The following is a 128,904-nucleotide window of genomic DNA, read 5'->3' as shown; positions in this document are numbered from 1 at the left end:
TTTCATGGTCCATCATCTGAGGATAATGGAACCAATATGTTCCCAGGTAGCTCTGAGAGAGTAGAATGCCGTTTCAGCAGACTAACGGGATTTAGCCAGGGTTTCAGTACCAGAAGGGTGAATTGCAGCTTCAGTGCATGGCCTGCCTTCATCGTGTTTCTGGCTGAAATCTGAAAACCTACCACTTGGAATTCAATTCACACTTTTATGAAGTATTAATCTCTTAATTCTGAAAGGACTCTGAACACGAGAACAGTGCTTCAGTCTCTTGAATTAGTCTTCCTCTGCTCCCCTGTTGAGGATAGACCCTGCTTGTTACTATGGATCTGCAGAGGTCATTTCAAAGGTTTATTTACCAGTAAAAAGAATTTTCCAAATATGTTGTCTACAGTTCCAAACTAACCCTCCCAACTGCTATTTTTATCTTCTGCCCATCTTACCTCACTTGTGAGGAAGAGGAACTGAGGAACATTTAGACAAGTCTTATATTCCAACTTCTAGTGAGACTAGCATGTGTGGTGTTCCCCAATGAATTTGCTATTCAAAAAGTGATACAGCTCAGAAAGCAAGGTGCCTCTCTTCTACAGTGTGTCTCCGTAGAAGCAAAATATTTGGAGAACTCCACTTATGGGTAAGTACATTTATCTTCTTGGGTGTGCACAAAACTTCCATGACACAGGAACAGTTTTAAAACTTTTTTTGCTGAGATCTCCTGTGAAATATTTTTCACTATCTCGGTAATCACATCACCCCAAAAAGCCATTTTTACTCAGATTCATGCTTATAAATTTTGAAAGAAGAGGACTACTTGGTGGTGGTGCCCTTTAAAACATGATTTAGTGGATTAAGCACCCAGATCTTGGAGCCAGGCATTCTTGAGTGCCTTGCTATTGTCAGTCCTAGCATACTGCATTTATAGCACTTCACAAACACTAGTTTAGTAGACAAGTATTACTGTCCCCTTTTTAAAGTTAGAGGAATGGAGATGTATTTTTAAATAGGAATTCTCTGGCCACAGTAAAATGTAATTTCTTAGAGTTGTCTTGGAACTAACCTAGAGTAGTTGTTTGTTTGTTTTTAACATTTCCCTCTAGCAAGAGCTGTAAATACCATCTGCAAGATATGCGAAAAGCAATGCTACAGCATCTAATGTGAGGCTTGTCTAAACAGTGGGGTAATGTGCTCTATGGGGGTGGGTATTTCTAAAGTGCACTAATGTTCTGTACATTAATTGGTCGGTGTAACTTTTTAAAAAAGCACTGTGTTAAAGCACACTTGGGAACCTTTAGTGCACACTGGTAGGATCTACACACAACAATGTGCAACACAGGTGTGTGCTTTCGAAATCACACCTCTGTAGAGCACATTACTCCACAGTTAGCTTGTAGATAAGAATCTCCCTAAACCTTTTCTTTTTAGCCACCTTAAGCATGGTCACTGGGAGCCTTTTGGTAAAACATTTTTTACTTAAGGATCAGTTTAGGGTGTGTAGGGGGAAATGGTAACCACAAGCCCTAAGTGGGGAAGATAGGAACTTATCAGAGAACCCATATTTACATCACTTGCTGGTTCTCAGCATTTCTAACTAGCTTTCCTTTTATCAGCAAACTCCTGTCTACGGTCAAGCCCTTAACAGGAGTATGAGTATCGGAGGCCACAACGGAATCTCTAGCAAAATGTCATCCCATCTATGCAAAGTTGTACACAACTGCTTCCCCTGTAATTGTCTCCTTTCGAAACACTTTCTAAATGATGCAATTAAGGTTCCTAATTTAACTTGTAAACCATGAAAGTAGCTCTGCTGTTTGAGTGTGCAGCGGATTCTAAAATACTCTCCCTTGAAGTTCTTATCCCAGTATGCCAGTTATCTTGCTGATGTGTTAAGGCAGGAATATTAAGGAAGTAATGGAAATTGGCATCCTTGTGGTCAAAGCCTGGTGGCATTATGCATCTGAGGGGAAATGTTCCCTCTATTTGCATTTTCTCAATGTGAGTAGGTGGTTTTAATGCATCTTCTGTGACAGTCCATTTGCATTGAAGTCTTGGGTTCCCGCCCAACCCCCTGAAAGACTGTAAAAAGAACGAAGAGCAGCTGGGCACCTAATTCCCATTTGTGCATCAGAAATCTTCCCTTCCATGTCCAGAGCTGCTCTGACTTATCTCCCAGTTCCTGCAAATTCACCCAAGCTCCTGTCTGTCTTGAGTGTTCAGTGCCCACCTCTCAGATCAGTCTAAAAGGATAAAAATAGACAAAGGGAGAAATTCTAGGAAGGAGAAGCTGCTGCACTTCATTTCTCGTTTAGCAAACAAAATGCAGCCAGCAACTTTGCACATTCTCAGTTTCAGGATTAACTACTCTTTTGACCCCTACCCATTGTCTTCCTCAAGGGCATCCACTTAAGATTTCAGGCTCCCAGTCATCAGCACTCTCATGGGAGAGACCTGTGTGTGTTTCCCTCCAGACCAGGGTTTGGACTTGTTCTCCCTCTGCACCTGTGATTTCCCCACCAGGTCTGACCAAGGTTCAACACCTCTGGTTAATCTTCCTCCAGGGGTGCAACCAGCCTTCACAAAATATTTATTCTTGGGGTAAAAGCATTAGGGAGAAAACATATACAAACAAAAGCTCCTTTATGCAATTATTCTATTTTTTTAAGTATCAACCAGGATTACACCTTCTCACCTTTATTAATTGTTAATGTTTCTTGCACAATTATTAAATACAGCTCTGATAGTGGTAGAATTAGAGAGAGAGAACAAAACAAACCGTGTGAAAGGCCCTCCACCTATGTTTTCAATATGATGCAACAATGACTACACAGTAAATTATTTCTGAAAAGTTTGGCACCAGCATCAGGTATTTAGCAATGAACATCCTGTTTTGCCCTGGGATATTTCAACCACTTAACTTCCTTTATAGACAAACTGAAAAATAGCTAATAGGTTTGTATGAAATTTGTTGAATACTCTAGAAGTAATGGGCCTGATTCTGAATAATGTTGACTTCCATTGAGCTAGATGGGAGCACCTTGCAGGATCTGGGCCCCCAGTCTGGATAACTGTATTGCTAAACCTAAATGTACCTAGATCCCTGTTTAAATGACTCCATGTCCAGCACACGGCATGTTTCCCTTCAGCCTAATTTTGCTTTAGAGATTTTTCTAGTTTCTCCTTAAAAGGAAATTGGGTGTGTTATCTAATATATATTGTACAGCCACATCAGATTGCAAAAAGCTCACCACTTTAAAAGAGTCTTAACTGTGACTGAAGTACCACTTAAAATATACTATCAAAAAGAAACCGCCATTGTGACAATATGACATGCAGCAGGATTTAGCAAGGAGTGAAGAGGTATCCCAGATCCACCATTGGTGAAAGTGGGAGCAGATCCATTGGCTCAATGGATTTCAACCCATTTACACCAGCAGTGGATCTGGCCTATACAAAGCGAATCTTTTTTGAAAGGTGACAAAAGCAGAAGGAAACCATGAAAGCATGAGTTGGCATAATGAAAGTGAGGACCGCTGTCTTTGTTTCAAGAAGATCACAAGGTTATCAAATAGTACATGTCCATTTGGCAGCAATGCAGAGTGATTGTGCACGGCTTAGATATTGGTCTTCTTAATGAGGCAGCTCAAAGACGTAAAGGGTTGGATAGTAGATGCTTATTGTTTGCTGCTGCTGTCTAGTACTACTACGGCTTGCATTGCTCAATCTAGTTACATCTTTGATTAATGACAAGTTAAAGCATCTAGGCTTCACTTGTCCATCATTTGATCCATTGACCTTCACAAATTTAGCTACCTGGCTGGCCCTACCTCACCAAGATGGGTCTCTACTTTTCTTAATTAGCCTGGCCTTTTTTCTGGCCTAAAGCCTATTTTCTTGCACAAGGTGCTTAATCTCTCAATGTCCCCTTCTAATACCTTTTCCGGAGTTTTGAGGATTCATTCATGTTTGTATAGTGATGTGAGGGTGGTCAGTAAAACAGTGTTCGTACAAATGAGAACCAGGCCCATGTAAGTAACAGTAGGCCTGAGCTTCCAAGCCTTGAAGTTTGGGAGAGATTCTGATCCTTAGTTTTGGTTCAAGTCAATGTGTAATTCAAAGATCTTCAGAAAAAGCAAAACTAAGCTGTCCTATTTTTGTCCCTCTCTCTGAAAATGTATGTTTTTAAAGAATGGCATTCATCAAGTAGTTGCACAAGGAGGGTAGGAATCAATGCCTCAGCTCCATCTCTTATGCATCCAAGAACATATGTAATTCTCCTTGATCATGATGAAGTTAATATTGGCTGGAAAACCTTCCATACATCTAGTAGTTAGCCAACTCTAAACTTTTTTTCTCCCCCACAACGTTTGTCTCTGAATCAGTTGTTTCGCTATGGACGGTCAGTCACAGCAAAATCATTTTCACATCATTCTTCCTTCTTGCACCCAACCACATCACCCGCCCTGGGAGTGTGGTAGCACCTTTCCCCAAAGGCAGGGCCCATAAGGAATGAGCAGTGCTATGAGACTGTCTTTAGCATATTTTCTAGAATGTTCATCTTGTTGGAAGGTGAAACTTTTCCAGGGTTTCTGCTGGTGGTTCTTCAACTTTTTCAGACCCAAATAGAAATTTACCTTGACAAGTGAAATTCCACAATTGGAGGGAGGGTCCCACTTTTGTGGCTGTGTCTATAACTGAACCTATGTATAGAACATGCCTAATAAAAGAGAGACAAGGTGGGTGAGATGATATCTTTTATTGGACCAACTTCTATTGGTGAGAGAGACGCTTTTGAGCTTATATGGAGCTCTCCTTCAGATCTGGGAAACTCTTGAAGAGCTCCGTGTAAGCTCGAATGCTTGTCTCTCACCAACAGAAGTTGGTCCATTAAAAGATATTACCTCACCCACCTTGTCTCTCTAATATCCTAGGACCAGCACGGTTACACCAACACTGCATATAATAAAAGAGAAGCTTCCTCTTGATGCCTATTATGGAAACAAATAAAAAACACAGAGTGTAACTTTTCTGCCTGTACAGTCGCAAATCAAAGTTAGGCTGGAAAACTTTAAAATATTTCCAAAGTCTATTTCTTTAATATTTCATATTTTAAACCATTCTCTAAAACCTCTTACTGCAAATATCAGAGCCCCTAGGTGCACAGATACAAAAAAACTAACCATTTTTACAAGGATACATCATACATGTGTTGCAAAGTATGCCATGATCTATGTATAATGGATATATTTGTATATATTTCTACACTGAAATGTCTGATCATATGTATTATAAATCTAATACATTCTAAATTAATATGTATTATAAATTAATCTATTTTGCATTCATTCTGAACATGGGGAAAATAGTGAGTTCAGCCTGAATTGGCTGATCTAGACCTCAAATGTCAAATGAGCCCCATGTTTTTGAGCAAAGCACTACACATTTTGCCCATTAATACTGATAGCTTTCCCTTTTGACCCTCTCCTGGGACCATTTTGTTTGGTCCCTACCTTTCAACCTAGACCATATTCACCTGGTGGGAGGAGGCAAGTACTGGAAAAATATTTATATATGTGAATCTGCAAAGGCCAATGATTCTGCCATTAAACAATTGTGTATTTTAAAGAAGCTTTGTTGAGGGCACAAGAACAAACCATCCTGATGGGCAGAAAACAGCAAATATGGCAGGCGACCAGCTTGTCTTAACAGAGAAATCTTCAGTGAGTTTAAACCCAGAAAGGAAGCTTACAGAAATGCAAACTTGGACAGATGACTAGGGAGGAATATAAAAATATTGTTTGCATGCAGGGGTGTAATCAGGAAGGCCAAAGCACAACTGGAGTTGCAGCTAACAAGGAAGGGTAACGAGAAGGGTTTCTACAGGTACGTTAGCAACAAGAAGGTAGTCGCAGAAAGTGTGGGACCCTTACTGAATGGGGGAGGCAAACTAGTGACAGATGATGTGGAAAATGCTGAAGTACTCAATGCTTTTTTTGCCTCGATCTTCACAGACAAGGTCAGCTCCCAGACTGCTGCGCTGGGAAGCACAGTAAGGGGAGAAGGTAAGCAGCCCTCAGTGATGAAAGAACAGGTTAAGGACTATTTGGAAGAGTTGAACATGCACAAGCCCATGGAGCCGGAGGCAACGCATCCAAGGGTGCTGAAGGAGTTGGCTGATGTGATTGCAGAGCCATTGGCCGTTATCTTTGAAAACTCAAGGTGACTGGGGGAGGTCCCGGATTATTGGCAAAAGGCAAATATAGTGCCCATCTTTAAAAAAGGAAAGAAGGAGAATCCGGGGAACTACAGACCAATCAGCCTCACCTCCGTTCCTGGAAAAATCATGGAGCAAGTCCTCAAAGAGTCCATTTTTAAGCACTTGGAGCAGAGGAATGTGATCAGGAACAGTCAACGTGGATTCACCAAGGGCAAGTCATGCCTGACCAGCCTGATTACTTATATGATGAGATAACTGGCTCTGTGGATATGTGGAAAGCAGTGGATGTGGTATATCTTGACTTTAGCAAAGCTTTTGATACAGTCTCCCACAGTATTCTTGCCAGAAAGTTAAAGTCGTATGGATTGGATGAATGGACTATAAGGGGATAGAAAGCTGGCTAGATTGTCTGGCTCAATGGGTAGTGATCAACAGCCCTGTGTCTAGTTGGCAGCTGGTATCAAGCAGAATGCCCCAGGGGTCGGTCTTGGGGCCAATTTTGTTCAACATCTTCATTAATGATCTGGATGATGGGATGGATTGCACCCTCAGCAAGTTTGCGGATGACACTAAGCTGGGGGGAGAGGCAGATACGCTGGAGGATAGGGATAGGGTCCAGAGTGACCTTGACAAATTGGAGGATTGAGCCAAAAGAAATCTAATGAGGTTCAACAAGGACAAATGCAGAGTCCTGCACTGAGGAACGAAGAATCCCGTGCACTGCTACAGGCTGGGGACCAACTGGCTAAGCAGCAGTTCTGCAGAAAAGGAGCTGGGGATTAGTGGACGAGAAGCTGGATATGAGTCAACAGTGTGCCCTTGTTACCAAGAAGGCTAATTGAATATTGGGCTGCATTAGTAGGAGCACTGCCAGCAGATCAAGGGAAGTCATTATTCCCCTCTATTCAGCACTAGTGAGGCCACTTCTGGAGTATTGCATCCAGTTTTGCGCCCCCCACTACAGAACGGATGTGGACAAACTGGACAGAATCCAGCGGAGGGCAGTGAAAACGGTTAGGGGGTGGGGCAAATGACTTAAGAGGAGAGGCTGAGGGAACTGGGCTTATTTAGTCTGGAGAAGAGTGAGGGGGGATTTGATAGCAGCCTTCAACTACCTGAAGGGAGGTTCCAAAGAGGATGGAACTCGGCTGTTCTCAGTGGTGGCAGATGACAGAACAAGGAGCAGTGGTCTCAAGTTGCAATGGGGGAGTTCTCGGTTGGATATTAGGAAAAACTCTTTCCCTGGGAGGGTGCTGAAGCACTGGAATGGGTTCCCTAGGGAGGTGGTGGAATCTCCATTATTAGAGGTTTTTAAGGCTTGTCTTGACAAAACCCTGGCTGGGATGATTTAGTTAGGGTTGGTCCTGCTTTGAGCAGGGGTTGGGCTAGATGACCTCCTGAGGTCTCTTCCAACCCTAATCTTCTATGATTCTATGCATCTGCTCAGCGAGAAAGCAATTGTTCAATACTAGAAAACCTTTCAGTTTCTAATGAGTGTGGAAAACTCTCTCACATTACCACTCTGCTTTTTCTCTTCCTGCCATTATAGATAGACCCACTGTTGACAGAAGTGAAGAGTCTTGTGGGAATGCTGTAAACTATTTGAAGATAAGCAGTGTTGTCAGCATTGCAATTAATATCAAAAGAAGACCGGGTGACCTTTTCTTTAGCTGGAAACATCAGTCTTGTGTCTTGTAACTCCTTATTGGGTATGAATGTCATCACCCACAATCTCCTCTTCTGATTACCAGTAAATGTATAAATAATATAGTTATATGTAATTGAATTTGAAAAGACCAAAGCGCACACTCCACAGAGCTTGTGCTTTATTTGTAATCATCCAGCCAAACAAAGGCAGCTGTCTCGCTACAAAAAATAAATGTGTGATCTTAGGAAGCTGAGCCCTCTGCTCAGCCTTCTGGCTAACACTATGTGCAGAATCAGTCTAACAGAATAACAAGTAGAGGGGTACTTTTCTCTTTGAGAGGTAATAACTGTATCCTGGGCTGAATAAACTGAGGGTGAAGGCTGAGCTGTTTACGCAGCACATAAACTCTGCCACCAAAGGTCAGAGTTTTATCATTTCAGGATATGAGTATTACAGAGTTAATGTAAAATACTTTCCCTCCCTCCCTTATCTGTCTGTCTTCTCTTCTCCCCCTTTCCCAGAAAGTCAGTGGGGGGTTCCTCCCCTAATAATAATACCCATTGCCTATACAGTGCTTTTCTTCAGTAGCTCTCAAAGGAGTCCACAATCTTTTAATGTATTTATCTTCACAACACCCCTGTGAGATAGGAAATTGCTATTAACCCCATGTTCCACATGGGGAACTGAGCCACAAAGAAGCTAAGTGACTTGACCAAGATCACACAGGAAGTTTGTGGCAGAGCAGGCAAATGAGTCCAGGACACTCAAGTCCTCTGCTGGTTCCCTTTTCCTCTCATAACCGCTGTTACTTTTCTTTATGTTGTGTTTCAGAACTAAATAGGAACTAGAGATTGGGATTCTATCACAGTTTTGTTGTTTTTTTTAAAATGTAAAGCAAATATGAGAGTTACCCCAGTGATGACAACCTCACTGTCCCGTAGGGAAGGGAACAGGATGGGGAAAGGGCTCTTCATTAGCTAAACAGCCCAAGATACAGGTAAAAGCTGTTCAGTCTTGATATTGATGATTTTGCTTTTAATTGTCTGTGCAGCTATGGATCCGCACAGGCAACATGGTTGCGGAGCTCCCATGACACAGGAATACCGTCTTCCTCTCTTTTTAATGATTTTATCACCTGCCAAGGGGTGCCTAGATGTGCCAGGGCTCTCCACACATCAGTAAAGGCCCCACCCCAAAGAACTAGTATGGTGGGATAACATGATTTTGGCAATTAATTGATCTTTAACTATTCATGGTAAATAGGCCCAATGGCCTGTGATGGGATGTTAGATGAGGTGGGATCTGAGTTACTACAGAGAATTCTTTCCTGGGTATCTGGCTGGTGAATCTTGCCCACATGCTCAGGGTTCAGCTGATCGCCATATTTGGGGTCAGAAAGGAATTTTCCTCCAGGGCAGATTGGAAGAGGCCCTGGGGTTTTTTCGCCTTCCTCTGCAGCATGGGGCACGGGTTACTTGCTGGAGGATTCTCTGCATCTTGAAGTCTTTAAATCACAATTTGAGGACTTCAATAGCTGAGACATAGGTGAGAGGTTTATCGCAGGAGTGGGTGGGTGAGATTCGGTGGCCTGCGTTGTGCAGGAGGTCGGACTAGTTGATCATAACGGTCCCTTCTGACCTTAATGTCTATGAGTAACTCCTAAAGAAAACGAGAATAAAAAAGTAGGAGAGGGATAAGAGATGCAATGGATGTTCCCTCCCACCCCATAGGTATCAAATTATCACCAACTGGCCCTTGTCCTGGCTGCTATTAGTTGGCAATTTTTTGTGGGCATCATGGTATAGCCAGGCTTGGGGAGAAGCAGTTAGTCGCCTTATGGACTGGCATGAAGGCCGGTGTTCAGGAAAGTAGGACTCTGGCATGGCAGTCACGGTCAGAGTTTGCAAAGGTCCAGCACGCTCATTTTTTGTCCTTGTTATAGACGTGCAATGGCCCTAACAGCACCGTGTGATGAGACAGCAGTGTAGCATTAAGAATATTTACATAAATTGGGAATAACCAAAAGAAACAGTCAAAAGTGATAGTGTTGAAGCTGTTCTCTTAAACTATGCTCAGACCTGACCATTTCTGGGTGCTGCCCACACAGAAACAATTGATGTCAAGACTTATGCCCTTCACTTACACCGTTTAAGAAAGGGACTTCCCTAAGTCGCATTTTTACACTGACACTTGAACCTTATTTAAAATATTTTGTTTTGGTCATGCTGCATTATTCTGCAAACACGAGGCATGAAAACACCCATATGAGAACTATAAATGATCCTCATTTCACAAATGGGTAAACTGAGGCACAGATAGGTTATCTTATCTAAGGTTGCAGTGGATCATTGGCAGAGCAGGCGTTCAGCCACCTCATCCTGTGTTACAACCAGTAGATAGCAGTTCTTTCCTGCTTTGTGGAACATTTCCCTCTGATTAACAGCAATCGTTACCAAGCATGATCACCCAGAATGCTTATAGGGTAGGATGTATGTTCCAGGCATATTCTAATGTCCTCTTTATCTGTAGGAATATGTTGCACAAGAATTGAGAAGCGAAGGGGGTTAATCAGATTTATAAATTTCTAATTCACTCCTACTCTCTCTGCAGAGGTGTTTCATTTTTTTCCATCATGACTTCATTTGTCAGTAGCTGACAGGCAGAGGGAATGCAGACAACTACAGAAAATTGCATCTCAGAGCATGGAACAGAAACACAGCAAACGTAAGTGGTGATATTTCCTCTGGAGTGAAAGTTATGACACAAGAAAACCACTTTCCACTTCACAATAATCACTGAAGCATTTTGATTAGACGCTGAAGGGCCAACTGTTTTTGAGTTGTTACTTTGGTTCAACAAGCGTTATTGCTTACCCTGGTAACTAAAGGGCGAGCCAGAAGGCAATTCTTAATTAAGCTGATTTTGAATAGAGCAGAAAGGCACCACTTGGTCTCCATGTCAGATGTGCAGCGTGCCAGCCATCGGGTTATAGTTCTTCTCAGCCACTCGCAAAGCAATGATTTGATAGCAGGAAGTATAAAAGGCATCATGAATGGGTGAATGATCCATTCTCAAAGGTGAATTACATTTGTTCAAATATTTGCCATGGATTACAAAAAATTTGCTGCAATCATCAGAATCCATTTAATATTTTAGGTCTTCAAATGTCAAAATAGATAGAATAATCACTGCAAGGCATTCTTACAGAAATAATCTGATTTATACATTAAGTGACAATTTCTTTCTGGGAAGGAAATGAAAACTGAACATAAACTGCTTAGGATGTGTTTACTCCTGCGTGCCTTTTTGAGTTTCACTTAAACTCCATTCGGAAAGCTGCAAGGAGGCTGAACGAAGAAGTTCCAAGAGTGTCTCAGAATGAATTTAATTACTCTGACCATCATGACTGTTTTCTGATCACAGGGAAGAGGTGCAGATGCCTTCTGTGTAGTGGGATTTAATGCTATTAGGAATAAATGGAAATGTATTTTACAAATTGGATCCTTTTAAATATGATAGTGAAAAAATAAAATCCTTATCCTTTCCAGATCAGAAAATCCATGCAGATGTTTTTCTGAACTGTTGTTCAAGAGCTGTAGAGATGGATTTTAAGCTATACAGGATCTGAATCAACCTGAACTTTGATGTTCCCCCAGCTAGGAGTGGGAGCAAGGTAAGAGTCCTGAGACAAAGAACACAGAAATGTAAGGCTGGAAGGGACCTTGAGAAGCCATCTAGTCCAGCCCTCTGAGCCAGGACCAAGTAAACCCAGTCTGTATGAATTACCTGTGCATTTCTGCTTAGAGTTTGCCCAGGGTTGGATCACAGATCTAATCTAAAGTAGGTGCCCCCCACATAGTTTCACTATCCTGAAGCAAATTACATCCTACCACCTATTCAATCCCCACTGAGCGTTATTCCTGGCTTGGCTGTTTACTAAAATAATGTTTCATTGAATTTCTTTGGAGATTATTCGCAGAAAGTAAAGAGGAAAATGTGTGATGACAACAAATAGGTTTATAGTTTTGCTGATTTCCTGGCGAACAATATTTTCGAAAAGGTGGAGACTGTTATTGGTGCAAGAGATACGCTTGCATCCTGCATAAATACAAGGGGGGGGGGACAACTTGCAACTAACACTTTAATCTAATTAGGCAGAACAGTTCTGTTAAAATGCTGGAAATGGCCCACCTTGATTATCATACACATTGTAAGGAGAGTGATCACTTTACATAGCTATTACCAGCAGGAGAGTGGGGTGGGAGGAGAGAAAACCTTTTGTAGTGATAAACACCCATTTTTTCATGATTTGCGTGTATAAAAACAAACATCTTCTGTATTTTCCACAGTATGCATCCGATGAAGTGAGCTGTAGCTCACGAAAGTTTATGCTCAAATAAATTGGTTAGTCTCTAAGGTGCCACAAGTACTCCTTTTCTTTTTGTGAATGTTTTCAATGGTTTTCAGTATTTATTATGCAGATATATTGCTCAGCACTGTACAAAATGCAGAAAACATTGTTACCTCTCAGGGAGCTGATGTTAAAACATAACGATGGGCCTGATTGTCAGACTCACAACTTGCGTAGCACCTTATTCTGCAACTAGTCCTGGGGAGGTAAGGTACTATTCAAGGTGAGGTAAGGGCAGCAGAATGTGATCCTATACAATGGAATATCAACAGCTTATTGACCGTTTCAATAATTAAGTTAACATGTTACACAATTTTGTATTACTACTATATTGGCTCATGAAAGCTGATGCTCAAATAAATTTGTTAGTCTCTAAGATGCCACAAGAGCTCCTTTTCTTTTATTTCTTTCTATTTCTTTCTTTCTATATTTACAGACATTCAGCAGTAAATCAAACCAATAAACAGCCTGTTTGTTTTGGAAAACTGGATTTTCTTTGAACAATTTGGGTTCAATTGAAATGCAGTCTTCACTATTACAAAAATATTTGGTTGTGAGAGCAGAGCGGAGACTGGAGCTAGGTTATGTCACTTGAACTGAAAAGTAATGGTAGATTTGATGACATTGGCTTTGTTCAGATGCTTTAACAGTAAAGTGTTTGGAATTTGAGCAACTCCTTTAAGAAAGTTAGTGGACAAAAGCAGAGTTCCTACATCTGTTATATGACTTCCCAACTCAGGCTGCCCTTTCTTCAGCATTGCTGATGGTAGGTAGCATTGGAAAGCCAGTATCTTGTAGAGGTGCAAAACAAGTTTTAGGTATGTTTTAGGCCAAAGGACTATAAAACAGGGAAGGGTACTAAAAAATTCCCACAATTATATTGGCATCAGTGGGAAATTTTTAGAAAGTGTCCTTAAGACCTATGGATTCATGCTGAACAAGAGGGTCTAAAGGAGTTTAAGGAGGAAGTATGACTTTTGTCTCTGACAATTCCATCAACTAGTGAATTTCGTGGGTACCAGCTAATTTAATACAGAGGTTGTGTTTTGAGCTGAAAGAACCCAGAAAAATAAGTTTATTGTAAGTATTTTTAAAGTAATAAATTGTGAGTGATCCCCTTAATAAGACTGACTGACACTGAATGTTTTACAAAGTAAGACCCCATTTCACCAAGGCAAATGCCTGGAGTTAAGTGTGTGCTTAAGCTCAACTGAAGTAGCATGCACATAAGTCTCAAAACACTAAGCATAGGCTTCAGTGCTTTGCTGAATTGGGGCCGAAAATATGAGACCTGCCGTTCCCCTAACAGTCATTCTGTGCTAGCCCTCTCTCTGGAACGTTCTGGGGCCTTTTGCATTATGTAGCTCCCCTGTGTCAATGACGATGTATGCGGTTTCCAGCATCATCTGCGGAAGGGGCGACAGAAGCCAAAGCCAGACAGTTTAACGGGTGCAATGACCTGCTGTCTACAATTGTACATAAAACAAGCATTATTCTCAACCCCCCTGCCTGTGCCAGTAACAAATAATCCCTTTGACACTACACCAGTCAGTCCAAATATAGCCCTTATCAGCTGGGCCATTTGTGCCACAGTGGGACACAGGCCATGCAGCAGGGAAAGGGGTGGAGGGAAGCCAGGACGGTGAGCGTTGTGGGAGCTGCTGTATTTGGGTGCTGGGGCGGGCGGGGTCAGGGAGGAAAGAGGCCTATGGGGGGCTGGAGAGGAGGTGGAAAGGAGAAGTGTGTTGGGGGGCAGAGGAGTCCTAGAGGTGAGGGTGTGGAGGGCTGGGGGAGCAGAGGAGCCCTAGGGCCGGGGATGTGAGGGATGGGGTGGGCAGAGCAGCCCTGGCGGGGCAGATGTGGGGGCTGCGGTGGGCAGGCAGAGGAGCCATGGGGTGGCGGGGGCTGAGGGCTGAGGGGGGATGGCACAGCAGCCCTCGAGGTGCAGATGTGAGGGCTGGGGTGGGCAGGCAGAGGAGCCATGGGGCGATGGGGGGGGCGGGGAAGCCGAGGAGCCATGGGGGGGCGGGGGGTGAGGGCTGAGGGGGGATGGCACAGCAGCCCTCGAGGTGCAGATGTGAGGGCTGGGGTGGGCAGGCAGAGGAGCCATGGGGCGATGGGGGGGGGCGGGGAAGCCGAGGAGCCATGGGGGGGCGGGGGGTGAGGGCTGAGGGGGGATGGCACAGCAGCCCTCGAGGTGCAGATGTGAGGGCTGGGGTGGGCAGGCAGAGGAGCCATGGGGCGATGGGGGGGGCGGGGAAGCCGAGGAGCCATGGGGGGGCGGGGGGTGAGGGCTGAGGGGGGATGGCACAGCAGCCCTCGAGGTGCAGATGTGAGGGTTGGGGGGCGGAGAGGGGGAGGCAGAGTAGCCGTTGGGGGGTGAGGGCTGGGGGGGCCGAGGAGCCCGCTGAGGTGGGAGGCGAGGTGAGGGCTGGGGGTCGGGCACAGAAGCTGCCGGGCCGGCTGAGGTGGGGCCGGCGGGTCGGGGTGTGGGCGGGCCCCGGGCGGGGCCGCCTTATATGGGCCGCTGTAGCGCACGCCCGGGAGAGCGCGGCCGGGCGCAGCAGGACTCCCGCGGGCCGTGCGGGGAGTGGCCGGGAGGGACATGAGCCCGCCGGGCACCGCAGCGGGCGGCGGCCTCGCAGCCCGGCGGCCGCGGCGCCTCCGCCTCCCCCTGCTCTGGCGGCTGCTCCTGCTGCTCTGGCTGCACGCCGCCCGCCCTGCGCAGGGGCAGCGGGGTAAGTGGGGCGGGGAGGGGGCTCTGGGCTCCCCCGCGCGCGCCCCCCCCGTCCTGGGCCCGCGCGCGCCCCCCCCCCCCGTCCTGGGCCCGCCCCCTACGGGGCTCCCCCCCCCGTCCTGGGCCCGCCCCCTACGGGGCTCCCCGGTGCACACCTACCCCTGCTGTTACCCATGTCCTCTGGGCCCCTCTGAACTCTCCAATGCACACCCACCTCTCTCTTTCCCTGCCCTTTTGGGGTCCATTTCATACCTACCCTATAGATTCTTCCCTCAATATACACACTCTTCCAGCCCCTCTGATATATACCGCCGACTCAACCATAGACCCTTTCCCCTCAATGAAAATCCTTCCACACACCCTATACATAGCCCCTACTCAACCCTGTAGAAACCTCATTGATACACCACCTCCCTTGATACACAACCTCATACACCTCTCTATTCAGTCGTCCCCCCACCCCCAATCTTCGTACGCACTGCGTAGGTCATGGTACACATGCTCCAGATATATATGCTTGTTATTCATGCTCTTCGTAACAACTATACACTTGTATGCACACCGCACGACTCAGTTTAATTCGCCTAATACTCTATATGGTCGTGATTACTAACGTTTGTATAAGTTAAGTATAAAAAGAGACTCTCCCTCCTGTATTTGTCAGGCATTCATACACAAAGTTGTGGTCATAAGAAATGAAACTACTTCCAAACTTTCGATCACAACTCTTAACTACAGCTCACAAAAGCTTACGCTCAAATAAATTGGTTAGTCTCTAAGGTGCCACAAGTCCTCCTTTTTGCGAATACAGACTAACACGGCTTCTACTCTGAAACTCTTAACTATAATTATTCCTCTGCCCCCAGAGCATTTCTAACATGTACATTGCTTGTTCAGCTTGCCGTGGTTGTTTTGCCGTGGTTGTTTGTGAGAGTTTATGTGGTGGAGAGGATGAGGTCAAATAATAGAATCCCCACCAAGCTAGTGAAGACACAGGCTGGTGGTATTGTAATAACAATGCTCAGCTGCTTTCTTCAACCATAGATCTTAATGCACTTAGCCCCTTACTTGGGTAATAGACAACAGTCATAATCAAGATAAGTGTAAATTCTGTTTTTGTACGAAAATATTTTTTCAGTGTCAGGCAAATTTTCATTTCAGTTGCATATTTAAAAAAAACCCGTAACTCCCTTTTAATTACTTTTTGGGAGAGAGAGGGGGATGAAGGAATCTTCTGAAATAGCTTAGCAATATTAAAAAACAAACAAACCCTGTATACTTATATGGGTAATGAGCACCTCTGCATATATGTTAAATAGGGTTATCAAAATAAATAACCCCCAAAGTTTGACAGGGATATAAACCTTCACGCTTCATGGCCGAAGACCCCTTCTAGCCAAGGAAGTTAAGAAGAAATTCCTCCCCTCCCCCCCCGCCCCACCCGAAAGAATTCTGTAATTGCTCACTTTAGGGTTTCTTACATCTTTTTCTGAAGCATCTGGTACTGAGCACTGCTGGAGATGGGATGCTAGATGAGATGGACCACTGCTTTGATCTAGTATGGCAGGACCTATTAATATTCTCTCCCCACTTCCACAAAACGCTGCAGGCAACAGTTTTCAGGTGGTTTCACTACAAGTAAAAGGATGTTGTTTTTTAAAACTAAGTTACGATATTTATTTAGGGGAAAGAGACCTAATTTTTCTCCTTCACTCATTGTTTCCAACTCATTGTCTTTCTGTTGGCTCCTTTAGTAGGACTTTCACTCTCAGCCATGAAAGCATGTGTGTTACTTTCTGATGTCACAGTTATAATTTTGAATTGGTTGTGCTGGCTCTACATACTTCTGCTTCCATTGTCTTTTTCTTTGTTTTAGAAGAAAAATAATAATAGCTTTGTGCTAACATTTTTCGGCATTGAAACGTTTCCATTTGTATCAAGGATGTTTTTGGTAACCACAGTTCCTTTCGGAACTTACTCCTGCATGGAGGACAGCTGAGGTTACTAGGATTCCTGCAGCTAAAACTCAAATGTTATGATATTTACATGAGAAATTTCTCAGCATTGACTGCAATGCTAATACAAAGCTTTTAATGGAATGATAGTTCTACTGAAGATAAAACAACTTGTACTATGCTGTTCACGTGATACAGACAGTTGAGAAAGGTGAAGTGGGGTGGCCAGATTTCCCCTTCCAGAAGAAAGTGGTCTTAGATAAATTAACCTAGGGATGGATATTTGAATTGGAGGACTTGGGACATTGACAATAAAGGATTTATTTCAAAACAATGAAAATGCATATAGAGGCCATCTGCTATGTGTAATTATGTATTACAACACAGGGCCAAAATCAGGCCTGGTGTAAATAGTCCTAATTCCATCAAGGGCATGTCCTTACACCTGGTCTATACTTGGCCCATCTTTACATTTTTCTGGGTGTAGTGGCTGTTCCAGTTTTTCAGTTTGCCTGATCTATGACTTTTGAACAGCCTGGACTCCGGGGTTTCAGTACAGACCATTGAAAAGCCTCCGTAGTTTTTAAAGTGTGAAGAGAGCTGTGTTACTTTAAAACCATGCTCCCAGTCCTTGTGAGGTTCTTCATTCCATGTGGTGAAGTACACCTCTTTTCAGAGATGGGCAATAAATGAACATCAATAGACATGTGTTTTAGTTTGTAATGTGTTTCATAGCAGTACTTCCTTGATTTTTTTTTTTTAAATATATATAGTGAACTGTATATGTTTCACCTTAGGACAGCTAATTGTATATGTTCATGGGAGGTGGGCTCCTAATGATGTTCAAGTATATTTTGTTGATATCATTGTGTTCCAGATCTTTATGGTCCTGATCTAGCTCCCACTGAAGCCAATGGGAATCTTCTTCTTGACTTCAGTGGGGACTGGATTAAGTTCTGTATCTATCGGCTTTCAATGGAGGTCATTGACTAGATTGAAGTGGAAAGGTGATTTTTTTTTCTGAGAGTGTATATGGACATTGTAAGGGGTGAGCAAGTGATAAAACTTTATTATTTGATACAGAGAATGAGAAAATAAGCAGTTTTATCTACTGTGACAGCAAACAGAGGAAAAAACTCCCTGTTTCTTATCAGCAGATTGAGATGTTATGGGTTAGGTTTTGCTATAGCTGTTTCTAACTTAATTTAGTTTTCTAATGCACATTAATATGTTTTTGCTTCCCATGCTCATTTAGTTAAATTATTTAGTTAAGTTTTTTTTTTTAAATAAAGGCAGCATCTTAGAAGTAGGAATTTTGTGGTATTTCAAAAGAATTTAAAATGTTCTTGAAATGCACTGGGTAAAAAAAACAAAACACTGCAACTAAGAGGCACTTTTTGTATGTCATGATATTGCAGTGTAGAAAACACTTGAAAAAATGGTTATATTTTTCCATCTGCCTTCCCCTTGTAGCTATCTTTATATGTTTAGAAACTGTACTCAGAAATACACAGAAAACTTAATAAGAGATGTTTGAAATTACTTAACTACACATTCAGTTCATCCTTCCATAAGAACTATACCATCCCTAACAGCAAAGTTAATCTCATGTATCTAATAAGTAAATATAATTAAGCTTTCAGTGTATTAACAGTATCTTGAGAAAATGTCAGCTTCTACACTCCTCAGGAGTTATTTTAAAAATGTTAAACGTGTATACATGAACTATATGTGTCTGTACAACCTATTTGTTATGATTTTAATCAAATAGAAAACCAATTCAATTTTGAACAAGTCATGCAAAATATATTGAACAAGTCATGCAAAAAAGAGAAACACAAAGCAAAATTGTTATGAATAAAAGAAAAGGTATGGGAACGAATTACACAATTCTAGGTTCTAATATATATAAAGTTCCTATTGAATTATGATAAATAGTATATGTCCTGTACCTCTGAGCCATCTAGATGATTCAGAAGTTATGACCACATTTCTGAAATGGTTTTATTACAAGCCATTTTCCTAAGGGCAGTATTCTTAAAGTTATTTTTATGAACAACATTTATAATAAATATTTACATATTCAGTATACAGAAATATATATAGTTTAACAAACATTCCAGCCATCTACATTCAAATCATAGAATCATAGGGTTGGAAGGGACCTCAGGAGATCATCTAGTCCAACCCCCTGCTCAAAGCAGGACCAATCCCCAATTTTTGCCCCAGATCCCTAAATGGCCCCCTCAAGGATTGAACTCACAACCCTGGGTTTAGCAGGCCAATGCTCAAACCACTGAGCTATCTCTCCCCCCAAATGAAGATTTAAGAATATTACAACGTATATGTTATGTTGTTAGAACACCCTTTTGAAGGTATGTATAGGCATGCCTGAGAAACAAAAAATAAATAGGCAGAATGTAGGAAAGGAGGTAAGAAAATAATCACAAAAAGGAAATACTATGAGATAGAACTAATGTACTAGTCCATTCAGAGTTGGTCAGCAACACAAAGTACTGTAGGTTTGTATGGGAGCTGCTTACGTACTAATGGCTGGTATAACCTATTCAGTGTAAAAGTGATGGTTAACCATGTGGAAAGTTTTCTGCTTTTGGTCTGCATATATGGGCTATTAGATCTATACTTAGACCTGCAGTTTACTGGCTCTCAAAAAGGTATTGTGACATTGCACTCCATATGCTTTATGAAAATATGCTTATAAATGTAGAATATGCTTTATGCAAAAGGTTTTACTGGAATATGCTTTATGCAAAAGGTTTCTTGTAAGGTATCATTACAAAGCTTATAATCTACTCAGTGTGTTCATCCTTTTTGTTTGCATGTATTATTTCTATGTCTGGAGTTAGGAGAATAAAATATAAACTTGTATTACCCAGATCCTGAGTCTGTGTTGCAGCAGGCTAGCGTGTCTGGCTCAACAAGGCAGGGTTCTGGAGTCCTAAGCTGGCAGGGAAAACAGGCTCCGAGGTAATTTCAGCACATCAGGTCACAGTCCCAAGGGGGTCTCTGTGACCAAACCCGTCACAGGTATATTTTGCAAGTGTTGCTAACTCTATGAGGGAATCAGTACTTGATATGATCTAGGACTTTCATGTAGTCAGTATAGTCTGTTGCCTGTCAGAATAGAACTAAGTGACCATCGAAGGGCTGTAATGGGAAGCCCAGAAAGTTGGGCGGTATTGCCTAGATTAGAACACAACTAGAATTCAAAGGGGTTTGTCACAGATGTGAGCAAATATAATTCCTTTGAGCTTCCCTGCTAATTCTGTGGAGTAGGTTTTCATGACAGCATGTACAGGAGACTCAGTCAGATCCCAGTGTATATGGTGGATACTGTTAAACTTCCGTGCCCTGGAATGAAGGTCCATCAAGATATCATAGAAAATATATTTTTAAAATTACCCATCTGCATATGATATAGTCATACTGAATCACTGTCAGAAAGATCCTTCAGGCTTGTGTTGCGTTCTGTGTTGGGGGTTGTGTGATGCCATAGAGGTATTAGAGGTCTCTTGAAGAATCTTGCCTAATTGTTTTAGTATAGAACAGACTGGATGATCTTCAGGAGCTGTTTTACATTTTTATTTTACTGTAGTAAAGGAGCTTTTGTCAGTCTGATGTTCAGGCAAGTCAAACTAATGCTGAAGCTGTATAAAAGTCTTCATTATGGTATTGTTCAGAACCTCACACAGAATACAAATGCCATGATTTAGCTCACTCTTGCAAAACTGAAACAGAAATTGACTAACCTCTGTTCTGTACCACGATGATAGTGGGGGGAAAACAGTTTATTGACCTGTCAAAAGAAAATGACTTGTCCTGAGCAAGTAGCCCAGTAGAATTTTCGAATACGAGCCACTAAACAGTAATATTATGAGGTGCTTCTGTAATACACACAACACATAACAGATGAATAAAACACTCTGGATCTTCAGAAGAAGCTTAAGCCACCATGCAGCTAGAGAGGGCTAAGAGGGACTATTTGGAGTATCTTTCTGAGTTCATATTTTTCCCTATTTATGGTCAAAGAAGTATCTGTATGTTCAGGCAAATGAACTCCGCTAGCTAGGAGCTAGTGGACATGAGAAGCTTGCTATAGTGACAGGACAGGTTTAGTGAACATCCAGTGGCAGACATTTACAAAACTTTTCTTAAACATTACATTTATCTCCAGACTTCTTCTCCTTGTCCAGATCTATTCCGCCCCCAACAATCTTCTATTCACTGAACTTTTTGAAACTTTGCACTTTTAGGGAGAGGTAAGGAATTGGCTCTGTGTACACACAAATTTGCAGAGGGACAATAGGGTTGAGGTCTGTTATTTCTCACCTCTATATATTTATTATTTATTTTAAAACATTTTTTTCTGCTAACAAGAATGTTATCTCTGGAGACACAAATCCACAGTTTGAGAACTGCAAAACTAAGCATCTCTGATGGTACCTTCTAGACTGAGCACTGAGTCCCGTTGGGTAGATAGAAAGATTAACCTAAATAATCTATACAGAAGCCCCTGGACCCCCATAAGATTGGGTCCCTAACCCATGAACTATTGGAACTCCTGGTGGAGCAGGCATGAGGCTGGACTCTGACCCCACGTTCCAAGAGTGAGGGCCCTTGGGAGACTACTAGCAATCGAGGTCAGCCCTGGCGTCTGCAGTGGCTAAGCGGTCACTTATGCCAGTAGCTTCCTCTTCTGCGAAGCATAAGGACAAGTCGGACTCTGAGTGCAACGCCTCCAAAGAGAAGAGGTGAAGCTCGCCCTCCTGGGACCTGGCTGCAAGGCTTCAGAGGACTACCAGGCTGCTGAACGTGAAAGGTGCCCCCAAAGCTTCAGAGAAGCTCCCTGAGTACTGAAGCCGGTACCAGGCTAGCAGACCCCACCGTAAGGGAGGTCACATACATCACAGCAGTGTCCATGTTAGCCTTTTGGTATTGAGGCAGGGAGCAGTCACTGTCTGAGGTGGTACCAGTAGGAGCCTCACTCCAACACTGGCTGCCTGATTACCTCCGACTCCAGTGCCCGGACAGTCCCTGTGGCATCACCTGGTATGTGCTCCCCCTCTTTGGATCATAGTACTGGCAATCTTTCAGCTGTGAGAGCCATGGTCACTCTGAGGCTTCCTTCCTGCTCTCTGATCAAGCCCCCCGTACACTTACGGAGTGAGAACCACCCCATCAGAAAACTCTGCCTTCTCATCATCCGTTTTCCAGGGCAGCGGTCAGTCTTTCCCAGGCAGGTCCCAGGACTCGGCATTCTCAGGGTCTCCAAAGGGGACTTGGAGTACCTACCCATGACCGAGGATGCAGGATGGCACAGGTTTGACCCAGTGCTGATACCAGTGATTCCCACTGCTATGGACCCTTGCACCCTGTGATTATAGCATGTGGCGCACGTGGCCCCTATGGGGGCTGCAATTTTATCCTGGCCCAGCCCACAAGGCGCAGAATGTCGCCACTGCACCAAGCACTGGATTCATCTCTGCTGTGGATTTGTGCGTGCAGCCAGGAGACAGCAGCCACTGTGCTGGCTCAAGATGACCAGAGTGAGATCCTGTCCGGAGACGACAAAGTCCTGGCCAATAGTTTGGCACCGGACCGGTCGACCACTACACCCAAGGACTATAAGATTTTCCGTGACCTCATGAGGTGGGTGGCAGGAGCCTTGGAGATATCCACAGAGGGGCTGCGAAACGTGCCACACAAATACCTGGACACTTTACGCTTGTCAGTTTCAGGGCATGTTGCAATCTCAATCAGTGAGGGCCTTTTGGAATCTAAAAGGGTCCTCTAGCAGGCTTCAGCATCAGTGGCAACAACACTGAAATGAGCAGATAGGAGGGACCAGACCCCAGTGATTGGATCTGAACAGTTCTAGTCCCACCCAGCACTGGGGTCCCTGGTGGTGGTGGCGGCTAACAAGAGAACTCGCCAGGGCCACCAGAAGTTGACTTCAAAGGGCAAGGAGATTAAATGCCTTGTCTTGCTCAGTGAAAAGGCATACTCTACGGTAAGCCTTCAGATGAGGCTCTCCAGTTATCAGGCAGTCCTAGTAAACTATGATTACATCAACTGAAATGTGTTGTAATAATTTATTGACAAGATACCACAGGACTGCAGGGGCAGGTTCCAGTTCCAGATGATTCTTGTGGAGGGGCACGTGGTAGCTAGAACAGTTCTACCAGCAGCACTGGATGCCACAGATATGGCTTCCGGGGCAAAGGCAACAGCAATCACCAAGCAGCCATCACTAGAGAGCTGCAGGCAACACCTGAAGACTTATCCGTTGAGGGCTGCTCACTCTTTCACGAGAGGAGATGTGAGGTAATGAAGTCCCTACAAGACTCTTCATCCACCCTCAGATCATTGGGGATGTTTGCCACAGGCTCCCAAAGGAGGCACTTCAGGTTCCACTCTTAGCAGCAGCACCAACGGCCGTTCTCACATTTCACACAGCCTGAGCCATGCAGCTGCAGGCAGAGATCCTCAGGGAGGAATCCCGCCACAGGATCTACTTCCCAGTCGCACCACTCTGCATTGGTGCTGACCGGGCAGCTGACATCGTGTCTGTGGACAGCACACCACTGTGCCTGCGATTTCAGACCTCCCCTCTATTTAGCAACCATCTGGCGCCTTCCAACAGGCCTGGTCTAGTTTCACCTCAGATCATTGGGCCCTGGAGGTGGCCCAGAGAGTTTACACCATTGTGTTTCTCTTCCTTCCCCCTAACTATCCCTCCTCCACATCCCCTTCAGGGACTTTTCCCAAGAATTTGCTTTGACAGGAGGTGCAGACCATCCTCACTTTCAGTGATATAGAGAACATTCCCTCTCCATAGAGGTGAAGAGGGTTCTATTCACATTACTTTCTTAGCCCTAAGTAAACTGGCTTGAGGATGCGGGAGGAGGCTTTGACCAGTACTGGACCCCTCTGAGGACTGAACGTCTGTCAAGAAGCTCAAGTTCAAGTCGGTTTCCCTTGGGTCCATCATTTCCCTCCTTGGATCAGAAAGCCTGGTATGCTGCTCTTGACCTCAAGGATATGTACTTCCACACTGTGATTCACCTGGTACACAGGCACTTTTGGAGGATTCTGTTAGACCACAGCCGCTACTGATGCCAGGTGTTGCCCTTCAGGACTCTCTTCAGCACTCTGCGTATCATGGCAGCATTTGCTTCTGTTACCCTGCCCGAAAGGCTCTGCTTCTGTCAGATCCACCCACCATCCCTGCCACTTCGGAGTCTGGATGTCACAAGTGGTACTGAAGGAACTAGGTGCGTCAGGGCGGATCCATGGTTACGCGAGGGAGGAAGAGACAAATGGGCCACCCTGAGGAATACAGCTGACTAGAAAATTCTCTCTCGCATGTGCACTGTGGAATATGTATAGAGAGTACACATCTCAAAGAACATCAGTTACAGTGCAGGTAAGTAACCTCCTTTTTCCAGATACTGAAATTAGGCTGACTGGTCTGTAATTCCCCAGGACCGCTTTGTTCCCTTTTTTGCCCTCCTCCAGTTCTCTGGGACCTCACCCATCCTCCATGAATCCTCAAAGATAATAGCTGTTAAAGGTTAGTGAAGTCCAAATCAGACTGTGAAGAGCTACAAAGGGAACTCTCAAGCTAGGTGACCGGACAACTAAATGGCAGATGAAATTCAGTGTTGATAAATGCAAAGTAATGCATATTGGAAAATGTAATCCCAACTATACATATAAAATGATGGGGTCTAAATTAGCTGTTACCACTCAACAGAGAGAGATCTTGGAGTAATTGTGAATAGTTCTCTGAAAACATCCACTCAGTATGCAGTGGCAGTCGAAAAAGCGAACAGAATGTTGGGAATCATTATGAAAGGGATAGATAATAAGACAGAAAATATCATATTGCCTCTCTATAAATCCATGGTGCGTCCACATCTTGACTATTGTGTGCACTGTGGTCGCCCCATCTCAAAAAAGATTTATTGGAATTGGAAAAGGTTTAGTAAAGGGAAACAAAAATGATTAGGGGTGTGGAACAGCTTCTATATGAGGAGAGATTAATAAGACTGGGACTTTTCAGCTTGGAAAAGAGACGACTAAGGGGGTGTGTGATTGAGGTCTATAAAATGATGACTGGTGTGGAGAAAATAAATAAGGAAGTGTTATTTACCGCATGGCCTACAAGAACTAGGGGTCACCAAATGAAATTAGTAGGCAGCAGGTTTAAAACAAACAAAAGGAAGTATTTCTTCACACAATGCACAGTCAACCTGTGGAACTTATTGCCAAGGGATGTTGTGAAGGCCAAGGCTATAACAGTGTTCAAAAAAGAACTAGATAAATTCATAGAGGACAGGTCCATCAATGGCTATTAGCCAGGAAGGGCAGGGATGGTGTCCCTAGTCTCTGTTTGCCAGAAGCTGGGAATGGGCGACGGGGGATAGATCACTCGGTGGTTACCTGTTCTGTTCATTCCCCCTGGGGCACCTGTCAGTGGCCACTGTCAGAAGACAGGATACTGGGCTAGAAGGACCTTTGGTCTGACCCAGTATGGTGGGTGGTATGTAATCGTTCCGAGATTGCTTCAGCTATTTTCTTACGTATCCTGTGGTAAATTTCATCAGACCCTGCTGACTTGTATACATCTAATTTACTTAAATATTCTTTAACCTGCTCTTTCCCTATTTTGGCGTATATTTCTTCCCCCTTATTGTTAATATTGTGTTAGGTATCTGGTCACAATTTACTTTTTTAGTGAAGATGGAAGTAAAATAGGTGTTAAACAACTTAGCCTTCGGGTTCATCCGTTACTAGTTCTCCTTCCCCACTAAGTAAAAGACCGACTTGTATTTTCCTTTGTCTTTCTCTTTCTCCTAATCTGTTTATAAAACCTCTTCTCATTGCCTTTTATGTTCCCAACTAGGCGTAACTCATTTTGTACCTTATCCTTTCTGATTTTGTTCCTATATGCTTGTAATATTTTTTTGCACTCCTTAGCTATTTCTCTGTGTTTCCACTTTTTTTTAGGATTTCTTTTTGATTTTTCAGGTTATTAAGGAGCTGCCGGTGAATCCATATTGCCCTCTTACTATCTTTCCTTCCCATCGGGATAGTTTGCCTTTAATATTGTCTCTGAGATCTGCCAGCTCTCTTGAACATCTGCCTTACCTACCAGTTCTCTGAGTTTGTTAAAGTCAGTTTTTTTGAAGTCCTTTGTTCTTATTTTGCTGCTCTCACTCCTTTCTTTCCTTAGTTCATGAAATCTGTCGTTTTATTATCACTTTCACCCAAATTGCCGTCAATCTTCAGATTGGTAACCAATCCTTCCTTGTTAGTCAGAATCAAGTCTAAAATGACTGTGCCCCTGGTTAACTTTTCCACCTTCTGAAACAAAAAGTAATACAACTCTGTGGATTAATTGTGTAACACGACTGGTTTGCACAACTTGGTTTAAATTTGAAACTCATAAACATTATTAACTGGATTGTGCTAACTAGTCTCATTTAGCAATGACTACATAATGCCATGTTCCTTGTGCTGTGATGTTCAGTTCATTTTCGTTTCTCCCAGTTTCCTTAGTCTGGGCTGTTTATAATGGGCTAAAGTTTTGCTTCAAACCAGGGTATGATATGGGACTTGATTTCAATTCAAAGGATTCAATCTAAAGTTTCATCTATTTATTAAACTCTAAATGCTGCCTTCCCTGTGCACTGAGCTGATCCACAAACTAAATTTTTGGCATTTTTTTGAAACTATCTTTATTTTCTTTAAGCTGCAACAAATAGTTCAGTCCCAGATGTCTGTGCCACTTGCCATGCTAACGCCACGTGTCAGCAAAAAGAAGGCAAAAACGTCTGCATCTGTAACTATGGATTTGTGGGTAATGGGAGGACTCATTGTCAAGGTAGGCTATGATTTGTGAATGTGTGCCATTGCTAACAATCTTAGGGCTTGTCTATATGGTCTGTTGCTGCGCAGCAAGCCAGATGTATGAATCTACAACGCTCTGGCCGGCCCCCCACCGAGTGCCTGGGTGGACTCTGCTACAAGGCACTAAATGTTCTGCAGTGCATTTTGGCACTGCAGTCAAAGTGCACTGGGAAACTTTCTGGGTGTGGCAGCATGGTCGACAAGGCCAGGGAATGTGCAGAGGCTAAAGTGCTGTAGGTTTAAACTCTGGGTTGCCAAACGTGAACAAACAGTGTAGACAAGCCCTTATCAAAATATTTGGTCCTGGATAATGGCACCAAGTTCTTAGTCTGAGACCTATGTTCATACCTGACAGTCACTCCAAAACCAAGAATGCCGACAGATGCTTTTTTCAAAACTGTTAACAGTGGCAGGGGTGGGGAATGTTGGGCTGGATTTCATCAATTGCATTTAAAATAAGTGATGATTTGTAGCTGGTAAACTATCCAAACAAATACTGGTGATAGTGCGTTTACCTTGTGTTTTTTTCAAATTCTAAGACGTTTGACTCAGAGACAGTCCACTTAAACTTGATCCAAAATCTGTTTTGAAAAAAAAAATTTTTTTTCCCCACAAAACCTTAAACATTATAAATGTTTACGTGATTGTTTTTAAAAAAATAATTCCAGTGGAAATTTAAAAACAAATACTCCCATTCAGCATTAGCATCCCAATCATTACTGAGAACCAGAAAATGAAACTGACTATAAACAAAATTGAGATGGATTTTACTGATTTTTCCAGTTCTCTCATCTTGGATGATGATTTTTAAAATTCTTCCAGTTCTCATATTCATAGGTAGTGTTCATAACATATGTTGTTTGTTTCCAATATATAATTATTAAGTTGGCACAGTCTCTTTAATACTTGCAGGGTTGTTGTAGCCGTGTTGGTCCCTGGATATTAGAGAGACAAGGTTGGTAGGATACTATCTTTTATCAGACCAACTTCTGTTGGTGAAGGAGACAAGCTTTTGAGCTGTACAGACCTGAAGAAGAGCTCTGTGCCGCTGGAAAGCTTGTCTCTCTCCACAACAGAAGTTGGGCCAATAAAAGATATTACCTCGCTCACGTTGGCTCCCTTTTAATATTGTGTATCACACGTGGATGGAGCAGTAAGTGAACCGGTGACATCCAGTGACCATGACAATACCCTGTATTAGAACAACAGTTACAAAGTACTGTAGCTGACGGGTGATTATTTACAGAGCTAACAAATTAGAAAAAAACCTCGTAAGGAGAAGTCTGACTGCTTGACAATGACAGGTTTGATTTGATTTTTAATCTCTGACGTGTTTTGAATATACCTACAGATAAAGATGAATGCCAGATTGGAGCTAGCAAGATCTGTGGCGAGCATACATCATGTCACAATACACATGGAAGTTTTTACTGCATTTGTCTTGAAGGATACCATCCCTCTAACAACAACAAGATATTTATTCCCAATGATGGCACATATTGTACAGGTAAATACAACAACTAGGCTCACATGCTAGGGATCTGGGGCTTCATAATCTATTTTCTGTGACAAACATGGCTGTTTCTTTGCAATCACATTAAGATTTTATTTTTGAAAGTACATAAAAGTAGTTATTGGACACGTGCACCTAATGTACATCCCAAACTTGCAAACACTTGCAACCATATCTTGCTCTCATTAGTGCAAGTTAGTCCCATTACGTGGTCTGCTGTCTTACACTCATTCTTGTTCTGTTAAAATGAATTATTGATATAAAGCTCAGTTTGTACAAAAGCCTTGCTGGCAAAATGAAACCAGAAATTAAGACAATAGGATGATATTCCTTCTTTCCATTTCCCTATTTTTCCTTGCATGTCAGTTTATTATTTTTTTGTTTACTGTGGAATATTCTCCTTCAGCTGAAGTGTGGACTTCCATGGCACAATGACTGTTCAGTTTTAATTGATCAAAAATACAGATACTGCTGGGTATTTCCTGGTCAGTAGTATGAAATAGACTGGAGACGATAATGTCTGTTTGCCATGTAGTAACTAAAACTGATAGTAAAGTTATAGATTGTTGTGCGTAAGGGCCCAGTCTTCTATGGTGCTGAGCACATCCTGGAAGTTGATGAGCCCCTGCATCTCCCAGTGAGGCTAGCAGGAGTTGAGGGCATTTTACATCTTCTAGGATACACTTGGTACATTGCAGGATTGGGCCCTAAAAATAAAAGCACTTAAAAAGATTGTAATGTTTGATCTGGGTTTCTAGATATAGATGAGTGCCAGGTGTCAGGTCTGTGTGGTGTTGGGGGACGATGTGTGAACACTGTTGGAAGCTACAGCTGCTACTGTATGGAAGGATATAGACCAGAAAATGGAACAGAATTTTTTCATCCAGCTGGGAACACTGTTTCGTGCAAAGGTGAGAGCCTATGGATGTTATTCATGCTAACAGATACAATCAAATCTATCACCATATCATGGTATCTGCACTGACCTACAGTTCTGAGTTTCCTGGGTTGTAGCCCTCTCTAGGTGTTTCTTTTTGTTTTTGCAAATTCAACATGTCTCATTGATGCTTGGATGATAAGGTTGACAGTGGCTATAGATCACTATAGGCTCTCAGCAGTGGGGTGAGTGTGCAAGGTCAGTGAAGTGAAATGCCAGGAGCGTGATCTAGCTCGTTTCTGAGTAAAGAAGAAATTTGCCACATCCTATTTGCATAGTCAGATTGCCTCAAGGGGAAAGGAAGAGCGGGATTAATAGCTGGTGAATAAGATCAAGTGAATAAAATAAGCCTAGGAAAGAGGAATAAAATAATAAATTAGCCATTTGATAACATACTGTGCTGTATGCAAGAATAAACTACTCTGGGTTTATTTGGGTTTTTTTGGCCATAAACAGAAATTAATCTGAACTTGAAATAAATGCTACTTTCTCTTCCCTCTTCTTCTTTTCTCCAGTATCAATTAAAATTGCAGCTCCATATCTGAGACAGACACACACAACACTAGCAGTCCTCAATATAACTGTCATGCACACATGTATCCAAGGTGAAGTGAACAGCTAGTGATTACAGAACTAACTTGCCACTACATAGTTCTCTCATTTACAGAGTATTGCAACACTTTGGCAGTTAAGCGTACACTTGTAGTGTATTGAGTTAGGCTAAAATTTCCTACTTGAGTTTTTCAAGTTAGGCACCTCAATAAGTCACCTAATTTTCAGAGGTGCTGATCACCTGCATATCTCGTTGACTTCACTGGCACCCTGTCTGAATAACTTAAATAAATTAATTGACTATATAACTGCTTCTGTGGTCTATAGCTCAGAAAGTATTCAAGATTTCTGTGGCATTTTGCACACATGCATCACAAATGTTCTTGTCTGTGGAAAAGCCTATCAAATGAGAAGGTGTCATTGACTTAATGGGAAGCCATCAGTTTTTCTTAAGCTATGTGGGGGCTTCTTCTCAGCATCCCTGCAGCTCTTAATAGAGTGTCAGGCCATCTGTGATCTCCCCCAATAGCTCCACTATCTCCAGGATGGAAAAAGACTATGAGCAACCTCCTACAAAAGATTTCTGTTGGGACTGGGCTGTCATCAGATCCTGCTAACAAATGGCATCTCATGTAATTCAGTAACTTTTCCACTTGGCATTGGTGACAGAATAACCAGCTCCATCAGATTTCACACTAAAATATCATTACTTACTAATGCAGAATTCTGTATTTCCTGGGATAACTTGGGCATCCTTTCATTGAGTATGTAAAACTTGAAGTGCTCATTGGCAGCAGCTAGGAGGAAGCAGAAGGCTCAGTTCCTAAGAAGTCAGTTAATGTAGGTGAGATTTTTACCTCAAAACAGCAGGTTTCAATTTCTGATCTGCGTTTTGTTTTCTGGGGCAACTTGTTGGCATCTTAAGAATAAAGATGCTAACAGTAATGACATGGAAAAGGTTAGGTATAAACACCGAAGGTAATTCATAGGACAGAAAAAGAACTACAGGAAATTGAAGATAAAATTGGGCTTGATTGTTATAAGTAACAAAAAGTGAGGCAATGGTATCACATGGGAAATCTTTAATCACGGTCAGAATTTTTTTCAAAGCAAAGTAAAGAGTGAGCTTCAACAAAAAAGAAGAAAATGGCATTCACTGGTCCTGTATTACAATCTACTCAAAGAAATCCCCATTTGTGGAGGCAGCTCTAGTGAAATGCCAGTGCATTTGGCTTTTTTAACACCTTTGAACTGCGTTTTTGACCCATCTTGTATCTTGCTTTCAGTCTCAAGTCTTTTTTTTTGTCAGTTACTTGAGTCTAGCAGAATACCAGCTCAGGGTGGGGTTAATGCCTAAGGATCAATTGAAATAAGATAAGCACTACAACAACTGAGAGCTAATCACTGAGAACCTGAATAAGAGAGAAAGTTGAATATCTTCAGGATACATTTTAAGGCCCTGATTCTGCAATGAAGCTCTGTGCTGGTGTTCTCCTGCCACCCACAAAGTGCTCATTGCCAGGTTGGAGCCTAAAGCAATAAAGGGCATGTAACTCTGTGCAAAATGTACTTATTACTCCTATTAACATATGCCAGCTGAGCTCCTTCCCGCTTCCTCAGAAGATGATTTTATCCAGTACGTTTCTGACATGTCTCCTGCCCTCCCCAAAATAAATTGTTTTCCATTTAGTCTATCCATGGAATACAAATGTGTGGTGTCCATTTCTTGATAAAAGCTAGTTTCACTAGCAAGAGCTGCCTTCTCCTGACATAACTGTTCAAAATCTGAAAAGATGTACTATTTCACCTTTTTTATTGCAATTGTCCCTTCCTGAACTGCCAGGAAGAATTTTTTGTTAGACAAATCAGCAAGTCTGTGAATAGCAGCCCTGGCTTCTTCCTTATTAGTAATGGAGCCATTTAAAATATTCTTTAGGCCCTTACAACTCCACAGGTGACTCTCTTACCATCTCAGGTATGAAATATTTCCCCAACTGTTTGCAGTCTGTTCCTGCTCAGGAAGACCAAGAATACACACATTTTATTCCAAAACTAGATTTCAAAGTACTGGTATTTTCATATGATGACTTTACAGTGCGTGTTAGTTCAACTTCGCCAGATCTCACACCAGGCTGTGATCTCATGCTGCTGCTACTGCTATTATTTTATTACTAATTATTTGTATTACCGTAATGTCTAGGAGCCCTAGTAATAGACCAGTACTCCATTGTGCAAGGTGCTGTACAAACACAGAACCAAGTTTCACATCAGGATATTTTAAATGGCACATGTCCTTTGTTCTTTTCTGATTTAAACATGTGGATGAGGATGTAATTTGTCTTGGAAGCCTGTAACTTCCTTTTGGAGTTAATGATCAGGATTGATTTCAAATTACAGCATAGTTCTGTGAGGGTAGGGGGCATTTTTGTGCATGGTGGGAGCGTCTAGGAAGAAATGAGGACTCTCTAACAGATGGAAACCTAAATATGGTGGTCTCCTTCCCTCCCCCCCCCCTTTTTTTTTTTTTTAAGGCTTACGCTAAAAACAAATAAGTGCTGGGCATTGGATCAAAGAGATGGACTCTTTTGTGCCATCTTCTGCTGTATTTTATGCCTTTGTGTAATGCAGATTCAGTACAATGGAGTTGTTTTACACTTCAAACAATGTGTAGCAGAGCATGTTTCTATAAATGTGAACTCATTTAGATTCTTGTTTTAAATGGAAAGTCCTCATGCTGTAGCCATGAACCTCTTATGTTCTCCCATTTCTAATGACCTCATGTGGTTTTTCTCCCCCCCCCCTTCCATCTTTGCTTGTAGCTGTGGATTGTGGGGTCCCACCTTCTGTCTTGAATGCACATTCAGCTCCTCTAAGGAGGACCACCTATGGAAGTGAAGTTGCTTATATTTGCCTACATGGTTATGTTATGGAAAGTGGTAACCAGACTGCAGTTTGTAATGCCAAAGGACAATGGGAAGGTGCTGATCTGGTGTGCAAAGGTAAAGAAAATATACATATAGATTTCTGGATGATAGAAATTATTTCAGAAATAACCAGCAGTAGCGGTCACCACCTAAGCCCTGGTCTACACTAGTGGGGGGATCGATCTGAGTTACGCAACTTCAGCTGTGTGAATAACAAAGCTGAAGTCGACATACTTAGATTGATTTACCGTGGTGTCTTCACCGCGGGGAGTTGACTGTTGCCGCTCCCTTGTCGACTCCGCCTGCACCTCTCGCAGAGCTGGAGTACAGGAGTCGACGGGAGAGCGCTCGGGGATCGATTTATTGCGTCTAGACTAGATGCGATAAATCAATCTCCGCTGGATCGATCGCTGCCCGCCCGATCCGGCAGGTAGTGAAGACATAACCTTAGAGACGATCAATGAGAATTCCCCATTGCCTGGTTGAGAATTCCACCTGTAGACTCTAGCAGCATTTACAGGACACTCACAACATAAAAGACATAAATTAGTTTTCTTGTGTGTGTTGTTTATAAGACCATAAAATATAAAAACTAAACGACTTTAAAAACTAAGTGTCAATTTCTCAACGGGTGTAAATCTCTGTAGCTCCAGAAATCTTCACTGATTTACACCTTTTTAGGATCTGGCACTGTGGCCCAGTTTTTTTTAAAGTTATTTAGGTGTTGCTGCGCTCAGTGTCACAACTGCTAATGGAATTAGGAGCCTACATTTCATTATCAAAAGGATTTAGGTACTTAAGGGTCTAAATCCTACTATCAATGGAATTTAGATTCCTAAGTGCCTAGGTCCTTTTTGAAAATGAGATATAGGCTCCCAAATGAGTTAAGTTTTGCAAAGCTGAGCACAGCAGTGCCTAAATACCATTAAAATCTGGGCCTGAATCTGCTTTTGCTGCTGTTTTTTGTTTCCTTTTTTTGTATTTTGTTTGGCTTGGTAATGAAACTAGGCTAGTCTATTTCACTTTTTGATTCTTTGGCACTTAAACATTGTTGTTTTTGTTTGGATTTGCTAAAGTTAAATATTTAAAATAAACGCTGTTTTAATGGAAGATGCAGGAAAATATTTCTCTGGTTTAATACAAACTAAGGGTCTGATGTGGCTTAGAGCCAGATCTTGTAACAGCTTATGTATGTGAGTAAAGTTACTCACGTGAGTAAGTCCCATTGACTTACATAGGTTTGTCAATGTGAGTGAAGCTATGCTCATGCCTCAGCGTTTGCAAGATCTGGTTGTAAACCAGGAATTACTTTGATATCCTATCACCTCCACCCATCACTCTGTTAAAGGGAAGCGCCCTGCCTCCCTCTAGCCAATCCTGGCACCTCTTCCGCTATGTCTTCACTGTTAGCTCCTCTTCCTCCCCCCCCCCCCTCTTCCAGTAGCTATCTCAATGTCAAACCCTACTGGAAGTAGACAAGGCACATAGTTTTACCTTGATGTAGCTAATTGAGGTCATGAACTTGAGTAGCTGCATCAAGATAAAACTCTGCTTTGTCACCACTAGAATTTTACATTGAGACGAGTCCTTCAATGTAAGAATACACCTCTTTGCCATTTAAGATGTAGCCTTAGGGTACATCTGCACTGGAATAAAAGGCTAAAAATTGCTATGTAGACGTACAGGCTCGGGCCAGAGTCTGGGCTCCGGGGCCCTCCTCTCATGTATATGCAGCAGTTTTACAGCCCTGTGGCCAGGGAGCCCAAGTCAGCTGATCCTGGCCAGCTGTGGGTGTTTAATTGCTGTGTAGACACATCCTTCGAGGCTCTAAGATTGACCAACAGCAGCCCTCTTAAGTAGGCTGCCACCTGGAAGGCGTTGCAGCTCCAGTCTGGGGTTATTGCTCACTCTTCTGGCCCAGTCTGACACTGATGCTGATACTGTTTAGAAATTTAAGCATTACTATCACTTATGATCCTTTTAAAAGTCACAGGTCTAGACTGTTGTCAGCTGCTAACACTAACTACTTGAGCATTTTATTATTCATTATTTGACATAAACCATAAAGCCCTTTGTTTTTTATGAATGGAGGGATGTGGCCTGTCAACTTCATATTAAGGTGAAAAACAAGAGTAAACAAAAAAGAAGTTATCTGACAGAATTCCAGTATAGAGCCACTCAGAGGGTCTTTATTAATTCTTATTATTAACTAATATTCCCTTATGCTTAATTATCATCTTTACTCCATCTTTAATTTGGCACAGTTGCATGATTAATGTCTCATGGAACTGATTCTGCATGGCTAATTCTTCTGTTCTTTGGTATCAAGTTTAGTCTATGCCTAAATAGAATGTGCTTAGCCAGTATTTCAGCCTTACTGTCTAAAAGTGCCTCTATTTTTGGAATCTGCCCCAATATCTTTGTTTTAATTCAGGGTTCAGATGCCTAAAAAGCATTTGATTGATTACATAGACAGAAAACACCACTCTCTCACTTCTACATTTCAATCTTGCTGGGGATGGCGGATAACAGTGGGAGGGGATGGCTTGAGGCAAGGCTTGCTTATAGTTCCTCCTGTCCAAATCCTCACTTAGTCTTCTAAAAAAAAATCCGTGTCACATATCACTCTGCTTCAATAAGGTAGTCTCAAACTGAAGGCTCTGAGGTTGAATATTTGCTTATAATTCAGTAGTTCTGGAAGAGAAGCTTATTCTAACGTTTCACAGCATATACATGCTTTCCAAGGTAGAGACAGAAAGATAACTATCCTAGTGGGGTTGTTTTCCATTGCTACATATTTCTTTTAAAATTTTCACTTAAAGGTTTTATACTGTAAGTTGTTCAACTTTGTCAAATTTTTCTATTTATCTGTTTCTGGCTACAACTTCAAAATTACTTTAAGCCCACTTTTCAACTAATAGTTCAAGCTTTCTCCTTGCCTCCATCTGTGAGCCCTAGGAAAAATATGGTTTAATTCTTAATATAGCATTGCATCGTTCATTTTTTAACAAAGTAAGGCATAATCCTGAATAGTAGTGTTGGATTCACTCTGGATTTCACATTGTACTTTAGCTTCAAATTATATTCTTCCATTAACTTGATCTTTTCTCTTTTATTATTTTAATTCCATAATTTTATTAGAAACTCCACAAAATTGCTGAGTAAGTGAACCAATTTCAAGTTATTACCACATTTATTTTCTAATCATCTCCATAGAGGTTTGAATAACACATAGAAATTTTCCTACGTGATTTCTTCTTGTCCTGGTCTAAAGCAGTTCTACTTACCTTCCCCTGTTATTCCATCATGGGATAGGTTTTTTTTCTTACCTCCTAAATAAAAAGAGAGTAATCAACAGGTTTACAAATCCTTGGTAAATATCAGAAACAAAACAATCATCATTACAACAGTGAGCTTTTCTTTAGAGAGACATTATACAGGAATAGAGTCATCAGCTCTCTCTCTTTAACCAGGTGTTATTTTACAAAATGAGCATCATTACAACACCTATGTCCTGTCATTTCTAGTCCACTGTGGAATACTGTATTGCTACTTATTATGTGTATTGCAATAGCACCTAGGAGCCCTAATCGAGGCTTAGGGCCCAGTGTGCTAGGAACTGTACAAACTACATTCCTGCATCCCAAATGCTGATGCTGTTGTTTGTCTGTATCTGTACAGCATCAAGCACAGAGAGGTCCTGGTCCTGGGGCTCTTAAGCACTGTGGTAATACAAAGAAATAATGATAATTAAGGCTGTCAAGTGATTAAAAATATTAATTGCTGTTAATTGCGCTGTTAAACAAAAATAGAATACCATTTATTTAAATGTTTTGGATGTTTTCTACATTTTCAAATATATTGATTTCAATTGCAACACAGTATACAAAGTGTACAGTGTCCATTTTATATTTATTTTTTATTACAAATATTTGCACTGTAAAAAACAAAAGAAATAGTATTTTTAGTTCACCTCATACAAGTACTGTAGTATAATCTCTTTATCATGAAAGATGAACATATAAATGTAGAATTATGTACAAAAAATAACTTCATGCAAAAATAAAACAATGGAAAACTCTAGAGCCTACAAGTCCACTCATTCCTACTTCTTGTTCAGCCAGTCACTCAGACAAACAATTTTGGTTACAATTTGCAGGAGATAATGCTCCCCGCTTCTTGTTTACAATGTCACCTGAAAGCGAGAACAGACATTCACATGGCATTGTTGTAGCCGCCGTCGCAAGATATTTACGTGCCAGATGCGCTAAAGATTCATATGTCCCTTCATGCTTCAGCCACCATTCCAAAGGACATGCATTCATGTCAATGACTGGTTCTGCTCAATAACGATCCAAAGCAGTGCGGACCGACGCATGTTCATTTTCATTATCTGAGTCAGATGTCATCAGCAGAATCATAGAATATAGAATATCAGAGTTGGAAGGGACCTCAGAAGGTCATCTAGTCCAACCCCTGCTCAAAGCAGGACCAATCCCCAGTTTTTGCCCTAGCTTCCTAAATGGTCCTCTCAGGGATTGAATTCACAACCCTGGGTTTAGCAGGCCAATGCTCAAGCCACTGAGCAGAAGGTTGATTTTCTTTTTTGGTGGTTTGGGTTCTGTAGTTTTTGCATCTGAGTGTTGCTCTTTTAAGACTTCTGAAAGCATGCTCCACACCTCATCCCTCTCAGATTTTGGACAACACTGCAGATTCTTAAACCTTGGGTTGAATGCTGTAGCTATTTTTAGTAATCTCACATCGGTACCTTCTTTGCGTTTTGTCAAATCTATTGTGAAAATGTTCTTAAAACGAACATGTGCTGGGTCATCATCTGTGACTGCTATAACATGAAATGCAGGTAAAACAGAGCAGGGGACATACAATTCTCTCCCAAGGAGTTCAGTCACAAATTTAATTAACACGTTCTTTTTTTAACGAACATCATCAGCATGGAAGCATGTCTTCTGGAATGGTGGCCAAAGCATGAAAGGGCATATGAATGTTTAGCATATCTGGTACGTAAATATCTTGCAACGCTGGCTTCAAAAGTGCCATGCGAATGTCTCTTCTCACTTTCAGGTGACATTGTAAATAAGAAGCAGGCAGCATTATCTCTCATAAATGTAAACAAACTTGTTTGTCTTAGTGATTGGCTGAACAAGAAGTAGGACTGAATGGACTTGTAGGCTCTAAAGTTTTACATTGGATTGTTTTTGAGTGCAGTTATGTAACCAAAAAAAAAATCTAAATAGATAAAGAGATTGCACTACAGTACTTGTATAAGGTATTTCTTTTGTTTATCATTTTTACAGTGCAAATATTTGTAATAATAATAATATAAAGTGAGCACTGTACACTTTGTATTCTGTGTTATAAAAGAAATCAATATATTTGAAAATTTAGAAAAACATCCAAAAATATTTAATAAGTTTCAGCTATTGTTTAAAAGTGTGATTAATTATTTTGAGTTGATCGCATGAGTTACCTGCGATTAATCAATAGCCCTAATAATAATGATAACAATAAGTATCTCTTCTTTAAACCCTGTGACTAGTCTTGGCTTGTTTCCATTGTCAATTTTACTTCTCTATTTTTTTCCCTCAGAAATAGACTGTGGCAGACCTTTGTGGATTCCACACGCAGAAATGATCTGGGACAACTCCACAACTCTAGGAAGCATGGTGTACTATAAATGTAGTGAAGGGTTTCATTTTAGTGGAAAGAAGAATTTTTCACAATGCACAATAATTCAGAAATGGGAAAATATCGCGGGTGCATGTGAAGGTAGATATGTTTCAGTGCAGGTTTATGTTCTTTTCCCATCAGATTTAAAGACCCTTCATCGCAAATTCAAACAAGAGTTTCTTAAAGTATGATTTTATTCTGAAAAGTGACTAATAATTAGGCTTGGCAGAATTCAGTTAATCTTGACAATAATGTCAACGTTGATTTTTTTTAAGTGTTTTTGGGTTTTTTTTAGATTTTTATTGATTTAAATGTTCATGACTCTGGGAAGTTATGGGAGGGCCAGACAATTATTTAATGACAGATGTTGAGATTCAAAAAGTTAAAGATTTGTACGCTGTTAAAACACAAATTATTAATATCACATGTCAAAGTATACAAAGTAAATATCCTCAAATCAACAAATCATACCTGTTTTTACTATTCATTCTCTAGTCCAATGGTTCTCAATCAGTGGTACATGTATCCCTGGGGGTACGCAGAGGTCTTCCAGGGGTACATCAACTCATCTAGATATTTGCCTAGTTTTACAACAGGCTACATAAAAAGCACTAGCAAAGTCAGTATAAACTAAAATTTCATACAGACAGTGACTTCTTTGTACTGATCTAATAAGTGCAATTTTTACATTCCAGTTGATTTATTTTGTAATTCACATGATAAAAATGAGAAAGTAAGGAATTTTTCAGTAATAGTGTGCTGTGAACACTTTTGTATTTCTATATCTGATTTTGTAAGCAAGTAGTTTTTAAGTGAGGTGAAACTTGGGGTACACAAGACAGATTAGACTCCTGAAGGGGGTACAGTAGTCTGGAGAGGTTGAGAGTCACTGCTCTAGTCTGTTTGTAACAAACCTAATTCAAAAGTCTGAATCCCTGGATTTTGACTCTACTAAGTTCTCAAGTGGCATTTTTCTTACTTTTTCTATCTTTGAATATCAATTATTATTGATGGAAATATTTTTCTTTGGTTTGTGGGTGTACAGTGAAATTGACGTTTACTGACATTTACCAGTACAAATCTAATCCTTCCAACCCTACTAATAATTGAATTTTATTCCGAAATAGATCTTTCTCCTGAATATCCTCAAGTCCGTATCTGCTGACATTACAGCTAAAATAAGATTTTGTTTTACTACTTTTTGCTCTGGGTCTGACTTCAGAACCTAAACAGCTGTGGGACAAGAAACTGGATTCTTTTTTGGCTCACATATCAACAGACTTGTTCATGTGGTTTCAATGGCAGGGTCCTGTTGCAAAGGCAGAAGGCGACGTGCAGAATCTGTACGGTTTGTGGTTATGAACTAGAAGGAAAGAACCCAGGTTGACTTTCAGATCCAACATTGAATGTGCAAGGCTAGCAGTTGCTTGGTTTAGAAGTAAAAAAATGTTTTTTGGTTAAAAGGAGTCATTGAGAAGAATCCCATAATGTCATTTTTACAGTACAGTTTTGTCTTTCCTAATGGATTTTATATTTCACATTCTCCTAAGGGTTCACTTTCAGTGACTACATTAACTAATTTCTTAACACTGACTAGCAAACATTTTTTCATGAAAATTGTTTTTGATCTTTTTCAGTAACGGACTGTGGCAGACCTCCTTCAATCCCCAACACAGACATGATTTGGAACAACATTTCCCAGCTGGGGAGTTCAGTGCACTACCAATGTAAGAAGGGATTCCGCAGCATAAATGGGAGGAATACGTCACGTTGTATTTATAATGGATCCTGGGAAATTCCAGCTATAATATGTAAAGGTAGGAGTGTAATGAAAACCTCTGCCTTTTATTTGTAGATGTGTTTTAAATTCAGCTTCAAACTTTACTCCTGGGGAAATTCTTCACCACTGTGCCTGCGCAGAATTTATGTACCCCGCAGATTTCTTTGCTTCCCTACAGAAAAATGACTTTCTGACCGGGAAGCAAAGGGAAGCCACAAGAGCGGTCATGTGACTTCCCCCCAGCAGTATATTTCAGGTGCCCAGGGCAGCCGACAGAGAAGTAACCCACACCTGGATTCCCTCTACACTTGGATCCTGCCTTGCTGAGCCTGCCTGCCCATCCCTTGTGCATCTAGTATGGAATGGCATGGCTCTGGGGTGTTTTGGGGGCAGGCATGGTCCTTGTACTGTGTCAGGGTTGGGTTCAGCCTCACCACTGAATCCGTGCCTTGTGGTGTTGGGTGACGGGAGCTGCACAGTGATCTCCCTCCTCTGTGTAGCCAGTGGCCTGTGCTCCCCAATGCCATGCTGGAGCCTCCACATTTATTTGACCAATAAAATTCGCTGCAGAATTTAAAAATATTGTGCACTGAATTTTAATTTTTTTTTGGTGCAGAATGCCCTCAGGAGTAAAACTTGTGTCCTGAAACTAGGATAGGTAGAAGGCCAAAAAAAGCCTGTTTTAGTTTACTTCGTAGGTGTTAATCCACCACAGGTTGGGATGTCAGGCTTACATGATGCACAAAAGGCAGTTCTAAAAAATGTAAAGCACCAGGCTAACTTGCAGCAAGGTGTCTTGGCCACATTCTTCTTTTACCTTCGTGTTAGTTTCATTTTTCATTTTAAAAAGAAATTGGCAAAACTACCGAGTCTGCCCAATGAATTTATGACCTGCAAAATTTAATTTTAAAAGCCAAGGAATTTTTTTTTAGGATACAGAAGATCAGAAAGAAACCTTTTGAATGGGCCTGATCCTGCCAACTTTACTCCCAGAAGAATAAGGACAGTAGAATCACAACCTGTGTTGTACACTTGTAACTAAAAGCCACAACAGACTTCTAGACCCTTTGTGCCAGCCTGGAGGGATTTTCTCTATCAAAGAATTGCCTCAAAAAGAGATGCTTATAATCAGCATCATCATCTAGATTGAGAGACTACCTTTGTAGTAATATAAAGCAAGATTAACAGATGTTTTAGACTTCAGCTTTTGTATTGAACATCGCACTCTTTTGTGCCATTGGGAAAGACGTGTCACAAAGCATCTCTAAGATTGTGCACCATTATTTACTGTCTGTTGCAGATGATGATGTTCTTCTACCTTATAATGTCAGCATGGTTTCCCTAAAGACTGGAACTGCTACAGCTTCACAGGCCTCCATCCTGCAGAGAGGTACATACTTGCTTAATTTCACACGCTTTGGGTAGTTGCACTGACGTCCGTACGACTACTCACGGTGTGTAAAGTTAATGAGGTGTATACATCTTTGCAGGATCAAGATCTTACCTGTGATCATCCACAGCGAAGGGACCTGAATCTGTAGTCCACCCTCAGGCAAGCTGGCCAGTGGGAGTTTTCAATGGGAGGCAAAAGGGCAGAATTTAACCCTAGTAGTTCCAGAGAATTTAAAATAAAAAAGCCTTTCTCTGGAATGCACAAGGATAATTAGAATAATGGGGAATTTTTAAAGAAACAGCTCTGATAGCATTGGCTGAGCTAGAAAAAAAGAAACAATGCAAAGCTTAAAGATATTTCACTAACGCGTTTTAACACTCATTTGAGGTTACTGATGACTTTCAGAGGAAATGAAATGTCTGTTTCAGTAATGATGCCTTTCAGATGAATATGATCTTAAGGTTCCATGTAATTAATAATTCCCATTAAAATGAGGAAAAATCCATGCACAGCTACAAAATTTCTGTTATTTCTTTCCATTTTCAATTGCCTTAAGGGGAAGTGGACTTCATGGAATGAATAACCTAATTAGAACTGAGAGGGAGGTTAAGAAATACCCTTTGAGACTGTGCTCTTTGATAAATAACCACTTTCCCCCATTTTTCTTGTTGCAATTGCAGTGACGCTCCCTTTATTTGCATTGTCAGTCTGTTGAAATCCCTATTACCAAATTTTTTTAAATTGAATGAGAGAGGTAATTAAATACAAAAACTCTGTTAAAATAATTATAACTGACATTATTGGGAGCCATTGGTGCTGAGCATCTCTCAGGATTAGGCCAGAGCGATAAGCTTCTGCCGATAGCTGGCTTTACATTGACTCTAAAGGTGTGATCCTTTGGCCCGTCTCCTTTTTCACTGGGTGTAGTCATCCCATTCTGGTCCTTCTATCTACATGCACAAATCCACTGACAGAGAGCAGATGACAAATCAGCCATTTGCATGTGCATTATGTCACGCTACATATGCAAATATAGGCATACAGTTGCGCTTATGTCTCCTTTTTGAAAAGAGCATCACCCTTAATTAAATGTAAATTTGTCACAAGTTAGTGTAGAGTGACTTATTTGAAAATGGGTTCTTTCCCAAGGAATATGAATATGTTAACTTCCTGTTGTTTTTCATTGCAGAAGTAGACTGTGGCATTCCTCCACCAATACAACATGCTGAGCTAATGTCGAATCCCAGTTCGAGTCCTGGGAGTGTTGTGCAGTATTCATGTCAGAAGGGATTTGAATATGCTGGTGGAAACAATATTTCAGTTTGCACAGAAGAAGGTGTTTGGGTAAAAAGCACTTTAACGTGCACAGGTAGAGTGTGAGCTACTCTAAGAACCAAAACTTTATTTTTATTTAGTAGCAGAATAAGGAGAAGAAAGTATCAAACCTGAGCTTTATTCTGTGAAAATCTCTCTTCCGCCCTTCATCAGATCTAAATTATTGTTTGTGGGCCCAGAATATGACACACAGTAGTTTGGAAAGACTTAGAAAGGTTTATTTTTAATAAGGTGGAAAAGAGTGAAATAACACCCTCACCAATCTGTTTCCTTCTTGTTGAGAGGGTTCCACAGATTCTTTTGTTGCACTCTAGCTGCTATAAGGTAGGACAGAAAGTGTATTGATCCATACTTGCATATCTCAGATGCATTACTTTAAACCATACAAGAAAATGGTACAGTATAATAATGCATGTCATGTAGTGTTATTAACACTATGAAATGTATAAGCCCCTTTGTTTTCAGTTTAAACAGTTTTTACCAAAAAATTCCCGGGTTTTACAAAAAATATTATTGCTTTTTCTGATTTTCACTCTATTTTGGTATCATTCAAATATATAAAAATATAACTTGTTTTATTAGGAAAATACAATATGTTACATGAGATACATGTATGACAGTAATACATTAGTCTGTGTATACGCAAAGCTGCCTTTGAAGTAAGGCTGTGTATTAGTCTAGAAGATTAGACACAATAAACAAACAGGTCCGCACACAAGCACTGAAGTGCGTGTGCATCTGAACGTACTGATGAATCTCACCCCCACCACATACACATTTCAAGCTGTTAGCAGATAATGATTTAAAGATTTGACACACTCAAATACAAAGAAAATGAAAATCTGCGTCAGAATACATTTCAGAACACGAGGAAGTATTCGAAAGTTTTAAAAAAACATAAACAGGAGAAAAGGATGAAGTTGACGGTATGCGCTGCAAATGGTGTGGCCCAATTATTAAATGTAAATATTTATAGGCTAATAGTTCTAAGTCTCCAACAGTAAACTGTTTGTTTAAATGAAAAGTATTATTTGGAGATTAAAGATCTATTGTTTTCTTAAACTCAGAGGTGGCGTTGTGTTTTGAGTTCGGTTTTAGTTCCGCAGCAAACCACATTGATGAACGGAATTCAGAGCATTAATTTACTGGATGCTTTTTTCTCCTATCTTTCTGTCCACCAAAATAAACCCCAATATTTAGCCAGAAAAATTATTAATAGTGTTTTGCACTGTTTTTGTTGTTGTGGTAATAAACACTGATACATTCCCGGGAAAAATTACATCAAATAAAAACTGAAAACAAAGGGCCCTAAAAATGTATCTTTTGTGAAGGGTGGGGAAAGGACCCATTGGATATTTTAAACTAAAACTTAAAATGCTTTGTTTTTCTCTTTCATTGATTGATGACCAATATTTAAAAAGTAAAAGAGCAAGAAGGAACAGAGTAGAAAGCATTTTCATTCACAGTGTGTATGTGTGTTAGAAATGTACCACCATGTTTAAGTCACCCAGCATACTTTGTTTCCAGTCTCCTTGGACATCCTCTCCGGATGCACAGTCACCCTCTTCTTTGCATGGCTCCGACTTTCAGCTGGGCTTCACAGTGCTGCTTTCACCTTTTGCTTTTTTGGACAATCAAAAATGGGATATTTTTAACCCGCTGAATTTGTTACAAGCAGCCGAAGTTAAACGTCGTCCCAGTTTGCAAGCGAAGTGAGAATGGAACTGCTCCGTTACTCCTTTTTAAAATTAGTATTTGTTTCCAATCTCTGTAAAAGGGTTTGTGGAGGGGTGTGTGTGCACACGCATTTTGTGGAGAGGAGAGGGTGTGTGTGCGTGTGTTGTGAAGAGGTGTCCCTTCTGTTCCTATTGTTCTTTTCCAGACTTGGGGAAGAATTGGGAGGGAGTGGTTGGAGGGAGGGGGGTCCTGCCCCCCTGCCCATGCACCCAGTGACTTACCATCAGCTGCTGAGTTCACTCATGATTAAGGCCCTGCCGAATTCACAGTCTATTTTGGTCAATTTCACGGTCATAAGATTTTAAAAATCATAAATTTCATGATTTCAGCTATTTAAATCTAAAATTTCACGGTGTTGTAATTGTGGGGCTCCTGACCCAAAAAGGAGGTTATTGTAGGGATGGGGGTTGAGGTACTGCTACTCTTACTTCAGTGCTGCTGCCTTCAGAGCTGGGCAACTGGAGAGCGGCGGCTGCTGCCGGGATCCCAGCTCTGAAGGCAGAGCTGTCACCAGCAGCAGCGCAGAAGTAAGGGTGACATGTTATAGTGTTGACACCCTCACTTCTGTGCTGCTGCTGGCGGGGTGCTGCCTTCAGAGCTGGGTGCCCAGCCAACAGCTGCTGCACTCCGTCAGCCCAGCTCTGAAGGCAGCACAGAAGTAAGGGTGGCAATACTGTGACCACCCCCCCCCCCAAAATAACCTTGTGACCCTCCTGCAACTCCCTTTTGGGTCAGGACCTCCAGTCTGAGAAATGCTGGTGTGCCCCATGAAATCTGTATAATATAGGGTAAAAAGCACAAAAAAGACCAGATTTCACAGTCCCTGATACATTTTTCATGGCCGTGAATTGGGTAGGGTCCTACTCATGATCTTGTTCTCAGAATCCCCCCTCCTGCCATTCTGTTTCATACCACTCCTTCGTTCCCTCCTGCTACCCCGGTCCCAGCCCCAGAGACTTTCCATTACATTGCTTCCTGTCACTTGCTCACCAGAGACCTGGTATGCTACCATATCCTTTCTGCAACCCTGGTCACAATACCAAGACACGCCCCCATAACGCCTTCTGGTCTGGCCGTCTCCCTTCACCCTGGTCCCAGAGAACTCCTGCATCTCTCTCTCCTAGATAGCTGTTATGAATATCCAGAGACCATATTTGGCATCTGCTGGTACCAGTGTTCCCTCTAATTTTTTACATGCATGTGTATTTTGTTTATGTGCACCAATATGGAGGTGAGGGGATTGGAGTGTAGGAGGGGGCTCAGGGCTGGGACAGAGGGTTGGGGTGCAAGGGGGGGGTGATGGTTCTGGCTGGGGGTGAAGGCTCTGGGGTGGGACCGGTGATGACGGGTTTGGGGTGTGGGAGGGGGCTCAGGGTTTGGGAAGAGGGTTAAAGTGTGTGGGGGTGAGTGGTCCAGCTGGGGGTGGGGGCTCTGGGGTGGGGTTGGGGATGAGGGGTTTGGGCTCAAACAGAGGTGCAGGCTGCCCCAGCATTGCTGTGGGGAGAGTGGATTCCCTCCAGCTCTCTCTCGCCGCAGCAGCTTGGGGGAGGGCCGCCTCTCCACAGCCGCGGCAGGGCTGGGCTGTGCCGGGCCGAGGGAAGGGTGCCTCTGCCTGGCTGTGGCAGTTTGGGCTGGGCTGGGCCAGGGGAGGGACGCCTCTCCCTGTCTGTGTGGCCCTTGATAGTGTGCTTTGCGGCGGTGCAGCTTAGGGGGGACTTAGACTGGTACTGATCATTACTATTTGATATTTGTATAAATCCAAAAATTATGGATTCCTCCCATCTTAATCAATTTACTTGTCTTTATCCAGAGAAAACAAAATCTAAGTGAAGTGTCCACTAAAAATAAGATCTTATCAGAATTTTAATAATAACGATGATTGATAGTTAGCCCTTACATAGGTGCTTTTCATCAGTACGTCTCAAAACGCTAGACATTTCATTTGACAACGATTAATATTATATTACTTAGAAATTCATAAATTAAACAGTTGTATATAAAATGAGAAGTAATTGGTTGGCAGTAAAGCAAGCAACCTCTGAGACAGAATCTATGAAAATCTATGAATCCTTGGCTGCACTGTTACATTCATTGTTCTTGTACAGGGGAAAGTGTGCGTGTGGGCTCCCAGAGCAGTGCATAAAAAAGCTGAGGTCCTGCTACTAGGAAGTAAATCTGACTAGTAACACAGAGGAGAAAATCGCCATATGCAAAGCGCTGCGGAGCGCAGACAGTGAACTGAAAAACTAGAGGAAATACAGTTTGTTCTTTGCTCTTGTGATTTTTAGAGCTCTAGGATGTTGATGGTAATAATAGTGATGTGAGTTTTGAGCTGACTGTCCTTTTAATGGTCTCTTTTAAGGTGCACCTCAGATTGTTTCACTGCAACTTTGTGACAAAACTTTTCAAAATAGTGGCATAGTCTCGTAGGACAGTAAGCAGGGCACAGGCCCTTTGCGTCTGGAATGTTGAAAGAAAGGATGGCCCAGTGGTTAGGGTGTTAGCCTGGAACTTTAGAGACCTGAGGTCAGTTCCTTGCTTGGCCAGAGACTCCCTTTGTGATCTTGGACATATTACTTAGCCTCTCTGTGCCTCAGTTTCCAATCTATAAAATGGGATCATAGCACTTCCTTACCTTACGGGGAAGCAGTGATGATGAATACACTAAAGCTTATGAGAAGCTCAGATATTACAGGAATGGGAGTAAAACAGATACACGAGAGATAAATATATATTGGTATATCACCCATAGACTCCTGCCTCAGGACTGTTGTGCAAGGCACTGCACAAACACAGAGATGAAATTGGGCCTTGCCACAGAGAACTTGCAATCTAAGCCAACATACAAAGGGAGGAGTAGAAGGGCATATTTCTCAGAATATAGGGATTATTATGAACAAATATATTTTTTCTTTTTTAAAATGTTTTATTACATAAATAAATATGAGCTGCAACCAAATGCCACATAATAATGCCATTTCTTGTAGGCATTGAAACAAAAATTTGTTTTGAAGGATTTGCAGGAGAGAGGGTAGTTGTCTGATGGATCCTTTCAGGGAAAAATATTTCATGCTATCTGTATTGTACGTAGGATAAAACACTGTGCCGGAAGGGAACAGACACATTGCCACGGGGAAAAAACACTCGTATCCACGTAGAGGGCAGAAAGCATGATCAGATTTGAGGAAGTTTAGAAAAGTTACAAAGTAAGAAAAGGGAAAAGGATATAAAAGGAAAAGATTCATATAAAAATCAATCCTAGACATAATTCCTTCTAGTCTATTCAGTGGCAAAAAAGGGGGAGAAAGGGAAAAACAAATGTTTGAAATTTCAAAAATGTTTTAGTTTTTGAAAACTAAAACAAAAATTTCAAAGTGAACAGAAATTTTTGTTTTGTTATGAAATTTCACAATGTGAAGTTGAAACATGTTGACAAAAATCACATTTCCCTGTGAACATTTTTACTAAACCCTCTTTTTTAATGGGAAAACTTTAACCGGCGTTATCAATAGTGAGAATTCAAACAGACAGACAAAGCATTTCATTTGTACGGGTTGTTTCTTAAATAAAAACCTTTGTCCCTGCCAGAGCAAGGGGCTGCTATGATTTGACAAAAGCGCGTTGTCCTGTTGGTGTGGCCATGCCTGTGTATCACCTATGAGTCATCCATTTTGGAATCTGTCAAACATAATCAGCATTTTACCTTGGATTTTCCCTTCCAACAGAGACAGCTTCACTAACTGTGTCACTTCCCGCAATAGGACACCATCAGAATCTTCTTTGATCCCTGAACCAGGCTTTCCTTCCCTCACAGTTTCCTCCTGTGTACCCACTTTTGATGGCCTCACATGCTCCCTGGTAGCCAGGCAAAGTCTTTGGTCCTAGCTGTAAGCCTACACCCTCTTAAACTGCAGGTAGGTGTTCTCTCCCCCGGCCTCCCTGCTGCACCCTAACAGCCCAGCTACTCTCACCATTCTCACCTGCGGGTTTGCCTGACTGCTGGAATCCTTAAATATCTGCTATGTCTATTCCTGGTCACAGGGTGAGTTACATTTTAAAGACTGAGTAAAATATCACTAATTGTATGTTTGCCTCTATCATTATAGCAAAGGGCTGGTGTGTAAATGTGGTCTATTTTCATGACAATTTCGCAAGGCTGTTGTCAGCGGTTTCTAACCCACAACGAAGGGGTTAGTTTTCCATATTCCTATTCAGATGCTTCTGTGAGCCTCTTGCTGCACACCTAATTTTTAGTCCCAGCTGTGTGTAAATAATTCATCCTCATCAGTACGGAATCTAATTAGAAAAGGTGTCGCTCAGACCTGAGGGCACTGATTCAACACCCCCAGCTTTCTGGGAGTCCGACCCCCGTCAAACACTTAGAATAATAATAGTGAGAGATTAAAAGGATCTGATTGGTCCAAGTTCTCATAAAGGGCTAATGTGAAACATTAAATCCAGACAGTTGATAATCTGATAACTTCTTTAGTGGCCTGGAAAATCACAGGTGGAATCTGCGTTTATAGGAGCCATTGTTTCTTAGATCAAAGAGATAGGATCCAGCTATAACAAAAAACAAAACAGTCTTATCTTTTTGTTCAGCAGGCTACTTTAGCTTTTTATGTTTGAAACCAAGTTAATAATTACAGAATTTCTGATTGCAGATATCAATTCTTAATTCAGAAATCTCTTTCAGGTCGGGGGAGGCCAGGCATGGTAGGCCCACCTAATCCACCTAATCCAGCCCACCTAATCCAGTCCATTCTGACGCCATTACTTTTTGTATAATTAATATATCTTTCCATTGTGAACATGATCACAATTGCATCTCCTACTCCTGTTTTTGGTCACTTTGCTCCAACCTATGAATTACTTTGCCCCTGTTGTATCCTGGTAACGTTTTTAGACTGAAGGAAGTAGTAAATCATTAGCTCTCCCTCTGTTTCTTCCTACATGACTGCCTATAACTTTGCAATTTGTCTGTGAGCTATCTGCACATTTAGTTTGTGGAGGGAGAAGTTAAGCTGAATTGTGGAAGTCCCCTTGCAGCTTCATAGTTAGGGTTCTGTTGAAACTTTATAAGCAATAATTAATTAAACATGAAAATGCTCATAAACACTTCCCATAATATACTATAAAAAGTTATGGAGAATATATAGGCTGTATCCTTGTCAAATAAATACTGTCCATAAACACCGCCCACTCCATAAAAGAGGAGAGAACTATGGAGAAGAAAGTGTCTAGGTTCTATGGTAATAGGTGCATTAGAAAAGCTTGGATAGATGCTATCACTGAAACACTGTTTTCTGTAATTCTGATTATCTTTCCTGAACGTGTGTTCTACAAGGTAGTAGCAGATAGCATCTGTTGTGTATCATTTGCATACGTTGCTGCAATGAAAAAAGCAAAAGAGAAGAAAAGGAGAAGAAAGTATTTGTTTTTCCTCTCTGTCCTAAATCCTGTGAATGTGTGGAAGTGGCTGAGGGAAAGCTGTCTTTATGCGTGAATTGAGTGTATGGATGTTCTTTTAGCTATTTTTTAGAAGGGAATGTAATGGAAGTGGAGTTTGTTTTGTGCAGGTGTTTCTGTCTGCAATGGGCTACAGAATCTTTTACCGCTAAGCCACAGATTCTGATCTGGCTCAGGTCAGTCATGGCCCTAAGTCGCTACCATCTGAGGGCTGGTTGGTGACACATATGAAAGGAGCTGGTGGTCTTAGGTATGTTCCTGGTAGACTGTTCTCTGCATCACAAAACCATCAGTCACTATGAATGGCACCAGTTGGCAGTGTCATTGATGGTCTTAGCAGGCAGAGAACTCAAGGATTGCATTGATCAGGGAAACTGAACTACCCTCAGCTATAAAAGTGGTCCCCTTAGAGCAGTGGTTCTCAAACTTCATTGCACCATGACCCCCTTCTGACAACAAAAATTACTACACAACTCCAGGAGGGGGGGCTGAAGACTGAGCCCCCCTGAGCCCTGCCACCCCAGGCTGTGGGGCCAGAGCAATGGGTGGTACGGTTTGGGCATGGGCTTCAGACTTGCTGGGGCCCAGAGCTAACACCAGCCCTGGTGGGGTTGCAACCCACTTTGGGGTCCCGACCCACAGTTTGAGAACCCCTGTTTTAGAGCATGGCAGCTGAGGTGGTTACACTGGCACTATACTTGCCCTGTAGGTGCGGGCAGTGTTTGAGTTGAAAGTAGGCGAGTGGAGAGAATGCTGATGTGCCCAGACAATGTGGACGTTTATCTGTCTGAAGACTCAGCCTTTCCACTGCGTTCAGGGGTGCTGGAACAGTTCGTATAGTGGGGGTGCTGAGAGCCATTGAACCAAATTGTAAACCCTGTGTATGATGGAAACCACTTCAAGCCAGAGGATGCGGCCATGGGTGGCAGGTATAATAGTCCAGAGGAGGCTCAGCGGGGTTTGGGTCCAGTTGTGGGGTTTGGCGGCGAAGTTTTTGCTTTATTATGCCCCATGCAAGTTCCGGGGTGGCTGAGTAGCACATGCCGCCTCCTCAGCCACCCCAGAACCTGCCTGGGGCATATCAAAACGTCTTCTACAGATGCTTTTCCCCTGGGCAGTGGGTGGGTTGGGTCCAGGGAGGGGAGGCATGCCAAGACTGCAGCCAGCCCCGGGCTTCTCCGGACAGGGGCGGCTCGGGCTTCGGCTGGTCCAGCCTGGGGCTCCTCTGGGCGGCGGGGGCAGGAGGCTTGGGGTCTGGCCGTGGGAGGGGAGGCAGGGGGTCTCGTGGCTCCAGCCATGAGGAGGGCATGGGTGAAAGGGGCGGAGCTGGAAGCTCCACCCACCACCCATGGGTGTGGCAGCACTCCTAGTTCCAGCACCTATGCCTGGGTTGACCATATTCGGTATGAAAGTTCCTCCCTGTGCGCTGGTTTAAAGTGAGCTCTCTGCTTTCTGCCAGAGAATTTAATAAGTGCTGGAAAATGAATAGATAAGATCCTAGCCTTAGAGTCATTTCCTTCTTTGTTTCTCTTGTTCTCACCCCATTTTTTTTCTTCTAGCTCCCAATTTCATCTTCAGGTCATTTTTCTCTTTCCTTTTGTTTTTCTCCCTCTTATCTCTTCCCACCAGCTCCCTTCCCTGACTTTTACCAGCCTTTGTGACACTTCCCCTCTTTTCCCTCTTCCTGCATTCTCTCATGACCGCTGACTCCTCCAGCACTTCCCTCCATGCCCTTGCCCTGGTCCCCATCCCTTTACCTCCTGTTTTCCGAAATCTTCCACTTGAGGTGGATGTTGGGCTGGATGCAGTAGAGATTAAGAGGTTTACAGTACCAGCTTTGCTTTTGAACTTGAATTTTATGGAACAACAGTGTCATCCGGTGGCCTTCTACATTAAGGACAAGTTCAAGTTCCTTTTCTTAAACTAAAGGAAATAATTCCTTTCAACTTCTCCTATTTCATATGGGAGTCTTGAGTTGAAGTGGATATTAAGCATGTTCAGTCCTTACTTACATGCTACAGCCAGCTATGTTTATTAATCACAGTACATACCTAGTGTACATTAGACAAGAGAGTAGATGCCTTCGTATCGCATGGTACTGGATAGTATATTTCTTACACTGATTAAACATCAGTTCTTGTATAGTTGCACAGAAACAAGATGGCCATTAAGAGAGCACCTGCAGTATACAAGAGAAAGAGATGAAAAATACTGTCTTTTGAAAGCATATACAATTTGGTTATTTATTGCTGAATTAGAATAGGGGTTGGATTTTCTATGGCTTGTTATGATCTTTTGGATAAAATTATACTTGAATACAGCTACATAAAAAGGTTTCCTGCCTAATGTTTGGTTAGTTTTTCAGAGAATTTCAGTCACCTTATCTAAAAAAGACATCACAAATAGAAAACGCTCAATAAAGGGAAATGACCGTGGCTAATGGGTTGGGTGTTTTCAGAGCAGACAAAAGCAGTAACTTCTATACAAGGAGAGATTTTAAAAGAAGGGATTATTTAATCTGAAAAGAAGAAATGGATGAGGAGATTTAGTAGAGGAATATAAAAATAACAAATTGGTATAATAAAGGCTATTCAGACACTTGTGTTTAAGCTCTTGCATAAGAGAGAAACAAGGGGATGTACAAAATTATAAAAGAATGTATTGAGGGGACTGCACGGCTCAGGGAACTACTTCGTCAAAACAAAAACCAGGTATGGACTTAGGATCTCAGTACCCATCTATCTGAACCTCTAAATCTGGGGCTAGGAGTTGGGCAACGGACGTTCAGATAAGTGGGTCCAATTCTGGACCATCTGTAGTAATGGGATGCAGAACCTTTCAGCTCTAAATCACTGGTTTGAGCCTGGCTGAGGTTGGTAGTGACCAAGATTTGCTGCTTGGATTGATATCCTCCTTGCAATGCATGGAATGACAAATTTGTCTCCAATTTAGCAAAGAGGCCAAAGCTTGAATAGGCATGGAGACTAAATTGCTGTTCCATCTTAGCCCTGGTCTACACTACGGGGTTAGGTCAAATTTAGCCACGTTAGGTAGATTTAAAAATGACTGCGTCCACGCAACCAACCCCATTCTGTCGACTTAAAGGGCTCTTAAAATTGACTTCTGTACTCCTGCCCGACGAGCGGAATAGCAGTAAAATTGACCTTGCTGGGTCGAATTTGGGGTAGTGCGGACGCAAATCGACGGTATTGGCCTCCGGAAGCTATCCCAGACTGCTCCATTGTGACTGCTCTGGACAGCACTTTGAACTCCGATGCACTAGCCAGATACACAGGAAAAGCCCCGGGAACTTTCGTATTTAATTTCCTGTTTGGTCAGCGTGGCAAACTCAGCAGCACAGGTGGACCATGCAGTCCCCCCAGAATCGTAGCGCGTAGAATGTTTCTGCGCTCCCCCTATCATCTCCGTCCCTGAGGTTATCGCAGATTAGAAGGCGAAAAAAATGCACTCGCGATGACATGTTTTCTGAGCTCATGCAGTCCTCTCACACTGATATGGCACAGCTTAATGCATGGAGGCATTCAGTGGCAGAGGCCAGGAAATAATTAAGTGAGCACGAAGAACAGAGGCAGGACGTGATGCTGAGGCTAATGGGTAGCAAATGGACATGATGAAGTGTCTGTTGGAGCAAATGGACATGATGAAGGGTCTGTTGGAGCTGCAGGAAAGCCAACAAGAGCACAGACCCCTGTATAACTGCCAACCCTCCTCCCCATGTTCCATAGCCTCCTCACCCAGATGCCCAAGAACGCGGCGGGGGGGAGGCTCCGGGCACCCAGCCACTCCACTCCAGAGGATGGCCCCAAGCAACAGAAGGCTGTCACTCGAACAGTTTGATTTTTAGTGTGGCTTCAATAAGCAATGTGGCCTTGTCCTTCCCTCCTCCCCCACCCCACCGGGGCTACCTTGTCAGTTATCTCATTTTTTTTAATTAATAAAGAAAGAATGCATGGGTTCAAAACAATAGTTACTTTATTTCGAAGGGGGGAGGGTGGTTGACTTACAGGGAATTAAAATCAACAAAGGGGGTGGGTTTGCATCAAGGAGAAATACAAACAACTGTCGCACCGAAGCCTGGCCAGTCATGAAACTGGTTTTCAAAGTCTCTCTGATGCGCAGCGCGCCTTGCTGTGGTCTTCTAATTGCCCTGGTGTCTGGCTGCTCAAAATCGGATGCCAGGCAATTTGCCTCAACCTCCCACCCCACCATAAACGTTTTCCCCCTTACTCTCACAGATATTATGGAGCACACAGCAAGCAGCAATAACAATGGGAATGTTGGTTGCACTGAGGTCTGACTAACAGCGCCAGCGCGCTTTTAAATGTCCAAATGCACATTCTACCACCATTCTGCACTTGCTCAGCCTATAGTTGTACTGCTCCTTACTAAAGTCCAGGCTTCATGAGCCATGGGAGCAAGGGGTAGGCGCGATCGCGCGGTGCTGCTGGCTGGGAGAGCAGCCTGAGGCAGAAGCCTCTAGCTCACAGGAGAGCAGAGTTGCAGCAGAAGCAGTGGAGCCGTATACCATGCCCTGGAAGTTGCTAGGAGCTGGGCAGAGAAGATGGCCAAGCTACATGTCCGACGAGGATGGCTATCAGTCCTATTGCACTGTCTGCTGCAACAGCAGTGGTGACGGTGAGCTGAGCGGGCTCCATGCTTGCCATGGTATGGCGTCTGCATGGGTAACCCATGAAAAAAGGCACGAAAAGATTGTTTGCCGTTGCTTTCATGGAGGGAGGGGTGACTGATGACATGTACCCAAAACCATCCGTGACAAGGTTTTTTCCCCATCAGGCATTGGGAGCTTAACTCAGAATTCCAATGGGCAGCGGAGACTGCGGGAACTGTGGGATAGCTACCCACAGTGCACCGCTCCGTAAGTCGATGCTAGCCACAGTAGTGAGGATGCATGCCACCGACTTAATGCTCTTAGTGTGGACATACGCAATCAACTGTATAAAATCAAATTCTAAAAATCGACTTCTATAAAATTGACCTAATTTTGTAGTGTAGACATACCCTTAGTTATAGAGTTATTGGGGGGAAGAGTATACTGGTGGGGAAACTTGCATTACTGCTGCTCATGCTGTCCTATGCTCAGGCCAGTCTGTGGCTTAAAGAGAGGACTACTATTTCCTGGGCTGTCATCCCAGCATCTTTAAAATACAGGGAATTTCATTTTTTTAAATAGAATAATTAATTATTCTTTGTGAAATGGCAGCAAACAATTAAAAGGAAACACTTTACTACACGGTGAATAACTAACCTGTGGAACTCAATGCTGGATGATCTAAGCGAAGTGTGGCTCAATGATAACATAACATAAGAATGACCATACTGGGTCAGACCAGTGGTGTGTCTAGCTCAGTATCCTGTCTTCCGACAAAAAGAAAAGGAGGACTTGTGGCACCTTAGAGACTAACAGATTTATTTGTTAGTCTCTAAGGTGCCACAAGTCCTCCTTTTCTTTTTGTGGATACAGACTAACACGGCTGCTACTCTGAAACCTGTCTTCCGACAGTGGCTGATTCCAGATGTTTCAGAGGGAATGAACAAAAGAGGGCAATTTGAGTGATCCAGTCCCCGTAATCCAGTCCCAGCATCTGGCAGTCAGAGGCTTAGGGACATTCAGTGCATGGGGTTGTTTTCCTGACTGTCTTGACTAATAGCCATTGATGGACCTAGCCTCCATGAACTTTTTGTTTTTTTAAACCCAGTTCTAGTTTTGGCCTTCACAGCATCCCCATGCAAAGATCTAATCTGAATTTAAGGGAGGAAAAAGGTCCCATCCTAAACTCTCAGTTTCAGGGCTATGCATCACTAGGGATGGGAGAACATATTACCCCTAAATACATGTCTTGCTTAATGTGAATTGCATTAATGGTTCTTTTTATACCTTGGTTCTCTATGTAGATTATTATAGACTGATTTCACTTATCTTTTTCTAACCTGCCTTTTTTCCCTGTGATGATGAGATTTTCTTTACCCAAATGCTTGTATTTCTGAGCTAGTTTCCCATGTCCTCAGTACACACCACTGGTAATTAATGTGGTGAGGTTCCAAATGTAGTGTATATTAACTTTGGTTATTTGTTATTTCTGTATCTTTTCAGTTTATCTAGCATGACTTTCATTTTCCCTCTTCCCCCTACAGTGAAGGCAGCCATTGGGAATGTGTCTATATTTAATAAAACCTGTGTGAAGTGGAGAAGGAGCACTAGAGAAACCAACTTGAAGATGGTGTATTTGGTAAGCAAGACAGGATGATCGGGGTTTCTCCATTACAGGACTATCCCTTGGTACATTGGCAGTTTGGCTGAAAATGGTATTTTCCACACTGCATTCTGTTGACTTCCTCCCACGTAGTCCCCAGTTTGCGCTATTTCCTCCTTCCAAAAAGTGTCCTTTTTGTGCTCATTTGAGTGCAGTGATGAAAGGAGATCAGATGGGCGGAAACTCCACAGGCAGAGAATGAGTGGCTCCAGTGTTAGAGGGCCCCTTGAAAGTGTGGCCTTCAAAGTCCGTAATTATTTGATGGGAGTTCTGGCAGTAATTATTTGGTGAAGTTACTGAAACGTTTGCAGCAGGAGGACTCCTGTGAAGCAGAAGCCAATGAATTAATATGGCAACAAACATACTGTAATGGACCCCAACATAGGGAGTCATTTTGAGTGCTGCGACACCCGGTCCCTGAGGGGTTTGGTAGTGTTCTGGGTATACCACACACTCAGTGCAAGAGCCATAGGTGCGCCAAGTGCTTCAGGTATTAGGCTTTGGTGGGTTTCAGTAAACACTTGCAGACTTTATTTTTTGCCTTATATGTGCTTTTTATTATTATTATTTTTTGCCATAGATAAACAGTGCAGTTACTCCTGGCTTTAAGATACATTTGTCATTTTTTATTTGTAACACACAACAGGTCCCAGTCAAGCCCCTAAGGGCAGTGCAGTACAGGAGCATCAAGTTGGTGCTCCTCAAGCCTAGTTCAGGAAATCTCCCCCCAGGTCGCCCCTCTGCCAGAGATAATCATGCACTAGCCTGCAGATCCCCCCCAGCCAGAGTTCAGTCCTTTTATCCAGCTCCTGTAATCTTGCTCAGGTCCATCCCCACAGCCCACTCCTGGTTATCCACCATCCACTGCTACCACTGGTGGCCCCCTTACCAGTGATAGGCTGCTTCTGAGATCAGCTGTCAACCCGCCAGTCCCTAAACTGCTTGGCCTTCTCTCCACGGTCAGCTCCAGGCTGTTGCCTCTAGCTCTTGCTCCCAGATGGACTCCGGCTCCCTTTCTCCAGAGTCCTGCTGGCTGAATGTTGCCTTGCGTGTCCACACAGTGTCTGGTAACAGGCCAGCAGGTTCATGTCAGTGTGAAAATGATAGAGAATAGAGCAACAACTTAATGAAAATAGCAGAGAATCTGTTAACAGGGTTGCACAATGGTTAATGCAACAGAATATAAGGAACAAATGGATTAACGTAATAAAAAAGCAATCAATACGCCAAGACGAATGTAGTTGCAAATACAGAATCGAATCCATGAGTAGAGTAGGGGCTTGTTGGTGGAGTAGAGATTTGCATTGTGTAGGGTAAGGTGATAGGATGGTGAGAGATGATAAAATGAGAGAATATGCTGGTGGTTGCATGGCGTTACAGAAAACACACATGCTGACTGCAATACTCTCATTCATAAAATACACAGCAAGTGCTATAGAACTGAAATGTTGGCTTTCTTTTCCTTCAAAAGTTTCACATACAAGGGCGAAGATGGCATCAGGAGGCATTTTTTCATGAAGCAGTGTTTAACTTCACAGCAGAGGAAGAGACTCCAGAGCTGTGTCTAGACCTACAGGCAGGCATGAACTACACTGTGAACATCACTGTAGTGTCTCCTGAGCCCTCAAGACCAGTCACTGTCACAATCAAGACAGTTGGTTAGTGGCATGCTGTTTGATATACCTAGCTGTTAGCGTTAAGGGAAGGCAGCTCAAAGTAAATATGCTCATGTGGCTGATTCATTCTGGCTGTAGTCAAGTGGGTGAGGGATTGCCAATGTGGGGAGTAACGCATTTACTGGATTCAAAGCTCTAGAGGAATCTAGATGACATGGTTGCTGGAGAGAAGGACCATAAAGTATGGTCAGGCCAAGTAGGCCTTGAAAGGAAGGACCATGAGATATGGTCAGGCCAGTTAGTTGCTGGAGGGAAGCTGTGTGGGAGGGACCAAGAGGTATATGGTCAGAACTTCAGTTTTCCACTGTTGGGCATCATCCGAGGTGTACAGAAATACATTGTCTGTGGTGTGTTTTATTGCTTAAATGAAACTTGCCGTGTTTTTGTATTGGTAACTGTACATTGAATGCAAATACGAATGCAGAAGATGATACTACTGGAAAATATTTTCTGGTATAAACATATATTTTTAAAAAGATTTTAAAAAACAAGATAAAATGCAATTCATTTAAGGGAAAAAAAATAACTTAGAATAGCAAGGTGTAGTTTGGGTCCAACATTGTTCTCTCTGTGTGTGCTTGGCTCTCCTATTCTTAATAGTGAGACATAAGTGCATAAAACCAGAGCAGAATATCAGAGTTGAAATCCACCATACAGGTCTGAGGGGAACATTTAGAGACTATAGAGGCAACGTGACCCACTGGAGAGAGTGCAGGTCTGGGACCCAGCCCTGCCATTGACCTGCTGTGTGACCTTGTTACTTTGCTGCTTAGAGCTTCACTTTCCCCTCCGGCCCTTCATCTGTCTTGTCTGTTTGGATTGTCATCTCTTCAGTGCAGGAGCGCCCTCGTATAGTGTGTTAGTTAGTACCATGCATAGCACAGAGGAGCTTCTAACTGCTACTGCAAATAATCAATTATAAACAACAAGAACATCAGTTTAGCTTTTAAATGCAATAAGGAGGAATTGTACCTCGGTGTAGGGGCAATGTTTTTTGAGAGCCTATGACTTTTTCTTTTCTTCTGTTCTGTAGAAGAGGAAGGATTCGGCAATGTTTCAGTATTTAATGATACCTGTTTGAAATGGAGGAGACGTTCTGGAAGAATTGGGGTGAAGGAAACCTACCTCGTGAGTGAGACATGTAATTTTTATTAATAGCTGGAAAGAACAATAAGGTTTGGGCTGAAAGATTTTAGTGGAAGTTTTAATAATCCTAAAAAAAAAAAAAAATTGCTGTGAAAAAAGTTAGTAATTTGACGTGATTTTTAAACAGCTGTGTGAAGCTCTGAGTTTTTCTGAGGATCTTATTGAAAGTTTGTTTGGTTTATTTCTGTGATAGTTTCACATACAGGAACAACAGGGATACTTGTTGAAGTCCTCCCATGAAACGATGATTAACTTCACCACAGAGAAAGAGAACCCAGAGGTGTGCCTGCCTCTCCCGCTGGGTGTAAACTACACTCTGACTATCACTGAGGCATCTACCAAGCTTGTGTTACAAATCCCCATAACGCTCCCAGCAACTGGTAAGTGCTGTTCTCCTGAACATTGTCTCATTGTTCCCTTGTACTCTTCCGCCTGTCTGGTATGCATCAGGTGTTTCTTGTCTTTTACTTGAATTGTAAACTCTTCGGGGGCAGAGACTGACTTTAGTTCTGTGTTTGTACAGCACCGATCACAAGGGAGTCCTGGTCCTGGGGCTCCTAGGTGCCATAATCATACAAATAAATTATAATAATAAGAGTAGTAGGTTAAGTTTCTAGAGCAGTGACTGTGTATAATAACAGGCTTACTTGGTTTGAATTCTGACTGTTCCAATGAGAGACATTTGAGGTTTGAAGAAGACATGTAGAGGAGCAAATCTAGGAGACAATCAGTCTTAAATATTCACGTTAAGGGAGTAAGTTCCTCTCTTATTGCTCCTTCTCAAAACCCATCAGAGTTATTGGAAGATGTGCAGGGGCATTAAGAGGATATCTAATTGTCTTGTCTAAATCAGGGATAAATACCGTATGGTCTGTATTCTGGCAAAATGCCCATTGACAGCCGTGAGAGATTTGCTTGACAAAGTACTGGAAGATTTGTTCTTTTTGATTTGCATTTTCTTTGGGGTATAAAACATCTTTTTACATGATATGCAAAATATCCTGTGAATTTACAATGCTGTAGAAGTGTGACTGTTAATAACAACGCGTCACTAAGTATATAGCCTTGTGGGAAGAAAGATAAAAAGGATGCTTTAAAAAACAATCAAGAATGAAAGAATGAATGAACCCAGACCGCAAGCACTGTTTCAAGTCTAGACATCATCCTGTGAACCTTCCTAAAGTGATTTCTTAAAAGTTGTTTTCTTTAAAGTTTCATAGGCCTCTTTTTTCCCTTTTTGCAAATGTTCGTTGGGAATGCACCATTTCCTAATCCAGTTTCCCTTTTTTATTGCCATATAATTTGTGTTAACTGATGCAGTCCTCATATTGTAGAGCTGCTTCATACACCAATTTAAAGATCCATAAACCAGTCAGTCTTGTGAGATCCAAAAATAGTCACTCTGCAGCTTGAGCTCAGAGAGCATCTCTCTGGTGGGTGTCAGTAGTTATAGATCAGACACATTTGTTCTTGCTTTCCAGCTTCTAGAGGACAGTGTTGTTACATGTACACCCACACATTAGTGAAGTGCGTTACCCTGAATATAGAAACACTTGCTCATTCCAGCATAGTATGCAAATGGCATACATACTGCACTAGCCGGAGTGCTCAAGGCAGAACTAGACTTCTTCCCAAAGCCTGTTCATACTGGATTGGCCACCAATATAAGAAGGATCAAGTGTGAATGGAGAATCCTAAAACAAGATGCCATTTAGATGAGCATGGTGTAAATGCCTAGATAGAAGTAGTGTCGTCTTCTTGTGATACGAATAGACTTTCATGTCCTTTTTCAGGACTTTCCAGCCAGTGGAAGTGAAACTGTCATACACTAAAAACCAAAACCTAACTAGCTTTGTTTTTGTTTTCATTATTCATGGCATTCTGTGCCAGATTGGTACTCAGCAAAATAATCTCTAGAGCTGTACTTGCTCCTTCACTTTGATCTCATATTCATAACTTCAGGAGTCTACAGAGTGGAATTAAAACATCCCTTCTATTTTTGCATGCCCTATTTTATCCCTTGTAAGAGGCACATCACAGAGCACATTAGAGAGGGTGAGATGAATGGTACTTAGAGCTTATTGTAAAGATAACAGCAGAAATTTCCCTTTGGTGTTTCTTTTTCTGCATGCAGAAGAGGAATTGCTCAGCAATGTGTCCATATTTAATGAAACCTGCGTGAAGTGGCAGAGAAAAGTTGCAAGAGCTGGGACAAAGGAAACATACACAGTAAGTGAGACACAATTTCTGTGTGTGCATGTGAGGGGGAATTTTGGAACTAATCTGGGCAGTTGAACAGTTTTGAAGATTTGTTTAGCTGGGTCTGCTATAGTGTTGAATAAAGGGTAAATTGCTCTTTCATTCTAGTAAGAACCATATAGCACTTTCAGTGAGGCTGGGTAAATGACTGAGGGGAAAAAATACATCCCCGTCATCAGGTTGGGTAAAGGGTTCACCAAACTTTGACTGAGGCCCTAATGCTTGAGCACACCTCTGTTGAAATATGAAAAGCTACAGGGAAATTAACAGCAGGTATAGTACCGTTAGATACTACAGTGTTGGGAGAGAGTCGTTTGTTGTATATTTTGTGTTGCAGAAGTGCCTAGGGGACCCAGTCATGGACCAGGGCCCCATTGTGCTAGGAGCTGTACAAACATATGACAATAATTTTAATCATTTTAGTAAGTGGGAAGAAATTAAGGCTCTGGTTCAGGAAATTATCCATATTCAGCAGAGCACTTATACACATGCTTACGTCTCATTGAAGTCACTGAGAGGCAAAGTGGCTTGTCTAAGGTCACACAACAAATTTGTGGCAGAGCCAGGAACAGAACCCATGTCTTCTAATTCACAGTCCATGGCTCTGAGCACCAGATCATATTTCCTGCCCCACACGGATGTTGGGAACTTTTGTTTTGAGCAATGAAGGAATATACTGAAACCTCTCATCCAGTTCAATAGATTAATCTAAAGAACTTGTTTTAGTGTGATTCATTTTATTTATGTGACTTTTTGAAAGGGCCTGTCTTTAGCTCTAGGTACTTCTGTAAATATTTAAATATGCAAAAATAAGAATAAAATGTGAAATATAAAGGCATAGAAATGAATTGCCCAACCTGGATAATTTAAACTAATAATTCGATGCTGATAATTCCCACATTCAGGCAATGGTGATATCCCAGTGAAAAGCCCAGAGAAAAAGTTGACTTTTACAGCATGTTCAGATGGTTAAAAATTCCCAGCTCTAGCAGACCAGACTGGGAATAAATCCCAAAGTTGGGGACCATTCCTGGAAAATGACCTGCCACTATCCTCCTCTCTTATACACCACAAGAACCATTAGCTTGAATGCATTTGTTGCTCACAACTGAGGTGGGGAAGAGGCAGTGTACAAAGTAGTCTTGCCTGAAATCAGGGTTTTACAGGTCCAAACCAATTCCTTGAATCTGTACTGAACAGGTAATAGGCAGTGAGTGCAAACTAAAGACCACTGGGATAATGTGCTTCCTGCACGTAACTGAGCAGTTCCATTTTGCACTAAATTCAGCTTCCAAACAGCTTCATTTAGAGCACTTCTTAGTAGTTTAGTCTGGAGGTGACAAAGGCATAGTTAAGCGTAACAGGGTCTGCAGTCTTGTCTATGTTGAGTCTCCATCAGATCACCCTCATCCATGCCCTAATCTCAAACAAACCCTGGCCATTCATTTCACTGCACCAGGCAGGTCAGATGAGATGGAAGCTTCTAGTTCACTGTTGTTCACCAACTGTTGATGCTTTTGTGGACCGCGGAGAAAAATATGCAAAAGTACAGGAAAATTAACAGCAGATATAATAGCGTTAGCATTGGTGGAGAGTGGCTTATTCTGATTTGTATTGTGGTAGTGCCTAGGACAAGTGCTAATTATTTTAATAATCGTTTCAGTAGGTGGGAACAAATTAAGGCTCTGAGTCAACCCTCTCTGCTCAGCAAAGCTCTTCAGCACATACTTCTGTCCCATTAAAGCAGAGATAAGTAGGCTGCCGTGACTTTAGTGAACCAGCATTCTAAATTTTGGAATTCCACTGCTAATTTAATCATCTCATTTTTTAAAAAAAATCCCACAACAGTTTCGTATATTGGGACGAAGATGGTACCAGAAGGAATTCTCTCGTGAAATGATATTTAACTTCACAACAGGTGAAGAGACTCCAGAGGTGTGTTTAGAGCTGAACTCCGGTGCTAACTACATGGTGAACATTACTACAGCATCCTCTAAGGGGACCTCAGCCCTAATTACTATAGCAATTAAGACAGAAGGTAGGTATGATGCTTTGGAACCTTTATAACTCATAGAAGTAAGTCAGTGTGTGAGTCTCATTTCATTTTTTGGACCCTAGGTGGATCAGAAAACATTTTCTCTTGCTTTCTCATACATTGTACCTCTCAAACTCTTGAGGCCCAAATGTGAGGTGCAAATGTTGGACAAAGACTAAAATTAAAATGAAATGTGAATGGTCCAGGAAGCTTAAAATTAAATGAGATTAAATCCATGAACAAAAATCACACTCTTTACAACCTTGTGCTTCTGATGTAAATAATTACTATTGAACATACATGGCACTTATAAAACACTGTGTAATCAGGGGCATCAAAACACTTGGAAAATAATGAAGAGATCTCCTTACTCCTTGCTCTGTGTTTTAATCACAGGATCATTCCTTTTCACCAAGAGACTGAAACAGGAAAGTTTAGCCTGTTGCATTAACACACCTAACTCTTGGAGAAATATTTGTGTGGTGGGGGGAGGGACAGTGCAAACTCAGAAGGCTTTAGTATTTGTAAGCTTCCAAGACTTTCTGCAGATGTGGGGCTTGTCTATATGATGCAATAACCCACACCAGAGGAGAGTAAATTCTAGCACACACAATGTGCTGCACGCTAACTGGCCCATGTGGACCCTGCTGGTGTGCACTAAGAGTTCCCTACAGACTACATCAGTGCACGCTCGGGAACTTTTTAGTGTGCACAAATACACAGGCCAGTTAGTGCAGAATATGCTAGTGCATACGAGAATTTATACCTCTCTGGTGTCGTCTAATGCACAACATAGACAAGCCCATAAAGAAACATACCTTGTGCCCCCACTTGATCTTTAGAAAAGAGAAAATAAGGTGGAAAGATTGAAACCTGCCAACTGGCCATGCCTACACAGCAAAAGGCCATGCAATAAAAACTTCATGGCTGGCCTGGGTCAGCTGACTTAGGGTTGTGAGGATGGAGGGTCCCAAAGCTTAGGGTCCATCCCAAGCCCGAATATCCACACAGCAATTTTTAGACCCACTGCCTGAGCTCATGAGCTTGAGTCAGCTGACCTGGGCCAGCTGCGGCCGTGCCATGGGTCTTTTATCCCTGTGCAGATGTACCAAAATTTTCTGGCCATGACCTTATAGCTCAGAGCTTGGAACTTGTTTGCCATGTCGGCTTCCATCATATGACTATACCAATCAGAGTGCAAAAAAAGAAGTCAGGGTAAAATGTTGAACATTTTTTGTTATTTTAAGCTGAATTTCACATCTTACTCTCTCCTCATGAGCAGTCCTTTTGAAGCTGCTCTGGAGAGAGCTGAAGCCTTTTAAAAAATAGCTGTTTGAACATCATGTTTTGTCTTGCTGCTGGAGACCGATGTCCGTGAGGACAGACTTGAGTGTTAGTGTTTAAATTGGTGAAAAAGGCCTTAATTTCATTAATGAAATAAAATAATCCCCAAAGGAAAGGTGTACAAGGCATCTGTCTTGAAAGGGAAGTGGGGGAATCATGGAATCTAGAAATGTAGGGCTGGAAGAGACCATGAGGTGATCAAATCCAGCCCACTGCACTGAGGCAGGACCAAGTAAACCTAGACCATCCCCTAATGGGTGTTTGTCCAACTTGTTCCTAAAAACCTCCAATGATGGGGATTCCACAGCCTCCCTCAGTAACCTATCCAGTGTTTAACTACCCTTATAGTTAGGTTAGACATTAGGAAAAACTTTTTAAGTCTCCCTTGCTGAAGAATAAGCCCATTACTTCTTCCCCTACATTCAGTAGTCATAGAGAACAATTGATCACAGTTCTTTTTATAACAGCCCTTAACATATTGGAAGACTGTTATCAGGCTCCCCCCCCCCCCCCGGTCTTGTTTTTGGAGAGATACTTTTAATGCAGTTACTGGCCTCCCCTGAATTTCTGTGCTCACAATAATGAATGTTTCCAGTCACATATAGGATCTCCTGATCAGGCCTTCACTCCCAACAGGCTGCTAAGCAAAGCTGTAGCCCTATCTCACCCTGAGGAAATGGGAATTCCCATAGGCTGACCCCTATCAGCATGGGGACGGTGGATTGGTGCCAAGTCTATGAGATGGGGTCACACCCACCAGATCCCAGCCTTGCTTCTCCAACTGATTAAAAACCTTTTTAGCGGCATGGGAGGGAAGTACTTCATCCTGCAGTCGGGATCAACCACCACAGATACTACTAACTTTGTGCTTAACTGGTCTTCCTATCCAGTAGACCCCAGCCCAGTCAATAGGTCCAAGAGGTGCAAACTTTTGGGATGCAACAAGCCAAGCAACCCATGTGTGATGGCCCTGAACTTTATCCTCACTGTTGGCCAGATGAGCCTGATGACAGGAATAAATGCCTGAATTTAGACCAGTTGCCTTTCACCAGATCAGTCCAGCTGCAGTGTCTAATCAGATAGCAATGTGCACAATGTTTACATCAAAATGCACTGTAATGCCTGTGAGCAAGGAACATAAGATGATCATCTTTCATGCCTAGATCAGTTGAGCCATGTCTTGTTCCATGGTAGTGGAATTGAAAACCATAGGTTTTTCCAACTGCATATTTGTATCCACAATATTATGGTGCCGGAACCATATAGCCAGATATAAGGGTGCAGATGACACCGAAATACCTGTGAACCATATTGTTGGGGAAGAACAAGAGAGATGAAGGCAGACACAAGAGCATTTAAAACAAAACTCAGTAAGGAGGGGACACAAGCTTGCATTGGAGCACGGATTTCCTTTCAAGCTTAACATGGATCTGAAAGTAAGCAAGCTGCCATCTTCTCAAGGCCTGAAACTTGCTATCCAGGAGTCTAGTAAGAGTAGAAGACTTAGCTCACCAATATGGAAATATTTAATCCTGAAGTGCACAGTAAAGCCAGGTGCTGGTATTGAGTGACTCGAGTTGTGTCCACATGGAGAGGCAAGAGACCCTTCACTTGAGGGGAACTGTGGGTGGTAATCTTTGAAAGTAGTAGTTGGACAGGATGTGTTACTGGACACCTTATGCCAGGGGATCCCAGAATGCACTGACATGTTTTTGAAAAACAGAGGTGCAAATGGAAACCATTAGGCAGGGGCTGAGGTCTTTCAGGGGCAACAAGCAAGTGGGAAGTTGGCCCAGCAGACAGTTATCTAACTCTGCAGGATGCAAAGGAATCCATGCAGCCAAGAAGGTCCTTGGTGGCAGAGTTTGTTACCCTGTTACCTTGTAAAAGGTAGCCATGATACTGGCTAGTGCGTGAAAAGCAGAGGGTGATGTTCATTCCTGAGTGCTGGGTGTACATACCCTTAATTGGCTTTTTGACCATGAAACCTTTATCATGCTGTAGGGGGAACTGTTCCATGGTTGATGGTATGGATGATAGTCTAGCCCTCTAAAAGACCGTCCTTTTAGTCTCCTGGGTATTTCCTCCACTCCAGTCTCAAGGGGAAAAATAATTAAATGGACACTGGAATGGGAAAAATATTCCAGAAAAATAATACATTGAATGAAGCCCTGTGCAATCCAGAGCACAAGCCATCCCTTGAGTGTTCCAGACACTGATGAAATATGTGCTGAAATCTAGGCCTCCAGAAGCGTCCATGTACAACTGGACATCTGGGAAGAGTTAGCCCTGAAATGCCAAGGTGAAAGTCCTGTTGTACAGATACAAAAATGAGTTCCCAAAAGTCAAGGCTGCCCCAGTATAAATGTGGTGGTGTGGATGCATGAACTCAGCTATGGGGACGCATCCCCCAGCAGAAAGCCTAATCATAAGCCATTATCCTGCCCACAAATCTGAAAGTTTCAAAGGCTACATGTGAAACTTGAGTATGGCCATATCCTAATACCATATAGGCTCAAAGGAGAAGCCAAGCATCTCAGATCCCTTGGGATACAGTGGGAGCAGGCAGAAAACTGCTTTGCTGTCACTTTTAGGTGAGCAGCAGAACCATCTCATAACATTCAGGATCCGTTAGATAATAGTTTTATAGCGCCTTCCATCTGAGGAGCTCAAAGTGCTTTGCAGACATTAACCTACTAATACAATGCCTGCAAGGTGAGCAGCATTATTTTCAATTTTAGAGGGGGAAACTGTGGCACTGAGCAAATAAATGACTCAAGTCAATGGCAAAGCTGGGAATAGAGAATCCATGTCTACTCAGTCCTTTGTCCTTTCTCTCTTGATTATCTGTTTGAGTCTGAGAGGTACTGTATAACCTGACCTTCCCCCTGGGGCTTTTAGGGTTATGGTTTCTAGTAGGGAGGTTGGTTTGGAAAAGGAGAGAACTGACAAAATGAACAGTGACTAATTCCTACTGGATTTTAGCTTTTTAGCACCATGGTTTGGAGGTATGTGGCCTGCAAGTAACTCCTACAACTTTTGTAAGACCTGAAATCACCTAGAAAGCCCACATATGTATACTTGTCTTCTGGTTGTGTTAAATCTGTTAGCATTTCCAAGAGAACTAGAAGAGTTAATTATTTGGAATAATTAGTCAGAATAGGACCCTTTCCCCTTGAAATTATCAGATACAGCAGGGGTGGCCAACCTGAGCCTGAGAAGGAGCCAGAATTTACCAATGTACATTGCCAAAGAGCCACAGTAATATGACAGCAGTCCTCCACATCAGCTCCCCACACCCACTGCCTCCCAGCCACCAGCAGCCCCGCCAATCAGCGCCTCCCCCACCCTCCCCGCACCTCCTGATCAGCTGTTTTGTGGCATGCAGGAGGCTCTGGGGGGCGGGAAAGGGGAAGGGTATAGTCGGTGCCTATACAAGGAGCCGCATATAAACTTCTGAAGAGCCACATGTGGCTCCGGAGCCACAGGTTGGCCACCCCTGAGATATAGCATCCCACGAGTAATACTGAACTCAGAAAAGACGCCCTTTTTTCCTGAGAGCACGTTCTCTTGTGCTCTCACCTGCCCTTGCTGGACTCGGGAGTGTACTGACAGCTGTGGCAAGTACCAGTGCCTTTCTGAAAGACTCAGCAAACCTGCTTCCCCTCAGGTTTGGGCTCTGATTTAGGCAGGACTGGTATAGGGAGACCAACTGGCATAATTTCAATTTGTGGCTGAGAGCTCGTTGGTTTCCATGCCCTGCACTGATTATCTGCCTGCTTGTGGAAGTGCTCTTTGCTGCTCAACCATATGCAGTCCTGTAGTGAGATGAGCATTGCTGATAATATCCTTATATTTAATGAGGGATGAGCTGTTCTCTGGCAGCCGTTCATCAGTCATGGGGTGGAGCGGGAGTGGTGTTCTAAAGCCAGATAACCAATTTGTGATGCTTTGGCCTCATTAAACATTTAGCTTGTCTGCTGCTCTATTTCTAGGGAGGTTACACTCAGCCATCTTTAGCAGCCGGGTGGAGGGAAGAGCCTCATGTGTTTTCCCTCCTGCACATTTTCTCAGGTCTGGGACAGGTGGTTATGCAATGGCTTCTCTCTATCAGCAGTTGGGGACACTGTGGAATTAGATTGTTCTTTGTCCCATTCAGCTAACCTGTGTGCTGAAAGATGTAACAGAAGCTTCTGAGGGTGTAGCAGAAATGGCCAAAAATACCTTGTGTGGTACTTGAACATCAATAAATTTGTGTACGCCCACACATTGTTGCCATATTTTTAAGCTGCCTGGCATAAGTAATCAAAAGGGAGGTACAGTATGACCTCAGAGTTATGAACACCAGAGTTATGAACTGACCAGTCAACCACACATCTCATTTGGAACTGCAAGTTTGCAATCAGGCAGCAGCAGAAGGGGGAAAAAAAGCAAATACAGTACAGTACTGTGTTAAGCGTAGACTACCAAAAATATAAAGGGAATGTTTTAAATTTTTTTTGACAAGGTAAGAAAACTGGTTCTGTGCTTGTTTCATTTATATTAAAATGGTTAAAAGCAGCTATTTTCTTCTTCAGAGTGTGACAAAGTTCCTCCTCTACCTTGGTGGGTCTTGCACTTATTGGCGGATTTGCTTGCCTTGGAGATTCACGGCAGCTGTCAGCTTGGCCGTTTTTCTGAATTCACAGTCCAGGTTGACTCCTCCTGCGTCTGACCAGGAGTTGGGAGGATTTGGAGGGAACCCGGGCCTGCCCTCTACTCCGGGTTCCAGCCTAGCGCCCTGTGGAATGCAGCGGTCTAGAGTGCCTCTTGGAACAGCTGTGTGACAGCTACAACTCCCTGGGCTACTTCCCCCTGGCCTCCTCCCAACACCTTCTTTATCCTCACCATAGGACCTTCCTCCTGGTGTCTGATAATGCTTGTACACCTCAGTCCTCCAACAGTCCACGTTCTCACTCTCGGCTCCTAGAGCCTCTTGCTCCCAGCTCCTCACACGTGCACCTCAAACTGAAGTGAGCTCCTTTTTAAACCCCGGTGCCCTGATTAGCCTGCCTTAATTGATTCTAGCAGCTTCTTGATTGGCTGCAGGTGTTCTAATCAGCCTGTCTGTCTTAATTGTTTCCAGAAAGTTCCTGATTGTTCTGGAACCTTCCCTGTTGGGAAACGGGACCTCCCTCGCTTGCTCCTCAGCTATCTGCTTTCTATTCTTTCCTAAAGCTCCCTGGCCTGGATGTTTCTTACTTTTTCACCCTGCCTTAGTGTCCTCGCCCCCCCTCCCCCCGACCGGGCCAGACGCTTTTTTGTTTTGTTTTGTTTTTTTGCCTTTTTTCTTTGCTGCCGTTGAGTGCTGGTCGGCTGCCAACTTGCCGCCAGCACCCCCCCCACACACCTGCGCTCAGGCGCAGTTATTTGCCTTAGCTGAAATCCCCAGAGGAGGGAGGGAAGATTGCCGACCTGCTACCTGGAGGGGGGAGTGGAGCCCCCGGACCCAGCCGTTTTGCTGTCAGCCTGGAATTTCTTCTTCTTATCTCTGCAACATTCTCGGCCTGCCAGAAGCCTTGGTACACAGCCAACAAGCTGGAGAGCAGAGAAACCACCCAGGGAAGCTACAAATCATCGTGGAGGGGGCCGTAAGACTGAGTAATTTTTTTGAATTATACTCTAGTGGGGGGGAGTTTGACTGTGGTTTAATTGCGTTTGTGGTGGCACAGGGGATGTGGCACGGAGATGCCCCCCGATCCATCGGTGCCCCCCCCCAACATTATTACAACTGTCACGGCCCCCCGCCATCCATCCCTGCTGGCAACCTGCCATCTGCCTTCGAATCCAGCTGTTTGCTTTGAACTTTGCCTTTCGGACCGGACATAACAGCCGACCAAACGAGACTCTTTGGACAAACGTGCGTGGGTCCACACCCCCCCACTCCGGATTGTTTATTCCACAGTTTGCCCCTATTACCGGACCCCGATTTTTGTTTTTCCCCCTCTTCCAGTCCAATCCATTTGGTACCCCCCCTCCCCGCCTGCAGCCCGGCAGGGAGGAGCGGTTAATCTATTTCCCCCTCCCCCCCCTCCTTTTGGTATCTCCCCGTCTCTCCCCGCTCACAAGGGCGGGGAATGAGACCCGATAGCGGTCAACAACATCAGTTGTCCCTCCCTCACCTACCCCCCTGCCCAGCCCCCAAGCCCTCCCCCACCCCCCCACTGTCAAAACACCTGCCACCGCCCCCGCTGGGGCACCAGCAGCAGGAGGCACCGGGGCGATTACTGCCGCTGCTACGTCCACCGCCCCCCCCAGACTCTAGGAACCCCCCTCCAGTTGGCCGGAAAGGCCAGGGTGGGAAGAAAGGAAAGGGCCCCGCTAAAACCACTAGGCCCTCCATGGCAGGGGCTGCCCCCACCGCTGTGGCCTCATCATCGACCATGGCGTCCCTCCCTGCTGTTCCCTCCACCAGCTCTGCGAACGTCCCACCCCCGGTCCCCAGGACGTATGCCCAGGCAATGGCAGGCTCCCCCCGCCTGCCGCCTCATCATCTCGCCCACCCACCGCCTCCGCTATCACCACCAGCGGCCAGGGCCCCTTTCCCCACCTTGACCAGGAGGCACGGTGTCCGTTGCCTCCTGGTGCCCGCCTCGCCCCACATGGAGACGTACGTGCAGGTGCTGGCGAAGGTGGTAGGACCCACGGCTATTGTGGCGGCCTCCAAAATGTATGGGAAGGTCGTTTTTTTCTTAGGTTCGGAGGCTGCCGCCCAGGAGGCGGTGGAGAAGGGCCTGGCGGTGGCGGGGGTTTTGTCCCCCTAGAGCCGCTAGAAGACCTGGGCGTTCGCCTCGTCCTCACCTCCGTCCCTCCCTTTCTACCTAATGCCGCCCTGTTACCCGCTCTCTCCACGCTGGGGAAACTTGTCTCTGTCATCAGCCCTCTCCCCTTGGGCTGCAAGGACCCCACCCTCCGTCACGTCCTCTCGTTCCGCCGGCAGGTGCAGCTTCTACCACCGCCGGCGGCGCGTGACGGAGAGGCGCTCGAGGGGTCCTTCCTAGTCCCTTACCAAGGAGCCCGCTATCGGGTCTACTACTCCACGGGAGAGGCCCGGTGCTACCTCTGCCACTCAGTGGGGCATGTCCACAGAGACTGCCCTTTGGCCCAGGGGGGAGGGGCACCCGAGACCCGGCAGGACATCGGCCCCGTCGTTGCCGACGCCCCTGGACGCCCGGCACCTGAAACCAACTCTCCTCCTACTCGACCCGCCGCTGCTCCCATCTGGGCCCAAGACACACCTTCCCTACAACGCCCAGGCGAGCAAGGGAGTCCCACCCTTGCTACTACCAACTCGGCAGAGCCTATGGAGGAGGGTGCGGTAAAGATATTACCGGGTATAGGAGAAGGCCCGCCCCAAGGAGAACCCCCCACCCCTCATGCTGCCTCACCGTCACCCCCCCGAACCCCTGAACCATCGCCTTCGCCCCCCGACACGACCCCTGCTAACCAACCCCCAGACGACGCTATGGAGGGCTGGACCCTAGTCCAGGGGAAGCGAGGCAAGTGAAAGGCTCGAGCTCTGCTGCACCCATCCGATGCGGAAGCCCCCCGGAAGACCAGGAAGGGAAGCACTGATATCGAGCCTTCCGCTACGGCCATGAGTGAGATCCATCCGCTGGTGTCGGGAGGGGAAGACAGACTGGCATTGGAGGGCAAAATCCCCCCTCCACGAGAGCCCCTCCCCTCCGAGACCCCTGAGGAAGCTCCTTCTGCCTGGATACCACCCGACCCATTAGGAGTTGCAATTTTTCCCCCGTCATCCCCTTCCACCCCAAGGCGTCAAATGGATTTAATAACCCCAGCCTGTCAGATGCCCTGTCGATGGTCCGCACCCTGCCTACCCACCTTAGCGGACCATGAGGCTGCATTAAGAGCCCCACCAGGGAACACCCTGGAAATCGTAACCCCACCCCCCCATGAACTGCGGCATGCACTACGGAAGTTCCTAGAACACACCCGTGGCGCCCGCAATAGGGTACAGCTGGCTCTTCAGCTATGGGGGGACTTTGATCAAATTCTTCAGGCCACAAGGGCCCTTATAAAGGAGGGCAGGGGGCAAGGAAAGCATGGTGCTGCGGCCTACGAGCGGGCCTGCAGCTTCCGAAAAGATCTACTCATCCACGGGATGGGTCACGGGTTGCTGCGCAACCCACCAGGGGCCACGAACACCCCCACCAATAAGAAACCCCCACCCCACCAGCCCTCCGCATGACGCCTCTTATTATTGCAACCTTGAACACCAGGGGCTGTAGAATGGTTCTCCGCAGGTCCCAGGTGCTCTCTTACCTTCGGGAAGGGGGGGGTACTCTGTAGCTTTCCTGCAGGAGACCCATACGGACCCGACCGTCGAGGACAGGTGGCGGCTGAAGTGGGGGGACGGAGTATACTTTAGCCACTTCACGACTTGGCAAGCTGGAGTGGTGACCCTGTTCTCCCCCACCCTATGGCCCGAGGTGCTAGGGGTCACTGAGGCTGTGCCGGGCCACCTGCTGCACCTTCGAGTCCGTATGGAGGGGCTCGTGGTCAACCTTGTTAACATTTATGCCCCGCAAACGAGCCCAAAGTGGCCACAATTCTATCAGCGGGTGTCCGACTTCCTCAGCACCCTAGATTCGCACGAGTGCCTGGTCCTGGGAGGAGACTTTAACACCACCCTCGAGGAACGGGACCGCTCAGGGGCCGAGCCAAGCCCAGCCACCGCGAACGTTCTCCGAGGAATAGTCAAACATCACTCCCTAGTGGATGTCTGACGTGACCATCACCCAGATGACACTTCCACGTTCACCTTTGTCCGGGTGGAGGCCCATCGGTCACACCACTCTTGGTTGGACCGTATTTACTTATCCCGTTTCCATCTTTCACAGGCCCACTCCTCCACCATTTGGCCGGCCCCATTCTCCGACCATCATTTAGCCACCATAACGGTCTCCCTCCATGCAGAGAGACCGGGGCCGGCCTATTGGCACTTTAACAACAGCCTGTTGGAGGACGAGAGCTTCGTGACGTCCTTCCGGGAGTTTTGGCTGGCCTGGCGAGAGCAGTGGCGTGCCTTTCCCTCGGTGCGGCGATGGTGGGATCTCGGGAGGGTGCGCGCCAAGCTCTTCTGCCGTGACTACACCCGGAGCACCAGCCGACGGAGAAATGCGGCGATAGAGCAGTTGGAACGGGAGGTCTTAGAGATGGAGAGGCGCCTGGCCGCCGATCCCGAGGACCCGTCCCTCTGCGGAGTGTGCCGGGAGAAGCGGGAGGAGCTCCGGGCCCTCGAGGACCACCGGGCCCGAGGTGCCTTTGTTCGGTCCTGCATCCGCCTTCTTCGGGAGATGGACCGCGGCTCCCGCTTCTTCTATGCCCTGGAGAAAACGAGGGGGAGCCAAGAAACACGTCACCTGCCTTCTTGCGGAAGACGGAACCCCCCTCACGGATCCGGAGGAGATGTGTGGGAGGGCCCGTGACTTCTACACACAAGCCTTTTCTTCCCGGATCCGACCGATCCTGGAGCTTGTGGGGTGCTCTGGGAGGAACTCCCCACAGTCAGCATGGGCGACCGAGACCAGCTGGAGCTCCCTCTCACCCTGGCCGAGTTCTCGGAAGCCCTCCGTCGCATGCCCACCAATAATCTCCGGGCATGGACGGGCTGACCGTGGAGTTTTACCGCGCGTTCTGGGACATCCTCAGCCCAGACCTAGTCACTGTCTGGGCTGGGTCCTTGGAGAGCGGGGTCCTCCCTCTGTCGTGCAGGCGAGCAGTGCTCGCCTTGTTGCCGAAGAAGAGGGACCTCCGTGATTTACGAAACTGGCGTCCCGTCTCACTCCTTAGCACGGATTACAAAATCATAGCGAAAGCAATCTCGCTGCGGCTAGGGTCTGTGATGGCGGACGTGATCCGCCCAGACCTATACTGTCCCGGGTTGCAGCATTTTTGACAACCTATTTCTAGCCCGAGACTTTTTGGAACTTGGGCGGAGAGATGGTCTGTCGTTTGCCCTCCTGTCTCTTGATCAGGAGAAGGCATTCGATAGAGTAGACCATGGGTACCTCCTGAGCACTCTGCAGGCGTTTGGATTCGGACCTCAGTTTGCGAGTTTTCTCCGGGTGCTGTACGCCTCCGCGGAGTGTTTGGTTAGGCTCAACTGGACCCTGACCGAACCGGTCAGCTTTGGGCGAGAAGTGCGGCAGGGGTGCCCCCTCTTGGGCCAGCTGTACGCTCTGGCGATCGAGCCTTTCCTCTGTCTCCTCTGCAGGAGGTTGACAGGGTTGGTGCTGCGGGAGCCGGAGCTGCAGCTGGTCCTGTCGGCGTACGCCGATGACGTACTCCTCGTGGTCCAGGACCCGGGCGACTTGGCGCGAGTGGAGGCATGCAAGGCCATCTATTTGGCAGCCTCCTCTGCCCGAGTCAACTGGGTCAAGAGCTTTGGCTTGGCGGTGGGGGACTGGCGGCAGGTAAGCTCCCTCCCACCCGCACTTCAGACCATCCGGTGGAGTGCGGGTCCACTGCTCTATCTCGGCGTTTACCTTTCCGCCACGCACCCTTCCCCGCCGGAGAACTGGCTAAATTTAGAGGGCGGGGTGATAGAGCGGATCCGGAAATGGACGAGGCTACTCCGATGTTTCTCCCTCCGAGGGAAGACACTGGTGCTTAACCAACTAGTCCTGTCCATGCTCTGGTACCGGCTCAACACCCTGGCCCCGGCCCCGGGTTTCCTGACCCACCTCTGGAGATTGATTCTAGTGTTCTTTTGGTCAGGAATGCACTGGGCCCCTGTTGGAGTTCTTCATTTACCCCTGAAGGAAGGAGGGCAGGGCCTGAAGTGTCTGTACACTCAGGTCCGCGTTTTCCGCCTCCAGGCCCTCAGAGGCTCCTTTATAGTGCAGGTCCTTCCTGCACCGCTTCCAAGGGCTCCGATACGACCGACAGCTCTTTTATCTTTGTCTGAGAGGTTTTCCGCGAGACCTCTCTGGGCTGCCGGTCTTCTACCAGGACCTCCTCCGGACCTGGAAACTGTTTCTAATGACCAGGTCCGTGGCGGCCACCGTGGGAGCAGATCTCCTCACGGAGCCCCTGCTACACAATCCCCAACTCCGTGTGCAGGTGGCGGAGTCCCGCTCGGTGCGCCAGAGGTTGGTCCTGGCGGAAGTCACGAGGGTCGGAGACCTCCTGGACTACGATCGGAGAGACTGGCTGGATCCCCTGACGCTCACTCAGCGCATGGGGCTCTCCAGCCCTCGTACCCCCCGGCGCGTACGTCAGGAGGTGAAGGCCGCCTTGACCCCCGCCGCTCGGGCTTATGTTAGCCGAGCCTTGTGCGAGGGCGCACCCCGCCCATCCCTTACCCCAGGCCCGCCGGACCTTTCCATCGGGCCCCTACCCTGCCGATCCCAACACACCCCTCATCCTTTCACTGCAAGCCGGCTGCATGAACTGCAACCGGTCGGTTTTCAAGTTGCATCACGGCAATATTTATATACACTCACACTCCATACCCTTCATGCCTGCACCCTGGTGTCCCGCCCCGATACGAAGTGGCGAGATCTCTTACCACCTTTGGAGGGTGAGCAACCTCGGTGGGCCAGCCTGTACTCCACCTTGGTCCCGAGGCCCGTCGGGGACATCAGTTGGCGGCTCCTTCACGGGGCTGTGAGCACGGGCGTGTTTTTGACGCGTTTTACCTCCCTTCCGGAGACTTGCCCTTTTTGCAACGTGAGGGAAACCCTGGCGCACGTCTATTTAGAGTGTGCCAGATTGCAGCCTCTTTTTCGGCTCCTCACAAATATTCTTTTGCGCTTTTGGCTTCATTTTTCCCCCCACCTCTTTATCTATTCACTCCCCATCCGTGGCCCCACCAAGTCGCGGGATCTCCTGGTTAGCCTCCTCCTAGCCTTGGCTAAAACAGCCATTTATAAGACCAGAGAGCGGAGGTTGGCTCATGAGGCGTCCTGCGATTGTGAGGCCGTTTTCCGACTCTCAGTACATTCACGTATCCGGGCGGAGTTCCTCTGGGCAGCGTCCACCGACTCCCTTGACACCTTCGAGGAGCGGTGGGCGCTGTCCGGGGTTCTCTGCTCGGTGACCCCGTCCGGTTCCCTCCGTCTGACCCTCTGAATGAGGGAAAGAGCGAGAGCCGCCGGCCACAGCCGTTAGTTGCTGTGCATACCATTATTACTGTCTTCTAGGAGGGGTCCTATATTACATGGGTGTACCCCCCTCCCTCCCAACCACCCACCCCGCAGCCGTGCCCATCTTGTTGGGCACTCTCAGGAGAGGGAGGGTCAGTGACCCTGGGCGCGGCACTAGGTAACTCGAGAGGGTGGAAGACCACGAGTGTCGAGGAACCCCCCCCGCTCTAGGCCACCAGGTAACTCAGGAGGGTGGAAGACCACGAGTGTCGAGGAAGCCCCCCCGCTCTGGGCCTGGGCTAACCTGAACACCTCTCCCTCCTGAAAGCTGTTGTGTTATACCTTTTGATTGCGTTGTTTTGTTGCTCAGTTTTTTTTTTTATCCCTTTGTATTCTTTGTAACTGTTACAAATAAATTTCCTTTCTGTTTCAAAAAAAAAAAAAAAAAAAAAAAAAAACCTTCCCTGTTGGGAAACGGGACCTCCCTCGCTTGCTCCTCAGCTATCTGCTTTCTATTCTTTCCTAAAGCTCCCTGGCCTGGATGTTTCTTACTTTTTCACCCTGCCTTAGTGTCCTCGCCCCCCCTCCCCCCGACCGGGCCAGACGCTTTTTTGTTTTGTTTTGTTTTTTTGCCTTTTTTCTTTGCTGCCGTTGAGTGCTGGTCGGCTGCCAACTTGCCGCCAGCACCCCCCCCACACACCTGCTCTCAGGCGCAGTTATTTGCCTTAGCTGAAATCCCCAGAGGAGGGAGGGAAGATTGCCGACCTGCTACCTGGAGGGGGGAGTGGAGCCCCCGGACCCAGCCGTTTTGCTGTCAGCCTGGAATTTCTTCTTCTTATCTCTGCAACATTCTCGGCCTGCCAGAAGCCTTGGTACACAGCCAACAAGCTGGAGAGCAGAGAAACCACCCAGGGAAGCTACAAATCATCGTGGAGGGGGCCGTAAGACTGAGTAATTTTTTTGAATTATACTCTAGTGGGGGGGAGTTTGACTGTGGTTTAATTGCGTTTGTGGTGGCACAGGGGATGTGGCACGGAGATGCCCCCCGATCCATCGGTGCCCCCCCCCAACATTATTACAACTGTCACGGCCCCCCGCCATCCATCCCTGCTGGCAACCTGCCATCTGCCTTCGAATCCAGCTGTTTGCTTTGAACTTTGCCTTTCGGACCGGACATAACAGCCGACCAAACGAGACTCTTTGGACAAACGTGTGTGGGTCCACACCCCCCCACTCCGGATTGTTTATTCCACAGTTTGCCCCTATTACCGGACCCCGATTTTTGTTTTTCCCCCTCTTCCAGTCCAATCCATTTGGTACCCCCCCTCCCCGCCTGCAGCCCGGCAGGGAGGAGCGGTTAATCTATTTCCCCCTCCCCCCCCCTCCTTTTGGTATCTCCCCGTCTCTCCCCGCTCACAAGGGCGGGGAATGAGACCCGATAGCGGTCAACAACATCAGTTGTCCCTCCCTCACCTACCCCCCTGCCCAGCCCCCAAGCCCTCCCCCACCCCCCCACTGTCAAAACACCTGCCACCGCCCCCGCTGGGGCACCGGCAGCAGGAGGCACCGGGGCGATTACTGCCGCTGCTACGTCCACCGCCCCCCCCAGACTCTAGGAACCCCCCTCCAGTTGGCCGGAAAGGCCAGGGTGGGAAGAAAGGAAAGGGCCCCGCTAAAACCACTAGGCCCTCCATGGCAGGGGCTGCCCCCACCGCTGTGGCCTCATCATCGACCATGGCGTCCCTCCCTGCTGTTCCCTCCACCAGCTCTGCGAACGTCCCACCCCCGGCCCCCAGGACGTATGCCCAGGCAATGGCAGGCTCCCCCCGCCTGCCGCCTCATCATCTCGCCCACCCACTGCCTCCGCTATCACCACCAGCGGCCAGGGCCCCTTTCCCCACCTTGACCAGGAGGCACGGTGTCCGTTGCCTCCTGGTGCCCGCCTCGCCCCACATGGAGACGTACGTGCAGGTGCTGGCGAAGGTGGTAGGACCCACGGCTATTGTGGCGGCCTCCAAAATGTATGGGAAGGTCGTTTTTTTCTTAGGTTCGGAGGCTGCCGCCCAGGAGGCGGTGGAGAAGGGCCTGGCGGTGGCGGGGGTTTTGTCCCCCTAGAGCCGCTAGAAGACCTGGGCGTTCGCCTCGTCCTCACCTCCGTCCCTCCCTTTCTACCCAATGCCGCCCTGTTACCCGCTCTCTCCACGCTGGGGAAACTTGTCTCTGTCATCAGCCCTCTCCCGTTGGGCTGCAAGGACCCCACCCTCCGTCACGTCCTCTCGTTCCGCTGGCAGGTGCAGCTTCTACCACCGCCGGCGGCGCGTGACGGAGAGGCGCTCGAGGGGTCCTTCCTAGTCCCTTACCAAGGAGCCCGCTATCGGGTCTACTACTCCACGGGAGAGGCCCGGTGCTACCTCTGCCACTCAGTGGGGCATGTCCACAGAGACTGCCCTTTGGCCCAGGGGGGAGGGGCACCCGAGACCCGGCAGGACATCGGCCCCGTCGTTGCCGACGCCCCTGGACGCCCGGCACCTGAAACCAACTCTCCTCCTACTCGACCCGCCGCTGCTCCCATCTGGGCCCAAGACACACCTTCCCTACAACGCCCAGGCGAGCAAGGGAGTCCCACCCTTGCTACTACCAACTCGGCAGAGCCTATGGAGGAGGGTGCGGTAAAGATATTACCGGGTATAGGAGAAGGCCCGCCCCAAGGAGAACCCCCCACCCCTCATGCTGCCTCACCGTCACCCCCCCGAACCCCTGAACCATCGCCTTCGCCCCCCGACACGACCCCTGCTAACCAACCCCCAGACGACGCTATGGAGGGCTGGACCCTAGTCCAGGGGAAGCGAGGCAAGTGAAAGGCTCGAGCTCTGCTGCACCCATCCGATGCGGAAGCCCCCCGGAAGACCAGGAAGGGAAGCACTGATATCGAGCCTTCCGCTACGGCCATGAGTGAGATCCATCCGCTGGTGTCGGGAGGGGAAGACAGACTGGCATTGGAGGGCAAAATCCCCCCTCCACGAGAGCCCCTCCCCTCCGAGACCCCTGAGGAAGCTCCTTCTGCCTGGATACCACCCGACCCATTAGGAGTTGCAATTTTTCCCCCGTCATCCCCTTCCACCCCAAGGCGTCAAATGGATTTAATAACCCCAGCCTGTCAGATGCCCTGTCGATGGTCCGCACCCTGCCTACCCACCTTAGCGGACCATGAGGCTGCATTAAGAGCCCCACCAGGGAACACCCTGGAAATCGTAACCCCACCCCCCCATGAACTGCGGCATGCACTACGGAAGTTCCTAGAACACACCCGTGGCGCCCGCAATAGGGTACAGCTGGCTCTTCAGCTATGGGGGGACTTTGATCAAATTCTTCAGGCCACAAGGGCCCTTATAAAGGAGGGCAGGGGGCAAGGAAAGCGTGGTGCTGCGGCCTACGAGCGGGCCTGCAGCTTCCGAAAAGATCTACTCATCCACGGGATGGGTCACGGGTTGCTGCGCAACCCACCAGGGGCCACGAACACCCCCACCAATAAGAAACCCCCACCCCCCCAGCCCTCCGCATGACGCCTCTTATTATTGCAACCTTGAACACCAGGGGCTGTAGAATGGTTCTCCGCAGGTCCCAGGTGCTCTCTTACCTTCGGGAATGGGGGGGTACTCTGTAGCTTTCCTGCAGGAGACCCATACGGACCCGACCGTCGAGGACAGGTGGCGGCTGAAGTGGGGGGACGGAGTATACTTTAGCCACTTCACGACTTGGCAAGCTGGAGTGGTGACCCTGTTCTCCCCCACCCTATGGCCCGAGGTGCTAGGGGTCACTGAGGCTGTGCCGGGCCACCTGCTGCACCTTCGAGTCCGTATGGAGGGGCTCGTGGTCAACCTTGTTAACATTTATGCCCCGCAAACGAGCCCAAAGTGGCCACAATTCTATCAGCGGGTGTCCGACTTCCTCAGCACCCTAGATTCGCACGAGTGCCTGGTCCTGGGAGGAGACTTTAACACCACCCTCGAGGAACGGGACCGCTCAGGGGCCGAGCCAAGCCCAGCCACCGCGAACGTTCTCCGAGGAATAGTCAAACATCACTCCCTAGTGGATGTCTGACGTGACCATCACCCAGATGACACTTCCACGTTCACCTTTGTCCGGGTGGAGGCCCATCGGTCACACCACTCTTGGTTGGACCGTATTTACTTATCCCGTTTCCATCTTTCACAGGCCCACTCCTCCACCATTTGGCCGGCCCCATTCTCCGACCATCATTTAGCCACCATAACGGTCTCCCTCCATGCAGAGAGACCGGGGCCGGCCTATTGGCACTTTAACAACAGCCTGTTGGAGGACGAGAGCTTCGTGACGTCCTTCCGGGAGTTTTGGCTGGCCTGGCGAGAGCAGTGGCGTGCCTTTCCCTCGGTGCGGCGATGGTGGGATCTCGGGAGGGTGCGCGCCAAGCTCTTCTGCCGTGACTACACCCGGAGCACCAGCCGACGGAGAAATGCGGCGATAGAGCAGTTGGAACGGGAGGTCTTAGAGATGGAGAGGCGCCTGGCCGCCGATCCCGAGGACCCGTCCCTCTGCGGAGCGTGCCGGGAGAAGCGGGAGGAGCTCCGGGCCCTCGAGGACCACCGGGCCCGAGGTGCCTTTGTTCGGTCCTGCATCCGCCTTCTTCGGGAGATGGACCGCGGCTCCCGCTTCTTCTATGCCCTGGAGAAAACGAGGGGGAGCCAAGAAACACGTCACCTGCCTTCTTGCGGAAGACGGAACCCCCCTCACGGATCCGGAGGAGATGTGTGGGAGGGCCCGTGACTTCTACACACAAGCCTTTTCTTCCCGGATCCGACCGATCCTGGAGCTTGTGGGGTGCTCTGGGAGGAACTCCCCACAGTCAGCATGGGCGACCGAGACCAGCTAGAGCTCCCTCTCACCCTGGCCGAGTTCTCGGAAGCCCTCCGTCGCATGCCCACCAATAATCTCCGGGCATGGACGGGCTGACCGTGGAGTTTTACCGCGCGTTCTGGGACATCCTCAGCCCAGACCTAGTCACTGTCTGGGCTGGGTCCTTGGAGAGCGGGGTCCTCCCTCTGTCGTGCAGGCGAGCAGTGCTCGCCTTGTTGCCGAAGAAGAGGGACCTCCGTGATTTACGAAACTGGCGTCCCGTCTCACTCCTTAGCACGGATTACAAAATCATAGCGAAAGCAATCTCGCTGCGGCTAGGGTCTGTGATGGCGGACGTGATCCGCCCAGACCTATACTGTCCCGGGTTGCAGCATTTTTGACAACCTATTTCTAGCCCGAGACTTTTTGGAACTTGGGCGGAGAGATGGTCTGTCGTTTGCCCTCCTGTCTCTTGATCAGGAGAAGGCGTTCGATAGAGTAGACCATGGGTACCTCCTGAGCACTCTGCAGGCGTTTGGATTCGGACCTCAGTTTGCGAGTTTTCTCCGGGTGCTGTACGCCTCCGCGGAGTGTTTGGTTAGGCTCAACTGGACCCTGACCGAACCGGTCAGCTTTGGGCGAGAAGTGCGGCAGGGGTGCCCCCTCTTGGGCCAGCTGTACGCTCTGGCGATCGAGCCTTTCCTCTGTCTCCTCTGCAGGAGGTTGACAGGGTTGGTGCTGCGGGAGCCGGAGCTGCAGCTGGTCCTGTCGGCGTACGCCGATGACGTACTCCTCGTGGTCCAGGACCCGGGCGACTTGGCGCGAGTGGAGGCATGCAAGGCCATCTATTTGGCAGCCTCCTCTGCCCGAGTCAACTGGGTCAAGAGCTTTGGCTTGGCGGTGGGGGACTGGCGGCAGGTAAGCTCCCTCCCACCCGCACTTCAGACCATCCGGTGGAGTGCGGGTCCACTGCTCTATCTCGGCGTTTACCTTTCCGCCACGCACCCTTCCCCGCCGGAGAACTGGCAAAATTTAGAGGGCGGGGTGATAGAGCGGATCCGGAAATGGACGAGGCTACTCCGATGTTTCTCCCTCCGAGGGAAGGCACTGGTGCTTAACCAACTAGTCCTGTCCATGCTCTGGTACCGGCTCAACACCCTGGCCCCGGCCCCGGGTTTCCTGACCCACCTCTGGAGATTGATTCTAGTGTTCTTTTGGTCAGGAATGCACTGGGCCCCTGTTGGAGTTCTTCATTTACCCCTGAAGGAAGGAGGGCAGGGCCTGAAGTGTCTGTACACTCAGGTCCGCGTTTTCCGCCTCCAGGCCCTCAGAGGCTCCTTTATAGTGCAGGTCCTTCCTGCACCGCTTCCAAGGGCTCCGATACGACCGACAGCTCTTTTATCTTTGTCTGAGAGGTTTTCCGCGAGACCTCTCTGGGCTGCCGGTCTTCTACCAGGACCTCCTCCGGACCTGGAAACTGTTTCTAATGACCAGGTCCGTGGCGGCCACCGTGGGAGCAGATCTCCTCACGGAGCCCCTGCTACACAATCCCCAACTCCGTGTGCAGGTGGCGGAGTCCCGCTCGGTGCGCCAGAGGTTGGTCCTGGCGGAAGTCACGAGGGTCGGAGACCTCCTGGACTACGATCGGAGAGACTGGCTGGATCCCCTGACGCTCACTCAGCGCATGGGGCTCTCCAGCCCTCGTACCCCCCGGCGCGTACGTCAGGAGGTGAAGGCTGCCTTGACCCCCGCTGCTCGGGCTTATGTCAACCGAGCCTTGCGCGAGGGCGCACCCCGCCCATCCTCTACCCCAGGCCCGCTGGACCTTTCCATTGGGCCCCTACCCTGCCGATCCCAACAAACCCCTCACCCTTTCACTGCAAGCCGGCTGCATGAACTGCAGACGGTCAGTTTTCAAATCGCACCACGGAATTATTTATACACACTCACGCTTCACACCCTTCACGCCCACACCCTGGTGTCCCACCCTGATACAAAGTGGCGGGACCTCCTGCCACCCTTGGAGGGTGAGCAACCTCGGTGGGCCAGCCTGTATTCCACCTTGGTCCTGAGGCCCATCGGGGACATCAGTTGGCGGCTCCTTCACGGAGCTGTGAGCACGGGCGTGTTTCTGACACGGTTTACCCCCATCCTGGATACTTACCCTTTTTGTAATATGAGGGAAACCCTGGCGCACATATATCTAGAGTGTGCCAGATTGCAGCCCCTTTTCCGGCTCCTCACAAATATTCTATTGCGCTTTTGGCTTCATTTCTCCCCTCACCTTTTTATCTATACACTCCCCATCCGTGGCCCCACAAAATCACGAGACCTCCTGGTTAACCTCCTCCTAGCCTTGGCTAAAATAGGCATCTATAAAACCAGAGAGGGGAGGTTGGCCCATGAAGCGTCCTGCGATTGTAGGGCCTTTTTCCGATCCTTAGTACATTCACGTATCCGGGCGGAGTTCCTCTGGTTTGCGTCCACAGACTCCCTTGACGCCTTCGAGGAGCGGTGGGCGCTGTCCGGGGTTTTCTGCTCGGTGACCCCGTCCGGTTCCCTCTGTCTGACCCTTTGATTGAGGGGAAGAGCGAGAGACGCCAGCCCCAGCCGTTGCCGCTGTGGATACCATCATTACTGTCATCTAGGAGGGGTCCTATAATACATGGGTGTCTACCCCCCCCACCCGTAAACCGCCCACCCCGCAGCCGTGCCCATCTTGCCGGGCACTCTCAGAAGAGGGATAATTGGTGACACTGGGCGCGGCACTAGGTAACTCGAGGGGGTGGAAGACCACGAGTGTCGAGGAAGCCCCTCCGCTCTAGGCCACCAGGTAACTCAGGAGGGTGGAAGACCACAAGTGTCGAGGAAGCCCCCCCGCTCTGGGCCCAGGCTAGCCTGAACACTTCTTCCTCCTGAAAGCTGCTGTGTTATACCTTCTGTTCGCGTTGTTTTGTTGCATAGTTTGTTTTGTTTCTTTGGTAATTCTTTGTAAGTGTTACAAATAAAATTCTTTTCTGTTTCAAAAAAAAAAAAAACCACCTTCCCTGTTACCTTACCCAGGGAACAGGGACCTACTTAACCTGGGGCTAATATATCAGCCTTCTATCACTCTCCTGTAGCCATCCGGCCGGACCCTGTCACAATAGTAAAATTTCAAAGCTGTATTAAGTCAATGTTCAGTTGTAAACTTTTGAAAGAACCCCCATAACGTTTTGTTCAGAGTTACAAACCACCTCCATTCCCGAGGTGTTCGTAACTCTGAGGTTCTACTGCGACTGGCGTTGTTCCCTTCACGCACATCTTTATGCTTAAGAATTGCAATGGTGCACCATTTTTTTTCATTGTGGATGTGCTGCAATGGCTAAGCATAACTGTATACACTAAGGATACTGTATCGGAATTTCTTTGCCCTTGTTTGTCCAAATGGTACCCTCAGAAATCTAAGTGTTTTTGAGTGTGATTGTGAAGTAATGAATATTTTAAAATACCTTCCTGATAAGCTGATACTCCATGTGCTAAGTGTTTTTGAGATACTGTTTTTGAGGAATGTAACCTATATGAATACTACTGTTCTTTCAGTGGAAAGGTAGGTCTTAGTTCCTAAACAAAGCTTGTGTATGTTGTTTTTGGCTCATCAAAGCCTGAAACATTTGATGTTTAATATTTTGTTTATTCACGGAAAGGAAGAGGCTTTTTTGGAATATAAGTAGTTTGAGGAATCTCTGCCCCCAACTCCACATTTTATGAAAATGTAAAGCCAGATTTTCAAAATTGCTTATCACCCATCAGCTCTCACTTAGGCACTTGCACAAGTGGCCAGGTTTTTAAGATGTGGGAATACTGGGCATAGTTGGGTACTGAGCACTTTTGAAAATATGACCCCACTTGTGAGTGATGAGCAGTCTTGAAAATCTGGCTCATAATGTTTGTCATCTGCATTAGTGGTGCAAAGAGTTGAGATGAGCTGAAAGCAAAATACCCATTGCACTCCAGTACCTACCGCATTGCTCCTCTGGGAAGGTATCTCCAGCAACCAATGCACTTGTACCACAGCAACAGCCAATTGGCACTTTCAGCTCTGCAGTAACACACATAGAATTTACCACTGTCAATAGCGATTCCTTTTGGAAGTGCCACAAAAGCCCTGGTGTAATTTGACAAGAAGCCAGGTGCCCATCCTTCCCTACTACTGGTTTGATGAGAACTGCTCCTATTGTCTGTGTCTTTTTGGCCTGTACGTAGCAGGGAGCAGGTTTTAAAACAGAAATATTTGATGAGTGGAAAACGCTGTTTCCCCAAAGCTGTTGCTTACCGCTATTATTTTGATTGTAAAAGGAGAGAGCCAAGTCGCCCTTCTAAAAGTGCATCCTCTCCTGGACCTTAGGCATCTGAAGTTTACCTTAATTTGTGGGGAGGCTTTAAAATTCCCTTTAGTACTATGTTTGGTTTTTTTATAACTGTAATTTCATTTAAAAATTTTATACCTGATTTACAATATTTGGGCACTCAAAAAGGAATGAGGTTCCACCCCCTCCTAATAACACTGGATCCTCTAAAGTAAAAACAGACTCAGACCTTATCATTTAAAGCCAGTCATGATCAATAATGTTACAGGAAGATTTTTTTAAAATGTTTTTAGTTATGAGGCTTTCCCCTGTCTCACTCTCTCTGCAGTAAAGGAAGCCTTCAGTAATATGCGGATACTTAACGACACCTGCTTGACATGGAGGCGAAGCATAAGGAGCGCTGATAGGAAAGAAATCTATTCAGTAAGTGATACATATTTTGTGTATCCTCCACTGTGGAACCTCCACTGAAGCTGTCTGTGGTGGGCCCGGGACTGGCTGCTTTTATCTAAAGTTTCCCGCAGTTAGAAATTATCCAGAGTTTATTGCATCCCTCTAGCTGAGGGACGGCCTGTGAGAATTAAACAGAGCATGCAGTCTGTTTTTTTCTTACTCAAATAACTGAGAATTGATAGGTGTGAAATTGTTTCTTTGGAGTTATTAACATTACGACTATTTGAGACCAGAGCAGTGGAAAATACGCATGACTACAAGCATACGTACAAGCCCAGCTGTCTATAACTTGGTTCTGTGAGGGACTGGGCATTCTCATTTCATGTGGATGTAGCATACTTGGACTTTCAGAGAGCCTTTGGCAAGGTCCCTCACCAATGGCTCTTAAGCAAACTAAGCACGCAAAGGAAAAGGGGAAGATCCTCTCATGGATCAGTAACTGGTTAAAAGACAGGAAACAAAGGGTAGGAATAAATGGCCAATTTTCAGGGGAGAGAGAGGTAAATAGTGGTGTCCCCCCAGGGTTCTGTACTGGGACCAGTGCTGTTCAACATATTCATAAATGATCTGGAAGGAGAGAGAAGTGGCAAATTTTGCAGACGATACAAAATTACTCAATATAGTTCAGTCCAAAGCAGACTGCGAAGAATTACAAAGGGATCTCGCAAAACTGGGTGACTGGGCAATAAAATTGCAGATGAAATTCAATGTTGATAAATGCCAAGTTGTGCCAATTAGAAAACATAATCCCAACTACGCATCCAAAAAAAGAGGGTTCAAATTGGCTATTACCACTCAGGAAAGAGATCTTGCAATCGTGGATAGTTCTTTGAAAAAATCCTCTCAATGTGCACCAGCAGTCAAAAAAGCTAACCATTTTAGGAACCATTAGGAAAGGGATAGATAATAAAACAGAAAATGTCATAATGCTTCTATTTAAATCCAGGTACGCCCATACCTTGAATACTGCATGCAGTTCTGATCACCCCATCTAAAAAAGGATATATTAGAACTGCAAAAAGCACAGAGAAGAGCAACAAAAATGATTAGAAAAGAAAAGGAGTACTTGTGGCACCTTAGAGACTAACCAATTTATTTGAGCATAAGCTTTCGTGAGCTACAGCTCACTTTATCGGATGCATAAAGTGGAATGTGTGTATATATAAAATCTGCTCACTGTACTTTCCACTTTATGCATCCGATGAAGTGAGCTGTAGCTCACGAAAGCTTATGCTCAGATAAATTGGTTGGTCTCTAAGGTGCCACAAGGACTCCTTTTCTTTTTGCGAATACAGACTAACACGGCTGCTACTCTGAAAAATGATTAAGGGTATGGAACAGCTTCCGTATGAGGAGGGATTAAAAAGACTGGGGGACTTTTCCACTTAGGATATCATAGCGATCTATAAAATCTTGACTGGTATGGAGAAAGTGAATAAGGAAGTGTTATTTACTCCTTCTCATAACACAAGAATCAGGGGTCGTCCAATGAAACTAACAGGCAACAGGTTTAAAACAAACAAAAGGAAATACTTCTTCTCGCAATGCACAGTCACCCTGTGGAACTTGTTGCCAGGGGATGTTGTGAAGGCACAGAGTTCAAAAGAAAATTAGATTAGTTCTTCAAGGGTAGGTCAATCATTGGCTATTAGCCAAGGTGGTCAGCGGTGCAACCACATGATCTGAGTGTCCCTAGCCTCTGACTGTCAGAAGCTGGGAGGGGATGATGGGATGGATCACGCAATGATTGCCCTGTTCTGTTCATTCCCTCTGAAGCACCTGGCAGTGGCCACTGTCAGAAGACAGGGTAGTGGGATAGATGGACCATTGGTCTGACCCAGTACGGCTGTTCTTATGTTGACTTCAGTAGGATTTGATAGTAATGAACACCTTTCAGGATCAAGTGATAACTGCACAGCATGCACGTGGGTTCGCTTTTGTAAATGTACTGTTTCTGCAATGAAGATACATGAGTAGGCTGCTGGTTTCTGTTAGCTGGCAAACAACCGGTTTGGGGCTGGGCTTCCTTTACCAAAAAAAAAAAAAAAAAAAGAGGACGAGGGGGGAGAGAAACGAAGTGCAAGAACTAGCTTTGTTATAGCGTTGTTAAAGTTTAGCCACAAGCATGATGTGTCTTCATAAAACCTGGAAATGTTTTGATTATAGTAACGCTCAACAAATTTAATACAGTATGTTTGTATGCACATGTAGATTTTCAACAAGGATATGGTCAATTACTACTTCATAAAGTTTATGATGAATGGTTTAGTTAGAGAATCCCACAAATTGAACCCAGACGAAGTGTCAAAGCCTTCCATTTTCAGCACTGTGATTGTTTCATTACAGTTTCACATACAAGGTCGACGTTGGTATCAGAAGGAATTCTTTCATGAAAGGGCCTTTAACCTCACCATTTACGGACAGACTCCAGAGGTGTGTCTTGATTTGCACCCAGGCACCAATTACACTGTGAATATTTCCACGGGAGCTTTGGATCTTTCTGTGTTAGTTTCCATGACAACTCCAATTATTGGTACGTCCTGCTGTTTTGTTTTTTTTTAACAAGATGACCACTTGAGTGTGAGTGCTTCGCCTAAATGGCAATATTGACAACTGATTTGAACTTAGTGTCTCAGTGTAGATTGTTGAAAAACTCCTGCCTTGTGCTCAAAAACGGTAATCTAATTGTTACAGATTTCATGCTGTTTCTTGTTGAGTCAGCAAATCCCAAAGCATCGGGACAATGGCTGTCATGTGTTTTTAAATGTCAGTTCAGCATCACAGGGTAACTGGAGAGGAAGGATGGGCCAGTGATTGGGACTCTAGCCTGGAACTCTGGAGACCTAGTTCAATCCCCTGCTCTGCCATAGACTTCCTGTATGACCTTGGGCAAGTCACTTAGTCTCTGTGTGCCTCACTTCCCTATCTGTACAATGGGGATAATGGCACTGCCCTGCCTCACAGGGGTTGAAAGATTGTGAGGTACTCATACTATGGTAACAGGTGCTCTATGAGTACCACAGACAGTTAGTGCTACCAATGGTGACATTAAAAGGTATTCCAGAAAAATGGCATGGTTGGTAGAGGAGGAGAAAGAGCATGTTATGCTTTTATTTTAATTGTCATTTGCTTCCAGAATTTTTGTTCCATAAAGAAAACTGCTCTAATAAAAATCTTCAGCCTTTGAGCTCATTTTGATTCCAGTTAAACTGGTTTAAATTAGGACATTTTTGTACTGTTCCTATGCTGAAAAGCTTCTGGGTTAGATTTAAAAATACCAACAACACGGTGAAACACTAGCTTTGGTGTTGGCAGCAGACAGATGAAACCTAGCAAGCTCTTTGAATTTTGTAACTATGTTCAGCCACTAGGTGCAGCTGTTTATCTGCTGGATGCCCAATGAAGAACTAGGGAGTTGTTTATGTGGTATTTTCCAAATCATTAATACTTCAGTACTTTATTAATAGTAAATCTTAGCTTTTAAGATGTCATAGAAGGGGGGAAAAAATCTCTTCCTTGAGTGTGAAAGTTATTGTGTAAGGCACACAGTGTTCTGGATCACTTTAGCGAAGTACAGCAATTATTGGACGATTTTTTGCTTGGAAATTGCCTAGCTGTCATTCAGAAGTAGTGAATTGTTGTATCTGTTCATGTGTCTTTTTAAAACAAAGCATATCCTGGAATTTGATTGCTTGAGATGCTTTTGAATACCCACAGTTATAACCTGTAGGCATTCCACTTTACATTGTCACCCTGTAAGAGTTCACAAGCTATGCAAGAGTGGAGCAGTTCATTACTTGTTCAGAAGACCTGTACGGAATACTTTCTAGCAGGTGCTGCATGAGGTGGTGTTGATGATTTGGTACCTGGCATGCTTCTCTTTGAGCTGAGTTAGTACTGAATAAATGCGCCAGCATAGTCCTGGGTGAGGTATCTGTAGAGCCCTGTGTGGATACAAATGGATATCTATCTATCAATCTAGCTGGCTAGATTGTCGGGCTCAACAGGTAGTGATCAATGGCTCCATATCTAGTTGGCAGCCAGTATCAAGTGGAGTACCCCAAGGGTCGGTCCTGGGGCCGGTTTTGTTCAATATCTTCATAAATGATCTGGAGGATGGTGTGGATTGCACTCTCAGCAAATTTGCGGATGATACTAAACTGGGAGGAGTGGTAGATACGCTGGAGGGGAGGGATAGGATACAGAAAGACCTAGACAAATTGGAGGATTGGGCCAAAAGAAATCTGATGAGGTTCAATAAGGATAAGTGCAGGGTCCTGCACTTGGGACGGAAGAACCCAATGCACAGCTACAGACTAGGGACCGAATGGCTAGGCAGCAGTTCTGCGGAAAGGACCTAGGGGTGACAGTGGACGAGAAGCTGGATATGAGTCAGCAGTGTGCCCTTGTTGCCAAGAAGGCCAATGGCATTTTGGGCTGTATAAGTAGGGGCATAGCGAGCAGATCGAGGGACGTGATCGTTCCCCTCTATTCGACATTGGTGAGGCCTCATCTGGAGTACTGTGTCCAGTTTTGGGCCCCACACTTCAAGAAGGATGTGGATAAATTGGAGAGAGTCCAGCGAAGGGCAACAAAAATGATTAGGGGACTGGAACACATGAGTTATGAGGAGAGGCTGAGGGAGCTGGGATTGTTTAGCCTGCAGAAGAGAAGAATGAGGGGGGATTTGATAGCTGCTTTCAACTACCTGAAAGGGGGTTCCAAAGAGGATGGCTCTAGACTGTTCTCAATGGTAACAGATGACAGAACGAGGAGTAATGGTCTCAAGTTGCAGTGGGGGAGGTTTAGATTGGATATTAGGAAAAACTTTTTCACTAAGAGGGTGGTGATACACTGGAATGCGTTACCTAGGGAGGTGGTAGAATCTCCTTCCTTAGAGGTTTTTAAGGTCAGGCTTGACAAAGCCCTGGCTGGGATGATTTAACTGGGAATTGGTCCTGCTTTGAGCAGGGGGTTGGACTAGATGACCTTCTGGGGTCCCTTCTAACCCTGATATTCTATGATTCTATGGTTACAGATATAAATTTGTATTCGCACAGGGCTGTAGGTATTTGGTGGAGAGGCATAAAAATTTGGTCCTGTCTGCTTATCAAGCAAGATCTCATTAAAAGGCCCATTTCACTTTTTTATAAGAGTAATGGGGTTTGAGTCACTTTCGATTTACCTCCCACATTTAAATTTTATAAAATTACACAATTTAGGATTAATAAAACTGTACTAGACATGATAAATTGACCCCTACTGGATTGATTGCTGCCCATCAATCCGGCCAGTAATGTAGACAAGCCCTCAGATGGCTGTACTTTGGTGGTGGTGGAGTTATCCTAATTTGTATGCCACTTTAAGCTTGTTAAAGTGCTTTGTGGCCCTTTGGGATCAAAAGTCCTATATAAATGTAAGATACTTCAGAAGATCAAATGCTCTAAGGAAGCTGAAAGACTGAAACAAATGTTTTACTGCGGATGTACTGTAACTGGCCTAACCTTTGTTATCGGGTGATATAGCTGCTTGAGGTTGCGTGCTGATCTCTTTGGGGGAAGTGTAAGGGTATGTCTACACTACGGAATTAGGTCGAATTTATAGAAGTCGGTTTTTTAGAAATCGGTTTTATATATTGGAGTGTGTGTGTCCCCACAGAAAATGCTCTAAGTGCATTAAGTGCATTAACTCGGCGGAGTGCTTCCACAGTACCGAGGCAAGAGTAGACTTCCGGAGCGTTGCACTGTGGGTAGCTATCCCACAGTTCCCGCAGTCTCCGCTGCCCATTGGAATTCTGGGTTGAGATCCCAATGCCTGATGGGGCTAAAACATTGTCGCGGGTGGTTCTGGGTACATATCATCAGGCCCCCGTTCCCTCCCCCCCTCCGTGAAAGCAAGGGCAGACAATCGTTTCGCGCCTTTTTTCCTGAGTTACCTGTGCAGACGCCATACCACAGCAAGCATGGAGCCCGCTCAGGTAACCGTCACCCTATGTCTCCTGGGTGCTGGCAGACATGGTACTGCATTGCTACACAGCAGCATCAACCACTTGCCTTGTGGCAGCAGACAGTACAGTACGACTGGTAGCCATCATCGTCATGTCCGAGGTGCTCCTGGCTACGTCGGCTGGGAGCGCCTGGGCAGACATGGGCGCAGGGACTAAATTTGGAATGACTTGACCAGGTCATTCTCTTTAGTCCTGCAGTCAGTCCTATTGAACCGTCTTATGGTGAGCAGGCAGGCGATATGGATTGCTAGCAGTCCTATTGCATCATCTTCTGCCGGGCAGCCATGAGATGTGGATGGCATGCAGTCCTTCTGCACCATCTGCTGCCAGCTAAAGATGTAAAAGATAGATGGAGTGGATCAAAACAAGAAATAGACCAGATTTGTTTTGTACTCATTTGCTTCCCCTCCCTCCCCCGTCTAGGGGACTCATTCCTCTAGGTCACACTGCAGTCACTCACAGAGAAGGTGCAACGAGGTAAATCTAGCCATGTATCAATCAGAGGCCAGACTAACCTCCTTGTTCCAATAACAACGATAACTTAGGTGCACCATTTCTTATTGGAACCCTCCGTGAAGTCCTGCCTGAAATACTCCTTGATGTAAAGCCACCCCCTTTGTTGATTTTAGCTCCCTGAAGCCAACCCTGTAAGCCGTGTCGTCAGTCGCTCCTCCCTCTGTCAGAGCAACAGCAGACAATCGTTCCGCGCCTTTTTTCTGTGCGGACGCCATACCAAGACAAGCATGGAGGCCGCTCAGCTCACTTTGGCAATTAGGAGCACATTAAACACCACATGCATTATCCAGCAGTATATGCAGCACCAGAACCTGGCAGAGCAATACCAGGCGAGGAGGCGACGTCAGCGCGGTCACGTGAGTGATCAGGACATGGACACAGATTTCTCTCAAAGCATGGCAATGCATGCCAATGCATGCATCATGGTGCTAATGGGGCAGGTTCATGCTGTGGAACGCCGATTCTGGGCTCGGGAAACAAGCACAGGCTGGTGGGACCGCATAGTGTTGCAGGTCTGGGACGATTCCCAGTGGCGGCGAAACTTTCACATGCGTAAGGGCACTTTCATGGAACTTTGTGACTTGCTTTCCCCTGCCCTGAAGTGCATGAATACCAAAATGAGAGCAGCCCTCACAGTTGAGAAGCGAGTGGCGATAGCCCTGTGGAAGCTTGCAACGCCAGACAGCTACCGGTCACTTGGGAATCAATTTGGAGTGGGCAAATCTACTGTGGGGGCTGCTGCGATGCAAGTAGCCCACGCAATCAAAGATCTGCTGATATCAAGGGTAGTGACCCTGGGAAATGTGCAGGTCATAGTGGATGGCTTTGCTGCAATGGGATTCCCTAACTGTGGTGGGGCCATAGACGGAACCCATATTCCTATCTTGGCACCGGAGCACCAAGCCGCCGAGTACATAAACCGCAAGGGGTACTTTTCGATAGTGCTGCAAGCTCTGGTGGATCACAAGGGACATTTCACCAACATCAACGTGGGATGGCCGGGAAAGGTACATGATGCTCGCATCTTCAGGAACTCTGGTCTGTTTCAAAAGCTGCAGGAAGGGACTTTATTCCCAGACCAGAAAATAACTGTTGGGGATGTTGAAATGCCTATATGTATCCTTGGGGACCCAGCCTACCCCTTAATGCCATGGCTCATGAAGCCGTACACAGGCAGCCTGGACAGTAGTCAGGAGCTGTTCAACTACAGGCTGAGCAAGTGCAGAATGGTGGTAGAATGTGCATTTGGACATTTAAAGGCGCGCTGGCGCAGTTTACTGACTCGCTTAGACCTCAGCGAAACCAATATTCACACTGTTATTACTGCTTGCTGTGCGCTCCACAATATCTGTGAGAGTAAGGGGGAGACGTTTATGGTGGGGTGGGAGGTTGAGGCAAATCGCCTGGCTGCTGCTTACGCGCAGCCAGACACCAGGGCGGTTAGAAGAGCACAGGAGGGCGCAGTACGCATCAGAGAAGCTTTGAAAACCAGTTTCGTGACTGGCCACGCTACGGTGTGAAAGTTCTGTTGGTTTCTCCTTGATGAAACCCCCCGCCCCTTGGTTCACTCTACTTCCCTGTAAGCTAACCACCCTCCCCTCCTCCCTTCGATCACCGCTTGCAGAGGCAATAAAGTCATTGTTGCTTCACATTCATGCATTCTTTATTCATTCATCACACAAATAGGGGGATGACTACCAAGGTATCCCAGGAGGGGTGGTGGAGGAGGGAAGGAAAATGCCACACAGCACTTTAAAAGTTTACAACTTTAAAATTTATTGAATGCCAGCCTTCTTTTTTTTGGGCACTCCTCTGTGGCGGAGTGGCTGGTTGGCCGGTGGCCCCCCCACCGCGTTCTTGGGCGTCTGGGTGTGGAGGCTATGGAACTTGGGGAGGAGGGCGGTTGGTTACACAGGGGCTGTAGTGGCAGTCTGTGCTCCAGCTGCCTTTGCTGCAGCTCAGCCATACACTGGAGCATACTGGTTTGGTCCTCCAGCAGCCTCAGCATTGAATCCTGCCTCCTCTCATCACGCTGCCGCCACATTTGAGCTTCAGCCCTGTCTTCAGCCCGCCACTTACTCTCTTCAGTCCGCCACCTCTCCTCCCGGTCGTTTTGTGCTTTCCTGCACTCTGACATTATTTGCCTCCACGCATTCATCTGTGCTCTGTCAGTGTGGGAGGACAGCATGAGCTCAGAGAACATTTCATCACGAGTGCGTTTTTTTTTTTCTTTCTAATCTTCCCTAGCCTCTGGGAAGGAGAAGATCCTGTGATCATTGAAACACATGCAGCTGGTGGAGAAAAAAAAAGGGACAGCGGTATTTAAAAAGACACATTTTATAAAACAGTGGCTACACTCTTTCAGGGTAAACCTTGCTGTTAACATTACATACATAGCACATGTGCTTTCATTACAAGGTCGCATTTTGCCTCCCCCCACCGCGTGGCTACCCCCTCAACCCTACCCCCTCCCCGTGGCTAACAGCAGGGAACATTTCTGTTTAGCCACAGGCAAACAGCCCACCAGGAACGGGCTCCTCTGAGTCTCCCCTGAAGAAAAGCACCCTATTTCAATCAGGTGACCATGAATGATATCTCACTCTCCTGAGGATAACACAGAGAGATAAAGAATGGATGTTGTTTGAACGCCAGCAAACATACACTGCAATGCTTTGTTGTACAATGATTCCCGAGTATGTATTACTGGCCTGGAGTGGTAAAGTGTCCTACCACGAAGGACACAATAAGGCTGCCCTCCCCAGAAACCTTTTGCAAAGGCTTTGGGAGTACATCTAGGAGAGCCGCGAATGCCAGGGCAAAGTAATCCTTTCACATGCTTGTTTTAAACCATGTATAGTATTTTAAAAGGTACACTCACCGGAGGTCGGGAAAAGCGGTTTCTCTGCTTGCTTGCTGTGAGCTATCTACAACCATCATCATCATCTTCTTCATCCCCAAAACCTGCTTCTGTGTTGCCTCCATCTCCATTGAAGGTGTCAAACAACACGGCTGGGGTAGTGGTGGCTGAACCCCCTAAAATGGCATGCAGCTCATCATAGAAGCGGCATGTTTGGGGCTCTGACCCGGAGCGGCCATTCGTCTCTCTGGTTTTCTGGTAGGCTTGCCTCAGCTCCTTAAGTTTCACGCGGCACTGCTTCGGGTCCCTGTTATGGCCTCTGTCCTTCATGCCCTGGGAGATTTTGACAAAGGTTTTGGCATTTCGAAAACTGGAACGGAGTTCTGATAGCACGGATTCCTCTCCCCATACAGCGTTCAGATCCCGTACCTCCCGTTCAGTCCATGCTGGAGCTCTTTTGCGATTCTGGGACTCCATCATGGTCACCTCTGCTGATGAGCTCTGCATGGTCACCTGCAGCTAGCCACGCTGACCAAACAGGAAATGAGATTCAAAAGTTCGCAGTTCTTTTCCTGTCTACCTGGCCAGTGCATCTGAGTTGAGAGTGCTGTCCAGAGCGGTCACAATGGAGCACTCTGGGATAGCTCCCGGAGGCCAATACCGTCGAATTGTGTCCACAGTACCCCAAATTCAACCTGGCAAGGCCGATTTAAGCGCTAATCCACTTGTCAGGGGTGGAGTAAGGAAATCGATTTTAAGAGTCCTTTAAATCGAAATAAAGGGCTTCATCGTGTGGACGGGTGCAGGTTTACATAGATTTAACGCTGCTAAATTCGACCTAAAGTACTACTGTAGACCAGGACTATGAAGGTATGGCCCTCAATTTACCCACAGTTAACAAATGTTCCTGGTGAGTCATGGATTTACATTTCAGAACATAGGATCACAACTTCAGCTGGTATAAATTCCCATACCTCATTAACTTCAATGGAGCTACTCCAGTTTACTGCAGTTGAGGACCCGGCCCATAGATTCTGTAATGCTAGATGCCCTCTTACAGAGGCACATCATTCCATGGTGACCATGTTCCTCTATGGAGGAAATTAATAAGGGTAGAGAGCGTATTTAGTGTGAACCTGTGCCGTATAGTTCCCTATTAATGAAAGGTTGCTTTGTGCTCAGACAGAAAAAAGAGAGAGAATCTACAGCGTTGATGAATGTCTGTCGGGAAACCTACCCTGGCTTCAGATATCCTGAATGAGATGATTCATTATGCCCATAATGGGATGTGTGTTTACACAAAAATTGGAATTCAGCAGCTTGCTACTTTCCTTACCACAGTCAGCCTGGCAAGCAGATTCCTTTTTAAATAATTCTGTGATGAGCATGTGATTGTTCTTGTCTCCTGGCCAGTAAAGATGTTCTATTGAGTGGTTCATAGAGCATTGAAATTCTGTTCCTTTCATATTCCCAGCAGTGTCCTCCTTAGGCTGCCTTTTCTGCCTTCCCAGCTTGCATAAGAGTTCTTACCATGTGCTCACATAAGATAGGAGCTTGAGTCATGAGAAATGGTTGAGCAGTCATTGCCCAATCAATATTAAAAGATTGGTGATGTGAGCTTTCTGTGTTTTGGCAAGAAGGACAGTTTGTGACTGTTTCTCCTGCTCCCCTCCATTACCCCTCCCCAAAAAGGGCTATTAAGGTTGTACTGTCTCTTATTTCTCTGTCAGAGTTACTGATTGTGTGTAGTCCCAAATGTGTTCTTCTCTTTTATAGATCATTCGTGAAGAAGATATCCTAGGTAAAACATTGTCGCTGACTATTTCTGAATTGAAGAAATGTCTTTTTTTTTTTTTTTTTAAAATAAACACTCACTGGCATTTGAGAAATGGCTAGGAAGAATTTAAGAAATACTGGTCTTAAATGAATAAGCCACAGCAAGGATATGCATCATAGAAGATTAGGGTTGGAAGAGACCTCAGGAGGTCATCTAGTCCAACCCCCGGCTCAAAGCAGAACTAACTCCAACTAAATCATCCCAGGCTTTGTCAAAACGGGCCTTAAAAACCTCTAATGATGGAGATTCCACCACCTCCCTAGGTAACCCATTCCAGTACTTCACCACCCTCCTAGGGAAATAGTTTTTCCTAATATCCAACCGAGACCTCCCCCATTGCAACTTGAGACCACTGCTCCTTGTTCTGTCATCTGCCACCACTGAGAACAGCCGAGTTCCATCCTCTTTGGAACCCCCCTTCAGGTAATTGAAGGCTGCTATCAAATCCCCCCCTCACTCTTCTCTTCTGCAGACTAAATAAGCCCAATGGCTCTGCAATCACATCAGCCAACTCCCTTAGCACCCTAGGATGCATTGCATCTGGCCCCATGGACTTGCGCATGTCCAGCTTTTCTAAATAGTCCTTAACCTGTTCTTTCACCACTGAGGGCTTCTCACCTCCCCCCATACTGTGCTGCCCAGCGCAGCAGTCTGGGAGCTGACCTTGTCTGTGAAGACCGAGGCACACAAAGGTAGGGACCCCTCACTCTTCTTATTAAAAATTATTTACATCAGAAATGAATAATCATGAAACTGAAGGTCTAGAAAGAGTTATTTGCCCTAAGGGAATGAATTCCACAGCATTATGTTTCCTCCATGAATAGTTTTGTGGTGCCCCTCTCATTCTGGGTTTTTGTCACACATTGCATCCCAAATGGAATTCCATAACCTTAGGGGAAAATAAAACAGCTTACCATTGTTCCGTTCATGTGCAAGTAGGAATAAAGTTAGGCTAACTCACCTAACTCCCCTCGTGGTTGGGGGATCTTTCATTTCTTTTTCTTTTTTCAAATGTTAAAAATTTCCGCCTTCCACTGAGGGAGGAAGGGACTGTAGGAGACATGTGGATTTACTGTGGATATTCCCTGATATTTCTGCTATCCTGACAGACCTCCAGGGGGTGATGAGTTACAACAAAAATTACAGAGAAATGATTTTCTGTTTCAGTGAAGCAGGCAGGGGGATTGATGACAACCAGTAATATAAATGTATGTTTTTATGTGACAGGAATTTAGTCTCCAATCTTGCAAATATTTATGTGTGATGTATTTAACTTTATATATGTGAGTAGCCCTATTGAAGATAATGGGACTGCTTGCATGAATAAAATTTAGGCACAAGGGTAACTGTTGACAGGATCGGCGCCATAAACTAGCCCAATGCAATTGTCTATGAGAGGTTGTATGTGAAATCCTTCCTCTATATATAAACTTAATCTCCTTCCAGTGAATTTTGGGATTTCTACAGGTCTCTTTTTTTGGCCCCTTCCATTTCTCCTTTTATATCCTGTCTCTGGGCAGTCACATTCACAAATACAACTCCAGCTGCCACCATTATGCTGATAACTTGAAGATTTACTTCTGCATGCCTGACCTGTCTCCCCCTGGCCGAACCAAAATCTCAGTTTATTTTTCTGACATCTCCCCATGGATGTCCAACCTTCATCTTAAACACAACCTGGCCAAAGCAGAACTCTTAATCATTCTCTCCAGTCCTCCAGGACACCATCACCATCCTCCCTTTTGCCTGGGCCCATAGCCTGGGCATTTTCTTTGACTTGGCCCTCTCTAGATCTCCACTTCCAGGCCACACCTAAATCTTTGCATTTCTTCCTGCATAACATCTCTTAAGATATGACCTTTCCTCTCTGTCCGCACAACTAAAACTCTCATCTGGTCACCAGAGATGTCATTGGAATCAAAAACTTTCCTGTCTCAACTGCTTCAATGGTGTCTTCTCTGGCCTTGACAAATTCTGCTGCCTGGAGCATTTTCCTGACTTGTGACTTTGATTACATCTCTTCCCTCTTGCACCTTTCCACCGGCTTCACCTTCTTGTCTGCATCAGACACAAACTACTTGTCTTCACTTTTAAGGTCTCCACAGCCTAACCCTGCCTTACCCAGCGTTTCACACATGGGACCCCTGCATTTGTTATGCAAATGATTTTCCGGTCTTGATTTTCAATTTTAAAAAAAATTTGCAACCAGTGATTGCAAAATCTGTGATTTTTCCCCTCACTTGTGGGAGAAGCTCTCCATTTTGAAACACTTGGAGGAGAGGAAGGTGATCAGGAACAGTCAACATGGATTCACCAAGGTCAAGTCACGTCTGACCAACCTGATTGTCTTCTGTGATGAGATAATTGGCTCTGTGGATATGGGAAAAGCGGTGGTTGTGATATTTCTCGACTTTAGCAAAGCTGTTGATAAAGTCTCCCATGGTATCCTTGCTAGCAAGTTAAAGAAGTATGGATTGGTTGAATGGACTATAAGGTGGATAGAAAGCTGGCTAGATTGTCGGGCTCAACAGATAGGGCTCAACATCTCGATGTCTAGTTGGCAGCTGGTATCAAGCAGAGTACCCCAGGGATCAGTCCTGGGGCTGGTTTTGTACAACATCTTTATTAATGATCTGGATGACGGGATGGATTGCACCCTCAGCAAGTTTGCGGATGACACTAAGATGCGGGGAGAGGTAGATACGCTGGAGTGTAGGGATAGGGTCCAGAGTGACTAAACAAATAGGAAGATTGGGCCAAAAGAAATCTGATGAGGTTCAACAAGGACAAGTGCAGAGTCCTGCACTTAGGAAGGAAGAATCCCATGCACCGCTACAGGCTGGGGACTGACTGGCTAAGCAGCAGTTCTGCAGAAATGGACCTGGGGATTACAGTGAACAAGAAGCTGGATATGAGTCAGCAGTGTGACCTTGTTGCCAAGAAGGCCAATGGCATATTGGGCTGTATTAGTAGGAATGTTGCCAGCAGATCGAGGGAAGTGATTATTCCCCTCTCTTCAGCACTGGTGAGGCCACACCTGGACTATTGTGTCCAGTTTTGGTCCCCCAAGTACAGAACGGCTATGGACAAACTGGAGAGAGTCCAGAGGAGGGCAGCAAAAACGATTGGGGGTTGGGGCATGTGACTTATGAGGAAAGGCTCAGGGAACTTGGCTTGTTTAGTCTGCAGAAGAGAAGAGTGAGGGGGGATTTGATAGCAGCCTTCAACTCCTGAAGGGGGCTTCCAAAGAGGATGGAGCTCTGCTGTTCTCAGTGGTGGCAATGGTCTCGAGAAGCAATGGTCTCAAGTTGCAATGGGGGAGGTCTAGGTTGGATATTAGGAAACACTATTTCCCTAGGAGGGTGGTGAAACACTGGAATGGGTTACCTAGGGAGGTGGTGGAATCTCTATCCTTAGAGGTTTTTAAGGCCTGCTTGACAAAGCCCTGGCTGGGATAATTTAATTGGTGTTGGTCTTGCTTTGAGCAGGGGGTTGGACTAGTTAACATTCTGAGGTCTCTTCCAACCCTAATATTCTATGATTCTGTGATAAACATTTGCAAACAATGTGTTTTCAAGAAATGTCAGTTAGGAAAATGGCATTATTTCAGCAGAGAATTGTCTGAACTAGAACCCTTGATTTGACTTCCCTGAACTTGAGAAAAGATACCATCTGGATGCAAACCTTGTTGCTCAGGGGCATCACTATTTTTAAAGCATTATCATCAGCAGAGAATGGCTTCTAGAAAAGCAGAGAAACTCAAACAGGGCTGCTCTAGTGCACCAAATGAAGGATTTCTAAAAGGGTGGTAAGCTAAATGATTGACTGGCCATACGCATATGTTCATTTTAAATAGAGGCATATTTAAAAAGAGACATAAAGAAAATAATATCTTTAAATTGAGTCATTATGACTGTAGTATGTATAGTAAAGTAAATTACAGTGCTGTCCTAGTCATATAGTATTGGTGGAGTGCAAAAGATCAGCTAATCAGAAAGACCTTAAGGATTCCTACTGAAAGTGACACTGTTCATCACACGTGTAGTGAATAGTCTGTGCAGTCCTAAGGCTTCAGTTGTAAACTGTGTCTGTAAAAAGTCAGAGGTCTCTGAGATTTAAACCAGGGACAAGTAAATTAGGAATCTTAATGTTTTTTTAAAAATTCAGGCCATTCCTGTGTGAAATATCTACTTGAGAACAAACAGGTGAGTCGCATCAATATCATCCAAAAGCTAGCAAGTTTGAGCTGGGGCTGTGGTGCTCAAATGGTATGGACAGCAACGCTGGCTTTAGTTTATTCCATGGCAGAGAGCTATGCACCAGTTTGGGGAAGAAGCTCGCACACAGACCTCAACGACATCCAACTAAATGTGGCTCTGAGACTTGTAAGTGGCACCCTGAAGGCCACACCGCTGCCTTGGATTCTAGTCCTCGCAAACATACTTTCTCCAATTATCTGGTGAGAGATGGCTATGTTGCACTAGTACAAGACAATTCTTGCTAATCCAAAACTCCCACTCCATGATAGCTTTGTTCACCCATCTTGCGCTTGCCTTAAATCCTGCTGGCCATTCTGGGTGCTTGGAGAAGCTCTTCTGTCACCCAGCTTCAACTCAGAAAACCCCTGGCGGATACAATGGGCAGGCTCTGACATAAACAACAAGCACCTTGTAGATGATCGCACCGTTGAACGACCTGGTTTCTTGCTCTGCCGAAGATAGTGGATGACCATCAACCATATTAGGACATTACATGGAAGATGTGTGCACCTGATGCACAAATGGGGAATCAAGGATTTGCCACAGTGCGAATGCGGAGTCTTCCAAAACCATTGAACGTGATGTGGACAAGTGTCCCATCTTGTCATTTCCAGGAGGTATAGCCTCAAGATCTGTGCTGTTTTCCTATTTCACTTGCAATGCTATTACATGTTCTGTCTGCTATATTTTGGCTTTCAGCTAACACTGTGACCCAGCTCAAATATTCTTGCCATAAAAATGAAACCCATGGTAAAGTACCAAATTCCTGGCCTACCCAGCACTGATTCTGAGAGGGGTATTTGGAGCGGGGTTTAGTTGAAGACGGGTAGATACTGGCACTTTTAGGTTTGTGTCACTGTGAAGTTTGAAGGATACTGCTTCAAACTGGTGGCCTGTAATCCTGGGAGAATGTTTGTTTTTATAGTAATTTACCTGAAGACCAAGAGGGATAGATGTTAATGGCAAACCGCTGAATTTGGGGTGGCAGCTTTTCACTCTTGATCAGGAATTTTCCCACACAATGGCTGCTCTGCATTAGGTGCTGCTATTGTTGCCGACTTTATGAAGGTGGTCTGAAGGCTTTATTTTTCCCACAGGGATTGTTAAATTTTGATGATCTGCAGGCATGGTAGTTGACTTATTTTTGGCACGCATTAACGTTCTGGCAACGTGCATTTTTCTTAATGTCCTGGCTGCCAAATACTGCATATGGAAGAACTTCATCATAGAGTCCTCCTGTTTCCTGGGGTGAGAATGAAACTAATTATAAATTTTGGATTGTTGCGGCTTTACATCTTATTAGGGCAGTCTGACCAGTTGCCCAATGTGGCAAAGACCCCAACTTTAAAGGCACTTGTGGCTTGCAGATTTGCAACTCTTCAAGCCACATGCTAGGCCTGGCAGGTACTGGTAAGTGCCCTAAAGCTGTTTTTCCCTTTACACTGCCCATCTGAAATTTAATACAAAGCTCAGATTGGTTAGACATTTTAGGCCTTGTGCATTCTGACTAGGATTAAAAAAATATAAAAATCCTGAATATTTTCTCCAGGCAGAAAACTGAATTAAAGCTTCTCTTGACTGTGCTGAATGTCAGAGGAAGGTGAGGGTACAAAATAGGAATCAAAGAAAGCCACTGCAACAGCATTTATTTTCCTCCCTCTGAGTTCTCCAGGATTCGAGGGGGCTCTTCAGGGAAGCACTTGCTGAAAGTCTCTGATGACAGCTTTAAAATATTTGACGGAGGCATTCAAGGTCTACAAAAAGTAAGGTTCAGATCGCACATATTGGCTTTCTTAGGTTGAGCCTGCTGATATGCAGTTCGATCGAAATAAAAACCATCTCCAATATTTGTTAACCAAAAACGTCGTCTGTACATTTTAAGGTATCTTGTGTTCAGATTTGATTCTAAAGCACAGCTCTAGCTTTTAGGGTTAGCATTTTAGTTACTGTGCTGTGTGAGAAAACGCTTACTACCCTCAGACTTGGATTATTCCTCAAACTTTTCTAAAGTACTGATACTGTTTGCTTTTTAGATCCTCCATTCCCAGAAATAGAGTTTGTAACAGTACACGGTCCTGTGCCAGCGCTCAGCCTACGGAAAGCAGAAGATAGAAATGGACCTATCAGGTCTGTGTTGTTTTTTTTCTGTCCTTCCTTACATGCTCCTGATTCTCTCAAAATATATTTTTAAAGTACTGATCATTTAGATGTTTGTTTATTTTAGACTGTATTCAATTAGATAATTTTATTAGAGGTGGGACCAAACCAGAATGTTTGAATCCAGGTCCCATCTTCACTGTAGTTTGTGATTGTTCAGATCTGGAGTTTTGCTTCAGTTTAATCTCTCCTTTTTGGACCACAATTCTGTCCTCAATTACTCTGAATTTATGCTGGTGTAACTTCATTGGCTCAGTGGAGCTACCCCAGATATTCATTGGTGTAACTAAGAGCAGTTTATAATTTTTATGTGCAGACCACATTATGCAGCTAGCAGGAAATTCTCTAGTTACTAGAGAAAACCAGTTACTAGAGTTAGTTACTAGAGAAAACCAAGAGGAAGTTGAAAAAGGTCTTTTCTCCAAATCCTGATAAACAGCAACACCATATTAATTTATGGGTACCAAAAATGATAAATACTCTTTGGAGTAGTGAGTTTTAACTCTGCTGACGTCTGGTGGTAAGTGCCTGGGAAATGAGAGAGACGAGTTACTGGAACTCACGTTACAGTAAAGCAGGAAATATTTGGAAGCGAAAACCTAGTGCAGGAGCCAAAGGATAGTGTAGCAACAGTACAGTACATGTACTCTGAGAGTTGCTCTTTTTTATGGGAGGACATCACACTCTGAACTTTTAGTGAACTCAAGGGGCAAGTTTCCAATTAAAGTCCAATAGATGGGAGCTCTCATCACTTTCTTGATACTGGAAACAGCATCTTTCTGGGAAATCAGGAACAAATAGTTTTTCATAGGTTGATAATATCTTTCAGCTCCACTTTGGCTTCAAGGAGAAAGTTGTGCGTTGGATGAATTGAGCAAACAGGCAGTTTGTAGAGATTCATAGTTGGCAATTCTCATATGAAAATACTAAATTAGCATGCGCAATCATGTTAAATCTGTGTGTGCAATTTGGAAAATCAGCCTTATAATAGGCATGTATAGTCTGTTTTAAACAAAGGCAATAAATAGCACATATATAAAGGGAACTATTTCACCCACACATGGAAAGAGTTCACCTGAGATGTTAGTGATTTGAAAACTATTAAACAAAGGGCCAAAATATATAAAGAACTAAATGCAAATATGATTTATCTCTGGTGTTTAGTGCATGCAAATGAATGCTGATGGTTGCTTTTCTGTTTCATTCTAGTTTTTATCAAGTGATTGTGCTTCCCTTGGCCTTGCAAAGCACATTTACTTGTGATTCCCTGGCTGCTGTGACTTTCTTTAGCAATGCCACTGAGGGTTATGTGGCAGCTGAATTCCTGGCCAAGGATGTTGCTGACAACATGCTGATCTCTCTTGGAGACCGACATTACTATGGGGCATTCTATAATGCTCCCTTAAAGCAGGGGAAAGATTACTGTGTGGTACTGAGAATTATAAGCCAATGGAATAAGGTAATGGGTATTTTTTAAAAAAAAAAACTTTTCTCTGAGTCTTTGTTGAATGAAAGAAGTTTTGATTGGAAAACCAGGGAACATTTTCAGTTTTTTGTTCTGTTTTGATGATATTGTCAGAGACAAGAAGTTGATGATATAAAACTTAAATTGAAAGGTCCTGAAGTAGACATTTTAATTGCTTGCAGTAATTGTAATGCAGAAGCGATTCTGGATGCTGAAATATAAACAAAGGAAAGGATTAGGGATTTAGTGCCAACTTCTGCCTTAATGGATGGGTGCACAAACCCCACTGATTCGTAGGTAATTACAGGTGCCTATAATTTACAGAGGCCATAATTTAGCCATAGGGAGTGTTAGTATCTGAAAGTCACTCAACATCAACATATGATTCTTTCTTTTGAGTCAAGTGCTTTTACTCTAAGGTATTCTGTTCTTCCAAGTGACTCTACAAGATAACCAGACCTTCTTTAATGGAGTTTTTTGTTTTATTTGCATTTTAGCCTTATAAATAACAGGGGATGTCAACTCTGGGCACCCCTGGTTTTGCGGGAAGACTTATTGAGAGGGTGTATATTGACACTCATACCTTTATTGAAGGGGCAGGATTGTTGAATTTTCAACATTTGAGGAGAAGGAAGCCTTTATTTATTAGTCATTGTAGTTAAATAGGGCTGTCAAGCGATTTAAAAAATTAATCACAAGATTAAAAAAATTATTTGTGATTAATCGCAGTTTTAATCGCAGTGTTAATAATAAAATACGAATTGACATTTATTATGAATATTTGTCGATGTTTTTCTACATTTTCAAATATATTGATTTCAATTACAACACAGAGTACAAAGAGTACAGCGCTCACTTTATATTAAATAGTTATAAGCAAACACCAGACCAAAGAATTTTAAATAATGTGACTAAATTCCTAAATTGCTCAACTTCCACATTATTGTTCTTGTGGAGTCGTCATTTCAGCATCATACACCTGGTCTACACTAGACAAATTACTTGTTCCTGACAACGGATGTCAGCAATGGGTAATTTTTTTAGTGTAGACCAGGCCATAGAGTATTCCGGGTAATACATGACCTGAAGTTTCACAAAACAGAACTTTCACGTCTTCTTTATACATCATAAAGTAACCAAAAAGGGTACAATCCCATTCTTTTCCTTTTGCAGGTCACCTTTAAATATTCTCCTACAGTTCTGGAAACCCAAGCCCCATAGCATTGTACAAATGAGAACCAAAAAATGAAAATGGCTTTTAATAAAATTGCAACGTATGCACCTGTACAAGCTGAGTGAAATGCGAAAGACTGAGGGAACTGTGAGGGACATCCACTTACACTAGCCAAATGTCATGCCGCCTGATCCGCAACAGGGAATGCTGGGAGAGCATCAGGGAAGGAGCTAGGAAAGCTGAGATAATGGATGAGTACCATTTTTCCTAATGATAAATTTGGCAGGTGAGAAGTGGGAATTCTGGAGAGAGAGGGGGCTTGGGAAATAGCTACAGATTGCCTGGCACTATCATGAAAACCTCCATTAAGCAGAACAAATTGTCCATCCCTGGATGTCTCCTCAGTGAGAGAGTGGTGTTATTTAATTAGCTCCAACCCATCTGGTGCCTGTTTCAGTCTCCACTGATTGCTTTATGGATTCCATACCTCTCAACCTGCCAAGGCCCAAAATGAAAGATACTTCGAAAATAATAGTGCTTGGAGCTTAAAATGATGTGGGATTCATTTCTTTAGCATAAATAAAGCCGCCTACAACCCCAGTTTCATCATTCAGCATTTGTGGAGTGAATATGTAATAAAGCCACAGTAAGTCTGCGAGGGAGGGAGGTAAATTTGGTTTTCCAGTTAGAGTATTTTGTAGTATGTAGCACAGGCATCAAAATGGCTAGGGGTAGAAAGTTGAAATTTGGAAAATAAGGAACCCTAATTGAGGGGAAAATGCCTTTAACTGTTCTGCCAACTGGTCTTGGAAAAGTCATGGTGTGCGCGCATGTACAGTACATTGCTCGTGTTTTCTCTCCTAGACATGGAAAGTGCACAGCTGTGGAAGGCTACGCTGTCTGTGTGTGCATGACTGACTTATCTACATAGTGAAAAGGGCAGTAGGTAGGCTGAAGCAAGGACTCCATTGGGATCTCTTGGCTCAATCCCAGGGGACCTTGTTAGGTGCATGATATTAGGGGAGGTTGCCTCAGACAGAGCGAAGTCCTGTAGGTCTGTTTTTGTTCATTCTTTACCCTATCTTTTATCCTTTTAAACAGCTAGAAAATCCCATAGCAAAGACTATATTAAGTATCATTGAGGTTGTATAGAAGCTCAAAATAAAGCCCCAAACGAAGATTGTCCCTTTGTGCAGATGCATCATGACTTAGTCTTTAATTACATGATAACATACCATTTATCCACTGCAATAGTATACTTTTTTGTCTAAAACCTTCAATAAAATATATGTAAATACCAGAGTCCATGTAAGTCATTTATATGTAAAGTACATGTTAAACCATGCCAATATAACATACTTCATATTAAGTATACACCATAGAGCAGTACTATACTTAAAATGTATATGTATGTTTGAGGGTGTGAGATGCAGAAAAAGAAAACAGAAACGAGAACACATCAAAAAAGAGGAAAACTGATTAAACAAGAATTTATAAAAAGTCTGTCCATAATGATAGTTTGGATCATTGTGAAAATTAAACTAGTGTAAGTACTGTATTAAAGTTTCTTTAAAAATTTTAAGGTGCTAAATGTGTATTCAAGGGTGGAGAAAACACTGTGTACTATATTATTCGAGACACAGTGAGTGACCATGTAATTAAACACTGTATAGGAATCTGTATATGCGAATAGGGGGCAGAGTTAAGACTGCAAATGCAACGCTAACTTTGGTATTTCCCAACTTTTTGAAAGCTTAACCATGCAACTTTATAGCCCTCGCCCTGTAGGGTTTTTAGGTATCCATTCTTTTCTGTCCAAAAGATGAGAGCTAGACTTTCCTCAAACCTTTCTCTTTAATCTTATCTTTATAGCCTGGAGCCTTCTCAGGAAAGCTTGGTGATCTAGCAAAACCATAGGAATCCATTCCCACTGTAATACATTTAAATGTTTCTTGTCTGAATGCCTTTGCTGATGGTGTAGGCTTGTTGATAAAATACATCTCCTGGGAAAATAGTGACACTGGTTATGTTTTCCCTTCCAGGTGAGGACACAATCTTGTGCAGTTTGGGCACAAATTGAAGGTAAGGCAGTTTTTCATCTAATGAGAAAACAGAAGTTGTCGTTGCATTGCCTGGCTATATCTTGGCATAAAACTAACAATTTCTGTGGCTTTTGTTTAATTCCCTGCTAGCAATGAAGTCCAGTGGAGCATTACAAAGGTTAGATCAGGGTTTCTCAACTTCTGGGTCAGGACGCAAAATTGGGTTGCCAGAATGTTTCAAAGGGTCGTGTGGCAGCTGCTGTCCCACAGGGCTGGCTGGGCTCACCTCCCTTCTCCAGGCACTGCAAACTCTGGGGTCCTAGCGCCACTCAGGTTTGGCCCAGCCATCATGATGATGATGGGAGTCCAAGTAGGCCAAAGTTGAGTGAGTGGCAATGCAACCCCATGAGCCAGATCACAACTCCACTCACACAAATTTGGTCCAGTCAGGGGGGCGGGGCCAAATCTGCGTGGCGCTGCAACCTGGAGGCTCCATCGCCTGAAGCAGAGAGCCAAGCCCAGCCAGCTTGGGGGGGGGGGGGCCGGGCCCAACCAAAACCACCCCAGGACCTTCACCCTCAGACTATTTACTGGGTCGCGACAGGCCATAAACATTTTACAAATGGGCCTGCTCCAGCTGCTCCAATCTACTGACCTCCTACTCAGGCCAATAGATGGGGAGAACATTGCTGGAATTCTCAGCAGCTATACGGGTGGGCTATGTTGGACAACATTAGTGCATTGAACAAACTGGTGAAAATGAAAACACCAAACAAGAAACATAAAATAGTGTATTTTCTGCTCTTCAAAATGTCTGAACCCTTCAATTACTGTTTCTCCAGTACAGTTACTGCTGAACTGGCCTGTTTCTCCAGTTTATGTTAAAGTATGAAACAAGGAAATTATCCTCATAGTCCTATCTCCCAGGAATGAAAGGGCAGGCTAGTAGCAAGTGCTACGGAGAGATGGTGACTGGCATCACCTGTTGTTTGAGTGCCTGTAAAAGCAGTCTCTGCCCTGAGGAGATTCAGGCCTCCTCCTCCAGCTACTTGATGATATGGCTGTTTCTTGTCTGTTGCGTCTCAAGCAGCCAGTGCTGTTAAGGAGAAAAGCAAAGAAAATAAAAGAATACTTACTTGTCTCTGGATTCTCCAAACGAGAAATCTCTTTGGGTAAAAGGAATTCAGAAAAGCAAAGCAAACTTGTTTCTTCCTTCTCTCGCTCTGAAATTGAGGGAGGAGGATTTGAGTTCCTCACTTGCCTTCTTGGTAGAAGATTAATCAGGGAATTTTAATGCAGACAAATTATTTAACTAAATGAGTCGCTAAAGCTCTGGAATTCTCATTCTTCTCTGGTGTACTTTGTCCAGGGAAAACTATATTTTGTGAAGTATGAAAGCTTTTATGCCTGGTGTAGAGTAGAATCTAAGAGGCAGAAATATCCCAAAAATTCTGACTGGTGGTTTTGGTCTGTCAATACCTAGTAAGACAGAATTATTGCTGGAGAATGCAGAGTTGTAGCCATGTTGGTCCCCGGATATTAGAGAGACAAAGTGGGTGAGGTAATATCTTTTATTGGACTTCTGCTGGTGAGAGAGACAAGCTTTTGAGCTTACACAGAGCTCTTCTCTCATTGCTGGAGTGACACTGCTAAAACCCAATTTTTAGACAGGATAAAATTTCCATTTTCTTCCTTTTAGTCAGGCCCCTTCACAATGATTCTATTTCTAAAAATACTGTATTTTCAGGGGCATCATATGTTTGTTTGTTTGTTTTTGTCTTGGACACTTTTACCTTTTCTCACTTCTCTTCTTGAAGGAATTCTTTCTTGCCACACTTAGGGTATGTCTACACTACGAAATTAGGTCGAATTTATAGAAGTCGGTTTTTTAGAAATCGGTTTTATATATTCGAGTGTGTGTGTCCCCACAGAAAATGCTCTAAGTGCATTAAGTGCATTAACTCGGCGGAGCGCTTCCACAGTACCGAGGCAAGCGTCGACTTCCGGAGCGTTGCACTGTGGGTAGCTATCCCACAGTTCCCGCAGTCTCCGCTGCCCATTGGAATTCTGGGTTGAGATCCCAATGCCTGATGGGGCTAAAACATTGTCGCGGGTGGTTCTGGGTACATATCGTCAGGCCCCCGTTCCCTCCCTCCCTCCGTGAAAGCAAGGGCAGACAACATTTCGCGCCTTTTTTCCTGAGTTACCTGTGCAGACGCCATACCACGGCAAGCATGGAGCCAGCTCAGGTAACCGTCACCCTATGTCTCCTGGGTGCTGGCAGACGCGGTACGGCTTTGCTGCACAGTAGCAGCAACCCATTGCCTTCTGGCAGCAGACGGTGCAATACGATTGGTAGTCGTCCTCGTCGTGTCCGAGGTGCTCCTGGCCACGTCGGCCGGGAGCGCCTGGGCAGACATGGGCGCAGGGACTAAATTTGGAGTGACTTGACCAGGTCATTCTCTTTAGTCCTGCAGTCCTATTGAACCGTCTTATGGTGAGCGGGCAGGCGATACGGACTGCTAGCAGTCGTACTGTACCATCTTATGCCAGGCAGGCAAGAGATGAAGATGGCTAGCAGTCGTACTGTACCATCTTCTGCTGAGCAGCCATGAGATGTGGATGGCATGCAGTCCTTCTGCACCGTCTGCTGCCAGCCAAAGATGTAAAAGATAGATGGAGTGGGTCAGAACAAGAAATAGACCAGATTTGTTTTGTACTCATTTGCCTCCTCCCTTGTCTAGATCACACTGCAGTCACTCACAGAGAAGGTGCAGCGAGGTAAATCTAGCCATGTATCAATCAGAGGCCAGGCTAACCTCCTTGTTCCAATAACAACGATAACTTAGGTGCACCATTTCTTATTGGAACCCTCCGTGCAGTCCTGCCTGAAATATTCCTTGATGTACAGGCACACCCTTTGTTGATTTTAGCTCCCTGAAGCCAACCCTGTAAGCCCGTGTCGTCAGTCGCCCCTCCCTCCGTCAGAGCAACGGCAGACAATCGTTCCACGCCTTTTTTCTGTGCGGACGCCATACCAAGGCAAGCATGGAGGCCGCTGAGCTCATTTTGGCAATTAGGAGCACATTAACCACCACACGCATTATCCAGCAGTATATGCAGCACCAGAACATGGCAACGCGATACCGGGCAAGGAGGCGACGTCAGCGCGGTCCCGTGAGTGATCAGGACATGGACACAGATTTCTCTGAAAGCATGGGCCCTGACAATGCATGCATCATGGTGCTAATGGGGCAGGTTCATGCTGTGGAACGCCGATTCTGGGCTCGGGAAACAAGCACAGACTGGTGGGACCGCATAGTGTTGCAGGTCTGGGACGATTCCCAGTGGCTGCGAAACTTTCGCATGCGTAGGGGCACTTTCATGGAACTTTGTGACTTGCTTTCCCCTGCCCTGAAGCGCATGAATACCAAGATGAGAGCAGCCCTCACAGTTGAGAAGCGAGTGGCGATAGCCCTGTGGAAGCTTGCAACGCCAGACAGCTACCGGTCAGTTGGAAATCAATTTGGAGTGGGCAAATCTACTGTTGGGGCTGCTGTGATGCAAGTAGCCCACGCAATCAAAGATCTGCTGATATCAAGGGTAGTGACCCTGGGAAATGTGCAGATCATAGTGGATGGCTTTGCTGCAATGGGATTCCCTAACTGTGGTGGGGCTATAGATGGAACCCATATCCCTATCTTGGCACCGGAGCACCAAGCCGCCGAGTACATAAACCGCAAGGGGTACTTTTCGATAGTGCTGCAAGCTCTGGTGGATCACAAGGGACGTTTCACCAACATCAATGTGGGATGGCCGGGAAAGGTGCATGATGCTCGCATCTTCAGGAACTCTGGTCTGTTTCAAAAGCTGCAGGAAGGGACTTTATTCCCAGACCAGAAAATAACTGTTGGGGATGTTGAAATGCCTATATTTATCCTTGGGGACCCAGCCTACCCCTTAACGCCATGGCTCATGAAGCCGTACACAGGCAGCCTGGACAGTAGTCAGGAGCTGTTCAACTACAGGCTGAGCAAGTGCAGACTGGTGGTAGAATGTGCATTTGGACGTTTAAAGGCGCGCTGGCGCAGTTTACTGACTCGCTTAGACCTCAGCGAAACCAATATTCCCACTGTTATTACTGCTTGCTGTGTGCTCCACAATATCTGTGAGAGTAAGGGGGAGACGTTTATGGCGGGGTGGGAGGCTGAGGCAAATCGCCTGGCTGCTGGTTACGCGCAGCCAGACACCAGGGCGGTTAGAAGAGCACAGGAGGGCGCGGTACGCATCAGAGAAGCTTTGAAAACCAGTTTCATGACTGGCCAGGCTATGGTGTGAAAGTTCTGTTTGTTTCTCCTTGATGAAACCCCCCGCCCCTTGGTTCACTCTACTTCCCTGTAAGCTAACCACCCTCCCCTCCTCCCTTTAATCATTGCTTGCAGAGGCAATAAAGTCATTGCTGCTTCACAGTCATGCATTCGTTATTCATTCATCACACAAATAGGGGGATGACTACCAAGGTATCCCAGGAGGGGTGGTGGAGGAGGGAAGGAAAATGCCACACAGCACTTTAAGCACAGCACTTTAAAAGTTTACAACTTTAAAATTTATTGAATGACAGCCTTCTTTTTTTTGGGCAATCCTCTGTGGTGGAGTGGCTGGTTGGCCGGAGGCCCCCCCACCGCGTTCTTGGGCGTCTGGGTGTGGAGGCTATGGAACTTGGGGAGGAGGGCGGTTGGTTACAGAGGGGCAACAGTGGCAGTCTGTGCTCCAGCTGCCTTTGCTGCAGCTCAACCATACACTGGAGCATACTGGTTTGGTCCTGCAGCAGCCTCAGCATTGAATCCTGCCTCCTCTCATCACGCTGCCGCCACATTTGAGCTTCAGCCCTGTCTTCAGCCCGCCACTTACTCTCTTCAGCCCTCCACCTCTCCTCCCGGTCATTTTGTGCTTTCCTGCACTCTGACATTATTTGCCTCCACGCATTCGTCTGTGCTCTGTCAGTGTGGGAGGACAGCATGAGCTCGGAGAACATTTCATCGCGAGTGCGTTTTTTTTTCTTTCTAAGCTTCACTAGCCTCTGGGAAGGAGAAGATCCTGTGATCATTGAAACACATGCAGCTGGTGGAGAAAAAAAAAGGGACAGCGGTATTTAAAAAGACACATTTTATAAAACAGTCGCTACACTCTTTCAGGGTAAACCTTGCTGTTAACATTACATACATAGCACATGTGCTTTCGTTACAAGGTCGCATTTTGCCTCCTCCCACCGCGTGACTACCCCCTCAACCTTCCCCCCTCCCTGTGGCAAACAGCGGGGAACATTTCTGTTAACCACAGGCAAACAGCCCAGCAGGAATGGGCTCCTCTGAGTATCCCCTGAAGAAAAGCACTCTATTTCAACCAGGTGACCATGAATTATATCTCACTCTCCTGAGGATAACACAGAGAGATAAAGAACGGATTTTGGTTGAATGCCAGCAAACATACACTGCAATGCTTTGTTCTACAGTGATTCCCGAGTACGTGTTACTGGCCTGGAGTGGTAAAGTGTCCTACCATGAAGGACGAAATAAGGCTGCCCTCCCCAGAAACCTTTTGCAAAGGCTTTAGGACTACATCTAGGAGAACCGCAAATGCCAGGGCAAAGTAATCCTTTCACATGCTTGCTTTTAAACCATGTATAGCATTTTAAAAGGTACACTCACCAGAGGTCCCTTCTCCGCCTGCTGGGTCCAGGAGGCAGCCTTGGGTGGGTTCGGGGGGTACTGGCTCCAGGTCTAGGGTGAGAAACAGTTCCTGGCTGTCGGGAAAACCGGTTTCTCCGCTTGCTTGCTGTGAGGTATCTACAACCTCCTCCTCATCATCATCTTCTTCGTCCCCAAAACCTACTTCTGTATTGCCTCCATCTCCATTGAAGGAGTCAAACAACACGGCTGGGGTAGTGGTGGCTGAACCCACTAAAATGGCATGCAGCTCATCATAGAAGCGGCATGTTTGGGGCTCTGACCCAGAGCGGCTGTTCGCCTCTCTGGTTTTCTGGTAGGCTTGCCTCAGCTCCTTCAGTTTCACGCGGCACTGCTTCGGGTCCCTGTTATGGCCTCTGTCCTTCATGCCCTGGGAGATTTTGACAAAGGTTTTGGCATTTCGAAAACTGGAACGGAGTTCTGATAGCACGGATTCCTCTCCCCAAACAGCGATCAGATCCCGTACCTCCCATTCGGTCCATGCTGGAGCTCTTTTGCGATTCTGGGACTCCATCATGGTCACCTGTGCTGATGAGCTCTGCATGGTCACCTGCAGCTTGCCACGCTGGCCAAACAGGAAATGAGATTCAAAAGTTCGCGGTTCTTTTCCTGTCTACCTGGCCAGTGCATCTGAGTTGAGACTGCTGTCCAGAGCGGTCAGAATGGAGCACTCTGGGATAGCTCCCGGAGGCCAATACTATCGAATTGTGTCCACAGTACCCCAAATTCGAGCCGGCAACGTCGATTTAAGCGCTAATCCACTTGTCAGGGGTGGAGTAAGGAAATCGATTTTAAGAGCCCTTTAAGTCGAAATAAAGGGCTTCATTGTGTGGATGGGTGCAGGTTTAAATCGATTTAACGCTGCTAAATTCGACCTAAAGTTCTAGTGTAGACCAGGGCTTAAGATCCTCTGCAGGCCAGCAATAGCCTCTGCAGTTCTGGCTCTCAGAAACTCAGCCAGCTTCAGGGATATGGCAGCTGTGGCGGCTGCCTGTTTTTCGAAAGAGTATTTTTCCTGTTGGTAAGAGCTGCAAAATAACTAGAGATAGCAGAAGCTTTTGCACCAAAAAGGTTTTTTGATGAAAAATTCTGTGTTAATCAAAATGTGTAGAAAAACCTGTCTGGTTTTGATAATTTTGTTTAGGGGAAAAAACCTAAAATGAAGTGTTTCAGCAACATTGAAACGTCCCGTTTTTGACTGGAATGTTTCTATTTGTTTGTTTCTAAACAAACTTTTTGAAATTAAATTAATAGATTTTTACATTAAAATATTAATTTTTAAAAGATTAAGATCAAAACAAAATGCTGCTACCAAAACTTTTTTTTTTTTTTAAATTTTGTTTCATGGGAAATTTCAGAATGGCTTCTTTTTCTACTATTTCACAATGGGGACAGTTTTTTGAAATTGTGGAATTTCCCATGACATGGAAATCTGGTTCCTGCTAAATCCTAAAAATACCTATGCAACCACAGAAAACTACCCCTTTCTCATATCTCTGTCTTCTGTCCACTCCTAGAATACTGCTACAACCCTCTGGCGTGCAGCTGGATTTTTCTCTTTGGGAGGGGGCAAAGGAGAATTGGAAGATGGGTGTGGGAATGGGGCTTGTATTTCCACTCTGACTCCACTTCCCCCTAGATAGGTCAGTCTTCCATGGCCTTCCTGGATCTTGTACAACTTGAAAGGCTGTGAGAATTTTTGAGAAGCTGAGTTCTTTAAGGAGTGCTTCTTCATTCCATTTGCAAAACAGAGGAAGATCTAGACATTCAATAAAACCACGGCTATTTAGACCAGATTTCTCTCTGGCAGAGGCCTTCTAGTGAGGCTTTGATTATCATCCGATAAATTGCTGTAATAAAGAGTGCTAGAGTAATGATGGAAATAGGCTTCCAGCCTTATAATTAAAAGTGGTCTGAATCAAATCAGAATGTAGTGATTTTAACTAAAATATAATAATACAAAGGGGTGAAAAGATTTTTTTTTTTGTCGTGTTAGTCTGTTCCATGGATTTTTGATTTTTATATATGAAAACTGGTTTGTGATGAAGTAAAGGTTTATGTATTTTCTTAAGTTCTGACCAAAATTGAACATGTATGGAGGCTGATCAAATACTGCACATAAGATCTTAAAACCCTGATTCTGAAATTATCACTGGTAGTTATTTTCCATGACTACAAGTAAACACTATGACTGCAGACCCTGACCTTGCAGTCACACATGTGAGTAAATGGAACTGCGAATGTGCATAAAATTACTCCTACACCTAAGTGTTTTCAGCACCAGGGCCATAATTCATGAGGTGCATATTGTTGTTTCTTGTGCATGTCTAGAAAATAAGAAGTGGCTCATGCAGTCAGAGCAAAGAGTTATTTGCATCATTTGGACAGAGTTGACTCCTGAAAAGTTTGGTAACAAATGACCGCTCCTTCACACTTCTTTCTTCTGAAATACCATGGTGGGGAAATGGCTTACTCTTATCCTGACTGAAAACTTTGCAGGCCAGTCATTTATGTATTTATATGCAGATTATTCATTCCTCTTCTCCTCAGACACATACCATTTTTAGTTTACCCTCCTCTCCCAGTTCTCAGGAACACAAATATTTGAGGGATTTCTTCATATGCTGCAGCAGTCTGTTCTCCCCAGGTGTGATTCCGAGGTGTTCATATTGCTGTAGTTACCATCCTAAAAAAGGAAATAGTACCCAGATTGCAAGAATTTGGAAGAGAGGAGTTGAGCCATTTGATGACGGATTGGTTATTAGCACCAGAGCCACCCTAGTCTTATGACTTTGACTGAAACAGATGATGATGTTAGAGGAAAAGGATCTTGATTTACTTTGACTGTCAAAAGCTTTAAAAAAAGGGGAGGTGGAGAGCAGGAAAGTAATAGACAGGAAAATGTAATCTCTTTTGAGAAATATACCATTAATCTAATTTCTTCAGCTGGCTGCTGGCCATTGGATGTTCAGCTCAATTACAGTTTGATGGAGCAATAAATCCAGAGTAAGAGTTTAACTTTGATTTAGGTAGTGAATCACAAGACACTGCTGCACCATGGTAACATTTTTGGTATTTGTTGTCTTGAACTGTTTGATGTTTTCTTTTCAGATTTATCACCCACTCTGCAACATATGACTCTTGCTGGATTAGGGTCAGTCACTGCTATCTGCCTTATACTGTTCTTGTCCTTCTTGGCAGCACGGTATGTTACGTTAACTATTAACTTAAATTTGTAGCTCTTTTGGCGGGGAGGGGTTACATGTTTTGTTTATCAACCAGTCTTTCTCAACCAGCCTCCTTTGTTTAGGGCTTATCAGGGGGTGAGAAGCTACATGAGGAGTTCCCCACCTTCCCTGTGCTGTGAGAGATCCTTTCATTGAACAGACTAGCTGATAAAGTACAAGCCCAAGCCTGTTTATCCTCAAAGTTTTGCGGGGAGCATCAGCAAAAATGGGGGTTCATCTAACTAGAAGAGGGAATGGGAAAGCAGTTCTCATCAAAGATTAAGATCAGAGCAGTGTCAGCTGAATGGCGGATAGATAAATGGTGCTGTTCTGAGAATGAAGTAGCCATGCTTCATGGAAACACTGCTGCCCCTTCCATACCTATGGCCTATTGGTACACCTACAGCCGTCACCATTAAAAACATCCTGATTTTGTTGTAAGGAACCATCCAAAGGAATAGTAAAACTCAGTTGCTTATTAGAGGTGGGCCTGTAATGAAAGGTTGAACAAAAATTATGGTAAAATCTTGGGAGATTGTTAAAGTGGTTGCTTGGAACATGGGCTGGAGATGGGCTTTCATGCAGGTACAGTAGCGTTAAAACTGCCCTTCTTCCAAGGCAAAACACATTATTTTGTTCTGTAATCCTGTGGGGCAGGGGGAGGTTTATGGATAAAATGCTCCTTAATAAAAATTTAATTGTAGCTCTAAATATATCTTTGCCCAAACCTTTTTCTCTCTGGAATTTGCCATTCTTCTCACTTATGTATCACATGAGAGGCCAGTTGCCGGCAATTTCTGTGTGGTGAGATACAGCGCTCTGATCAATTAAGCTGCTTATTTGGCATTCAGAAATAGAATGGCATGAGAGAGAGTTTCATTTCATAAAGAGATGGGGAGCAGAAGGGAGAGGGATTATTTGGGGTTGGCTACGTTTTAATTAGATTCTTATGATCTAAATTCCACAGCAAAGGTTCCAAAGCCTGGCTGTGCTCTTGGCAGTATTTCAGGAGAAAAGCGATAGCTACGTTCCCTTGGCAGCAAAGCATTATGATGAACTTCACTGCAGGTTTTTTAATGTTTTTGGAAAAGGGTGTTGGGCCTAAACCAATCTTCCAGGTAAACTGGGCTAGAATCATTTCCAGGATCTGTGCTGCCTTCTGACAGCGGGGCCACTTGCAGCAGAGAGTCAACCCAAGCGGTGTTGAGGCAGAACGAGGAGTCAGCAGGTGTCTCTCCACCGGGGCAGTGGACCAGAGTAGGTCAAGGGAGCTGGAGACTCCCCTGACGTTCCCTGAGCAGCCTGTTTTCGTGAGGCCCCTGGCAGAGGTTGAGGCTGGCCCTTTCCCAAAGGAATGTCTGAGAGGGACAGAGAGTGGAAACCCCATATCCCTTCTGTCCTGGATACCCTCCCCACCTCTGGGTATAACAGTCCCCATGTTCATGGGTACCAAATATCCCTACTTTTTGTAAGTATCTGTCTACTACATTGTCTATCTCCTGGGAGAAAATCAAACACTAGGATTGGGCACAGTAACGAGGTTTCTACTTTGAGTGCTTGCTTATGTTGATTCCATTCTAGGTGGGCACGCTGTCAGAGATTTTTGCCTTAGAGGTACCCGTAGGGCCAGCTGTGGTGCCCTCCAGCCTGCCGTGCTCATGCCACGGTATATCAGATGCCGCCGGCACATGCCCTCTCAGTTCCTTCTTACCCCCGTGGTGGTCATCAGAGTGCCTTTCTTGCTTGGCAAGAGCTAGCGGTTTCTTCCATTGGACTTCAGGCCTTCGGGCCTCTGTTTGATTGTTGTTAGTGTTAAGTAGTTGTTAAATGCTAGTTGACCGATAGCTAAGGTCCCAGCAAGGACTTTGCCACAAATGAGGCATGCCCAGAGCTCCCAGGTTTAAGCCCTGCTCTGTCTGTGGCAGGCCTATGCCTGTGAGTGACCCCCACGACAGCTGCCTTAAGTGCTTGAGCGAGTCACACATCAAGGCACATTGCCGGATCTGTAAGAACTTTCGGCCTCGCACCCAGAAGGAGACGGACGTTCGCCTCAGGGTCCTCCTGTTGTAGTCCACTCTCTACCCGGCTTCCGAGCCCAAGTACTTCAGCCTCCGTGCGCAGCCTGTCTCCGGAGGTGAAGAAGCGCTCGCTGGCACTGAGCAAGAAGGCCCAGGGGTCATCTGGTAGAGGACCCGGGCCTGCCTGCCAGCTTTCTCTGGAGCAGCGCGAGCGTGCCTCTGCGACTGGGGCTATTAGCCCTCTTAAAGGTCTGTCACTGGCTCTGGTGGGTGGTATGGGACCCACGATCCTGCCTACACTGTTGTCATCCCAAGCCCAGGCGCAGAGAGAGCACAGGTCTCCACCTGCTCCAGTGATGTCTCTGGTGCACAGGACCAGGCTAAGGCTCCCCGAGAGGGCAAGCCAGCCGTTAAGATCCCTGCAGGGGTGGGGAGAGCCATCAGTCGCTGGATAAGCAATCCTGTGGCAGGTCACAACCATGTCATAAGTTGCCCAAACTCTCTCCCCGGCCACTGAGACGTTATTCCCCAGTTCGGGGTTGACGCTTCCCATATTATGACTGACATCGTTCTCCCTCTTCCCGATCTGCATCTAGGTGTCGGTCTGGGTTGCCGGCGCTGTGGGACTCCTCCCCCTTGTGTTACCGGTCTCCGTGGCATCATTCCCCCCGACACCAATCTCCCCGGCACTGGGACCATTCTCCTCAGAATAGCCGTTGGTCACGTACTCCTGGTCACTTACTTCCTGGCACTCGCCAGTAGCCATGACCAGCAAGCAAACCCAGGCATTGACGGCTCCTGCCTGGTTGCTGGAGGGTGGTTCCTCTGGCATGGAGGCCCAATTCAGCCCATCGCCTCAGTCTCCACAACGGGATTGGGCACCAGAAACTTCTCTGCCGTCCACAGTACCGCAGTGGCAGCAAGGCCAGTGGCCAACACAGAGGCTGTATTGGGGAGCATGGGGCATTCTGGTGATGGCAATGCCCCCTTTGCAGCACGCTTCAGTAGCCACTTCGGAGCAGAGATCGACGGCCCCACGGACCCAGTACTGGAAGCTCGCTCTGAGGTCAGGGTGGAGGATCCAGTGCCCACACCCAAACCTCCCTCTCCAGCGGCTGCCAAGCCCTCAGCACCTCCACCAGCAGCCACGGCCTCTTCCCTGGATGAGTCGGTTGCAGGACCTTCCAGGGCCAGCCCCCTGGGTAACTTTAAGGAACATCAAGCCCTTCTCAGGCGGGTGGCTAAGAACTTGGGCCTGGAAGTACAGGAGATGGCGAAGCAGGAGGTCACCCTTTTCAATGTCATCTCTGCTTCCACACCTGCCCAGATTGCCCTACCTGTACATGACGGGGTCCTTAAGATTGCTAAGGATCTGTGGCAGATCCCATCCTCCATCCCGCCCACCCTGAAATGGGCCGAGAAAAAGTACTTTGTGCCGGCCAGAGGTTTTGAGTACCTGTATACCCACTCTCCCCCAGGCTTGCTGGTGGTGTTGGCGGCCAACGATTAGGACAAGCGGGTCCCCACCGCCTCTGCCCCAAGAACAAAGAAGCCAAAAAACTTGATATATTTGGCAGAAAAATGTATTCAACAGCCAGTTTACAATTCCTGGTGGCGAACCATCAGTCCCTGCTGGGCTGCTATAATTTTAACCTCTGGGAGAGCCTCCAGAAGGTCCAGGACTCCCTTCCTCAGGGTCAGGCTCAGGGGTTTGGCACTCTGGTAGAGGAAGGTACAGCTGTAGCCAGATGCTCCCTGCAAATGGCATGGGATGTGGCAGACTCGGCAGCAAGGGTGGTCGCATCGGCAGTGGTTATGTGACGCAGCTCTTGGCTCCAAACAGCAGGCCTCTCCCAGGAGATGCACATTCAGGCTACCCTTCGCTGGTTGGGCATGCACACCCTGCAGTCTGCCAGCAAACCATTCTGGCCTCCGCCCCCATCGCGGCCTTGGCAAGCCCAGCAGGGATCTGCAAGGAGAAGGGACACTGCTGGGTTTAGCCATCGCCGCCCTACTTCCTCTCACTCGCCAGCCCAGCCCGGACCTGCTAAGAACCTTGGGGACTAAAAGCAATCGTTTTGAGGGTGCGTTCAAGAGCGATGCCCCAGTCATCCGGACAGATCCTGCCCATCCTTTCCTCAACCGCCTTTTCTCTGTACCGCTCAGTCTGGTCGCGGCTTACCTCAGACCGCTGGGTCCTGGACATAGTAGCTTGGGGCGAAACACTGCAGTTTTTGGGTACCCCTCATTCCCGCCCCCCTGCTTCCCCGTCCCTTTTCAGGGACCCTTCTCACGAGCAACTCCTGGTCCAGGAGGTCGACAAACTCCTGCAGTTGGGGGCTGTAGAGGCAGTTCCTCGGGACATGAAAGGCAGAGGATTCTACTCCCAATACTTCCTAATCCCCAAGGCCAAGGGGGGCCTCAGATCCATCCTGGACCTGCATGGCCTCAACAGGTCTCTCAAGAAGTTGAAGTTCTGAATGACCTCCCCGGCCTCCATTATCCCCTCTCTGGATCCGGGGGACTGGTACGCGGTTCTCGACTTAAAGGATGCTTACTTCCATGTATACATATTTCCAGGACACAGACGGTTCCTGTGTTTCATGGTGGCAGGGCACCACTTCCAGTTCACGGCGCTACCTTTTGGCCTGTCCTCGGCCCCCAGGATGTTCACGGAATGTGTGGCACTGGTAGCTGCTTATCTCAGATGTCGCGGGGGTCCAGATCTTTCCATATCTCGACGACTGGCTCATCAAGGGCAGGTCTCTGGGACAGGTGCAGAGAGGTCTCAATCTGGTACGCTGCACCTGCATGATCTGGGCCTGTTAATAGACACAGAAAAGTCCACGTTAACGCCGGTCCAGTGCATAGAGTCTATCGGTGTGGTTCTTGATTCCATGTGAGCTCACATGAAGAGACATCCGATCACCACAGCCCACACTTGCCTGCACCTGATGGGCCACATGGCAGCGTGCACATACGTGGTCAGGCATGCCTGGCTTCATCTATGACCCCTGCAAACGTTGCTGGCAACGGTCTACCTTCCCAGCAGGCAGCCCCTGGACCGAATGGTCACGGTGCTGGACTGCGTCCTCTCATCCTTGAACTGGTGGCTAGACCCCAAGTCAGTGCTGCGGGGAGTTCCCTTTGTGTCCCCATCACTGTTGCTCACCCTGGTCTCGGACGTGTCCGATCTGGGCTGGGGAGCCCACCTGGGCGAGCTCAGCCCCCCAGGTCACTGAATGCAGCAAGACATAACTCTTCAGATCAATGTCAGAGAGCTCAAGGTGATGCGCCTGGCCTGCCAGGCGTTTTTGCCCCCACCTGAAAGGCAAGGTGGAGCAGATCCTCACAGACAACACAGCCACGATGTATTATATCAACAGGCAGGGCGGCACCAGGTCCTCGGCCCTGTGTCAAGAGGCACTCAGCCTCTGGGACCTTTGTGTGCAGAACGCCATCCACCTGGTGGCCGCTCACCTACCTGGAGCCAGAAACGTCCTGGCAGATCGCCTCAGTAGGGCCTTCTCCTCTCACCACGAGTGGTCCCTCCATCCAGAGGTGGGCAGCCTGATCTTCCAACGGTGGGGAACCCCCCCAGGTGGACCTGTTTGCATCAAGGCATGTTCTGTTCCCCATACAGCAGGGACAAGGGTTCCCTGTCAGACGACTTCCTGATCCTGTGGTCAGGAACGCTGCTGTTCGCCTTCCCGCCGGTGCCGCTTATCCACAGAGTCCTGCTAATGGTGAAGCAAGACAAAGCATTGGTCATTTTCATAGCCCCGGTGCGGCCTTGCCAGCTCTGGTTTGGCATGCTGCTGAGTCTTTTTCAGTGGCCGACCCACTGCAGTTACCTCTCTGACTGGATCTGCTATCCCAGAACCACAGCAATCTGCTGCACCTGACGGCATGGGTGCTCCGTGGCTAAGCACGGACGAGCGGGAGTGCTCCGCGACAGTCCAACAGGTCCTGCTGGGCTGCAGGAAGTTTTCCACCAGGGCCACCTAGGTGGCAAAGTGGAAGCGCTTCGCATGTTGGACCTTGGACAAAAGCGTTCTTCCTGAGGAGGCCTCGCTGCAGGACATCCTGGACTATTTGCTGCATCTGAAGCTCCAGGGCTTGTCGCTGTCTTCAGTCAAGGTACACCTGGCTGCCATTTCTGTGTTCCACTCTCCGTTTCATGGCAAGTCAGTCTTTGCCCATCCCAGGACAGTGTGGTTCCTGAACAGGCTAGAGCGCCTCAACCCGAGACCCAGTTCCCCCATAGGGCCTGAATCTGGTGCTGTCAAAGCTCATGGGCCCTCCTTTTGAACCCCTAGCTTCCTGCTCCCTCCTGTTCCTTTCCTGGAAGGTGTCCTCCTCGGTCGCTATAACGTCGGCCCGGCAGGTGTCCGAGATCAGGGCACTCACGTCAGAGCCACCTTATATGGTCTTCTACAAGGACAAGGTCCAGATGCACCCACATCCGGCAGGAGTGCAGGCTGCATATGCTGGACGTCAGACGGGCGCTGGCCTTCTGCGTCGATAGAATATGGCCGTTCCGTAAGTCAACGCAATCGTTTGTTGCTGTCGTGGACAGGATGAAGGGCTGCGTGGTGTCTGCCCAGAGAATTTCGTCTTGACTCACGGCGTGCATCTGCCATTGCTACGAGTTGGCAACAGTGCCCCCGCCAGTGATCATGACGGCTCATTGCACTAGAGGCCGCCACCTAGTCCTCGGTCCATACGTTCGCGTTGCCCTATGCGCTGACCCAGCGGGCGGGAGACGACGCCGGCTTCGGCAGAGCTGTGCTGCAAGCTGCGTGACGGTGAACTCCGAGGCCGCCTCCATTGATGTGGCTCGCGAACCACCTCGAATGGAATCGACATGAGCAAGCACTCGAAGAAGGAAAAACGGTTACCTACCTTTCGTAACTGTTCTTCACGATGTGTGGCTCATCTCCATTCCATTACCCACCCTCCTGCCCCTCTCTTGGGGTTGTCGGCAAGAAGGAACTGAGAGGGCGTGGGTCGGCGGTGCCTGATAAACCGCGGTGTGAATGCAGCAGGCTAGAGGGCACCACAGCTGGCCCTACGGGGACCACTAAGGGAAAAATCTCCGATGGCCGCGCAGACACCTAGAATGGAATGGACACGAGCAACACATCTCGAAGAACAACAGTTACGAAAGGCAGGTAATCGTTTTTTCAACAATTGCCGTCGAATGCTTGGTCCTTCCTCTCTGCTAAGACGGAGCAGGTCAGCTTGAGGCAGAGAGAGTCTGCCACAGCTGTAACCCTTGTATTTTGCTGTCCGTGCAGCAATAGAAGCAGTGAAAGCATACCAGGGCTGGCTAATTTCATATAGCAAATGAGCGTTTTGTGTGATTTTTTTTTTTCTGTCGCTAGCCTTCATTTGATGTTGGTGTAGGCCTGGCTTGACATAAGTAACTTGCGTCATTTCTTAGTGGGTGTAATTGAGAAGGTTATTTGTAGGAAGGTTAAGTTGTAAACAGGGGCTTGACAAACAATATGCTGGAGTGAGGATGTCTGTGCTAGCTAAAATAAGCAGCAACACCTGGATGTTAGGGACTGTTGGCAAGATAAACACAGAATATAACATGTGAACAGCACATGGACAGAGCATGCTGTACAGGCTGCAAGTAACCAAGCCAAGCCAAAAATGTGTGTGGTGTAAAGAATTGCAAATGCAATTTGATGTGTAAATATACATAAAGGAAGAGTTTGTGTAAATTTGGATGTGTGGTACCCCGTATACCTATCCCCCTTGAGTCTGATCAACTCAGCATAACTTTGCTGTGTGCCAAATAAAGGAACCCGAGTGACTAAATCCAGAGTGGAACTGAAGTGTTCTCCCAGAACTGGACAAGGGGTTCTGGAAATGGTGTCAGAGGGAATCCCACCAGTTGGGTTATTATTTCTGTGGCTTCTAACACCAGAGAGAGCTCCCTTTTAATGTAGGCCAGCATCATCATGTAAGTGCTGAGTGGCTTGGGTGTCTGAATGACCGAATGACAGCGGACCAGGTTTTGAATTCATATTGAAAGCTGCTTATTGACTTGACTGGGGCTGTTCATCTGAATAACTTCTCACCCGTGGCAGTAAATGCTTTCCAAATCTGGCTCAGGAAGAGACCTTGAACTCTGGGGTGTTTTACAGCCATAGAGAATATATACCTTATTTTTTCAAAAATAACTTTAAAATATGCATTCGCCCAAATTTGCTTAATAGAATTTCCTGTACTTCCCTCACCTCCATCTGTTACTCACTCCTGACATTGGGCTTCCCATACGGACATAGACGTTCAGTGGCAAGACTGCAGCACTCCTGTAAGCTGGATTTGTACCTGAGCTCTGTCGGTGCCAAGGCTAAACTAGGGCCGTGCTCTTTACAGGACATTTCCACGCTTAGAGTACGCTCCTTCTAATACTATACAATAGTAGGAAAGTTTAGCATTTATATAGTGCCTCCCATCTTCAGAGCTGTATAGAAACCTTCTTGCCTGTTTATCTTCTAAATAGAAACTAGTTCTCCTGTAAGTTCTGTGCTTCAATTCTTATTTGCATATTTGTTTACCTAGATTTTTTTTTCCTTTCTCCCTCACCAGTTCTTATCTCCACAGCACAGTTCAGGTACCTCCAGCTGCACTGGCCAAAGGAGTATCCTATGAGACTACCATGGATGCTGCAGGAGTGGGGATTGCATCATCTTTCCTAGAGATTGAAAGTGTGTCTCTTCTGTAATGCATTCATCCCCCATTTGCCTGGAAGACAGAAGGAGAGAGAATCTAGAATCTGTTTGTTACATCAATACTGCACTGCCATTTACTGTATCTGCACACCCTACACCAACGACTACATGAACAGTTGGCGTTTGAAGTGGAAAGTGAGACGCTCAGACATTCCTTGATTTTTCTTCATTACTTTTAGCGCAGTTTAGGACTTTCACCAAGGTGTGTATGTCAGAAAAAACACACAAGGACATTTCCAAGCCTCTAGGTACAGGCCAAAGGCTTTTAACCCTCCTAGAAATGTGGGTTCCTGGTATAACAGCTGTCTTGGAGCATGTTGTTGTAGTTAGTAATATATAGTTCAAATGAAAGAACAAAATTCTTTTAAGGCCAGACAGTGTTCTGATACCCTTCCAATGAGTAAACTTTACTCCATGAATGGTCCCATTGATTTCAATGGGATTACTCAAGGAGCAAATTGGTATCTGAAAATGAATTAGGTCCATAATCTGTTTTAGTGAGAGAACACTAGCCCCATCCCCCACAAGATAAAACCAAAAAGCAGCTGTTGCATGACCAAATAGAAAGCTCAATCAATTAAAAGTAAGTTTAGCTTCAGTAAAAAGCTTTAAAGTGTTCTAGAGTTGAATAGTTGCGCTTAAATGTGTGTGACCAAACAGGTGTGTTCAGGAGGTTTTATGGATGACTGCAAATAGCCTACAAAATGCTGCATGCACCTATAAAACATTGACATAAGTGCAGTGTGCTAATCAACCGGGCAACGTTACTGGTTTGTGGGGGTTTTTTAAATAAGGAGCTACATGCCTTCAGCTATAATTTATTTCATGTCTACACTTCTGTCATAATTTACAGCTGTGGAGAATCATGAAGATCACATGTTGTTTAATGTAACATCTGGTTAATGTAACCTGATATGGATAAAATTAGCCAATTTGCTGCGATGTGTTCAGGATTAGTGAATTTTTCCTGTATAAGAAAGTTTCAAGTACTTTTGGTTTTACTTCAGTTCCTGTTCAGTAGTCACTCCAGAATGATAGCAAAATCATGCTAACTAGTGAAATAAAAAGATCTTGGTTTTTAGCCCTGTGTTGTCTTGTTTTTCCAAGTTATGACTGTTTTTGGTTGATGTTTGCTTCCGTACTCTGTATCAGGGTGTACATTAATCTTTTTGTTTGTTTTCATATGTTTCTGGCCATTCTTTGCAGGTTGTTTTATGTTTAGTCACACTATCTCCAATTTTGGTTGTGCTGTTTTTTAGCACTAAAAGAAGTTATTTTAAAATGTAAAGTATTAGACTTCAGGAGTCTGTTGCTACTGGCTGAGGCAAACTGCAATTGAAAATGACATGGGAACCTTTTTATTCTCAGCTTGTGGATAGTGGTGCATTTTCTACTCCTGCGGGCATTCTGCGCCAAAAAATTAAAAATTCTGGGCAAAATATTTTAAAATTCTGCAAATTTTATTTGTCAAATAAATGTGGAGGCTCCAGCATGGCATTGGGGAGCACAGGCCACTGGCTGCACAAAGATGGGAGATCACTATGCAGCTCCCAACCCCAGGACATGGACTCAGCACCCAATCCTGATACAACACAAAGATCAGGCCTGCCCCAGAAACACCCCAGGGCCCTGCCCCTCCATGCCACATGCACCAGGTGTGAGCAGGCAGGCTCAGCAAGACAGGATCCTAGTGTGGATGGGTTTAGTGTGGGGGGATTCAGGTGTGGGTTGAGAGGGTTCTGTGTGGGGCAAGCTGGGTGCGGGCAGCTCAGTGGAGGATCCGAGTGTGGGGGAGATCTGGATGTGCAGAGGCTTGTTGGGGGGGTTCTGGGTGCAATGGTAATGGGACTCTGCAGGGGGATCAATGTGAAAGTGGTTGGGGCTCAGCGGGGGGATAAAGCTTGGCAGGGGTCTGGGTATGGGGGGGTCCAGGCGCAGAGGAAATGGGGCTCATGGGAGTGGGTTCTAAGTGCATGTGGGATGAGGCTCTGTGGGAGGATCTGGGCATGAGGGGGTCTAGATGCACGGGGGCTGGACGGATGGGGGA

General features: G+C 45.6%; 1 protein-coding gene across 19 annotated transcripts; it reads left to right on the top strand.

Moving 5' to 3' along the window:
- Nucleotides 1-14,819: 14,819 nt before the first annotated feature.
- Nucleotides 14,820-127,938, top strand: SUSD1 (sushi domain containing 1). 19 transcript variants are annotated; one of them, XM_073345627.2, is made up of 21 exons: nt 14,820-15,005; nt 26,738-26,869; nt 28,247-28,402; nt 29,167-29,319; nt 32,717-32,896; nt 38,429-38,608; nt 40,147-40,326; nt 42,872-43,051; nt 56,398-56,492; nt 57,988-58,174; nt 59,226-59,320; nt 59,532-59,718; nt 61,473-61,567; nt 63,446-63,635; nt 86,678-86,772; nt 89,149-89,335; nt 104,312-104,405; nt 105,645-105,894; nt 109,117-109,156; nt 117,975-118,068; nt 126,730-127,938. In XM_073345627.2, exons 1-21 carry the CDS (start codon nt 14,873-14,875, stop codon nt 126,848-126,850), a joined length of 3,024 nt encoding a protein of 1,007 aa, XP_073201728.2. In that variant the 5' UTR covers nt 14,820-14,872; the 3' UTR covers nt 126,851-127,938. The 19 variants fall into 19 exon arrangements, 16 of the variants coding, with proteins under 16 accessions (XP_073201728.2, XP_073201727.2, XP_073201729.2 ...); XM_073345626.2 differs by having other exon boundaries at nt 126,715-127,938; XM_073345628.2 differs by lacking the exon at nt 26,738-26,869 and having other exon boundaries at nt 126,715-127,938.
- Nucleotides 127,939-128,904: the final 966 nt, after the last annotated feature.

The sequence above is a fragment of the Lepidochelys kempii genome, chromosome 5 (genome assembly GCF_965140285.1).
Source record: "Lepidochelys kempii isolate rLepKem1 chromosome 5, rLepKem1.hap1, whole genome shotgun sequence".
Taxonomy (NCBI): domain Eukaryota; kingdom Metazoa; phylum Chordata; order Testudines; family Cheloniidae; genus Lepidochelys; species Lepidochelys kempii.
This window is presented reverse-complemented; position numbering and strand designations above follow the sequence as displayed.

Bases quoted from the DNA above. Each gene is read 5' to 3' on its own strand.
- SUSD1 (XM_073345626.2), top strand. From the start codon at position 14,873: ATGAGCCCGCCGGGCACCGCAGCGGGCGGCGGCCTCGCAGCCCGGCGG. The intron at 86,773-89,148 runs GTAAGTGATACA...GTTTCATTACAG, and splicing joins ATAGGAAAGAAATCTATTCA to TTTCACATACAAGGTCGACG. The intron at 104,406-105,644 runs GTCTGTGTTGTT...GTTTCATTCTAG, and splicing joins GATAGAAATGGACCTATCAG to TTTTTATCAAGTGATTGTGC.